At 35.9% G+C, this 144,179-nt stretch overlaps 1 protein-coding gene and 2 long non-coding RNA genes across 4 annotated transcripts in view; 1 reads left to right on the forward strand and 2 right to left on the reverse strand.

Annotated features, from left to right (window-relative positions):
• LOC309861187 overlaps positions 1-1,504 on the reverse strand; it is a 71,454-nt gene extending 69,950 nt beyond the window's left edge. The window contains exon 1 of the long non-coding RNA XR_014309810.1: positions 1,492-1,504. This is a non-coding gene — a long non-coding RNA (uncharacterized lncRNA). The remainder of the gene's footprint in view (positions 1-1,491) is intronic.
• Positions 1,505-40,210: 38,706 nt separating this feature from the next.
• On the reverse strand, positions 40,211-42,270 carry LOC309861188. The gene is made up of 2 exons (XR_014309811.1): positions 42,142-42,270; positions 40,211-41,861 (listed from the first exon to the last, which is right to left on the reverse strand). It is a non-coding gene; the product is annotated as an uncharacterized lncRNA (long non-coding RNA).
• On the forward strand, positions 41,855-113,680 carry CHD1 (chromodomain helicase DNA binding protein 1). 2 transcript variants are annotated; one of them, XM_082723843.1, is made up of 37 exons: positions 41,855-42,581; positions 44,667-44,862; positions 69,072-69,273; positions 70,240-70,353; positions 71,496-71,560; positions 73,497-73,646; positions 73,787-74,058; positions 75,362-75,587; positions 76,175-76,275; positions 76,496-76,674; positions 77,541-77,668; positions 78,115-78,331; positions 78,977-79,066; positions 80,077-80,267; positions 80,959-81,147; positions 82,415-82,577; positions 83,499-83,651; positions 86,208-86,279; positions 86,747-86,896; positions 90,013-90,161; positions 90,771-90,867; positions 90,972-91,067; positions 92,459-92,635; positions 95,118-95,278; positions 96,588-96,629; positions 97,416-97,546; positions 98,226-98,364; positions 98,791-98,941; positions 99,877-99,999; positions 100,824-100,952; positions 101,418-101,681; positions 102,035-102,175; positions 106,250-106,428; positions 108,572-108,668; positions 109,622-109,673; positions 110,088-110,298; positions 112,145-113,680. In XM_082723843.1, the coding sequence occupies exons 2-37, from the start codon at positions 44,810-44,812 to the stop codon at positions 112,488-112,490; spliced, it is 5,400 nt and encodes a 1,799-aa protein (XP_082579969.1). In that variant the 5' UTR covers positions 41,855-42,581; positions 44,667-44,809; the 3' UTR covers positions 112,491-113,680. The 2 variants fall into 2 exon arrangements, with proteins under 2 accessions (XP_082579969.1, XP_082579970.1); XM_082723844.1 differs by lacking the exon at positions 101,418-101,681.
• Positions 113,681-144,179: the final 30,499 nt, after the last annotated feature.

Consider the following 144,179-nt stretch of genomic DNA (forward strand, 5'->3'; position numbering starts at 1 on the left):
CTATTGGGACCTCATCAAGATCAAAAGCTTTTGCACAGCAAAGGAAACAGTCAACAAAACCAAAAGACAACTGACAGAATGGAAAAGATATTTGCAAATGACATATCAGGTAAAGGGCTAGTATCCAAAATCTAAAAGAACTTATCAAACTCAACACCCAAAGAATAAATAATCCAATCAAGAAATGGGCAGAAGACATGAACAGATATTTTGGCAAAGAAGACATCCAAATGGCCAACAGCCACATGAAAAAGTGCTTAACATCACTCAGCATCAGGGAAATATAAATCAAAACTACAATGAGCTACCACCTCACACCAGTCAAAATGGCTAAAATTAATGAGTCAGGAAATGACAGATGGTGAGGATGCAGAGAAAGGGGAACCCTCCTATACCGTTCATGGGAATGTGAGGTGGTGCAGCCACTCTGGAAAACAGTATAGAGGTTCCTCAAAAAGTTGAAAATAGAGCTACCCTATGATGTCAATTGCACTACTGAGTATGTACCCTAAAGATACAAATAGTAGTGATCCGAAGGGGCACACATGAACCCGAATGTTTACAGCAGCAATGTCTACAATAGCCAAACTATGGAAAGAATCTAGATGTCCATTAACAGATGAATGGATAAAGAAGATGTGGTATGTAAATATGTATGTATGTGTGTGTGTATATATATATATATAAAATGCATGCAATGGAATAGTATGCAGCCATCAAAAATGAAATCTTGGCCTTTACAATGACATGGATGGAACTAGAGAGTATTATGCTAAGCAAAATTGGTCAATCAGAGAAAGATAACCATCATATGATCTCTCTAATATTAGGCATTTGAGAAGCAGAGCAGGAGGCTCGTGGGAGGTAGGGAGGGCAAAAATGAAACAAGATGGGAATGGGAGGGAGAGAAACCATAAGAGAGTCTTAGTCCTAGGAAACAAACTAAGGGTTGCTGGGGGATGGGAGGGGAGGAATAGGGTGGCTGGGTTATGGACACTGGGGAGGGTATATACTATGGTGAGTACTGTGACTTGTTTAAGACTGATGACTCATAGACCTGTATCCTTGAAGCAAATAGTACATTATATATTAATTTTTAAAAAAGAAAGAAAAGGGGCGCCTGGGTGGCTCAGTGGGTTAAGCCTCTACCTTCGGCTCAGGTCATGATCCCAGGGGCCTGGGATCGAGTCCCGCATGGGGCTCTCTGCTCAGCAGGGAGCCTGCTTCTCCTCATCTCTCTCTCTGTCTGTCTCTCTGCCTATTTGTGATCTCTCTCTCTGTCAAATAAATAAATAAAATCTTTTTAAAAAGAAAAAAAAGAAAGAAAGAAAAAAAAAGACTGAGTTCTAGCCAGTGAAATATGTGCACAAATGATATAAGCCACAATAAGCCTGACACACACACAAAAAACTTCTCATGTAAAGTCTTTTATCTGCTACCTGATTAAAGAGGTCTTGGAGGACCCAGAAATAGGGCAGATTCTGGACTCACCCCAAAATATTCGAAAGGCATCCAAACCAGAGTTAGAAAACAGGACTATTGAAAGAATGAGAAATAAACACACTATGTTAGGCCACTGAAATTTGGTGTTTAACTATTAGAGCAGCTAACATTACAACTTAATTAATACAAAGAATCAGTATCAATCAATTAATTAATTTTCACTACGAGAAAAGACTCCTATCTTCTGATGCTTAAAATTGCAGAACTCTGAGTTAAGAGTAAAATAAGAAATCATTTAATCCAATATGTTCTGCATTTACCAAACCCCAAGTTTGTCAATAATTCGTCAACTCTCTTCCTAGTGGAATTATTCACCTCTGGCTTCGTTTCCCACACTCTTCCCCTGTTTCTAGACTGGGTTTCCTTATACTTTCCCTAAGTCTGATATATGACATCTTAACTATTCAGGAATGGTGCTTGGTTTTAGGTTACTCCCAATGGGCAATGTAAATCCATAATGAAATTACACAAGATTACAAATAACAAATGTTCAGGGTGCTAATATTGTTCGGGATGAAGTTATATTCCAAATATTTGTGTAAGCATAAAAATAATGTCCTATATTCTCCTTTCAGATGAGCAATATCCCAGAATTTAATACTTAGAATATTGGTTCCTATTAAATAGTTATTGTGATTTTACATGGTTTTACTTAAGGAATTTTTGAAAATTTCTTCTGAATCTATCTTCTCTAGTATGATTGCTCTCTCTTTAAAACCAACTCCCACGTATCTGTCACTGATGAAAACTCTAGAATTAGTTTTGGTTTTTAGCAAGCCCTGATTCTTCTAGAAGCATTTTTTTCAAAACTGGTTTTTGATATATCCACAATTGTAAATATGTAACCTAATCTTTATATCACAAATTTTGAGTCTCTCTTTAGGAATCTTAGTTCAGTGCTTAATAACAGTAGCATCACTATACAATCTGCTCTATGAAACACTATTTTGTGATAAATCTTCCCAGACCACCTTAGGGCTTTTTGTTAATATGTCCTTCCCCCCCCCTTTTTTTTTCCTTCAAGCAGTTCACATTTAACCTTAAAGGAATCAGTTTAGTTCTGCTGTGCAGAAATGTCTTTATAACTTACATTCCATTGCTATAGTAGAAGTTTATTTTATAGTCGTTAATAGGCAACAAAGTATATCTTAAGCAAATCGCATATTAGAGATTCTATTTAAATGTCAAAGTGAAACTTTGTAATTTAAACAAGCTCATAATAATAGCAACAAGTTTCAAGTTCTGTGTATTTTCAGGATTTATGTCCCTTTATAGAGTCAGTACTCACTTGAAGCCATGGAGCATCAAAATGGTTCTCTAATAGTTGCAACATGGGCAGTCTTCCTGCTTTGTAGTAACAATTTCCATTCCATGTTTTCTAGCATCTTATTTTCTTCCTTTCAAGAGAGATATCCTTTTCTGACAAAATAATAACAGAATTCTCATCATCTCTTAATAATTACAATCAGGATGTTTCATAAAACTTATGTTTAATGTGACTAGACATCTATTTGATGAATTTTACTATTATTATAGTGTGGGGGGTTGGTTTGTTTTTGAATATTTGTGATTCATCTAATCCAATGGGAGCATATACAATTATATTGATAAAACATTGGTAGATTTTGTTTTCAGAATCAACAAATACTATTCCTAACCATGAAGCTTCAGAATAGTTTCTTATTGTATTATTTTTATGAACAATATGTATTAGAAAAAATGTTTCTAAATGGTTCTTTGATTTTTTTTAGACTTTTTTTTTTTTTTAAGATTTTAATCCATCCATTAGAGAGAGAGAGAACACAAGCAGACAGAGTGGGAGTGGGAGAAACAGGCCTCCCGCCAAGCAGGAGCCTGATGTGGGGCTCAATCCCAGGACCCTGGAATCATGACCTGAGCCAAAGGCAGGCACTTAATGACTGAGCCACCCAGGCACCCCCACTTCTTTTATCTTAATGACTCATGTATTATGTCTCTTTTCTGATTTCCTTTCACACATCCTAGTGGGCTAGTTATTGATAACTTTGGATCAGCATGACTACTGTAGATTCCTAATTGTTCTTTCTCTCTCTAAAACTTCCGTTTTCTGTACATAATGGCCTTCTTACTTTTTCTAAAATAATTACATTAGATCATTTTTTCAATCAATAACCTTCTATTGCTAACCAAAGTAGTAATTTCTTGGTGAATTACATCTTACTCACTTTTGTAACTCTCACTCTTAGTACCAAGTTCAGCTATATTAAATACACTTTTTAAGCTAATGGCTTTAAAATTATTCCAAACAGGTCCTAGAGGAGTAGATAGCAAAAAGCAAGTAATACTGCAAGGGAAGGGAAAGTAAAGAAAAATTATATATAATGAGCTCCTACCGTATCATCTTATATAGTCCCCCAAACAGCCTGTGAGCTAAATATCATTACTCTCATTTCATAGATGTGAAACTAAAGCCAAAAAGTTACATGATAGCCAAGTGCATACAACTTGAAAGTGGCAAGCCAAAAGTCAAAGGTAGGTTTGATTCTAATACATTTTTGCCTCTTTCTCTGGTCTCAGGTCGTACCATCTTTGTTTTGAATCACAAGTATTGGTTTCTCAGCTGGAAGAGAAGGGGGAATTTTATGATAGGCAGAGGAAACAGTACGAACAAATAGGAAGTTATATACATGAGACATTTGGGAAAATTTGAGTTGCCAGCTACCACCACTTCCACTGGTGGATGATTGGGAAACAGGTGGACAGATGGGGGAACCTGTCAGTGTTCTAGAGCACCACTTGGGATAGTGGGTAGAATTACCCACTAAATAGTTAGCCATATTAATGTATATATTACGAGAGGTGTTCTGGAGCAAGATGGAGCTATCAGCTCATTTCTGTTGAGTATATGTCTAAGACTGAAATTCCTGTTCAAAGGTAACCACTATTTTAATTTCTGAAATTTAGTTTCTGAATGTTATATTAATGGAACCATGCAATTATATTATTTAATGTCTAGTTTCTTTCAGCCAACATTATATCTTTGAGATCCCTCCATATTGTGTAAATGGAAATAAAGTATGTCACTTTCCCTTCCATTTTATGAATGTACCACCCATTATTTATCTATTGATTATTATTATTTTATTGTGGTAAGAACGCTTAACACAAGATCTATCTTTTAAACAAATTTTAAGTGCATATTATTTCTGACTATAAGTACAATGGTGTGGAACAGATCTCTAGAGTTTATGCCTGTTGATTAATTAACTCACTGTTTCTTTTTCCACCCAGCCTCTGGTAAACACCATTCCCATCTTTATGAATTTGATGATTTTAGATACTGCATATAAGTGAAATTACAAAGTACTTGTCTTTCTGTATCTAGTTTACTTCATATAGCATAATGTTCTCAAGGTCCATTCATGTTGTCATAAAATGCAGAATTTTCTTTTAAGGTTGAATAGTATTCCACTATACACACACACACACACACACACACACACACATATATATACACACACACATAAACACACACACACACATACCACACACACACACCATGTTTTCTTTTTATTTATCCATTCTAATTCCATCTGGATTCCATCTAATTCCATCTGGATTCCTGTTTGTAGTCATAGGAAGTAATATTGTTATAAATTTCCAGTGTAGTTTTGATGTTTATGTGTGTTTATTTCTGTTGAGTATATATCTAAGACTGAAATTCCTGTTCACTGAGGGTACATATGTTTAATTTTAGTAGGTAATATCATTTTCCCAAAATTATACCAATTATACTTCTTTTAAAGGGCATGAGAGTTCTAGAACAATACTAACACATGATATCCAAATCCTCATCAACTTTTAGTACTGATATTTTTAATTTAACCATTCTGGGCACTGGCTAATGTTAACTCATTAGAGTTTTAATTTTCACTTCCCTATTAACTAATGATGTTGAGTGTCTTTTCATATATTTATTGAAAATTTGGATATTATATCCTATGACATGTCTATCCAAGTTTCTTGTTCTTTTTACTATCATTACCTTTCTTATTAATTTGTAGGGTTACTTTGTTATAAGCATTGCAATTTTTTTTCCTATTTATACCTTGCCCTTTCACTCTTCTATGGTAGCTTTTGATGAATAAAAGTTCCTAATTTTAATATCATCTACTTTGTCAATATTTGCCAATCTTTTCTTTATAGTTAATACACTTTGTAATACTGATTAAGAAATCATTGCATTTCTTTGGAAGGATAAATAAGAGGTGTTTTGAAGAATCAGGAGTCAGTTAAGGACAGGATCAAAGCGACAAAGAAAAAGAACAAGTGAGCAAGGGCAAGTCAGTCACCTTTAGGTTCATGGTATGTGGATGTATTGGGATTATTTAAGGCTGCAGAGTTGAAATGGATACTACATATGACTCAGATCCCTTCTGCCAAACAGGGTTCAGTCTAAGTTTCTTTGGAATGACCTAAGGAAAACAGGTATGCATATTCAGAGGCAATCTCCATATGAGGACAATTGCAGCATACCAGCTCAGCAGAACACTACTTTCACTATATACTAGGATTCTCCAGCTGAAGCTATAGGTCCTAGATGTAGAGCAGTGTGTATGTTAGCCAGGTTTGGCATGAAATAAAAGATAACATGAAGAAACAGGTATCCATATTGGGAGGGGTGTATACTAAAGGGTTGGTTCCCTCGGTGAATTATCTTAAAGAACCTCATGAATGATCCTCAAACAAGTACAAATGTAAATGCCTATATGTTAGGGAAAGCTATCCAGTGTTTTCCACGTGGTCTGTCTGCTTGGATGTGTGATACAGGTTTGCATAAACTTTATATTGCTCCTTCCCCACTGGAGAGTAGATTACTCAGGTTTTCCAGTTTTAAGATTTAAACCAGCTTCTGAAGAAGGGATTGAAAGGAGAAAGAAATCTCTTTGCTTGTTTAATTGAAAAAAAAAGCAAGAAGTTTATGATTTCAGGCATGACCAGATTTGGGAGCTTAAAGACAAATGACTGGGTCTCTCTCTTTCTTTGTTTCTGAAGTCTATGCATTTATTAGTGACAGCTAATTACCACTGTAACATACTGGTAATGAACACAAGTTCTAGACCCAGATTGTTGAGGTTCAAGTCTCGGCTTTACCACTAGCTGTGAAACTTTGGGCAAAACATTTAGCTTCCTTTACTTCATTTCTGGATTGGGGATAATAAATATTTACCCTGCTTCTAAGGGCTATTGTAGACTAAACAACTAGTTGTATGGTTAATTAACACCAATTAATTGTTCAATTAATTGTTTAATTAATTGTTCAATTAATATCATCTAGCCATATATTGATTCTATTTTATTCTGCATTAATTTCAATCTTAGATAGGCTCTCCTTAGGCAGGCTCTCCACACACAGTAGCAAAATTGTCAACAACAGCTCAAGATTTTTAATACTGGTTTAAATCTGTTGTAAAGGAAGCTTTTCTGCCCCCCAACAATTTCAAATATAGCTCAGAATTTATCCTCTTGTCTTCTATTGTGTAGTTATCCATGGCCCAAGCACTATGGCTAGACTAATGTGATTCTCCAACCGGATCACAGAATCACTCCTGGACCAAAGCTGGGGGAGGATCAGTCCCAACCTAATAAAGTGAATTGATAATGGAAGAGAAGCAATGCCTTAAAAAAAAGAAAAAACAAAAAAAACCTCATGTCTTTACCATGAGAAAGGAGAACATCCTGGCCAAGCTAAAACATTAAATGTCCAACAGAAGCAGGGATCCTGTAGGTTTCCTTGAGCAGCTCATCCAGGTAACCAACAGGGCTTGTTCTTGGGAAGGCAGGATATAGGGGGAAAGTGATGGAAGCTTGGATGGCATGAATGTGGTGATTAGCTGAATGGGTAGAACAATACACTTTTTGAAAATTACACTGTAGCAGATTATGCCTTGGGTCTGCATAGTAAATGCTTTGGAAATAATCTAAAACATAGCTGGAGCAGTAATTGGTCCAAGATGGTAGATGACAGACGAATGGATACAGAGATATAGAACATTGAGCAGTGACTGCTGGAAGCATGAGGAGAAATGGGCTCAATGACAGGATATCAGTGTTGGGTACTTTTTCTTAATAAATCATATGACAATGACTAGGGGAACTGGAGGTTCAGTACAGAGAAAATGCTCTTGCTGGTCTGCCATTTTGGCGAATGCATCTACCAAGATTGTGATGTGGTCTCTGAAAAGATTCAAGCATTTCACCAATCTAGGATGATGATTTTGCAGATGGCCTAAGGGGTTGGAGTGAATAAAGAAAGTCTTCCAGAATTTCCTAATCCCAAAGAAAGAAATAACTGAGTAGTGCCATAGTATAGGGCATTGCATTTTTCTTCTTTTTTTTTAAATTCAAAATTCAATTAGCCAACATATATCATTAGTTTCAGATATAGAGTTCAATAATTCATCAGTTGCATACAACACCCAGTGCTCATCACATCGGGTGCCCTCTTTAAAGCCCATCCCTCAATTACTCCATCCCCCACCCAGCTAGGGCATTGTATTTAGAGAAAGCACTTTTTTTTTTTTTAAGATTTTATTTATTTATTTATTTGAGAGAGGGGGAGGGTCAGAGGGAAAAACAGACTCTCTGCTGAGCAGGGAGCCTGATGCCAGACAATCCTGGGACTCCAGGATCATGATCCGAGCACTTGCTTAACCAACTGAGCCACCCAGGCACGCCTGAAAGAGCACTGAAATTTCTAAAAGCAACACCAGCATGAGAGTACAATTAAGACTTATGTTTGTACTTCCTCATTTGAATGATGGAGCATGGTGTTTTTGTCTAGTTTAGGACCTGATTGGGGTTATGTCTGGCTCATTACCAAACACTAAAAGGCAAAATCTCCACTTGTTTCTGCCTAATTGTCTCAGTTATTGTCAGTTGTGGCCAACTAGTGGACTCACAGTCTGGGCCAGCTTCCCAGTCAGCTCTCTCTTGAGGTCCTCCTGATCTAAGCCATAAGTGTGGGCCAGTTGCTCTTAGAAGAACCTAAATTCTGCATTTACACTTTCCAAAACAGATGTGCTAAATGTTCTGTTAAGGTAAGCTGGACATTTCAAACACAGTCTAGAAGATGGCCAGAAACCCCCATACAACTCACCAATAGGAAATTGCCAGGTTACCTAAATAAAAATGTGCATTTATCTATGCCTAATTAGCAAAAGACTAAAACTACTCTTTTTAAGTTCCATATTCATTCATTAGAAAAATAATTATTTATTTTTATTTTTTATTTATTTTTTTTAAAGATTTTATTTATTTATTTGTAAGAGAGAGAGAGAGAGTGAGAGTGAGCACAGGCAGACAGAGTGGAAGGCAGAGTCAGAGGGAGAAGCAGGCTCCCTGCAGAGCAAGTAGCCTGATGTGGGACTCGATCCCAGGACGCTGGGATCATGACCTGAGCCGAAGGCAGCTGCTTAACCAAATGAGCCACCCAGGCGTCCCTATTTTTAAATTTTATTTATTTGAAAGAGAAAGAGCACCAGTGGGGGGAGAAGCAGAGGAAGAGGCAGAAGTAGACTCCCTACTGAGCAGGGAGCAGAAAAATATTTATTGAGCACTTATAGTATGCCAGAAAACTTTTCTTAGGTGCTGGGAATGTTTCTGTGATTACAGCAGATAAAAATACTGCCCTCATCTAGCTCACATTCTAGAAAGGTAGGACAGACATTAAACATGGTAAGTAAAGTGCACATTATGGAAGGAAATGCTATAGTGTCTGAGATTTGCTTTAACATATACAGAAATAAAAGTAGTGGGGGTATAAGTTAAATAATGCTGGTAAAATATAGATAATTGCTGAAGCTTGGTGATGGAAACATGGCAATTCATTATCCTATTCATACACACCCACAGACAACACACAATTGTGATAAACACCACATAGAAAAGTAAAGCAGCATAGGAGAATAAGAAGTAGTTGGGTACAATTATAAACAGACCATGAAAAGGTGACATCTGAGCAAAGATCAAAGGGATAGGGTCATACAGTTATTCACTCTACTCAGATATATAGTAACGATGAGGTCTTTTCATTTTCTGTAACCCATCTGATCTTTCTTAGGAGTCCCCACTTGCTTTTGGGAAGCAGGAAAGAAAAAAAAATCTACATTTAATCCAGTCTAAGAAAACCTCAGCCTCATCTACTTGTCTGAAAGGTGAAAGAAGATGAGACACTATGAGGCAATCTGGAGACACAAACTTCTAGTATCCATGGTGAACACAATCTTCTAAGTTAAATGTAACAGGTCTAAAGCATCTCAGTGTTTTCTGTGCATACAAGTCTGTACATTTTTTTTTTTTTTGCCTAACCCAAGTTTATCATTTCTATGTTCTCATCTTTCTTCCACAATTTCTCTCCGCCTTACCTTCCAGTGACCCCCTCCTTTTTCCCCCAAGGTGACAATAACTAGACTACAGATTGTTCTACCACTGTTTACCAATTACTTCATTTTCTTATTGTATTTTCCTATTTAAATATCGTGATCGTGAAGAGGAACTCCATTATTCAGGACACCAGGAGTGGGGCCTTATACAGCATCAGTCAGTTAGAGCCCGTCCTTTGATCAGACTCCAGTTGTGGTTTTTAGCTCATCCTCTGCTTATCATCATAATAATGAAAACATTCTGTATTTGCCTCATCCTTATCTATTTTTCAGAATGTCTTGGTAAACTTATACTTTCCCCTGAATTCAGTAGTGAACTCAGTGACTTTATCCATTTTGTTTTTTATAACCTACATTAATGTAATTCCATTACAGATTTTTTCCTTCTGATCAATTCTACTCAACACCAAGAATTTGAATACTCTGATTCTTCTGATTCTCTCCCCCAAGCATTGTCGGACCCCTGTCATCCCCTCCAGAAGCTGACTTAACTTCTCTTTTTCCCAATTGAATCCTCCCTTTTTGAAAAAAACACTAGGCTAGTTTTTTGTTTGTTTTTAACTCTGATCCCAGTTCAGTGTGTTGTGAATAGTGTATTAAAAAGAGATGAAATTGTAGTGGATAAAGTATATCAAAATACATCGCAAACAATAAGTTTTTTATGGAACAGTTTTGTTTCAGCTATTATATTTATACTATATTTATAATGAATAGAAGTACATTTGAACTGGGTTATAACACAATGTTTCCTATTGTGATTAGGGGTGCCCTGAAAGCCCAGTGGCTATCAGGCCTAGCTTTTGATATGTTAAATGCAAGTAAAAGGAGTTTAGGAAAACCTTTTCACTCTCCAGGTTTGCAAGACAATTATCTTCCTAGAGAGGGGTCAAGAAAGTCAGCTTTTGAATCTAAAGCTCATCAATGTCCTTTTTGGGGTAGCTTCTTCGGTATAATAGCCTCTAGCTCCTTCTATATAACAAGCCTTAAAGTAAGGGAGAGAAAGGTTGCAAAAAAAACACTAAGTTGTATCATATTATATTATAAACTAGCATCCTATTAAATGTGCCAATTATGAGTCTTAGGCTTCCATGTGGACTTGCAGTTGCTTAATCAAGAACAGCATTTTTTTTTTTTCTCACTGACCCCAAGACATGTCTGAGGAATGAAGCAATGTTGGCTTGCAGATCCCTAGAACAGCTGTGGGAGAAACTGCTGCTACCTGCAGGAGAAGCAGTTTCTCTTTTTAACAAACTAATTCAGCCAGGTGGATAGGTATAAATATTATGGTCAGCATTTCCCTCCCTCACCCTGCCTTATCTTTGGGCTTCAACAGATGCACTTATCCCACTAGAACACTAGAATATAAGGGGTTTTGTTGACTACTATATCATTAGTAGCCAGAACAGCATCTAGCTTCATAGAATGTGCTTAAAAAAAAAATTGTTGGGGGGAAAAAAAAAAAACTGCTGACTTAAAGTGTATTTTTACATATCTTGAGGAAAAATATACTCCTATAATGAAGTTAGCAGCAGAATGTCCATAGTCCCCACAAGGGATTAAGTGTTAAATTACCCTGGGCTGCAGATCTTAGAGCATGAGAATGACTATAGTAAGTAACTCCATTACCTGCAAAGGTCCAAAATAAACAAAGGCAAGTCAGAATCCCAAGATTCAAGAATTGAGAGTGGGAATTTACACACAAATGCCAGGTTCAGGAAGTGGAAATGATGGAATGAAGACTCAAGGGATGTATAAGAAATGGACCACAAACAGGGAAGTGGGTCCAGGATGATTTTTGCAAACACTGGGTACTCTCTTATACAGGCCCATAGCTAAGTGACATGTGGTAAATTAGACGGATTAAGAGGTACAGGGTTGAAATGAGCAGAAAATGAGCAGATGGCTAAAGAAGTAAAATTGGATATATAGATGGGCTTTGGGGCAAAAAAATAAGAAGAAGAAAAAGAAGAAGTGAAGGCCTGAATAAAGCAGAGGAAAAACTAGATTTTTAGACAAATTTTTATTAGAATTTTTAAGACTTGATGATGAATTGTTAGTAAGCTCTTAAGGAAGCATAACAATGATTAAGGTAATCTACTTTGAGAAACTGGGAAGACAGTATTAAAAAGGAATGGGGACCAGGGGGGAGCAGTTTTGTTCACTTTATGAGTTGAGTTTTAAACATATCTGTAGAAAATTCAAGTTGAGGGAGACCTAGGTGGCTCAGTGGGTTAAAGCCTCTGCCTTCGGCTCAGGTCATGATCCCAGGGTTCTGGGATCTAGCCCGCATCATCAGGCTCTCTGCTCAGTGGGGAGCCTGCTTCCTCCTCTTTCTCTGCCTGTCTCTCTGCCTACTTGTCATCTGTCAAATAAATAAATAAAATCTTTAAAAAAAAAAACAACAAAAAGAAAATTCAAGTTGAGAGGTCAAAAAGGCCTTTGGAAATTCTCCTGTGGATCTCAGAAAAGATTAGATTTGGAACTAAAGATTTAGGGAACCAATTGTAAGTACTAATGAATTTCACAGGGACAAGTTGAATGTAAAGATTGCTCATGGAATCATAGAAAAGAGAGTGAAGCACATAAGGATGAGGTAGTTTAACATGTAGGGGATAAATGGAAGATCATCCAGTAAAAGGAATGTAGATAAAATAGGAACAGTGGTATTTAAGAAAATGAATTTGATATCCAAGTCTTGTGTTCGTCCTTCCCCCATGATTATGCCACATGTGATAGCTAAAATTAATCACCTCATTCAAATTTCTCTCTTCCTTTCTCTCCCCTATTTCCATATATGCAAATATATATATATATATATACACACACACACACACACACACACACTATTGCAGGACCGGATCCTTGGAAAGACACCCTGAGATTCTGAGATCTGCATGTAGGAGGACTGTTGGGGGTGGGGTTTTCTCTCAGAAACAAGATCTGTGAGCCCTAAGAGAAATAGTATTGGGTAGAGGGAGAATTTGAACTGTGATGCCATTGTAACACAGGCCTCCGTTGACCCGTGTGAGATCTGAAGCCTCCTCAGAGAAGCTCCCCACGTCGACAGAGGGAGTGTAAATGTGATGCAGGATCTTCTTCAGATCAAGAGGAATTTCAAGATTAGAAGGTAGCTATGAGAGGTCCCCAGCCAACACTCCAGGTGGATGTTAGCATGGGTGTCTCAGTCCTAAAGGGGTTGAAATCTGGGTGTCACAGCACAGCATCCAAGATTCTCATTTATATTTCTACAGGTACGTGCACATGTGTATTTACTGATTCTCTGGTTCATCAGTGAGTATATAATAAAAAATGATTACTGAGGACAGAAGCATTTTGTTTGATATAGCATAAATACTCTGGTAAGCTGACTGACTGCACCTGCTGTTGTTGAGAAGCTACCAGTAAGAACAATTTTCCAACTCATATCCCAGAAGCAGAAAGAGCATAAACTTGGGTGGGAAAACCAAGGTTGGGGGATCTTATCTCTTCCCTAAGAGAAACAGTCAATAAAAATGTCTATTTTATGCCCTGATCTTTACAGTTTGCTCATATTGTAGCATCAAAACGGGAACTGTGTTGTATTACTTAGAGCCACCTATACAATAAGAAATATAATTTTGTCAGAAATTTTCAAAGCCTATCAAAGTTTCAAAGTTCTTACTAAGAATAATTTTTAACCAACATATAGATGTAATATGCTGTGATGATTTTTTTTTTTTTTTTTTTTTGGAGGGGACTTATACTGTTTCTGCTTTGGCTCACTTGGAACCCTCAGCAGCACTCCAAGACAGTGAGGGCCAGACTCTGGCCAGCACTCTGGTGTCTGGAGATGATGTGCAAACAACCTATCCAGCGCTTTACCTTTTTGAAGGGAAGGAGGCCAGAACCATAGTAAGAGGAGGGAAGGCCCCAAATGCACCAGGAGCAGGGCAATGCAGAGTTCTCATGGGCTAAATTTAAAAAAAAAAAAAAAAATCTAGTCAAGCAAAGTAATACAGACCTGAGATTTAATATATAATGATTTTTATATATCATCCAAACTTAATACTAATAGTGCAAAGCAAGACCAAGACTTTTATGCTTTGTAAAAATATGTTTCAGGGTTGTCTCAAATCCTCTTTGTAAAGAATTCAGATGTATACAAATATTAACATACTAATAGAAATATAGTCAATGAAAATGAGGAATAGGATCAGGAAGAGGAAGAGGCATCAGATTTATTTGTGAATTCAGATTTATTTGTGAATTCAGATTTATTGGTGAACTCAGAAAATATTAACTAATTCTGAGGGGGTAAACCTGATCTTATTCAAGCCTAAAGTTCTTCAGATCTCTTCTGAATCCATTGCAAAGTTCATAACTAGTTTCCATTTCATGGATGCAAATTAAACGGATGGTTTGTTGTGGTAATATGGACAAAATTAAATAAATTCTGCCATCAAGTGGTTAGGCAGTCTTAGAGGTATCACACACGATCTTTAGGCTTTCATCTTCTTACCTATAAAGTGAGGGGGGGGGGTCAGACAATTACTAAGGATACTTTATGCTGTAAGGGATACATGAGAGGTTTAAATGATTCATTAGTAATAAATATAAAGAGCATGTAGCACATTACTGAAGGAGGATTTTAAAAGCAGAATTATAGGATTTTGGCTCTGAAATATATGTTAAGCTATAGAATTCTTGAAAGCAGTCTATTACTGCCCTCTCCTGTTAATTATATGGTGAAAATAAGAAATAAAACAGAAGATATGTGAAAGGTACTAAGAGGTATGTCACAACACACGCAATGTCACTAGTCATTTGGGAAATGGAAATTATGATCACCATGAGATATCACTTGATGCCTGTTAGAATGGCTGTCATCAAAAGCAAGAGACAAGAAATGCTGGCATGGATGTCGAGAAAAGGGAGCACTTGTGCACTGCTGGTGGGATTGTAAATTGGTACAGTTATTATGGAGGATCCTCAACAAATTGAAAATAGAACTACACCATGGTGCAGCAATTCCACTTTTGGGTCTATATCCAAAGGTAAAGAAAACAAACTCGAGAAAATATGTACACCTCCATGTTCACCTCATTATTTACAGTAATATTATTTACAATAGCCAAGATATGGAACCAATCCAAGTGTCCATCAACAGATGAGTGGAAAAAGTAGTTACCCCCAACCTAAACACATTCAGTTGAATATTACTCATCCGTTAAAAACAAAACAAAACAAAACAAAAAACAAGGACATCTTACCATTTGTTTTGTGACAACACAGATGAATTTTGAAGGCATTATGCTAAGTAAAATAAGTCAAATACAGAAAAACAAATGCTGTACAATCTTACTGTACAAAACCAAAAACCAAAAACCAAAAAACCCGAACTCATAGAAAAAGAGATCAGACTTGTGGTTAACAGAGGCAGAGAGATTGGGGGAGGGGAAATTGGAGGAAGGTGTTCAAATGATACAAACTTCTGGTTATAAGATAAATACATATTAGGGATGTAATGTACATGATGACTATAGCTAATGCTGCTGTATGATATATAGAAAAATTGTTATAGTAAATCCTAAGAATCCATCACTAGGAGAAATTTTTTCCTTTTTTTTTCTTTTTATTGTATCTATATAGAGAAATTGATGTTAGCTAAGTTATGATTGTAATCATTTCATAATATATGTAAATCAATCATTCAGTATGTCTTAAACTTATACAGTGATGTATATCAACTATTTTTCAATAAAACTGGAAAAAAGAAGTACAAAAAATATGAAGCATTTTTATTTTAAACTAACTTAAAAGATTCCTAACACCCATCTCAGCAAATATTCATTTACTCACAAAAAGGAGGAAATATATTAAAATACGGCATTCATGTTGAGTTTGATCAAACATTGTAAATTTTTATAGTTAATAAAAAAGCCCATGACTATCATTGTATTAAGAAATTGATCCAAGGAAATAATATGCAACATGTGAGGCATCATGAATTCATGTCATTAAATGTCAGTGTAGTACTTATAAAGCATAGAGCATTTTTAAATGTCATAAAGGAGCACAGCTGATCTGGTCATTATTTTGCCTCTGAAAAAGCAGCAAGGAAATTTCTATTATATACATGCTTGCCAAAATCTCAAAGTTCAAGGGTGTATCCCAAATATCTTTAATGTCTCCTGACAACTAATGTTCTTATTCGGTATTTGATTTAAATTTCCTGTTTTTATTTTGGGTTTTTTTGGTTGTCTTTTTTTTTTTTTTTTTTTGGTTCTTGTTGTTTTATTCTGAACATCAGAAATCAACATTTTAAAGATTTTTTTTTTAATTTATTTGTCAGAGAGAGAGAGAACACAAGCAGGCAGAGCAGCAGGCAGAGCAGCAGGCAGAGGCAGAGAGAAGCAGGCTCCCCACTGAGCAAGGAGCCCAATGCAGGACTCGATCCCAGGACCCTGGGATCATGACCTGCGCTGAAGGCAGTAGCTTAACCAACTGAGCCACCCAGGCGTCCCCAGAAATCAACATTTTAAAATCACAACATGAATACCCTTTCTTCTACATTCAAAATGCAACATTCCATTCACTCAACAACTATTTAAATTGACACGTAACTCACATTCCATAAAATTCACTACTTTAAAGTATGTAATTCAGTGTTTTTTAGCTAAGTCACAAGGGACAACTATTTATTGAATGCCTACTATGTGCCAGGTTTCTGGTTAATTTGATATTCATGAACTAACAGAGTTTTCAAATTACAATATGAATATTCCTTATCTATGCCAGATAAATCAGGCAAGTTTGGAATAATTCTTAGTTCCTGACCAGAGATGAATTTAGCCAATGTGAAAAATGAAATATGCTTCCAGAGTTAAAGAGAATGCAGAGTGCAGTTAAGAATTGTTTCCTGGGGCGTCTGGGTGGCTCAGTGGGTTAAGCCACTGCCTTCGGCTCAGGTCATGATCTCAGGGTCCTGGGATCGAGTCCCACGTCGGGCTCTCTGCTCAGCGGGGAGCCTGCTTCCTCCTCCTCTCTCTCTCTCTCTCTGCCTGCCTCTCTGCCTGCTTGTGATCTCTCTGTCAAATAAATAAATAAAATCTTTAAAAAAAAAAAAAAGAATTGTTTCCCCTTTGGCATAGTCTGGCTTGCTCATGACCTTAGATTAAATCCCTGGTATCACCTGGACAGATGTGAAATGGTTTATAACCAGGTAGAACTGGAGATCATAGAATTTTAGAGCTGAAAGGTGCCTTAGAGATCATCTATATCTTTTACCTCCACTATGCAAATCAGAGAATCAAAGACCAGAGAAGGCTAACAACCAGCTCAAAGTCACAAATTCAGAGCAAAACTTTCAAATCCTTGCATAATGCTTATTTCTCTATAACACATTCCACACTGTAATTCTCAGGTGCCCAGGATTCTTGCAAGGAGCCAGTGGGACTTCTGGGATGACAGAGAAGTGACTGAGTCTAAGAGACTCTACAGACCTCCCTAACTTCAATTCTATCATCTCTACTTTTACTACTTTTCCATAAAATTCTAAACAAGCTTTTGATATTTTAATATTGTGCATATTTGAAAGTCAAAAAAGGAAAGCAATTTTCATTTACTGACCTCTTATTTAGATATTGAAATCACAGAAAAGAAATATACATGGGTAAATGATTGTATTTATTAACCGAATGTAAATCTATATCAAAAAACAGATTTCTGACTATTGTTTCTATAGTATTAATCTGAACTGAAAATAGATTAGCATCTTCCCAAGAACACTTGATTTTTAAAAGTACTTATAAGGATTTAAAGTCTACTTATGCCCAAAGGAGTCATAAAGATGCCTTGCCTAACAGTCTACTCAAATACATAGTCTAATATTAGTATAGTACTACCAGTAACATAGTATTTATTTCCTAATGGAACTGGTCTTCCAGGGGTACAAAAGGCTGATCTGGCAACTGAATTTGGGGTGAAAAGAGTGGGGTGCAGCCACTCAAGAGATCAATGTTATTTGAAAATCATTTCAGTTAATGTTTCTCTGTAGACTCTGACGCTTTCTTGAGTCACTTACTATACTAGTTTTCCCAAATGAAGCACCACAGATTGGGTGGCTTAGAAAACAGCCCAAGGTCAAGGTGTCAGCAGGGTTGATTTCTTCTGGAACTTCCTCCTTGGCTTGTTCATAGCCACTTTTTCCCCCTGAGTCCTGCCATGGTCTTCCCTTTTGTATCTGATCCCAAATTACCTTTTTATGAAGACACCAGTCACACTGAATTAGCTTCATTACCTCTTTCAAAACCTTATCTCCAAATGCAGTCACATTCTGAGGGATGGGGAGTTAGGACTTCAATATATGTATTTTGGGAAGACATAATCCAGTCCACAGCACTTACCATGAAGCAATAAATGCTGCTAGTCAGTGTTTAGCAAGCAGCTCTCCAAAAAGGAAAAGACTTGAATTGCAGCATTTGCTTATTTCTATGGCAAAATTTCTCCCACCACAGCCAATTGCAAGCTACCAGTGTGATTTCTCTGACTGCAGATTTTGGAAGAGATGCAACACGGTACACCATTTTTTACTATTTCTACCACAGAAATATATAGATGTAAATAAACTTAAGAGATCAGAAGTCAGCTAACTTTTCCCTGGAGTGCCAGGTAGTAAATATTTTCGATTCGCTCAACTCTTGGAATTGTAGCAAGAAAGCAGCCATGGGCAGCATGTAAACAGATGGGCATAACTGTGTTCCCGTAAAACTCCACTTTGCAGTTGTCCTTTGCCTAATGATACAGACTTGGGGAGATGTAGTGTTCAAAATGCTTCTTCAGCAACTTTCAATCAGCACTCCATGTTTCAGCCTCCCTTCCTATCCCCTTGATCAACTTCTTCAGCTTCTAGTTGCTGGCACCCCTAAGCCTTTCCAGACTAGATCAGGATAGCCATGGAAGTGTACTGCTTCTATCTCCCTTCAAGACAGAACTTGCAATTCAGCCGCAATTAACGCCATTAAGGTAACTGCCTCTACCTGTAGTATTTTCAGGTTTTAATACAGCATTCCAACTGAGGCAAACTCTCCTGCTCAGCCAATGACTGAGGATGGCGGTGGTACTAGGGCCCAGCCATCTTTGCTCAATGTAGGATTACCCCAACAGGAATATTTGCTCCATAGCTCCGCACTGTGCTGGCTGAGCTTTTGTCGTATTTGTACCATCATCTGAAACCTTTCTTTCCCAATCCTGCTTTCTCTCCCTTCATCTTTTTTTCCAATAGGCTTCCTGGACAACTAACTTAGTGCCATCATCTGTTTCTTGGAATACCCTGAGTGAGACACTTGGTAAAAGGAGTTGTCTAAGAAATCAGTAAGAGGGGGTTTGGGAAACTGGATCTGAACTGTCCCACATGAACCTCACCACATGTGGTATCTGGGGCTTGGATAGTCTCTGGTACAATGTGGTGGCCCAGTTAAGAAAACATTCACCAGTTGTCACTAGGGAGATTCTCCTGAAGCAGAGGAATGCCATGACAGGGGCAAAGATGCGGGCAATTCAAAAGTGTGTGTAGGTGTATGAACAATAGATACAAGCTATTATTAGCTGGCTATTATTAAGTTGCACTGAGGCCTACAAAAGGTTAATGAAAACCAGAGAGCAGTTAACCAAGTGAAAACTACTTCCCTAGTGGCTTCCAAAGACACCTTTGCCTCCTGGCCTGAGAAAAACAGAAAAAGCTTTAACACCAAACCCCAAACTTAATCAATCAAGAAGCTTTAAAAACAACTGAATCCAAGGGTAGATAACTTGTTGGAAAAATCAGGACTCTCATAAATGAGGCATATGGAGAGCTGTGTGGATACCCCCAAAGATTCTGAGAGACTTCCATGAACACTCAGAACCTACAGAAGTTGCCCACCTTTCTGGTTAAAAGCTAGCACTCCTGGACTCCTCCATGGCTCAGTTGGTTAAGCAGTTAAGCTGTTAAGTGTCTGCTTTTGCTCAAGTCATGATCTCATGGCCCTGGGATCAAATCCCTCATAGGACTCCTTGCTCAGGGGGAGCCAGCTGTTCCCCCCTCTTTGCTCCCTCCTTTCTCTGTCAAATAAATAAATAAAATCCTTTTAAAAAGTAGAAAAAAAAAAAAAGAAGCTAGCACTCCCCCACACAGAAAGTCACCACAGTAAGTGCTTCTGAACAGAAGAGGACTCTCTAAGAAACTTAGCCCACCTTCTTTCATAGCTGCTACACCACATGGGAATATGGTAGGCAGCAAGAACTAGTCAGCATATACTGACCCAAAACAGGGAAATATTTGGGCAGGTTTTCAGAGCACTTGATCAAAAGAGCTAGAACATAAGAGTAGATAAGGGTAACCTATTGACTTGTTGGCATTCTTGGGTTATGGGAATTCACAACCTTACAGGGTCCCAGGGGGTGGTGAAAATCTCCTGTTAGGATGGTTCCTAAAAGTCTGGAGAAAGTAATGGCCTATGCTGAGAGATGCTGAAATGCCTAAATTGTCACACCCGACAGTGGAAGGTAAGATTTAAAAGATCAGAGAAGTAGATATATTATGCGAGGCCAGAAGCCCAGAATGGAAGATTATCTTCCATGAGAGGGTACATCGTTCTCCAAACCACCAAAACCACAGGCATGCCCTGGTAAGAGAGGTATCACCCTCATGAAGAAGTTCAGTGACAGCTTACCTCTAAAGACCAGGGCTTATTGTCGGTGATACTATCATAAAACGTGGCTTATTAGTAGCAATGGGAATGATGGGGCCCAGAAGCATAGCAGATCCAGAAGACAGAACTTAATACCAGAAGTCAGCATGTCACAATTATCATAATGACTGAGGAAATCAGCAGGATAGCCAAGGGAGTTCAACCTAGAAGTAGTTGTGGAGATGTCTTCTAGAAGTGCCCCTAGAGAAAAAAAAAGATGGGCCGGCAATAAGAATACTGCCTAATGTATGTAATCAAAGAAAGGAAGAATGAATGAGGAGACCGAGCATGGTCACAATAGTAAAAAGTGTCATGACCCATTGCCCAGTTCCCAGACTGGAGCTAATATTTTTTAGACCCAGAAGCTATTGACTATAGAGGTAGTCAGGTTCTAGCAGAAAGGACTCCACAACACTATGGCAAATACATATTGTAATGATTCTTCTAGTCCTTCCCGCAAAAGGACCTAGGCCATTTTCTCAGGTGACTGAATACTGAGGGAAAGGAAGTGTCCAGACATTTCAAGGAAAATTAGACACAGGACGTGTGTTGACATCAATACTAGAGACTGAGAATATTTTCTTGACCTCCCTATTAAGAGTAGGAATATATAAGAGCCAAGTAATAAACGTAGGCCTGGACAAATTTGGACTCACGGTAAGTACACTGGGTCTATGGAAACAACTAGTGCTCATTTCTTCAATCCCAAAATGTAATAATTGTGATTGACACACTAGGCGTTGGAGTAATCCCCATACTGGGTTTTAGCTTTTAAGTAAAAGCTATTTCAGTGGGGAAGACTTCGAAGTCTTGGAAACTAATACCCAGTGTACTTCTGACCCAAAAACGAAAAAACAATGTATCATATTTTGGGTATGCATTGTGGAGATGGGTGCTAGTTTTATTTTTGTTTTTTAAGTATTTATTTATTTGTCAGAGAGAGAGCGAGCGAGGGCAATCACAGGCAGACAGAGTGGAAGGCAGAGTCAGAGGGAGAAGCAGGCTCCCTGCGGAGCAAGGAGCCCGATGTGGGACTCGATCCCAGGACGCTGGGATAATGACCTGAGCCGAAGGCAGCTGCTTAACCAACTGAGCCACCCAGGCATCCCTGGGTGCTACTTTTAAAGGTCATAAAGATGCCTGGGTGGTGTTCCGTGAGAGTTAATTTTATGTGTCCACTTCACTGGGCAACAAGGTGCCCAGATAGTTGGTTAAACTTTCTGGGTTTGTCCATAAGAGTGTTTCTGGATTCAAATTTACATTCGAATAGGTGGACTGAACAAATTGCCCTCCCCACTGAGGGTGGGACTCATACAATCTACTGAAGGCCTGAATAGAACAAATAAGGCTAAGTAACGGAAGAATTTTCTCTCTCTGCCTGAATTCTTAGTTTTCTCCTGCCTTTGGATTCAGACTCAGACTGGAACTTACACCATCATGTCTCCTAGTTCTCAGGGCTTTGGACTAGGACTAGAGCTGTATCATTAGCTCTCCTGGGTCTCCAGCTTATTTGTACAGCTCTTGGGACTTCTTAGCCTCTAAAGCATGAACCAATTCATTACAATAAATCTCTTTTTATATATATCCTATTAGTCTGTTTCTCTGGAGAACCCTAACACATGTTCCCTATCATTTGTCTGCCCCCTGCAAAAACTGAAAGAATCCTAGAGAATGACCATACCACTATCAGCCCAACCAAGTAGTAGCTTTGACTGCAGGCCAGACTTGGCCTGTCCCTTTACTAGAGCATATTAATATGGCTTCAGTTATACAATATATGATAATGCTGTAACACAAACTGTTTGTGGAACAATACTGTTAAGCAAACTGAATGCAGAATCTTCTGGATGTTTATCCTATTTCACTTTTTTTTTTTTTTTTAACTGTTTCATATATACCTCATTTATCTGAATATTCTTAGCCAGTTGACTTTCAGTTTTTCAAAATCATTCCACAAATGTTTCAAAGAAACTAGATTGCCTTCTTAGTTCATCAGTTTATGTATTTTTTTTCAATTATATAACTGCAACAATGAGTACAACTAGCATTAACAGGCTTAAAAGAACAAATACATAATTTAAAATATGCAATTCAACTTACAGAAGCAGAAATGTATGTTGCACTAGAGTAGCTTTCCACATATAAGCGCTTAAAAGCTGCCGATGACAGCAATGTGTTTTACAGAGGGAATGGAGAGGGTGGGTTATTCCAAGGAGTTATAGTGGATTGAAGATTAAGTGGAGCTCAGTTATGAGGGTGTTTGTTCTCAGAAAGGACATGATCTTCCTTTCCTTCTTCCTAGTCCCATGTATGTGTATATGGTGGGAGGTGGTGGGGAGGAAAGGCAGTGGTAGGGGAAATGTACTTTAGATCTTACCAACACTAAACAGATCTGATCTTACCGTCTCCCTGCTCCCAAAACATCATTAGTTCTCACTGCTCTGAAGACAAATGAAAACTCCTTAAGGGTGCCTGGGTGGCTCAGTTGGTTAAATGGCTGCCTTTGGCTCAGGTCATGAGTCCGGCATTGGACTCCTTGCTCAGCAGGGAGTCTGCGTCTCCCTCTCCTCCTACCAGCTACTTCTCCTGTAGGTGCTTGTTCTCTATTCCTCTCATACATACATACATACATACATACATACATAAAATCTTTAATGAAAGTAAAAAAAAAAAACAAAAACAAATAAAAACTCCTTAAAAGTGGTGTGTCCCTTCACCAGCTCAGAGTCACTATGTTTTCTGTCATATTTCTACCTTGTGTCCCTTCCCCCACCAATCCTCCTGCCATGCCACTCAGTCTAGAATTAATTTTCCCTTCCTTTTTTAGGGTGACTACATAATTTACTATCCATAGTGGTAAACATTTAAGAGCAAATGAGAAAATGGGAAAAATTAAACAAACTGGGGTACTCAACAGACCTGTAATCCCCCTATTCATCATAGGCCCAATGATTTCCTCCTTTCTCTGACTCAGGGCTTAACGCTCAGAGAATGCTCCAAAAACCTTGGTTGAAATTGATTATATATTCAATAACCCTCTCCTGTTGCTGTTTTTATTTCCCTTTCCAACCTTGGTTACCAATAACATGTATAGCAACTTTGTGTGAATTATAAAATGTGCCCTTTCTTGCTGGCAGCGAATTCCAGAGTACATAGCAAGTAGATACAGGCTGGATTTCAGCCACTACTTTCCCTGCACGTGGGTATTCTTCTGTAGTGAAAAAATTACTTGATGTGTCTCCAACTATTTATCCAGCATAAAAATTAACTGGTTGTGGAAGATACTGAAACACTCCACTGAAATCTATGTCAGATGACATTTGAAATCTGGATAAGAAAAGATGCAAAGTGAATTTGTAGTAAGGGGAGGAAAGTATCAAAGATTTATCCAGAATTTTATGTGGAGTGACCATGAGAACACTGTGAAAATCTACTGGGGAGCAATAAATTTGTTTCATGTTGAAACAGGAAAAGATTTGACGAGGGGAACATGGGACCATAATATTATTTAGAGAAAGCATACTATCAATATCAATCTAAGAAAAAGAAAAGCCGATATTCTCACTGCTCAGAAACAGGCTATGACAACCATATGTATAAAATGTCCATTTTGTTTTAAGAAATCTATCTTAACAAACAAGCACTCAGTATTTTTTTTTTTTTTTTTTTTGGTTGCTCAATACCTCTGTAACATAGTACATACATTTTAGATACTACCCCCTGGTAACTTTAAAAATAAAAAAAGATGAGGGGCAACTGGGTGGTTCAGTTCAGTTGATTAAGTGTCTGCTCATGTTGTGATCTCGGGGGTCCCGGGACCAAGCCTTGAGTCCTGCTCCCTGCTCAGCAGGGAGTCTGCTTCTCCCTCTCCCTTTTGCTCCTCCCCCTACTCATGCCAACAAATTAAAAAAAAAAAAAAAAAGGATGAAACTTCAAATTTCTTATCCTTTAAGACTCTGACTTCTTATGTTCACTCTATGTACCCCACTTCTGGATTACCATTCTCTATGTTCAGAACAAAAAATACTTTGATTTTTAAATTGCCCATATTAAATAGTAATTAAAGAAATCATTTTTTAAAATGGACTCAATTTAAAATTCTAACTTGGGGGCTCCTGGTTGACTCAGTCAGTGAAGTATCTGCCTTAGGCTCAGGTCATGATCCCAGGTGCAGGATAGACCCTGGCTCCCTGATCCGTGGAGAGCCTACTTCTCCTTCTCCCTCTGCCAACTGTGTCCTCTCTCTCTCCTTGTCAAATAAATAAAATAATAAATAATAATAAAATAATAAATAATAATAAAATAAATAACATCTTTTAAAAAAACAATATTTATTGAAAGCTATTTCTTCATTTACATATTTTAGATAATGTCTCTTTACTTGTTAAGAGAAAGTAGGGATTTTGTCAGGTAAGATGCCTCAACTTCTAGTAATACCAATCCCACCCCATTTAAGAAGTAAGAACTGTGCTGATTTCCACAATTCAAAGTCCGGAGTTTATTGTGAACCTGAGTCAATTTCATTCAGCGACACTAGCTCCATTTCTCTGTGGTTGCCTCAGTTCTATTATCTTGGAATGATGTCCCATCCACAGACTGCCTTTCCCGTGGGGCAAATGAACTGTAGTACTTCCTGGTCTCATGCTAACACAGCTGATATCCAAAGGAAGAAAGAGATTCATTCTCTGATTTTTCAGATTAGAATAAAGAAGATTTCTTTTTCTGAATATCTAGATGAATCCCATATAGATCTTTACTATGAATTGGGTTATATGTTCGTTCCTCAGCCATTCCCTATAACCTAGGGAATGCCATGGATTTACTGGCTCAGAACCACCCATCCTCAGATATTAGATTGGCAAGGGCAATTGGATTACACTGATCAGTTTAATCAGACTGACCCCTAAAGTGGTCTTCATGGCCACTATGCAATAGGGAAGAGGTGGAATGGATGATGAACAAACAATGTCAACTTTCACTATAAGCATTCAGCACTCACATACTATGTCCACCCCTACCACTCCAAGGGTATTATATCACCATATTTAGTTAAGTCATATTTAACTTCATGATAACCATGAAAAATATGGCAATAGGGTACTATAATTTTATTATCTTTTTGTAGAGTGTTTATACTTCACCTGTAATTTTTTAAAGATTTTATTTATTTATTTGACAGAGATCACAAGTAGGCAGAGAGGCAGGCAAAGAGAGAGAGGGGAGAGGAAGCAGGCTCCCTGCAGAGCAGAGAGCCTGATGCGGGGCTCAGTCCCAGGACCCTGAGATCATGACCTGAGCTGAAGGCAGAGGCTTAACCCACTGAACCACCCAGGTGCCCCTTACCTGTAACTTTTAATTGCTCTTAAAAATCCTACAAAATTTACTTTTAACATAGTCTAAGCTTTTCAAATGTTTCACCCTATCAATTGACCAAGAAAACAATAGGTAAGTAAGACAAGGAAAATGAGGTAAATGTAAATTCTAATTGCTATTTTTATGAGGAAAATAAACAAGGGAACTAGAAAAAGTAACTGAAGAAAGCCTCATTAGAGAATGCTGTTCAGAGGCCCCTTTGAGGAAGTGACATCTGACCTGAGACCTAAAGGATGACGAATAGCCTGCATGAGAAGAGCTGAGAGCAGCATTCCAGGCCCAGAAACACCCAGAGCAAAAGCCTGGGAGGGGAAAAGCATTTGGCAGGCTTGTGGACAGAAAAGAGGCCAAGTGACCTGGACAGAATGAGTAGGGGGGAGAATGATGGGGTAAGACTGCAGAGCAAGACTGAAGTCAGGTCATCCAGGCTCTTGGAAGACCATGGAAAGAAAGCTGGATTTCTCTGAAAGGGTGTGAAACAGTGGAGCAATAGGATTTGCTTAATGTTTATAAAGACACCCCCTGGATTCTTTGTTAAGAGTGGATTTAGGAGGAGGGTGGGGGTTGGAGCCAAAATGGAAGTTATTGAAATCAGCAGGCTACTGGCTGCCACACTCTTCCTCATAGCAGTTCCACTAGACTGCATTCTTCATCCTATGTTTTTTTTTTTTTTAAAGAAGCTTGAATTGTTTTGAAAATGTGCAATCAGCTTCATTTATTAATGACTAGATGTTCATATAACCACTAAGACCAACAGAACATCAAACTTAGACAAAGTACTTGTACTTATTTTTCTTTCTTATTTCAGATGAATCATGTAGGCTCACCTACTATCTCCTCTGAAAGTTTTGTTGGTAACATACATAAAATGATCATTCCATGTAATTTTTGCTTACATTCCTCTAATTAAAGTGATCTCCATTCATCACAGAAAAAAAAAAAAAAAAGGTGAACCACAATAACAACTAATATTAAGAAATCATAAAATCTAATGGATTTTTAACTTTTTAAAAAATAAAGCATTTATGCCTTATTATGTGATGCCAAATGTCTAAGTACTTCACATTTCCAGGTTGAAAAATTAAGATCTATGGAGAATTTAAAATATGAATAGAGATAGAGAAGCTTCTAGTTAAATGAGCACTTTTACTTCCTCAGTGTTAATACAGAAATTAGTATAAACAAACAAATAATTACTATGTGAGTGCTCCCCCGCACTGAACTCAAATCAGATTCCTTGCTGTGTCATAAACATAATAAGTACCCTCTGGCCTTAGGGCTTTTGTCCTGCTCTTCCTTCCACACAGAATGCCCCTGTCCCTGCCAAATATCTGCAAGTGTCTCACTTTATTCAGTTTTTGGCTCACATGTCTATAACCTTATCAGAAAAGCTCTCTGTAACCTTGTTTAAAATACCATCCCCATCACCCTCTACCCCTCTCAAAATGTGTGTTTTTTCTTCATAGCACTTAACACTACCAGATAGAACGTATGTTTACTTTCTGGCTCCCCACACAGGAACACAAATTCCAAAAAAAATTAAAAATTGAAAAAAATGCACAGACTTGGCTTTCTTGTTGATTGTTGTATCTCAAACATCTAAAACAAATAGCACAATACCTAGATGTTTCACATATGCTTGTTGAATAGGATGTGTCCTTATCAAATAAGGACCTACGTTCTTAGCATTAAATGAGTCTAGGCTGTCTTAAATTAATAATGACTCAACTATATTCTTTTCAACTGTAGACTTTCTTTGCCCCTAAATAGTGGATCTCAGGGTCAGGATCTGGGGCATGTCCTTCTTGTCTCCAAGAATATAAGCTCCTTTGAAGCTGATGTGACGACCTTGACTACTGGTCAAGTCCTGTACAGCTGTTCACTGCTAGTCATTCTTCTATTTATTGACAACTTTTTTTCTGGTTTACGCTCATATTTCCCCTTTCCAACACTATATATGATCATTCTCAGTGACCTTCAAAATATATGTAGCTGACCCACCCAATAGCAGTGTTTTGTTTCTGTTTTTAAATCTGTAGCATTTCTGTTTCTTTCTTAGGATTTCCAGCTCTCAGCTTACATTGCCTACCTATTCTTGCATGATGCCTACTTTATCTATTGTTCGGAATGTATCAATCATTGTTGTTTTAAATTCTTTGATTAATAATTCCCAACAACTCTGCCATGTCCGGTCTGATGCTTACTCTGTCCTCTGTCTCTTCAAATTATGATGTTTTTGTTTTGGTTTGGTTTTGTTTTTTGTTGTTGTTGTTTGTTTTTTGTTTTTTAGGTTTGTTTTTTTTGTTTCTTGATATACCTGGAATTTTTTTTCTTAATAGTTGGACATAACATACTGGATAAAAGGAATTGCTGTAAATAGGCCTTTAGTGATGTGGTGTTGAGGTGTTGGTGGAGGACAAGCAATCCATAGTGCTGTGATTAGATTTCAGTCATTTAGTGTGCCTATGTCTCTAGACTGTGAACCTTACAAGTGTTTCTGTTTTTTCTATTCCCTTGCGGTGGGACAGGATAACTAGAGTGGATAGGAGTTGGATATTTCCCTTCCCTTAGGTCAGTTAGGCTTTGAAAATAGCCTAGCTGGTTAGGCACTGGCTAACTAGTTTCTCCTGAGGACAGGCTTTGTTCAGAAGAACAGAATGGTCTGGAATATTTCTGAATGGCTCTTTTCCTCTCTCCCTGCAGAAGGCATAAGGGGATTCAAGTCAGATATTTATTGTGGGAACCTAGTCAAGCTCTTGGAGGTAAATCTCATAATATTTGGGGGACCCCTGTATGATTGTCCCCTGAAGTTTTTAATTCAGAGTTGTTTACACAAAGCCTCTAGATATTCATCAATTATGGTTCAGATTTTCCTAGTCTGGTCTCGTTCCCAGTGTTTTCTGCTTGTCTCTGCTCAGGTAAACCATGACTCTGTGTATTTGCTTGTCTCACCAATCTTGGGGGCAGAGGTCTGTCCTGTGTTGTCCTTTCTCTTACTGATCCAAGAAGAGTTTCTGATTTTATAGTCTACTAGCATAGAGTAGAAACTTCTATTCTTTACTGGAAACTGGAAAAGGTTCTTTAGCCTTCATCATCTCCAAAGACCATCACCAACCTCAATTCATATCTTAGACCAACCCTGGACCACGTAAGCACTGATGACTGTACTACCTGTGAAATATCAATTTTGAACATCTTATTTGGTCCACCCACCACCTCCTAATTTAGCTCACTTTATCTTGGCAGTAAATCTTTAGCTTCTTACAGACCTCTAGTTCATTGATACCCTCTTCCATTCCCACTACTTTTTAATTACCTGTATTCACTCCCACATTTACCCAGCGTGGAATTCATGTTTCATCATATAAGCATTCCTTCTGAAGCACAATCAAGTGCCTTGGCTCCCATCTCTCTCTGTTGAAATCATTTCACAAAATCTCAAACCTGCTTGAATTCAATCTGATTCTTTGTTCAGAGATCCAAGCTACTTAATAAAGAAATAATACAATTAGCGGACTCATTTCTCTCTAAATTCATGACCACAGACCACAAACAAACACCCAAGCCAAACTGGCAGTCCTACTATGCTTCCCTAGGAAGTTCATCTTCACATTTTCTGAGGTAGAAATGTCATCTTTTTTTCCTGTTACCTCAGACTCCTTCACTCTCCTCATTTTCAGCAGATGATCCTACTCCATACATAATTGTGAATACAGAAACCCTCAGAGAGGATTTACTTCATTTTCATTCCAACAGATATCCAAACCTCTCTGCATCCGTACTCACCTTCTCAGCCTTCTTTTCTGTTCCAATTGAAACAGTATCATTTTCCCTATCATGAGCAATTGTAACTCTTGACACCTATGTTTTCTCTTCTCAGTTTAGCTCCTTCAGTTATTCCATTTGTCTACTACACATCACCAAATTTTCATTCTCTGCTTATTATTCATGCCAGTCTACCAACATACATCAGTATTTTCAAGTAAAAAGAAATACTCTGTTGACTTACTTCATCTTTTACCACACTACTCTCTAACCTTTTCACAGCAAAGGTTTTGTGTACACACACACACACACACACACACAATTTTTATTTAAAAATTATATTGAAGTTTATGAAAACAAAACAAAACAAAACAGCATTTTCCTCTCAGCCCTCTCTACTCTCAAATACCTTCAACCTGACTAGCTCTTTGATATTTATCTCCAGATTCCCAAACAATATTCTTGTTAGCTATTTATCGATATATTTAGATACTAATGTATCATAAATGAGGACCTCAACTCAAATGTTGTCATTCTTAAAACCCAAATTAATCTTAATTCCATTTTCTCTACATTTCAAAGCTACTCCTCTAAACCTAACAGCTATTATACATTAGACTAGCTTTTTAAGTGGAGAGTTAGAGAGAGCCACTTTCACTTTTGCTACTATTATCTATTTTTCTACATAGAAGCTACAACAATCTTTTAGAAAGTAAATCAGATTATGCTACTCTTTAGTGTAAAACCTTTCAATAGTATCTGCTTGTGTTTGGAATTAAACTGCAATGCTTTCCATAGGCCACAAAGCCCTAGATAAAAGGAGGTTCCTTGAATGTGTTTTTGAGTCCAGTATCAACTTCTCATACACTATGCTTCAGCTATACTTGCCTCCTTTGGTTCTTCACATATAACAACCCCCTTCTTACTCTAGGGTCTTTGCATTTGTTCTTCTTCTTGCTCTTCCCATGGTTCTTCCTACACTAAGTGCAACCTCATTCTACCACCTATGGCTTGAAGAAGACTTTTCTTCTGACCACCCCACTGCTCTTTCCAATTGCCTCCTTTTTAAATTTCTCTGACATTACCTCACCTTTCCCCTGCAGAACCCATCCCAATTTATAACCTTATTTCCTTAATGATATTTATTTCCCTTCCCCCAAATAGAATGGTAACTCTAAGTGCAAAAACCCATTGTCCATCTTAGCACTTTTTTCCATGTCCCTACCCCAAGGGTAGGCATATAAAAAGCACCCAAGAAATACTTGGATTAATGCTGTATTTTGTGGACTAAATATAAATTCAACAAGTTCAACTAAATTATATATTATATTCAGCAGGAGTGGGATGGTAAATAATATGCCTTGAGATCTTAAAAGGCATGAGCTAATGGACCCACTTCCTGGTCATTTATTAGGATATCTGGCTGCACCTAATTTGGATTCTCTTTTACAATCTTCCAGAGCCACTCCTGACAAAGGACACTGAGATTCTTCACTTGGGGCAAGGGCACCCACTTCTTGCTGGTGCAGATTGTTTTGTACTGGAGAAGGAGAGGTGCTTGGGGGTTTGAGATAGTCTGTGGTCTGAGTCCACTTTGGGGTTTATGACATGCAACTGCTTTACTATGGAGAACTGCCTGCCAATTTTCTTTTAGGGAGATCTGTATTTAGCTAAAGCTGAAGAACTTAGTGGGTCAGGTTTCACCATAAGTTGTCAGTTCTTCTGGATTTCTGTTTCTTAGCAACAGCTGGGACTCTGTCCATCTTCATTGTTGGCTGCTTTAGCCTCAAAGCAAACAAGAGAAAAAGTGCATACAGCAACTTGCAGTTTGCCATTTAGTAATATTCCCAGACATACAGTGCATTCTGATCTTAGTAGCTATTGATAGACCTTGTAAAGGATCATCACACTTTTGTGAAGGGGATGGCAGTGAAAAATGCTTTGATGGGAACTGAGAAATTGGAATACCTTAGTATCATTTGCTCCTTCTTGAGAGTCTTATTGCTATTACCAAAATTTCACTTCCTGGAAATGTAAAACTTCAGTGTAAATGTAAACTTCAATGTTAGAAATAAGGTGGTAAAAAAAAGAAAATGTTGCAATTCAATAAACCGCTTAATTAATTTCTTTTTTGTGGGGGGAGGGTGGGAGAGTGGGGCCGAGGGAGAGAGAGAATCTTAAGCAGATTCCATGCCCAGCGGGGCTTGATTTTACAACCCTGAGATCATGACTTGTACCGAAATCAAGAGTGGGATGCTGAGGCTCCTGGGGGGCTCAATTGTTAAGCATCTGGCTTTGGCTTAGGTCATGATCTCAGGGTTCTGGGATCGAGCCTCACATCGGGCTCCACGCTCAGCGGAAAGCCTGCTTGTTCCTCTCCCACTCCCCCTGCTCATGTTTCCTCTTTCCCTGTGTCTCTGTCAAATAAGTAAATAAAATCTTAAAAAAAAAAAAAAAGAAAAGAAAAAAGAGAGTGGGAGGTTTAACTGAGTTACACAGATGCCCCTCCATTGACTAATTTCTTGGTCTGTTTCTATATTCTCAGATCAAAGGCAAATTGGCTTCCAGTAATTGTCAAATCTGCTAAATTTGGCATAAATGGCCAAATTTGGTACAACTAACTTTCATCTAGGAACTTTGTTTAGAATGTCTTTTTTCGTTTTCCTTTTTAAAAGATTTCATTTATTTATTTATCTATTTATTTATTTATGTTAAAAGATTTTATTTATTTATTTATTTATTAAAGATTTTATTTATTTATTGGACAGAGAGAGATCACAAGCAGGCAGAGAGGCAGGCGAAGAGAGAGGAGGAAGCAGGCTCCCTCCTGAGCAGAGAGCCCGATGTGGGGCTCGAGCCCAGGACCCTGAGATCATGACCTGAGCTGAAGGCAGCGGCTTAACCCACTGAGCCAGCCAGGCGCCCCAAAAGATTTTATTTATTCATGAGAGACAGAGGGGGATGTGGAACTCGGTCCCAGAACTCTGGGATCTTGACCTGAGCTGAAGGCAGGTGCTTAACCTACTGAGCCACTCAGTGCCCCAAAAACATCTCTCTTTTCTAATGTACTTTTTAAAAAACTCTACATATACTAACCAAGGCATGTGACTTTTTTTTTTTTTTTAATGTAGCTAGAAAGTTCTCTAATGCCTTATCTCAGTGTATACATACTCTGAGTTCTAAGATACTATTGGAGAAAGCCTGGGTAAAAGAATCACAATTGTATTAACACAAGTTTAACAAGTTCCCATTTCAGGGCAAGAAAGTCTTCATTGCCTGCTATTCCTTGACTCAGCCAGCTTCAGTTTATCTGAGGTTTATTTTCTGTTCCATTCACAGTCAAACTGGAGAAACATTCTTCCAGTTGCAACTGGCAGAAACCCACTTAAGCTAGCTTAAGCAAAGACATGACATTTTATTATAAGGATAAATTACGATAAATAATTCAAAGATAGGAAGCAAACTCAACCCTTTCAAGAGACTGAGATCAAGAAATGGAAACTTGTCAGGAATCAAGGCAGCTCTTACAGCTGTGTCTAACAGGTCAGCACTACTTCATGAAAGCACAGACTTGAGTCAGACAGCCCGAGTTTTATTTTAGCTTCAATACATATTTACTTTAGTCAAGCTTCTGAGCTTCCTTACCTGTAAAGTGAAGATAATAGGACTGACCTCACAAAATTAAAACACTTAGAACACTGAGCGACATAGTAACATGAAATCATTCTTACTCTGCAACACAACTGGGATTCTCCACTTGCTGCTCCCAAGTAAGGCAGACGTGACCCAACTTCCTTTCTCAGAACAGATTAACTAATAAATATTCTCGATCTCAGTTTTACTCAAGACAATTTGATTGGCCCAGAGGTGTAATTGTTCAGCCTAGCTAAAGACAGAGGCATTAAGTTACCTAATACACATACAGATGCTGAGGCCCACCCAGAACATCTGTGAATTTTTCTCAGTGGTGGGGGAGAATCATGAAATAAGGCTAAAATCAAAATAAAACAGACAGTGGATTTTTCTTTTTTTTTTTCTTTCAAAGATTTTTATTTATTCATTTGAGAAGGAGAGCTACAGAAAAAGGGAGAGAGAGAGAGAGAGCAGCAGCAGCAGGGGAAGAGGCAGAAGGAGAAGCAGACTTCCAGCTGAGGCAGGAGTCTGACATGGCACTCAACATGGGGCTGGATCCCAGGAGCAGAAGGCAAATGCTTAACCATATGAGCCACTCAGGCACCCCTACAGTGGATTTTTTTCTATACTTCTCTTAACTCACTGATCTTCTGTTCTTCCATAGTCACAAAAAATACCAATAGAAATGACGTTACCAATGTCATAATAATGGATGAAGCAATGGTTCAAAACCAGATCTGACTCCAAAATCAAAATTTATTTTCACTAAACAATGCACTGGAGTTGTTCACAATGTGAATCTATTAGATAGTTAACCCCGCATTTAACCAAGCACTTGACACACAAGACTTCAAGTAGTTCAAATTAGGTTTCCCAGTTTCTTTCCCTAATTTTAAGAAATGGGGATGTGGCATATACACAGTAAAGTCAACAAAATTGAAATGTTCAGTTCAAACTTTTTCATATGTATACACTCATATAACCAGCCAGATGAAGGTCTGGAAGGACATTTCCATCATTTCATCACCTATGCTCCATCTAATACCTGTGCCCTGAGAGGTTACTATCCTTTTATCACCACAAATTAGCTTTGTTTGTTTTAAAATTTTATATAAATGGAATTACAGGGGGGCCTGGGTGGCTCAGTGGGTTAAAGCCTCTGCCTTCGGCTCAGGTCATGATCCCAGGGTCCTGGAATCGAGCTCTCTGCTCAGCAGGGAGACTGCTTCCCTTCCTCTCTCTCTCTGCCTGCCTCTCTGCCTACTTGTGATCTCTGTCAAATAAATAAATTAAAAAATAAGTAAATAAATGGAATTACATAATATGAGTTCATGTTTATTTCACTCAACACAATACCTGTGAGATCTATCCATGCTATTGTGTGTAGCGATCTATTCTTTTGAATTGATGGGTAGTAGTTCACTGTATGGATATACTTCACTTTTTTCAAGTTTGAGGCCGTAATAAATCAAACTGTGATGAACTTTCATATATGAGACTTTATCGGGACAGAAACTGCTGACATAGGGTAGACATAAGTTCAGCTATAATGGATACTGCCACTGATTTTTCAATCCCATTTACACTTCTACCAGCAATAAGAGTTTCAGTTACACTATATTTTCTTTTAAACAAAGAAAATAACATAATTAGTCTATTGTGCTAGTTACATTTCTTTGTTCTGCACATGAGTTTTGTTTGAGGTTCTTTTGTTGCTAATATGAGCAAGGCTGAGTTCAGGCTAAGTTGATGGGTAGGGTAGATCCTCCTTCACTTGCACCCTTACCAAACCACAACTCTACCCATGAAGATTTCACTAAAAAGTAACTATTTAGCTTGATATCTTTTATAGCAGGGTTCCTCAACAATGGCACAACTGTCTTCTGGGGCTAGATAATTCTGTTGTTGGGTCTGTCTGGTGCATTAATGGATCTTTAGCAGTACCCCTGGCCTCTACCCACTAAATGTCCGCAGCATCTGCCATTCTATTGTGACAACCAACAATGTTTTCAGATGTTGCCAAAAGTCACCAGTGGAGCAAAATCTCCCCTTGGCCTATTACTAAACACTATTATAAAAAATAAATGTCCTGGGCGCCTGGGTGGCTCAGTGGGTTAAGCCTCTGCCTTAGGCTCAGGCCATGACCTCAGAGTCCTGGGATCGAGTTCTGCATTGGGCTCTCTGCTCGGCAGGGAGCCTGCTTCCTCCTCTCTGCCTACTTGTGATCTCTTTCTGTCAAATAAATAAATAAAATCTTTAAAAAAAAATGTCCTGGACTCTCTATACTTCATTTAAACTACTTTTAGTCAGTACAGTATTAATAAAACGATGTCCATAGTTTTCCAGTGCCATAACACAGAACCATCTTTTAAAAGGTGAGCTTTTAAAGAATGCATAGGCCAAAGCCCTACCTTAAAACAATGGAATGCAATCTCTTGAGGTAGGGCTTGAACATTTTTATTGTAGAGCTACCCAATATTTAATTCTAAATTTTGGCACAGTTGAAAACTTAACATATTTGTCTTCCCAGAAATATATGCTTTAAAATAGATTTCTACAAACGATTTTTCAATTAGTAGAATATGAGGCATACATAAATGTGGAGACTAGAAGGCTCTCAGAAACTCTCAAATCACACCAGATGACCACCTGGAGCCCCTAACAATAAATAGTGGATGGTGCACCTGGGTGACTCAGTTGGTTGGACAACTGCCTTCGGCTTGGGTCATGATCCTGGAGTCCCGGGATCGAGTCCCACATAGGGCTCCCTGTTCGGCAGGGAGTCTGCTTCTCCCGCTGACCTCTCCCCTATCATGCTTTCTCTCTTTCAAGTAAATAAAATAAAATCTTTAAAACAATAAACAGTGGTATCTAATGCTTAGTTCCTGATTGAAAAAATTACTTTTTTCCCGAAATCAGAACTTTAATGTATTTCCTTTTCTGAATGTTAATCCTTCCAGCTGACTATCACTAACTCTTCTCTAATCAACCTCTCAAAAGGACATTTCCCATTGTTTTTGAAACATCTGAAGTCTTTCACCTAAACAAATAAAAATCCACAACCCTCCCCCACAATATTCCCTCCCAAGTCAAAGTCAATGATTTTAAACTAAATGATCCACTTCAATTATCACATTCCACTCCAATCTGACTTCTGGCCCTATTATTCCAACAAAACACTTCTAAGGTAACAGATGCTCATCATGTTACTAAATCCAACGGATATGCTGACCTTATTTCAGTGATTCTCAACAGCATTATACACTGTTCACCACTCCTTTATTGAAGTACTTGTCTTTGTTATCCATTGCACAACACCCTTGACATCTGCAACTCCTTATCCAGCTCATCTTCGTTCTCCTAGCCAAAAATTAATTGAAGTTCTTGACTGCATACTCCTAGGCTGTCTTCCAAGTTTATCTCACATATACTCAAGAGTTTAATTTCTCCCCACACACCTAACAGTTTTTTATTCAGTCCAAATCTCCCTTCTTAGCTCCAGACTTCTATACCAAAGACTCTGACAAGGTATGAGAAACTCAGTAAGTCCCAAATTTATGATCTTCACACCTACGGGACTCCAAATACATTACCATTGAAGGGAATGCTATTATCATTCAGTTCCATGCCATTCTATTGTATGCGCAGCTTTCCTCTTCCTCCTAATCCTGAATCTAATTGCATTGACAAATCCTGTGGACAGTTCCTTCCAAAACTACTCTCTCTTCTGTGACACTACCCTGGTCCATCAAATTATTTATCTTTAGTCAAATTCACTTAAGAATATTGTTTTTTCTTTGACATACCACCAATTTTTAAAGGCTGGAATAAATTTTCCCATTTGCAAATCCTCCATTACCATAGTTTAAAATCCTTCAAAGGCTCCCTTTGTTCCAAGAAAAGGACACACTTAATTTTTATTACTTACTTTTTTAGAGAGGGAGAGTGAGAATCCCAATCAGGCTTGATGCCCAGCATCCATCTTACAACCCTGAAATCATGACCTGAGCTGAAATCAAGACTTGGACGCTTAACTGAGCCACCAAGATCAAACCCACTTCTTTACCTGGCTTTGGGCCCTGAAGAGCCTGGCTCCTATGCAGCTTCATCTCCTCAGTTCTGTCTGTTCCAGCAGTACTGTGCTCCTTGCAGTCCAAACCAGAGCACTTCTGAAAGTAAAAAATGCCTATCCTTGGCAAACTGGATTATAAATTGACCTAATCTCTCTGGCCCAGAATTTTTGCTCATATTATTTCTTTTACCTGATAAGCTCCTTTTTTCTCTTTTGCTTATCTTCTCCATATTAATTCTTCGGTTCTCCAAGGATGTCGCTTCCTTTGGAGACTTTTTTTAAAGATTTATTTTAGAGAGATAGAGAATGAGAGAGCACATGAGTGAGAGGGGGGAGAGGGAGAGAGAGAATTTTAAGCCGACTCTGCACTGAGCATGGAGGCCGGCAGAGGACTCTATCGCAGGACCCATGAGATCATAACCTGAGCCAAAACCAAGAGTTAGATACTCAACCAACTTAGCCACCCAGGCACCCCTGGAGACTATTCTGACTAGGACTCTCCATTATGAATTCTCACATGATTGATTCTTCATACCATTTTTCTCAGTTATGATTTTGCAGTATGATGGTTTCCTCTATTAGACTCTAACTCTTCTAAAGTAACTCTTTTTTTCTCTATTATAATCCCAAGGCAATCATCTCCCACCCAAGCAGAATGTCTGATACTCAATTTATTGAATAAATGCCAATAAATGTCAATAATAGTGTACTGGGGACACAGAGAGTCTCCACTCAAACCTGTAAGAGATTCCTTCATAAGATAGATGGGCTATATCCATTTACAATTAAAAAGTTAACTCTTTTTCTTTTTAATTTAATTTATTTTTTATAAACATATAATGTATTTTTATCCCCAGGGAAAGGTTAACTTTCTAATAACGTGAAGGAATGTGTGGCTAGAGTGTCATGTGTCTCCTAGGAATGATGGAAGGCAATGCTGGAGTCAGACTATGAAAAGACTAATTAAAATATAATGTATGCAAACTTGCAGTATATCTAAAAATATGTATTTAAAAAAAATAAAATAAAATAATAAAAAATGTGTATTTAAAGCAAGGAGTGATTTCATTAACTTCAAGTCTGAAGGAAGCTACAGGGTGAGCTAGAGGGAAAAACAGAGAAAGTGGGGCTTATAAAAATAAAATAGTGGAGACAAAGAAAGGATGACAATGACATACAAGAGGTAAAATAAACAGTAACTAAAGGATCTGCAGGAGAGGAATAACACAGCATCAATGCACCAATTTGATACTAGTTAGTAAACTTACTTTTCTTACTCTCTGGGCACACTTAACTTTGAAATTAGAGGAAGTAGAATCTTTATATATAGTTTTCTATATATATTTATACGTGTGTGTGTGTGTGTGTGTGTGTGTGTATGTATATATATATATATATATATATACATAGTTGCCTCTTAGTATCACCTCTAAGAATTTTCCACTTGAAGTTTAACTTGATTCAAGGATTTATCAGGAAAAAGCCCATATAAAGTGGCTATAAGCAAGGTGAATAAACCATTGGTGGATTTCTGAAAAATCCAGAAAAAAAATTTTCTAAACACTATCTAGAACCTAGAAATTCTGCATATTAGAAGAGGAAAGGAATGGGAGTGTCCAGCATGTACAGTTAGGAAAAAATTTCCTCAGTTACTGACTCCTGCCCCCTGTCCAACACTGGGAACCACAGATCCTGTCATATAATTTTAATGATTAAAAAAATAGAAAATGTAGATTTTCATATAAGGTGATTTAGAATTTCATGGGTCCTATTTATAAAGGACTTGGTAAATTTAAGTATATTTGGAAACCCATTCCTCTGTTTAGAAAGAATCTGGGGTATGAGGACAGAAGTTCAGTTTTTAGGCTATTTTTTTTTTTTAAGATTTTATTTGTTTATTTGACAGAGATCACAAGTAAGCGGAGAGGCAGGCAGAGAGAGAGGGGAAAGCAGACTCCCTGCAGAGCAGAGAGCCTGATTCTGGGCTCTATCCCAGGACCCTGGGATCATGACCTGAGCTGAAGGCAGAGGCTTAACCCACTGAGCCACCCAGGCGCCCCTCTAGGCTATTTAAATACTGTTCTGATTGTTTTAGCAACTTCTCATACACAAATCCTCCAGGCAATAAGAACATAATTATGGAATTAAAATCCTATCTGGGCATCCAAAAAGTTCATGAGAAAAGTTGTGTTTATGTTGAACACCCCACAATTCCAGATAAGTGGTTTTCAATCTATCTTCACCTATGGGTACCCATCAGAAACTAGTCCTAACAGAGCAAATCAGAATCAAGAACCCACAAATTACTGCCCTAAATTTTGTAAAAATAACATGCTTTCCAAAGAATATGAAATTTCTCAAATGGGAAATCATCAAGACTTCCTGGTTGACATTAATTTTCAAGGATTTTTGCTAGTCATGTGCTGAGATTATCAACTACTGTTTTTAGTACAACAGATAGAAATAAAGACCGAGTTTGTCCAAACAAAGTTAAACTAAAAATTTAACTGTGCAGGTAACAAACAGTCAAACTATTTGACTTATTATATATCTTATATATTATATATTTTGCCTTATTCATTAAATAACTTAAAAAAAATTAACTGGCAAGATTGTTCCCACTTTCCACTTACCCTGTATTTCCCCACATTCTCAACAGTAATTCTAAAATTCTGTGGAGTCATAAAGTATATTATGATATTACCAGAAATAAAAACCTCCAAGGTTCAGTATTTCGTTATAAATTTATTAAGACTTATTTTACAAAAAAAAAAGGGTCTATAGACTTTATGTGTAGTGTATCATATCCAAATGGCAGTTTAAAAAGGTTTATGATATGATTTCAGAAAAAAAAATATATATATATAAATCATACAATTCTTTTTTGTAAGATGATACAATATAGTACAGATATAATTCAAGTCTTTATTATCAGAATCATTCTTCTGATTACAAAATTCTTTATCTACAATGGTTACTGTTTTTCTGGGGCTTTTCCCTTTTACTTTCCTTTTACTAGTAATCCAATAAAGAAATTAGTCTGAGGCACAAGAAGACCCTATTGTTAAAGCACCTTTACCCTATTTTCAAAGCATAACATTAAAAACTAGCAGTTAGTTCCTACTTTTAGGGACTTTAGAAATGGATATTTGTTATAATCTTATTCTTCACAACCCAGCACTACAGCTCTTTAATAACTAGGACAAAAGAAAAGGTAGTGTTACATTTTACCACTTCATAATAAACATTTTTTTTTTTTTCGAGAAGACCATGTATACTTGTTTGCCTTTCCCTACTTCCCACGGGTGAATACACTTCCATACAATGAACGCATATTTGGGATTATGTTTTGAGATCTTTTCGAAGGCTTTAAATCAAACTGTTTCAACAGCTGGCGGACTAACATGACAATTTTCTACAGACGAAAAGACTTATTTTGGGAATGCAGCTACCGCATTCAAACTCATTTGGTTTGGAAGCTGGGACTTTGCACCAAATCCAATCAGTGGCGAATAGGATTAGAGAGTTAACCTCTCTGATTATCATTAGTTATCATTAACCTCCAGTGAGTCAAGACTGATCCATGAACTGGGGGGGAAAAAAAAGTATAAAAAGAATTTTGATTTTAAAAATGCTTTCAAGAAGAGTGAAACCAGACACCACCATGCTTGAAAGGTGTTTCCTTCCACACTGACAAAGGGTTGTAACTGAGGCCCGCAGCTACAGTTATGAAAGAAACCGTCAACTAAATTGCAGCAGGTTAAACCGACACAGTTACTAACAACCCGGAGTTGCTTTTCTGTTGCGAGTCCGCACCGCACCCTCCACCCCGCCCTCCAGGAAGAGAGACCTGGGAAGGTCGTAAAAGTTTTTTACTGAACCAGGCAAAGGCTATCCACAGATGAAGTGTCACAGGAGGTCAACACCTCGGTCTCTATTTTCCCCCATCTCCTCAAGAGCCCCGCCCGTTCGGGGTATCAGACCCCGGAGGGGGCCCGTGTCACAGGCCGCCTAAGCGTAGGAGGCGGCCGGAGGTGACCACAGTTGCCCAACAGTTGGGTTCCCAAGCTGCCTGGTGTGACGCACAGCCCCCTCCCCACCCCTCTGGACAGGCGCTCAGACTGGTCGGAGGGAGTGATGGTTTGGGGCCTGGGCGACCAGGTTCCACGCAAGCCCCTGCTCCCTCGGCTTATCCAACTTGGCCCCCCGCGGCACCCCAGCCCCAACGTAGTTTTTAGCGTTTCCCCACCCCCCGGCTTCCCCCGTAGCTTCTCAGTCTCTCAGTCGCGATGTCCTTGCGTAATCGTTCCGAGTGACAGTAGCGTCCATACCCGCACGGAGCGAGCCTGCAGCTCCCACTTCCCGGAATTCAACTCCCGGCCTCTAAGAGAGGGCGCCCGAGCAAGGATCAGCAACCCACGGTCGTGGCCAGAGTCCGGCGGCCTCCGCGCGGCCAGCGTGCGCGCTCCCATTCCCGCGCGTGCGCGCACTCACCCTTGGCCCGCCTCAGCACCAATAGCTTTCCTTCTAGACCCCACGACTCCACAACGTGGCCCCTCCCACCGCCCGCGCGCCCGCCGGAGGTGTTCGGCGTGCGCGCGCCCGTTCGCCCGCCGGCCCGCCTCGCGCGCAGTGGGGAAGGGGAGTGAGCAGAGGAGCTTACGTCGCGCGGGAGGCGGAGGCGACGGCGACCTCGGTGGTGGCGGCGGCGGAGGCGGCTACGACGGAGACGGTTGCGCTCGCTCTCTCGGCGTCATGGCGGCTGCCGGGAGCCGATAAGCGGCGGGAGCGGGAGCGCGCGCGTGGCCGCGGCGACGACGACGGCTCGTTACTTCTGGCTTTTGCTGCCTTCGCCGTTGGTGCTTCAATAATGAATTGATTGTTGGATCCGCTCCGCAGGGGATCGCGCGTTGGTGCCGCGGCCCGGGGCTTCCCCTTCCCCTCCGCGTCCTTCCCCTTCCCCCTCCTCCTCACGGACTCCTGCTTACCCCGAGACGCCCGCAGCCGGAGGACTCACTAGCGGCAGAGACCGCGGGCCCGGGCGCGGGGGAGGCCGCCGATCGAGTCGGCTCCCTCCGCCCCGCGAAGCCTGCACGCCCGCCGGTAAGAAAGGGGGCGGCGGGCGGGTCAGGATGTGGCGGGGAGGACGGGAGCCGGCCAGGCGGAGGGCGGGGGCGGCGCGGTTCCCGGGCGGCGGCCCAGAGGCCGAGCGCCGGGCGAAGGCCGGGGCGGCTCTGAGAGGGCCGGCAGTGGCTGACGGGCTCGGAGCACAGGGGGCGTGTGAGTGGCGAGCGCAGGCCGGCGCCAAAGAGCGCATCCTCGCGCCGGACGGTCGGGCAGCCGGGCAGTCGAGCCTGGGCCTCCTCGGCTTGGGGCTGGCCGGGCCGCGAGGGGAGAGCGGCGAGGGCAGAGCGGCGAGCACTTGCCGGGTGCTTTAGTCCCGCCGCGACCCGGACTCCCAGCACGTGGGGAGCGGCGGGGAGGGGGAGGGGGCGGCGGCCCGGGCGAGCCCGGGAGGGCGCGGGGCGGGTCTGCGGGAAGTTTGAGGCGGGAAGAGAGACCCCGGGACCGGGCTGAAGGCCGGGAGAGGGACAGGGGTGGAGGGGGTGGTGGGGGGGTGGTGTTGTGCATCTGGTGGGGAGGCTGATTGGAGCGAAGCTGCAAAGTACGGATGCGGGAGGAGGAAGGTTTCCAGCCTCCTTTCGAGGACCGCGTTGAAAACTTAGCAGGAGCGGAGCAACTGTTAAAAGACGGGCGCAGAGCAGGAAGATTCAAAGAGGTTTAGCGTCTTAGGGGAAAGAGTCATTGTTAGGACGCGCGAAAGGCAGGACAGAGCTGCTGGCGCCTGGAGCTTCAGAACTTAAGGGTGTTTCTCTCCGAAAGAGGACTTAGTCGGAGAAGGAAGATGAGGGGGAAAAGGAAGTTTCACTGTACGGAGAAAGCCATTTTGAGGGGCGAAAGGAGTGAAAAGGAAAGAACGAAAAGAGTTGTGAACTTTCTGGTTGAAGAGAGACTTTGGGTAAGCGGCAGTTTGTTCGAGTACCTAGGTTTTTAGGACATAATTGTTTAATAGTAAAGGTCTTTGACTAGTTGGAATTAATATTTAACGTTAAGAATAAATGTTGCATGGAATAGTTACTTTTTGGATGACCGTTTCTTGCAGTCTACTGGACTGTAGTCTCTGGAGAAATAAAATTCCGATCAAGATGCAGAGTTTACTATAATTGGGTTGACAACAGCGTATTTTCCCCCTCTTTTTTGTGGAGTGGAAATAATCGTAGGAGTAAATTCTCTTTGCTGAGGTCGGCGGACAGCTCTGCTCTCAGGCGCCTGTCTCGGTACTTTCTAGCTGGGGAAGGATCTGACGTCTCCTTCCCCCGCTTCTTCCTCTCCCTCCCCTGCCAGAGATCTCCTTTGTTTATTCGTGGATGGCTTGTAGGTGACTCTCAGTGTTGGACTGAAATCTTGAAAGGTGGAAATGCTGTGTCTTGGCTCATGATTTCTACCCCAAGCCCATTTCTTAATTAATCCTAGTGTATATTCTATTACTTTTTTTCTTTTTTTTTAATGGAACCGCTGCAAGTCCAGACTGGATAACTACTATTTACATTTTATCTCTCCATTCTTGGTTTACCTGTGAAAGGAACACATTTGTTTTGACCTATACATTTTCCCCTGAAATTATATGATACACTTATATTCTGTTCTCATGTGAGCATTTTCAAAACTTTCCCCCACTTGGGTATATAAGTTCTGGGTAATAGGAATTAGTGCTTGATTAAAGGTAATCCCCCCCCCCCCCCATTTGTTTGACCAAGTATCTAATAAGTCTAATGAGACTTCATTTTCTGTTCTTGGGATATGTATATGTTACATACTAGCACTTTGTTTTAGTTATCTGTTTAGAATGTTTATATATGTGCATTGATACACAGTTGCAGTCAGTCTAAAAGTCTTATCACTCCACATGTATTTTAATTTCTTCTGTCAAAAATAAACAGTGGTACTAAATTCTAGTAAGTAGTCAGGAATGTATTTAATAGAAGCCTAAGTATTTTGAGTGAAAGACCCTTACTCCTCCCTTACCATTTCTGATTGTCTTAGGTAGCTTTGTATAAGTTCCAGGTAGACTTACTCATCTTTTCCTCTATAGGTAATTTTCTTACTTTCTCAATATATTTTCTTTAGGTGAATCAAAAAGGGCCCAGGAAGCCTATGAATGTTGGAGAAAATTCATCTGTGAATTTTTGATGTTTAAGGAGTTCATATTTGTATTCATCTTTTAAACTGGGAAGATTTATATTTTATCTTAAAACTTCTTGGTATTTACAATGAATGGACACAGTGATGAAGAAAGTGTTAGAAACAGTAGTGGAGAATCAAGGTAAGCACTTTATTACAACTATTTATTATGAAGAGAATGTAAAACTTGCATGACTCTTTAGTTTTCCTAGTAGGTGGCAGAGTTTCCAGATCAGATTCTTCCTCTGAGTTATCCAAACAGTAAAAAAAAAAATTTCCTGATATATGAAGTTTTGTTGATAATACAGGTTTTATTTTTTTTTTATTGGGATATACAAAGTTGAATTTAAATATGGAAAGTTTAGGTGACTTAAATCTCTTTGGAAGTTTATATTATTTGGTCAGTTATTGAAACTAGACTAAGTAAAAAGAGACCCTTAAATAGCTTTGACTATTGGTGCACTCTCCAAATAAAGGCAATAAGAAGTTCTTTACTCACCTTTTTTCTGGCATTTTGTCATCCATACATTTCCTGTACAGTATAGTAGCTACTAGCCACATGTAGCTATTTAAATTTGAACTGTTTAAAATTACAGAATATTCAAGATGTAGTCATTCAGTCATATTGGACACATTTCAAATGCTGAAAGCCACATGTGATTAATGGCTACCATGATCTGTAGCACAGATAGAAAACATTTCTATCAGTGCAAAAGTTCTTTCGGCCAACGCCGATTGGGACATTTGTTAGAATATTGCTGCAACCCTTTTTACCCCTCTGATTTTCTTTTTAAATTTCAGTTTTAATTATGTATGAATGAGTTACTTGAGCCATGTCTTTGCAAAGAAGACATAGTTAATGGGAATAAGACGTATTAAGCTATTTTAATGTGTAAAAAACCTCTTCAAATACAAAGACTTTAAATTCTTCTGTAGCCCCCAGATTTTGAGTTACCTGCACATTGATGGAGTCCATATAGTTATATACACTTACCAGTAGAGATCAGGTGTGAACATCAGAGTCAGACCCCCTGATTACTTTTCCCAGTTCTACTTTTTATTAGTTGTATAAATTGGGGCAGATGACTTTACCTCTGAGGTTTTGTCTTTTTCACTTATAGAATATGAATTATAGTATTATTTATCTTAAAGTTGAGAATAGTGAAGTGTTCTGTAGAAGGGGCTTAAAGTAGTTCTGATATAATGAGCACTCAGTATTTGCTTACTATGATTAGCATCATGTTTTAGGTACCATAGAATACTACATAACTGGAACTTTAATTATGGTGGTAGAGAAATGTGATGGACAAGAAACAGGAAAGTTTTGGTAGTTGGGAGGGTTGCAGAAATAATATTGGTAGAAGAGAAAGCAGTGTTACTACTATATGACTTGAAATTTGGTGTTTTCTGGTCATGCTAGGTGTACTTTAGTTTATCAGCTTTCACAGTGGACTGTTTGTATAACAAAAACATCATAGAGAGAAAGGAACAATTATGGAAAGCAGCATTGTTTAGTTGAACAGGTATTGGTCTAAACATTATAAAACCTGAGCTGATACTGCATTAACTAGTTCTCTGAACGATCTCAACTTTAAAAAAGAATTGAACTAAATGATTTTGAAGTTTCATCTCACTACTTAATTTACAAAGTATAATAAGGTTTTAGACAATAAGAGTTGAAGAATCAACAGATTTGAGAGGCTAAATTGGAAGAGTTTTGAATCTCACGTCTGATTCAAATCTCTACAGGTAAATTGACTATAGTAAGTGATTGTACACATTCTTTTATTTGTTAGTGAACAATGAGATGGTTAAGAGGTAGAACTTTCTAGAGGAAACACAGGAACTAAACTACTCACAAACTACGAAATAAGACTCTTGAAAATAAATCCTCTAGTTGAGTATTCAGAGAGGTCATGTGCTGTTACATTCTGAGCCCTCATTTGTTCTAATAATGTTTTATGTATTTTGCTGCTATATCTAGAGGGGAGCAGTGAGATAGATTTGGTAGTATAAGTGAAAAAAGTTAAACCCTGTGAAATCAGATGTACTTAAAGGAATCTTTTGCAACGCATACTTATTTAAAATAACTGCAAATCATATTCCCTAATTATTCTGAGTTACTATTTCTAGTATACAGGTGGACTGTACACTTCTGAGAAGTGTGGTTGTCAAGTTATCTTGTTCCTGCAACTGCCTTGGTATTTATCAGGAGGGAGACCTGCTGCTCATCTGCTTTCATTTTCTTCCTTACTGCTGTTATGCTGTCTTTTTCCTTTGCTCCACTGTCATTGTTAACAACCCTCAACCACCATTCTCCCCAGCCACCTCCTGCCCGCAAAAAAACAGAACACTTCTAGTAACTATGAATATTACTATAGAGTGAAGAGAGGAGAAATATGCTCTGCTTTTAAAATTGATACATACTGTAAATAGTTTTTAAAGTAAAACTTGATTTTTATTGGGTAGAATTTTTAAATGGATTTTTGCTTTAGATTTTCTTTCTTCCTTTGTGGAAATTCCATTATGAAATGAAATAAAATTAAGCAAGGAGTCATTTGACAATTTTAGATGTTATAATTAGCTTTCTACTAAAAAATGGTTTTTGATTGTTTCCATGTGGAAAGCTGTCTATGACCACTGTCTGAAAGAAGGAAGAGTACACAGGAAGATGTCTCTTTAGCTATGCTATAACTGACAATTTTGAAACTTATTTACAAAGAAATGTGGGTCAGGATGCACCTGCACATCAGTTTAAACTCAGCGCAAAGTTTATTATATAACTGAAGTTAAGCTTTCTAAAGATGTTTTTGGAAGATTTCAGAGTACTGATTCTTGGCTATGTAGGTTTGAGGAAAAAACAAACAAACAAAAAAATCAAGTTTTCCAAATTCTGGTTAGACTTTTTATTTTAAAGTTCTCTTGAATGATTTAATCCTGGAATAATTTGTGGATGAAGACCAGAAATACATAGTCACATCTTACTACTCAGAACAATTTCTCTCCTTGACTGCAGATTAATTTTTAATAATCTAAAATTGTACATGTAAATATACAGTCACATTTTGCTACTCAGAACAAATTCTCTCCTAGCCTGCAGATTAATTTTTAATAATCTAAAATTGTACATGTAAATTTGATAATTTGTTTGAATTACTTTAGTTAGCATCTACATATGATGCTCTTGAAAAATTTTTACAGAGTGAGGGAGACTGTTATTGATGTGCTGCAATGGTCTTAACCATTGTTATGGTGAATCTGTGGCTGGCAGTTGAGCTTTATTAACCTGATTCCTAGAATTCTTTATTTCATTATAGCTTTTCATAGCATTAACAATGCTTGATTTAATATTTACGTATGTTTTAAATATATATGTGTGTAAATTTTATATTTATTTTGAAGAATTCTGTCACACAAATTTCCTTGGCTTTATAGAAAATATTTTTGTTAATGTTTTATAGTTCAAATAACTATAACTGGATCTGAACTTTTAAAGTATTTCTTGTAAGCAAAGAGTAGGAAATATGATCAGTGGAAATGTTCTAAATGAAAATCTCCTTTTATAGAAATTCAGCTTCTTTAAAAGGCTTTGAGAAGCCCCCTAGTTTAAAGGACCTGTTAAGGGGCACCTGGGCAGCTCAGTGGGTTAAGCCTCTGCCCTCAGCTCACGTCCTGATCTCCAGGTCCTGGGATGGAGCCCCACATCTGCATGGGCTCTCTGCTCAGCAGGGAGCCTGCCCCCCCCCCCCCCCCGCCCTCTCTGCCAGCCTCTCTGCCTACTTGTGATCTCTCTCTCTGTCATAAATAAATAAAATCTTAAAAAAAAAAAGAATTAAAAAAAAATAAAGGACCTGTTAAATTTATTAACACCAAGTCAAAGTTAATTTGAACACAGGCCATGTTTCTTTACCATGTATTTATTTGTTAGTGTCTTGTTGGAAACTACTGTGGTACACCATTTTTGATGTGTTGCATTTATGTACATTCATACCAGAAAGATTTGTTGCCATCAAAGTCAGTTTTTTTTCACTAAGTAAACTTGAATGATTTTTAAAGGCTATACCAGTTAAATGGTATTTTCTGAGCTGACTTTGCAGTTATCTCAGAGTTTTAAAAAAATGTTCATTCTTAAATTTCAAATGTTTCTGCTAAGAAATATTTTAAGAAAGGCAGGAAAACATGAAATCACAAAACCGGAATGGCTAGAAATCATTCAGTTAAGGAAACTGGTTTTTTAAATTTTCCCATGATGTAATTATTTGCAGGGAAGTATGGCTCTTTTACACCATTTTCTGTTAATCCCTGTTTTTCAGCTCTATGTAATTTCATTTTTTCCTATTAGTTTTTTCTTTCCTCAAATATCCTATACTTGATCCTAGATGATCTGACATTAAGTACCATATCTTAACATTTTGAAAATTGAATAAACTGTTAAGCAGGAACTTAATAGGTTACTCTCTCTCCAAGTACAGTTTACTGAATTAGAATTTTCATAGTATTGTCTAGGATTGTAATTAATCTAGGTTACTGTAAAGTTTTGAGACTTTCAACTGGTAAGGATAAGAGAATTGTGTATGATTTGAGGTTCAAATATATTCCTTTTATCTGCATAGGCATGAGATAATGTGGAGGCAAATGTTAATGTGTAATTGTCCCTTTTTTATACTACTAAGGTAGTTGCTGATTTAAGATCATGGTGATGGGTTACATTTGGTATGGTTCTGTTTTTAAAAATAAGAGTATTGGGGCACCTCGGTGGCTCAGTGGGTTAAGCCTCTGCCTTCAGCTCAGGTCATGATCTCAGGGTCTGGACATTGAGCCCCGCGTCAGGCTCTCTGCTCAGCGGGGAGCCTGCTTCCCCCCTCTCTCTCTGCCTGCTGCTCTTCCTACTTGTTATCTCTCTCTCTCTGTCAAATGAATAAATAAAATATTTTAAAAAATAAAATAGAAAAAACAAGAGTATTTCTTTGTAGGGAAGAGGTAAAGAATAAATAAGAAAAACCTTTTATCTTTTTATCTTTTTTAGAGAAAATTAAAAAAATGCATAAATAGTGGGACGCCTGGGTGGCTCAGTTGGTTGGACGACTGCCTTCGGCTCAGGTCATGATCCTGGAGTCCCGGGATCGAGTCCCGCATCAGACTCCCAGCTCCATGGGGAGTGTGCTTCTCTCTCTGACCTTCTCCTCATTCATGCTCTCTCTCACGGTCTCTCTCTCAAGTAAATAAATAAAATCTTTAAAAAAAAAATGCATAAATAGAAAAGTTAAAGTTCCAGTTATAGTCCTTGGACCAATAACAGTGGCATCAACTGTGAATTTGTTGGAAATGTACAACCTTGGGCCCAACCCTGTCCCCCTGAATCAGAATCTTCATTTTAACAAGATTTCCAAGTGATTTTTGTTCATGTTAAATTCCTGTGTGTGTGTGTAGTTATACACACACACACACACACACACACACACACACGGAACTGTTTGGAGTCATTTATCACCTAGCCACTTACTTTTGTTACTGATGTTGTTTTTTTTTTTCCTGGGAACCCCCAAAGGATGGTGTCATGGCCCATGCCAGCAAGAGATTGAGTACATTTCGTTTCTTTTGAATCGATAATAATGTGGCATGCAATGATTATTGAACTCTTACTCTGACTGAGCCAGGCATGGTACACGTAGTGTACAGATTATTATATGAATTTATCATAGTTCATCCTCATAAAACTCCTGTGATGTATGCAGTATTATGATTCCTGCTCTCCAGAAGGGGAAACCAGATTTATAGCCATTTTTAAAAATCTTTTTAAAAAAACTACTAACTAAATTCCACACTTTACTTGGATTTCATTGGTTTTTCCATTAATGCCACTTCTGTTCCAGGATTCAATCCAGGGTACCATGTTGCATTTAGTTGTCAACTCTCCACAGTATCCTTTGGTCTGTGAGAGTTTGTTTTTTGTTGATTTCCTTAAGTCTTAAAGTGCTGGCCAGGTATCCTATGGAATATCCCCCAGTTGGGATTTATCTGATGTTTTTATTAGGATAAACTGGGGTTATCAGTTTTTGGAAAGAGTATCACAGAGATGAAGTGCTCTTCTAGTCACATACAGGGGAAGCGTAGTATCCACATGATATTAACCATCATCACATAGCCAACATAATATTTGCCGGGGTTCTCTATTTTAAGTTGCTGCTTTTTTTTTTTTTTCTCACACTGTATGCTTTGGAAGCAAGTGACTATGTCTAGCCCTCTCTCAAATGGTTGGGGGGAAGGTTGGAATTAAGTTCCATCTCCTACTGACAGAGAGTATCTGTATACATTAAGTGGAATTCTTCTGTAAAGAAGTCTTTTCTCCTCTATTTACTCATTCATTTATAGAAGCCTGGACCTCCATATGTGAATTTTATGCTTTGGGTTATAATCCAGTAAGTGGTTTATTTTGTTGCTCAAATTGTTCTAGCCTTGCCCATTGGGTGCTATCTTTCCAGTTTGCCTCTGTATCCTTTTTACATACTCCTCTATCTTTTTGCCCTAGAATCAGCCCTGGATTGAAGAGAGCCCTGGATCCTTTTATTGGAGAAAAGGGTATTAGAAACCAAGACTTGGGTGCTAGGTATGCTTGTTGCTACCCAGGTATCTCTGCTTCTAGGTCCTCTCAGTGGAAAAAGCAGATAAGCTAGATAGTATATGTATATATACTAAACCATGTATATCTACGCATCTCTAGTATATCTGTGTATATCTGTGCATCTCTATCAGTATGCATATTAAGGTGGACATGAGTTTGTATTGATGTCTAATTCTGTACTACAGGATTCATCCTAACCTTCCTTTCTTGTTTGTTTGTTTGTTTGTTTCCTTCTTTTCTTTCTTTCTTTCTTTCTTTCTTTCTTTCTTTCTTTCTTTCTTTCTTTCTTTCTTTCAAGATTTTATTTATTTATCTGACAGACAGAGATCACAAGTAGGCAGAGAGGCAGGAAGAGAGAAACAAAGAGAGGGAAGCAGGCTCCCTGCTGAGCAGAGAGCCGGATGCGATGCGGGGTTCTATCCCAGGACCCTGAGATCGTGGTCTGAGCCAAAGGCAGAGGTTTTAACCCACTGAGCCACCCAGGCGCCCCTCTTTCTTGCTCCTTTACAACTGCAGTCTCCTTCAGGGAGAAACATGGCTCTTATCAACCACCATCCCATCATGTACTTCAAGGTCAGATGCAGGTAAAGCAATTTTAGAATTTTTAGGCCACAGTCCCAGAAGAAATAAATTTATCAACTATAATACAGTATTTATGTACAGTATACAGTTTATATGATATTTAGCCTTACAGTTTCTAGTCAAAACACTGTTTTCTAAAATTACTAATGTTAGTTTCTTCCTGCCACCCTCTTCAGTGTGGTTGTCATAAATTTGTAATAAAGTTAGAGTCATTTGGCACAGTTTGCATTCCATTCTCTGTTCTTCGGTCACATGGGTTGATCTTTTAAAGTTGCATATATTACATTTACTCTCTGATATGCAGTTTCATGTGTTTTTAAAAAATTCATAGAATCATTTATTCACTACTCCATTACTGGGCAGAATTGTTCCTTCACCCTAAAAGTTCCCATCTTTGACCCAGATCTGCTGAATCAGAATTTTCATTTTGACAAGATTCCCAGGAGTTGTATATGCATATTCAATTCATATACATATAGGAGAAGCTATTCACCTGGGATCCTTCAGTATCATGCCGTGTTAATGAAGAAAGATTATTATGATTTAGAGGTGATAATGCGGTAGCTAGGTTTTAACACACAATTAGGTATGTTCAGATTCTTGGAACCATATAGGTAAACAAATGAGGTGGAAGAAAATGGAATTGAGCAAAGTGCTAGAGTAATGTAATGGGCTATATGGGAAGTTTTCATGGAACTCTTTAATTTTTGTAACCTTAATGGTAAGAAATGATGTAGTATGGAAAGAAGCAAGAACAAATAGTGTATAGTCAGAAGTGGGATGGAGAGGAAAGTTTTTACAGAGTCATAGTCCCCCAATAAATAAGTGTAAGTTCCCTAATAATGTGTTGGACATGCTGGCTTTGCAGTTCTCCAGTCTGATGTTTATTCAGTGTTATGCTGAAGTTATTGAATGGTTTAGTCCTAAGCGAAGGAAGGAGAAAAAGAGAAGGATAGCTGAACAAATGTAACATGTGTTGACAGAGTAATACCCACGTAAACGGGTTGTCAGAGCCACTGGTTTTAAAGAGGTACTCCAGAAATTTATTGTACTGGAATCAAGTTCTTAGATATGAAGACTGAAAAAATTGCTGTTTATAGTTAAAGGTATCTTATCTGTCGCTGTGATATGAGGTGACTGCTTAGTCAAAAGTCAGCTTTAAATGTTAAACTGCACTTCAGAGTACTTTGGTGTGGATAGATTGAGATCTAAGCTATCATTGAGAATGAAGTACAAAGATGGTAAGCTCTGGCTAAACAGTACTGGCTTCTGGCACCTAGTGTCTACAGTACCTATCTCTCAGAGATGAGACATAAGGCACAAAAATAGTGAGAAGCTCTTTTCTAATGAAAACCATTCATGTTAGCTATTTCACATCTCTCATTTCTGCTTTCAGAAGTACAGTTCTCTGTCTTCATACGCTTAATTTAGATGATTAAGCATCAACTTTGTGGTAGATTGCATGAGATGTTAAAATTGGAGATTCTCCTGTGAAGTTTATAGTGAAGAAAGAAACCAGATTTAAATATTTGCAGTATCAAGTGGTTATAGTTAATACAAAGAGGTAATAGTGTGCTGCAGTTCAAAGGTGGGAGTCAGAGAAGTTTGATCATAAGGCAGCAAATGGTTAGTTTATTATTTTTTAAGGATTTTATTTATTTGAGAGACCATGAGAGAGAAAGCGTGAGAGGGTAGAGGTCAGTGGGAGAAGCAGACTCACCATTGAGCAGGGAGCCCAGGGTGGGACTTGATCCTGAAACTCCTGGATCATGACTTGAGCCGAAGGCAGTTGCTTAACCAACTGAGCCACCATGTGCCCACAAGTGGTTAGTTTCTCTATCAAGCCCAGTGTTAGAATGAATTTTGTTTTTTTCCAAGAGATGTGTAAACCTGTGATGATCTTAGATTTTCTGCATGTTTAAAGTTCTGATAATGTGGCTTTTATGATGGTGAGGCATTTTGACAGGCTTAGGGGAAAAGCAGAGTAACTTTTATACCCAGGAAATGGCAGTAAATACTGTGCTGAAGAGCTATTATGTGAAGGGATGGGGCCATAGGACAAGAGTGGAGTTAGTCTGAATATCCCGAAAGGAGACTATTCTTTTTGTGCTTGAAGTAGATTATAGTATGATTATTGCCATTCGATGCAACTACTACAGTATTCCCATTTCTAATTGAGTAAATCTTCCATTAATAAAAGGAGGAAGTTTGATCTGAAAGGAAATTTTATAAGAAAAGAATTACAGTTGTATATGAGTATGAAAAATATAAATAATTTCTTTATTCCAGTTTTACCCTATGTTTTATACCAAAGGATTGAACTAGTGTTCAGTAGCTTATCTCAGTCATATTATACTACATTGATGATTTCACTTTTTTTCTTAATTGAACAGCTTACAGTAAATGGAGGTAGTTGTTATGTGCAGCACACTCCTGTGTATCTGCAGACTGATGAAATACCAAATTACAAATAACTTTGTTGGAAAGTAAAGCATATAGTCCTGAGAACTTAGTTGTTCTGCTGTAGTATTCATTGACATAATAAAAACCATATACATAATTTCAAAAATCCTTTTTTTTAAAGATTTTTATTTATTTTGAGAGAGAGAGAGAGAGACTGAGAGAGAGCATGAGAGGGGAGGTCAGAGGGAGAAGCAGACTCCCCATGAATCTGGGAACCCAATGTGGGACTTGATCCCAGGACTCTGGGACCATGACCTGAGCCAAAGGCAGTTGCTTAACCAACTGAGCCACCCAGGCGCCCCCAAAAATCTTTTTTAAAACAAATTACTCAAATGGATAATCTCTTTAAAAATAAACTGTTAAATATAGACATTTATTTTGTTATTAGTGTTGACTGAAAAGTTGTGAATGGTAATTTTAAGCATATGTATAAATAGTGACAGTAGTAAAATGAACTCTCATGTATACATCATATAGCTTCACATTTTATCTCATGGCCAATCTAATTTAATCTCAAAATCCTCCCACCTGCTCAATTATTTTGAAGATTATTTTGAAATACAATTTTTTAAAGGTTTTTATTTATTTATCTATCAGGGAGCAAGTGAGCACAAGCTGGGGAGCGGCAGGTGGAGGAGACAGAGGGAGAAGCAGGCTCCCTGCTGAGCAAGGAGCCTAATGTGGGACTCCATGGGATCATCACCTGGGCTGAAGGCAGATGCTTAACTGACTGAGCTACTCAGGTTTTCCTTGAAATACAATTTCTACAATTTCTACGTATGTTAGACTTCTGCATGATAGGTAATAGTAATGGGGAAAACAAATATTATAGTTAAGGTTCATCTCCTTGTTATAATTACAAATTATAGAATTGAGGAGCACCTGGGTGGCTCAGACTTTAAACATCTGACTCTTAATTTCGGCTCAGGTCATGATCTCAGGGTTGTGACATCGAGCCCAGTGTCGGGCTCCTCTCTGGGCCCGGAGCCTGCTTAGGATTCTCTCTCTACCTCTACCCTTCCCCCCATTTCTCTCTCTCCTTCTCTCCTTTTCTCTCCTCCCCATTTAAAAAAAAAAAAACAAAATTACAGAGTTAGAGATGTGTATTGTTATTAATATTATAACAAATTTTGTATGTATTTTACGAAACTAACATTTAGCGACTTGCAAATGTATATATAGTAGCCTTTATTTCTCATCTGGTTCTCTGAATGTTTAGTGGAGAAATTTTGAATTTACTGTCTAACTCATATTCAACATGACTAAACCCAGTCATTTTTTAAATTAGTCATGCTAAATGTGACCCTTTCTAGCATCTAATTCTAGCAGTTTTATTATCGTTTATTCAGTTGGAGGCCTTAAGGTGGTAGAAGCATACTGTACTTTGAGTTTATAGTAGCATTTTGACTTGGATTGGTAATATAGAATGCTAAAAGGAACCGTTGGGTTCCTTAGCCATAGCAGCAGCATTAGTTGGTTTTCAGAACCATGCAGATGGATAGATATATTCCAGGTTTTCTCAAACCTTTGGTATTTATTTGATGGCTTATAATAAAATCAAGTGGATACAGATTTTAAAATAAAGGTGGTATGGTCTCAGTTATCATCTAGCTGAACTCTTTTCATTTTTTAAATGACTACTCTAGGGTAATACATTTTAAATAATAGGTAATAGTATGTTAAAGGATTAGGATCCGTTCTTACTAAAAGAGAATAGTGTAAATTAGAATAGAAAATACTGTGTACCTTTTTTAGAATACTAGTTCATCAAACTTTTATGCCTATGTGTGCATGCACGTGCATGTGTATACTGCATCATGATAGGAACTGTACATATACAAAATAGTCCAAGAAGTTTGAAAGCCATTGCCTTTGGCCACTAATACTTTTTTGTTGTTGTTTTAAGTATTTCCTCAGTACATACAGATTTCCATATTTTTTTTCTCTAGTCCTGTTGAAGTGAATAATGGTCTATAAAAACAACTAAAATGAAATCTCTGACTTAATGAATTCCAGGATATAGTTAGAAGAAAGACACATGAGGCACCTGGATGGCTCACTTGGTTAAGCTTCTGCCTGCAGCTTAGGTCATGATCTCCACGTCTCGGGATTGAGCCCTGCTTGGCTGGCTCCCTGCTTGTGCTCTTTTTCTGTCAAATAAATAAATAAAATCTTTTTTTTAAAAAGAGATACATGTATACAAATAATTATAATATTGCGAAGGCACTACTAAAATCATATGAGCAAAATATTGTGAATTTGTGAGTTGGAACAGTGATGTGCCTGGAGAAACTGGAGAAGGTTACACAAAGAATATGATAATTTTGAGTAATGTTAGAGCCAAAAGTTTTATCTCTTGCTTCAGAGAGGAATCATTCTTTAGAGTGAAAAGTAGGGGAAATACTACCTATACTGAGCTCTAAATCACTCCCTCCACAAAGCCTTGCCCCTGATTCCATTTCCCTCAACTCTAGTTCTTTAATGAGGAATCAGTCCATCTTTATATCTTTAATTTTCAAAAGTTTTACTTTTTCCCATGGTATTATGTGTCTACTAGAAATTCTTACTCAGTATTTGTTTGTTGAAGAGATGAGCCAATGAATTCACATTATCTATGTACAGAACTTATTCTTTCAAAAAATGTTTATTACATTAACACTATTATAGTATATCAGAGAACCAGTTAAGGTGTTCTCTATGCCAGAAATTTACAGTATTCTCTTTCAGTTAGACCTGATCCTCAAAACACAGGGGCTCAAAATAGTTACTTCTTTTTCATTCTCAATGAGCTTTACCCCTTGGGGTTTTTAAGGTACTGTGGCCCGTGGGACAGCTTTGCTATTCCTAATCTTAATACATGGCTTCTCTTGCTCTGTGAGCTGCCATTTTCAGCCAGCAGGAAGAAAATGGGGAGGGAGTGGTAAGGTTTAAGGCAAGTCACTTTGTTAAGGCTGTGATGTAAAAATCCTATATCACTTCTAGCCATATCCCTTTGGTTGGATGGAACCTGTTTACATGGCCACATCTAGCTGAAAGCTGGACATATAGCAGTGAAAACTTCAGGACAGTTATGTACTACTAAAGGTTAGACAAAATGGATCCTGGGTGAGTGAGGTGGAGCAAGTAGACACGAGCAAGAGCATATAAACATATGGCACAAATAGAAAGAAATGTTATTTCAAAATAAATCACTCCTGTCATACTAAGAAATTAGCGGCTTTCATTTTTCTTAATTTTCTTTCTTTATATGTATTCATCATTTGTACACTTTTGTTATAATAGTATTGGTATTTGGTTTTGTCACTTACTCTTCTCTGAGCCTCAGTTGTTTATTATATGAAAGTGAAAGGATTAAATTAGAACCCAGGATCTGGCACAGAGCACCAAGTAGTAATTATGATCTGTTTCCTTTTTTTATTAAGCAATTTGTATTGAAAACTTTAGTATATCTGTATGTTTAACTCACAGGCATTTTAGATATCTACATTGACAGTTATGACATTCTGAAGAACAGCTAAAGTAGTCCTTGGAGTAATAATTCTGATCTTGAACTCAGGAAAAAGAACTTTTTTTCCCCTAATAGTCGTCAGTGTTGAGTTCCTATAATACATCAGACTGTATGCTTTATATCTCTTTTAATCTTCACAGTAATCCTTAAGTATGTTTATTATTTCCATGTGGCAGAAACTTGAGGCTTGTCTAAAGGGTGTACATATATAAATATAATAACAATGAGAAGAAGGAGCTAGAAAGCTAGGGGAAAAAAAGTTGAACTTCAGAGCACTCATCAGGTTAGCTCTGAATTTTCAAAAATTCTTTCAGAATTCCCCCCAAAGAAGTCCTTTTGAATGGTTTTGACTCTTAAACAGTAATCAGGGGAGGGAACAAGGCATGAAGTAAGAATTTGGTGCAATATGTTTATTCCTTAAAATAGTTAATACATTTCTTTGTTTATGTATTACTGTGTTTGTCAGGCATACAACTTTCTATTAATATTTCTGTGGAAAATCAGTTTACCTTTTTTCAGTGTATCCTATAGCTTTCCTGCCCTACCTCCTTAGAGTCTACTCCATCTAAATACTATGACCAGTTTAAAAAATTTTGAAAATGATAAAGTGGGGAAATGGCATATACAAGGAGGAAGATCTTGATGTTTGATGTCCTAGGGACAAAAGAAAATAAAAGAATACATTATTTAATGGAATTAAAATGAGAAATCATTGATGTAAGCCTTTGATACAGGCATATGTTTGACATATATGTTTGAATACACAGCCTTTTGTTTTTTCCTTCCCTGCTATTGTTTTGAGAGTTTCTTTTTATTGCTCCTTGGTACTTTTGCATCCATCCAATAACTCTTTCTTTATTTCTTCTCTCCCCCCGCCCCCAGTCCTATACCACTTTCTTGGCTTTTTCAGTCTATTCCTGTTCCTTTATCAGGGCCAGTTTCTTCTTTTATCTGACGGTAAGGAAAGCAGCTGCTCATTGTTACCATTTTCTTAGAAGATCATTCACATTTTATTCTTTATTCCCTTATGTGCCATTGCAGACATAGTTTCCAATTTCTGTGATAAAAAAAGCAAAAAAATACTTGAACATTTTTTTCCTTGTAATATAGAAGAATCTTTGTTTATTCACTTGAAAATATGTTCTTCTCATCTACCCATTAGGCCTTGGTATTTTCTTTAAAGGATTGATTTGAGTGGAGAGTAAAGCGCAGAACAAGGAGGTGGTGTTGCTATTCTGTCATATGCAAGGCTGAGCTAACATAGATTCTCCTAAAGTAAAGTATATCCTACCCACAAACACATGAGAATCCTAAATAAAATTGGGGAAATGGGCGAAAAGTAAGTGCATTGCTGAACTTCAGAGAAAACCTTCATGTGCCAGAACAAAAGGGACCTTAAAGTCAGCAGTAAGGAGCAGTAAGCTCTGAGCAAACATGGCAGTACAGGGAAGATGTAAAAAAGATGTAAATATACATGGTCTCTGAATAGGAGGCTGAGGTTGGAGTTGAAATTAAGTATTTGATTAGGGAATTAAGTCTCTTTAAAGTTGGGACCCTGGAAGGCTTGCCTGCTCTGGAAAGAATCTAGAAAAACTTCTATGTGTACCTTCAAGGACACTTTTTCTTGTTGTTGCAAAGATAAATTAGAATATAGTTATGAAGATATTTTGAAATCTATGAAGTGCTATTAAATTTTGTCTAGAGTAAAATGAGAGAAAGGGCCATAAGGGCCAGTCAGATAACGTAAATGAATGAAGATGTCTGGGTATAAGATACTTATTTGGGGGAGGTGACTAGTGAAGATCATATAGAGATTTGGTGATTATAGGCATCATTGTAAGGAACCAATGCTACTTGGATATAGACAACTGTGAGCATGTGGACAATGGACCTAGTTTTAGTGTTCTAAATATTCTGATTCTTCAAAAATTATTTTACCATTAACAATTTTAAGTTAGATAACTTAAGAAAGAAAAAAACCCAAAAAGAAGAATAGAAGCAGAGAAACCAGGAGGAAAGAACAAGAAAATCATAAAAGATTTAGGCTTATGATGTTTTTGAATAAAAAGCAGAGAGGTAGTAGTATTAACTGTTTATTGAGTCACATGTTTTTTGAGTCTGTCAAATAGAGTTCTAGAGAGTAGAGATAGATTTAAGCAGTAACACTCCTATGATACAACTGGCTTATATTAAGCAATGTACTAAGTGCCAGACTTCCTGCCTATGTATCTTATGTAATCAGTGGAGATCTAGAAAAACTTGATTGGAGAAGTGAAGGATAAATAGAGAAGGAATACTAGTGAAGACTGCAGAAGAGTTGCAAAAATAGTACCAAGAAATTCTTTGTGTATCTTTTGCCCAGATTCATTACTTTTTAATTTTTTGCCTTTATACATACATATCTGAATACTTGATACATAATGTAATACATATTTATTTTTCCTGAATTTTTTAAGAGCATGTTGCAAAAATCATGCCCCTTTAGGCACTGATACTTCAGTATATATTTTCTAAGAACAAAGGTACCCCTTTACAGAAACCATGTATAGTTAATAAATTCAGAAAAGTTTACATTGATATAATACTTTAATCTTTAGTCATTATTCCATTATGGTCAATCATCCTTATCATTTTTCAGTACAGGTCCAGTCTAAGATCACATAATGCATTTGGCTGTCACGTCTCTTTAATCTGTAACACTTCTCTTTGTTTTTCATGACATTAGCATTTTGAAGATGATAGGCTAGTTATTTTACAGAATGTATTTCTCAATTTGTGCTTGTCTTATGTTCACTTATGATTAGATCTAAGTTATGCATCGTCTACCATATGCATCCCTGGCTAGAATACTGTGTAAGTGATGATACATCTCTCTCAAAAGTATATCTAGAGGCTTATGTTTCTGCCTGTCCCTATTGATGTTAGTTTTGATCATCAGGACAAGGTGGTACCTGGTTTTTCAACTATTTTCAAATTTATCTGTTATACTAAAAAGCAGTTTCTGAGAAATTAACTACAAGTATCTACTCATCAGACTCTTTCCTTGGATTTAGCTTGTATTGACGATTCTTGCCTAAACCTATTTTCTATAATGATTGCAAAACGGTAATTTTCTAACACTGCTCTCCTGTTCACATTAATCAGTTGGCATTCAGAGCCCTATCAGAACCCTCCCCTGTCTTTCTTCTTGGTTAACTACTACCTACCTACTTATCATCAGAATGGACTCAAGGATTCCTGTTTTATTTACTGGGGAATAACTTTTTAATGATCTTTTTTGATATTCAGGTCAGTTTGGCCAATGAAAGTTTCTTGAGGGTGGTTCCTGTGTCCTGTTTTATTTTTTTCCTATTCTTTTAACATGTCCCCATTTTTGCTTTTCCTTCCTTTCCAAGTATTTTGCTTTTTGGCATAGGAAGATAGTTTAGATTCATCTTTTATTTTCCTGTCCCAAGAATCTGCTATTTTTTTTTCTTTTTTAAGATTTTATTTATTTCAGAGGGAGTAAGAGAGCATGAACATTGGGGAGGAGGAGAGGGAGAAGCGTGCTCCCTACTAAGCAGGGAACCTGATGTGGAGCACCATCCTAGGACTCTGGGATCATTCCCTGAGCCAAAGGCAGACACCTAACTGAGCCACCCGGGCACCCCTAGAATCTGCCATTTCTGAAAGGTCTCTCAGTTCATATAAGTGTAGAATAGTACTTAGCTATCAGGATCTGGGTGCTATGTGATTACAAATTTAACACTTCAAAGTGGATGTTTTTATATTGGTTAATAAATAGCAAATCAGAGGATATACTGTCATAAATACAAAAAGATATATGCACAGGGCCATCTTTTTGTATCAATGTGATATCACAGGAATGGAAGCAAAGCATGTTCATCATTGAGGGTCAAGCTGAAACGGTGATGATTCTACGAAAGGGAGTATGTGCAGTTGTATGAAGGAAGGGGGAACATATCTACTGCTGTGGAATGATCTCTAGAATAATATATATGTATATAATATATCATTTATTTAATAGTGTTAATATATTAATGATTATTTATAAAAGAGGGGATAGAAGCATACATTTCTTTTTTCTTTTTTTTTTCAAAGATTCTATTCATTCATTTGACAGATCACAAGTAGGCAGAGAAGCAGGCAGAGAGAGAGGAGGAAGCAGGCTCCCACTGAGCAGAGAGCTGGATGCAGGGCTCGATCCCAGGACACTGGGATCATGACCTGAGCCGAAGGCAGAGGCTTTAACCCACTGAGCCACCCAGGCACCCCGAAACATACCTTTCTTAAGCACAATTTGCTTACATTGAAAAAAGGGAAAATAAATTTAAAATTTTAAAAAAGAACTATAAGGGAGAAAGGACATAGTATAGAGGAGACAAGGATGGATAGTAGATTTTAACTAACTTCTGTAAACTCAAGTTGGACCCAAGTAGATAATAAAGCAAGATTAAATTGAGATGAATAAAAAAGTAGTCTATAAAATGAAAAAAAAGCAAATGACTGTAGGTAAGCCAAATTGGTGGCTATATAGAAATAAACTATTTCAGGTGACATTAAAACAATAATTTGATTCTAGGAGTGTGTATTCCTGAAGGACAAAAAGAATTGTAAAGAAATCTTGATATTTAGTAATAATGTTAATAATATCGGTATTATTTTGGAACTATTATATATAATCTAAGATAGACAGTAATTTTGTTAATGTTATTTGGAACCAAAAAAACTCAACCCAAGTGATATTATAAATATAAAACTAAAGAAATAATAACCCTGCAAATTAAAATTGGAAAGCTAGTATAAATTCTTAATGCATTGTCTCTTAAAGTATTTATTCTAGGACCTTCCATTAAAAACAAAACTTTTTAAAGATTTTGTTTGTTAGAGAGAGAGTGCACAGCAGGGGAAGCAGCAGGCAGAGGGAGATGCAGGCTCCCTGCTGAGGGAGCAGTCCTTTGGGAGTCTGCATCCCAGGACCCTGGGATCAAGATCTGAGCTCAGGGCAGATGCTTTGCTGACTGAGCCACGCACGAGCCCCTGAAAACAAAATTAAAAACAGTGACCAATCACTAGTTATAGGCTCAGTTAGGACTCAGATTGAAATTTAAGTTCTAATCTAAACAGAAGCAGGGCTTTTGATGAAATACCTGAATTATATTCTGAAATATGCAAGATGAGCCTGGTTCTTCTTGTCAGACCAGAAAGTGAGGAAGCTATCAAAGAGTACTTGAGTTCTTGTCAAAAGGACTTCAGAACTAATAAACCCTTAAGAACAGGGTTTCCTGTTGGCTAAAGATGGGACAATTTGGACATCAACAATGATACAGTGGATTAAAATTCATCAGATAATTCAAATCCATGAGTTAATGAGACAGATAAATTATTGATTGACTTGGAAAGGATGCTAGCAATTTAACTTTCAAAACTGACAAGGAAGAGAAATAAAAATGGCTTTCATGTATGAACTGTACCTTAAGGTTAACAATTACCAAAGTTTCTCATTATAGAAGTATTCCACCTATTAATGAAATTATATAATGGGTAAATAAAGATAGATCACCATTTTACTGCCTCTAAATAAATAGATGATAAAGCAATTATGACCAATGGCTGCTAAAAACATTAGATACAGAGCTTATAGGAAACTGTGTAATGAATAGATAAGGCTGAAAATGCCATAGCTGAAATTTAACCTCACTCAAAAAGGACAGCCAAACTTAAGATTCTTTTGATAGAAGTCCATAACAACTCAAAAATTATTCTTTCTAAGGAAAGCTGAATTTGAATCTGAGTCTCTAGATCTAAGAGTTTACACGAACTATAAGGGCCAGGAAAATATGTTAATAACAAGGGTTGAAGTTAGCAAAATCTGAAAAAGCAAGAAAAACTACCTAATTTCTTCCACAAAATAAATTGCAAGAGAAAATGAAGAGGGAACTGTCAAATTAATGAAGGAAACTTAAAGAGTCAGAGAAAAAAAAAATACCGTATGATTTCACTGATATGTGGAATTTAAGAAAATGAATGAGCAAAGGAAAAAAGGCAAACCAAGAAACAGATTTTTAACCAGAGAACAAACTGGTGGTTTCCAGAAGTGGGGTGGTTGGGGGGGGGGGGATTAGTTAACTAGGCGATGGGGTTTAGGAGTGCACTTGTGGTGAGTACCTGGTGATGTTTGGAAGTATTGAATCACTATACTGTATACCTGAAACTAATATTATACTGTATAATAAGTAACTGGAATTTAAATAAAAACTTTAAAAAATGAAAGAAACTTAAAAAAATATGATTCAAGTACAATTTGTGAATCTCGCTTGGATTCCTATTCAGTCAGTTGAAGAAACAAAATTGTGACTAAAGAGGTAAACTGAACTAAATATTTAATATTATTTAATGTTTAATTTCATATTGAAATTCAGATGTAAGTGGTATTTTAAAGATATGGTACTGGTATTGTGGATATTTAAAAATAGTGTTAAACTTTTTATTTGTATTACCTAAATATTTATGGATTAAAATTTTAAAATGCCTGAGATTGTATGTGTTTAGGAAGCTGGATTATTTGAAATAAGAGTGGTTGTCTACGGCCATACCACCCTGAACGCGCCTGATCTCCTCTGAAATAAGATTGGTATATTGATAATTGTGAAGCTGGTTTTTAGATATATGGTAGTTCATTACATTGCTCTCTTGTTTGTATTTGAAGTTGAATATAAAAACAGGCCTGCAAAGAGACTTTAATTTGAATTGCTATTTTATTATTTAAATGTTGTATTCCTATTTAATTTTCCCTCTGAAAGCAATTTATCAGAGTGCCCATAAATTTATGGTGGGTTTTGTTTTGTAAATTGACAAAGGTGAGGAATACAGTGTTTCTTTTAATCCACCACTTAATTGTAATGTGGTAGCGGGATTTAATATAATAAGGATAATGCTTAAACTCTTATGTGACTTATGTTGTATAGATTATTGATATTGGTTGTTACCTAAATAAATAGAACATTAGTTGGAGCTCAGCAATATTTCTTGTAGACCAAATATATTTGTGAATTATACAAGCATTTGAACCCATATATTATCTTTGATCTGTTTATATGTACATCCAACCACGCATCAAAGATACTGAGCTCTTCATTTGGTGTTCAGTATACAAAGGACAACAAGTAAAAATTCCAACTCTCTTGAAACATATAGTAGAATATGAAAGATAGGATACCAAAAATACTACAGCGTTCTTTACAAAGTGTATGCACAGCCAAGATTGTGGTATGTACATAACGTTTTGGAAGTGTTGAGGAAGATACCTAATTTAAGGTTGAACTGAGAATAATGGAGTCAGGAAAAATGTTGAAGTGCCTCTGAGATGAAGCTCAAGTAGGAATTCTATAGTGAGGAAAGAAAAAGAGAAGTACGTGAGCAAAAGCAGGAAGTGGAAAGAGAAACTGGCTCTCAGAATTACAAGTAGTTTGCCATTGATAGAACTAAGGATTTAAGTGGGAAACTGGCTAGAAATAGGTTGGCAAAGACAAATTCCTGAAAGCCCTCATAGGTGTTTGCATTTTGTTATAGAAACACTGACCACGCCCAGATTTTTATTCTGGAAAGAGCATTTACAGGAGTGGCCTGAAACAATTACTTTAATAGGGAGGAGTTTTTCAACAATTTTAGCTCAAATTTTTTGTCCGAATATAGTTTTTTTTTTTTTTCTGAACCTGTGTCTGTTTTTCCTAAAGTTTTTAGGATTTTCTTTTTTAAAAAGTTATGTAAAACATTTACATGTCTTCAGTCTGACGACTCCCATTTCAAACCTTGTCCTGCTGTTCTTCCTCTGTCCCTCCTTCTGTAGATTACCATTTTTTTTTTTAAGATTTTATTTTTTGGTTGAAGGAGAGTACAAACAGGGGGAGAAGCAGAGGGAGAGAAAGAAGCAGGCTTCCCACCAAGCAGGGAGCCAGGTGTGGGGCTCGATCCCAGGACCCCAGGATCATGATCTGAGCCGAAGGCAGTTGCTCAGCCGACTGAGCCACCCAGGCACCCCTGTAGATAACCATTTTTAACTTTAATTGTTGTCATATACTGCCATTATTGCTATTTTAAAAATATGAGCAAATAATGTGTATTTTTCCCTTATACAAAGGAAGCATACTTTAAACATTGTTTTATATCTTGTTTTTTTTTTTTTGTTTGTGTTTTACTTAACTATATTCTGGAGATTGTTCTGTGGCAGTATAAACTATTTCTTACTTAATCTTTGTATACTCTTAATCCTACTAAGAACAACTAGATAAAATAAGTACTTTATATTTCTAATACATAGGTAAAATACATTCTATAATAGGTTCGTGCCATTAGAGTAACCTGGATTCAGGCTGTTTTCTTTTATCTTCAGCCAGAACTACTATAACCTAAAGAATATGAAGGGAAAGATTCCTCCTTTCACTTAGAATTTTGATTTATTTTTAGTTTTTAAAGATTTTATTTATTTATTTATTTGACAGACAGAGATCACAAGTAGGCAGAGAGAGGGGCAGGGAAGCAGGCTCCCTGCTGAGCAGAGAGCCCTATGCGGGGCTTGATCTCAGGACCCTGGGATCATGACCTGAGCTGAAGGTAGAGGCTTTAACCCATTGAGCCACCCAAGCACCCCTAGAATTTTGATTTATTAACAAAGAATTTTAACTAGCCACTCATCCAAATGACTAATCAAGACATAATCAAGAATATAGCCCATAATAGCCCCCCAAATTCAGTCATTCCTGTCCACCTATTTTTTGAGTCTCTGTTGGGCACCTTTACCTGTGTAAAGTTCTGTGGTTAAGTAATCTGGAAAAAAATAAAATGGTGTCTTAAGAAGCTTACAAGCAATTCTCCTTTTCTATCAATGATACATTTTTTTCTGTGTTTCCTAATTACTCTGTTTGACTTGCTTGTATATGTAGTGCTCCCTATACACCTAGATCACTTATCTTAAAATAGCACAGAACGACACTTACTGGTTGACATGACTGTCTCTCCATATGAAGTTAGAGGTTTTTTAATGCTAAGAATTTTGTATGCTCTTGGTCTTGCCAGTGCCTAATACATGATATTGTCTCTGTAAAGTTTACTGAGTAAATGAAAGTGGGTTGAAGGAAAAATAAAATTGTATGTCAGGAAAAGTATCTTAGTATTCGTGCTGAAATTTCTCAGAAGGGAAACAAGTAAAATATGGTAAGTGGGGTTGGTTTGTCACAAGGCACTGTGCTGATTTTGGATCTCTGGACCATGTGACCAATGGTTTAAAATTTTGGCAAAAGTGATTGTGGGGTGCCTGCGTGGCTCATTTGGTTATGCTTCTGACTCTTGATTTTGGCTCAGGTCATGATCTCAGGAGCAAGAGATTGAGCCCCCCTGTTGGGCTCTGCACTCAGTGGGGAGTCTGCTTAAAGATTCTCTTTCTTTTTTCCTCTGCTCCTCTTCTTACTTACATCCATGCTCTCTTTCTCTCTTTAAAATAAATGAATAAATCTATTTTTAAAAAACGTGGTCTTGATATCATAGACTTTAAAAGGCAAATTTTTTCTGTTTCTGTGAAAATTTTATTCTACTCAATTCTTAGACTTTCAGATATGCAAATGTTTGCATTTTAAGCATTTAATTTATATCTAACTTTTGGAATCAGAAGTCTTCTTTCAAACTTTTATGTCTGTGTTTCCATGTGAAAAATAAACTCCTTGCTCTAGAAAAGGAGAAATTTTTATAAAGGAATTACTTTTAATATTGCAGTCTATTTCTTTAGAATAATACCTCCATCTGGTGGTATTTCTGAAAATTACAGTAGAGGATGATGAAGCTTGAGTTGAACTGTGTATACATAAACTACATTATCTGTTGTTTGTCATAAAGCTAGGTGAAATTAGGGGCGCCTGGGTGACTTAGTCGTTAAGCATCTGCCTTCAGCACAGGTCATGATTCCAGGGTCCTGCAATCGAGCCCCGGCATAGGGCTCCCTGCTCAGTGTGAAGCTTGCCTCTCCCTCTTCTACTCCCTCTACTTGTGTTCCCTCTCTTGCTAGGTCTCTCTCTATCAAATAAATAAATACAATCTTTAAAAAAAAAAAAAGCTAGGTGAAAGTACAATAAAAGGTGAATCAAACGTGTATATAAAGAATTTAATGCCCTGGTTTTCAACAATTCAGATGTAAACACTATGTGAACAAATGGCCTTGGGAATAATAGTAATTTACAGAGTCACCTGTATAGTCCTGACCATTTCTAGACTACTTTGGACTGAAAATTAGTAATGGGAAAAAAAGTGGTTTCTCAATGAACTGTTAATTGCTTTCACATGTGATATACAGAGGTTAGGAAAGATTGTGAGAATTTACTATTTCTGATTTATTACTGTGGAACCATGAGAGATTCAGTGATACTCCGAGAAGCAATTACTGATTTTTTTCTTTTAGTAAATTATATTCTATCATAGCTTAATTTCATTTTTTAATTTTTAAAAAATTTTTGAAAGATTTTATTTATTGGAGAGAGCGCGCGCGTTAGCATGAGTTGGGGGAGGAGCAGAGGGAGAGGGAGAAGCAGATTCCCCTCTGAGCAGGGAGCCGGATGTGTTGACTCCATCCCTAGGACCTCGGGATCATGACCCGAGCTAAAGGCAGATGCTTAACCGACTGAGCCACCCAGACACCCTTTTTCATAGCTTAATTTTAATAAATTATTTTCCCCCAGACTGGTAGAGTACAGGTATAATTTAAAAACAAGTAGAAACTAGTTTTTTTTCTACCTATGACTGAAAATTTTCAGTACATTAATTGTTTTCTTCACACAATTTCTCCATTAGAGTTCTTATGGTTAAATTGCCTTTTAAGGATAGGGACTATATGGCTTCAATTTCTTGTTTTCCCAAGTTTCTAGCTCAGGATTTTGTGTTTGATAGATTTTACTTATTATCTTGGAGGGAGATTGTGATCTGATGGCTTATGTTTTTGTCAAAACTGTACTAAATCTACAAAGTAAGTCATTTATTATAGATTAATATTCTTTTTTTCTGTCTGTTTGGCTATGGAATGTTGAAATATGAAATAAACGAGGCTTAAAGATTTGAGGCTTTCTGCTGACTTTCAGGGAAAATTAAATTCCTAATAAATTTTGTTTGAAATCTGTTTATTTTCAAATTGTAGCCAGTCGGATGATGATTCTGGGTCAGCTTCGGGCTCAGGATCTGGTTCAAGTTCTGGAAGCAGTAGTGATGGAAGCAGTAGCCAGTCAGGTAGCAGTGACTCTGAATCCGGATCTGAATCGGGCAGTCAGTCAGAGTCTGAATCAGACACTTCCCGAGAAAACAAAGTCCAAGCAAAACCACCGAAAGTTGATGGAGCTGAGGTAATAAATAAAGTATCCTAAAAGATTGATTTCTTGTACTACTTTGGGAAAATTTATAACATTCTTAGTCTAGCTTTTAGAAAACATTAATTTTAAACATGAAAATTTACTTTCTCAAACGTAAAGTATCTGTGGACTTGATTGGCTGGAAGAGAAGAGGTCAAGCAAGTACAAAATAAACACTTTCTAAGGCAGAAACTGAGTTTCATAAATATTCATTGTCTCCTGGATAAAAATTAAAGGTTTTATGAGATCTTTCTGTTAATCTTAGAGTTTCTGATCTGTATTTTCAAGATCTTCAAAGGAGATACTTTATTGCTGATAGGGGAATCTAAGAGAACGTGCTTCCTTGAAGATAACTTGGTAGAGTAGGCTAAGAGTCATTCTGTTTGAAAAAGGCTAATACAAGATTTACTAAAACCTGTCTATTCCTCATAATAGAATACAGTAGTATTACTTAGAGTACCAGTCATAATAAGATTTTTGGGCCAGAATGTACATCAACACATATCTTCTGCCATGGAGAAAATCTTACTGTCTAGTAAATAAATGAAAATAAAAGTCAGTTGAACTGAAACTATATATTTAGTGACATAGTTGATTTGCATTCTGACTCAAGCTCTTCATCGTCACCTCACATTAATTAAAAAACCAGGCAGCTACTTTTCCAGTAGCAAAAGTGTCACAGATTGTCAGTTTGTTTTTTGAAAATAATATGGAGCACCAAAGAATATATTGATTAGTATTGTTTATGAACTCAGCACACCATAAATTTTTTATATGCAACTAAAGCTCAGAATTTTATTTTAATTGCCATAATATTGTATTACACATAATGTGAGTACAGAAAAGAGTCTTAACTTATTATTTGGAGGCAGTGATAATGCTGGTACTGCTGATCAGTAAATTAACCCTTTTTTGTTTTTTTCAAAATTTCATCCTTCACTGGTTATATTTCTGTTACAGTTTTGGAAATCTAGCCCTAGTATACTGGCCGTGCAGAGATCTGCAATGCTCAAGAAGCAGCAGCAGCAGCAGCAGCAACAGCAGCAGGCTTCATCTAATAGTGGAACAGAGGAGGTGAGTTTTCATCATGAAAGCTATGATTTTAGGGATGCCTAGGTGGTTCAGGGCATGATCCCAGGGCCCTGGTTCTCCTTCTCCGACTCTCCCTGTTTGTTTTCCGCTCTCACCATGTCTCTGTCAAATAAGTAAGTAATAAGTAAATGAGTAAATATAGTAAATAAGTAAATTATTTTACAAATAAGTAAATTATTTTAAAAGTAGATATTATGCCCAATCATTTAACTAGGTGTAGGTGTTTATGAAATTATCACAGTGTTCTGAAAGGATGAGGAAAAAAGTATGTGTATCAAGAGCCTTGAAATATACATATGTTATTATCCAGTAATTCCACTTTTAGGAATTAATCCTAACAGACGTGTGTACATTTGCTTATCACAGCAAAACTAGAAATAAACTAAATGTGAATACTGTGAAAATATACAGACAAACGTGTCTGTTAAATCATTTGTATAGAATATGAATAAGTCACATCTCTTTTTAAAAGAATAGGCTGTAGATACAAACAGTATAGTTCCTGTGCACACGTAAGTATACCAGCATGTGTGTTTGTACAGAAACATTCAGAAAGAACTCTATCAAAAACGGTCTAATGGGGCAGGATAATATTAAATTTTAAAAATATTTTTATTTTAATATATTTTATTAAATATATGTTTATATATTTTTACCACATATAACACACATGTATTTATAAATATAAAATGTATATTTCCTATTTAATATTAATATATTGAATCCAAATTTGAATATACCAACAATTACAATTCCTTTTTGAGGCCATACTAGGCAAGAATAATGGTTTCTAGAGGTGGTAGATTTTAAGGTGTTGCATAAAATGCTGACACTGTGATTATTTACCTAATTTCAATGGCTGTGTTAAATAAATTTGTAATAAAGATGCTATTACTTTATGTGCTAATGGTACAAATATAACAACATGGTTATATATATAGTTATATGTATATATAGTTATTATATATTATATATAATATATATAGCATTGTATATATATATTATACATTATATATATAATATATATATAGCGTTATTGGCAAAGTGAATGTTTAATAGTATGACAAGCAAAAATTTGATACCACGGTCAAATTCTAATCATTAGCTTTGTTTTTTCTTTGTAGGATTCCTCCAGCAGTGAAGATTCTGATGACTCATCGAATGAGGTCAAAAGGAAAAAACATAAAGAGTATGTCATTTTGTTCAGCCAATCATTGTCATATCAGGAAGACCTTTTGATGTTGTGTTTCTTTATGAAAAATTGTCAAAAGTAGAATTATGTAAATTCTTGGCTCATGGCATCTTATTAGATTAATTTAAACCATTAATTTTTAATATCCATTTTTCTCTGAGAACTTGAGATTTTTGTGCCACTTGTTTATCTTCTATAACCCCTCTCTCCTTTGTATTTTTAAACTCCAGAGTTCTACTTGGTCATAAAATCAGAAAATTTTAATAACTTGGGAAAACTATGTAGAAGTGTAGGGACCGGTAGAAATTTAGGTAATTCTGTTAATTTATGTTAATAGCTATCTTACTGTTCATCTGCATGTGAAATTTACTTTCTATGTAGAACTCATTTAGAAACTCACTATAATTTCCTAAACATCCTGACTCAGAAGGTGTTTAAGAGTACATCAGATTCTCAGTTCAGTTACTTAGATGGTCTATTTTTTTTTCTCTTTCATTTTGTCAAAAATATTATTCCATTGTCTTAGGTCTTATTTTTCTATTTGTCTTGAATATTCTGTAGTTTCACTTTGGTGTGTCTGGTCTGGATTTGTTATTTATTTATTCCACTTTATTTACTCATATATCTTCAATATGAGGATTCCTGTTTTTTGGACATTTTCTTATCCTATAAATCTCTCTGGTACTGTTATTAATATATATCAGTCATATTGGATTATATCTATTTTATATATCTGCTGGATCATCCATCTTCATTAATCTTACTGTATCATGTGTTTTTATCCCTTTATTTCTGTGCTACATTCTGGCTAATTTCCTCAGATCTGTCTTTTAGTTTATGAAGTACATTTTCAGCTACTGTGTCTCATCAGCTCTCTAAACTCTTCCACTGAGTTAGTAATTTGTAAACTTAGCAGAGGTACAGCCAAATAATTTTTAAAAATTAATGATTTGGGATGATGGGTAGGCTTGGTTAAATATAAAAATCACTGTAATTTGTGTTCTAAAAAATAGTGAATTGGAGGTACTTTCATATATTCTACGTATTGCTACTTCTAATTTGCAAGCTCTAAAAAGATCTCAAGATAAAAAAGAAATTGCTGCTCATGTTTTTATCATAAACTGGATTTTAGCATATGTGCTTGCTTATGTAACTCTTGACAAAGTTATAATTGACACAAGAGATACAGAGGAATGGAGTAGAAGCAGTAGCTGTGAGAAAAGGATATGGTGTATATATAAGAATTTAATATGTATCTTCCATTTGAAGTTTATATTATAGTAGAATATTAACATTTGCAGCCAGTAATTTTTCTCTATATGTGTATTAGAATTAAATAGAATGAGTAGACTAAAAATAGCAATAAAGGTAAACTGCTCATTGACTGTTGGTTAAAGTGGACTGATTTTTTTAATATACATTTTTCTATACTGTATTTTAGGCTTCTTAATGAACATGTACTACTTTAAAAATCAGTTTCAGAGTGTATATTTTTAAAAATCACAGTCTCCAGAGAATTAAAATAAATGGGATTAGAATTTTTTTTTTAGAGAGGGCAAATATAATTCTACAAGATTTTCAAAATTAAAGCCTGTGATTCTTTAAATAGCATACTATGTTTTCATCCACAGAGATAATTAGAATAACATTTCCTTATTTGCCATTCATTGAAGTGTAACTAAATGATTAACAAAACTCTACAGTTATGGGAGAAATCTGTGAAGAATATTTTCTAGCATTTTTTTTACTCTACTCACATGGTAATATGTTCGTGTGGTTGAAAGCAACAGCTTTTTTAATAGTAACTGAAATGTAGTTCAGTTTGATTTTTTTTTTTGTACTTTTATCAGATATATTTGTACTTTTATCAGATATATAAATTTGCTATACGATGTAAGGATAAACAAACATACTTTATATATTCTATATACAGTGAAGACTGGCAAATGTCTGGGTCAGGATCTCCATCTCAGTCTGGTTCAGATTCAGAATCTGAAGAAGAAAGAGATAAAAGCAGTTGTGATGAAACAGAATCTGATTATGAGCCAAAAAACAAAGTTAAAAGCAGAAAACCTCAAAATAGGTAAGTATAGTATGTTTTCAATTTGATCCTGAAAATTGTTGGTTACAGACGGTACTCTTTCTGTATATAGTGTCTTGCATCTTGTTTTATATGCTAGTGTTTCTGTGAAAAACCTCTATCCCCTGGTCTTCCCTACCTAGATCTAAGGCAAAAAATGGGAAGAAAATTCTTGGACAAAAAAAGAGACAGATTGATTCATCTGAGGAGGAAGATGATGAAGAAGATTATGATAATGATAAAAGAAGTTCTCGTCGCCAGGCAACTGTCAATGTTAGCTATAAAGAAGATGAAGAAATGAAAACAGATTCTGATGATCTACTGGAGGTCTGTGGAGAGGATGTTCCTCAACCTGAGGAAGAAGAATTTGAAACAATAGAACGTTTTATGGATTGTCGGATTGGGAGAAAAGGAGGTATTTTCTTAAAAAATATTTATTGTTTATTTCAGTAATATTTACTGAAGTATTTCTTGAAGATATTTCAGTTTTGAAAGCGAAGAGGGTGGAAAATATACTTTGCTTAGCCTGAATATTTTCTTTGCACATGATCCACTTAACCTGACTGTGTTCATTGCAGACAATTAGAAAAATTCTTATAAACTATGTATTTCAGTTTTTTTGTTGTCATACCTAAATAATGGTTGTTATATAGGTGCTTTCAGTTTCACAAATAGTTTGGCTATTTTTAAATGTTTTTTCTTTCATCTCTAATCTGTGGGTTTTTAGTTGTCTTGACATGCATTTTTTTTGGTTTTATCAAGATATGACATACAATGTATAAATTTAAGATTGACAGCATGACTTGCATACATTGCAAAATTGTTACCACAGGTAGTTTAGTTTATATTTATCCATCATCTCATATAGATAGAATAAGAGAAGAAAAAGAAATTTTTTTTTCTTTGTGATAACTTTTAAAATCTACCATTAGAGTAGGTTTTAAATAAACTGTAGAACAGTGTTAACTATGGTCATTATGTTGTACATTACATCCCCAATACTTACTTATCTTAAAACAGGAAGCTTGTATACATCTACATTATTAACCCCCACAGGCATCTGCTGGCTGCCCCAGGTAACTACAGATCTGATGATCTCTTTTCCTATGAGGTTTTTGTTTGTTTTAGATTCCATATGTAAGTGAGATCATATGGTATTTGTCTTATTCTCACTTAATTTATTTAGTGTAATATCCTCAAATTCATCCACATTGTTGCAAATGGCAGGATTTCCTTCTTTTTGTGGCTAAATAGTATTCCATTATATATGTGTACCACATTTTCTTTATCTGTTGAGGGGATACTTAGGTTGTTTCCATGTCTTAACTGTTGTAAATAATGCTGCAATGAACATGAGGGTACAGATCTCCAACATAATGATTTTGGAGTTTTTAAAGGTGATTTTCCATATTTTATTTCCAGTTATCAGGCAGCCAGTCATTGGTTATTATAAATTGCTGTATGACTTTAGGTGTGCCACTGTGTTTTGACCTTGTTTTTTCTAATTTTAAAACTGAGGGGATTAAATTAGATAATCTTTCCATTCTAAAATTTGGAGTTTCTTTTATGTATGTGTAATACAATTATCCTTACATTCTCTACACTGATTCTTTACTTATTTAAAAACATATATTTTTATTCATATTCTTGAATTTTTGAGTTGAAGGAAATGGTCTTATAACAGAATTACATGGAATGTATTGTGTTTTCTTTTTCAGCTACTGGTGCTACTACAACCATCTATGCAGTTGAAGCAGATGGTGACCCAAATGCAGGATTTGAAAAAAACAAGGAACCAGGCGAGATCCAATATTTGATTAAATGGAAAGGATGGTCCCATATTCACAATACTTGGGAGACAGAAGAAACCCTTAAGCAGCAGAATGTTAGAGGAATGAAAAAATTGGATAACTATAAGAAAAAAGATCAGGAAACAAAAAGATGGTAAATATGTTTTATATTTTACTTAACTTTTTAACAGTTCAAAGATGATTACTAAGGGTTTGTTAATAAGGAATACATAGTCAAGAGTCCAGTGACCCAAAGGATGCCTGGTGGCTCAGTCAGTTAAGTGTCTGCCTTCAGCTCAGGACAGAATCCCAGGGTCCTGGGATAACAGCCCCACATTAGACTCCTTGTTCAGAGGGGAGCCTGCTTTTCCCTCTCCCACTCCTCCTGCTTGTGCTCACTCTGTCAAATAAATAAATAAAATCTTTTTTAAAAAAATGCAATGACCTAAAATAACTATTTATAGATTTAAATTGTATTTGAAGGTAAACTTTTGGGAATAGCCATGTCTGAACTTCTTGTTAATGATAATCATGTAGAATGTGTCTCATATATATTATAAATTATACATTTTTAAAATTAAAAATTAATGATGCTTCACTTTATTTCTATTTCAGTTTCTTCATTATTCAGCTGACTCACATGATAGGTGGCAAATGGGAGATTTTGTGCTACAGATAGTATGGGGGAATGGTTATTTAGGGGAGATTTTGAAGTCTATTTGTGGATTAATAATCTTTCAGGTTGAAAAATGCTTCTCCAGAAGATGTGGAATATTATAATTGCCAGCAAGAACTTACAGATGATCTACACAAACAGTATCAAATTGTGGAACGAATAATTGGTTAGTAATAAATGATTCTCACTGAACTTTTATCTTTCCATGCTTGATCTGAAAAAAATTTAAATTTACTGCTTACACATCGAATACAGTAGTTTAGTCTTACTGTAATAGGGTAATGTAAACCAGATGACTGTTTTTTGCTTATGTAGTTTTTTACTAAAGATTAGTCCTTGGATAAGATGCATTGTGAAAATAAATAAGTATCTGATTTATCTCACAGCTCATTCCAATCAGAAGTCAGCAGCTGGTTATCCCGATTATTACTGTAAATGGCAAGGCCTTCCATACTCAGAGTGCAGCTGGGAGGATGGAGCTCTAATTTCCAAAAAGTTTCAAGCATGCATAGATGAGTATTTTAGCAGGAATCAATCAAAAACCACTCCTTTTAAAGATTGCAAAGTGAGTATTGTTTGGAATTTTTAACTAATTGAAAATAGTATTTACACATCATAAATATTACAAGCCCAAATGGAGAGTTAGATCCTGATTTCAGAGAAGCTAAGAGAGGGAACTGCTTGGTTGATAGAAAGAGTGTTCTGGTGATTGCTCTGTGGTCTTAGATGTGGTGCTGTCTTTTAGCCTTGGTGAGTGAAACGGTCAGGAAGGTGATAAATTGGTGGCAGTAGTTCTGAGGAGTGTCTTGGGGAGACCAAATAAGGGAAATTCCCTAGAAAATAGATGTATATGCTTGCTTTAAAAGGTAGTGAATATTTTCTCTGAAGTTGGGAAAGAAAAGAGGGACATACCCATAAGAAAAGAAGTAGTACCCAGGACTACCTTGCCTAATATAAGATCTTTATACTTAGAGACATTATTAACCATAGTTTTGAGGGTCTGTATACTACTAGAATTTGTTTTCTTACTATAAGATTGAATTAAATTGATAATGGTAATTTAGAAATCAGAGATTTCTTTTAAGCCAGTTGTATAGTTTATTTCTAGGTCAGGGCTGCACCAGCAGTTAAATGAATGAATTTAAGATAGCTCTATCTTGCGAACTGTGTAAGACTGAAGTATTTCAGTAGGAACTTACTTATTTCTGTCATTATTTTCTCCAAAAAGGAGGGCAAAATATTTCACTGTACATTGTTGTTACAGTAAGAGAATAGAGTCTTATTTGAATGAATCTTGAGATTTTGAGTCATGGAATTTCTGAGCCTGAAATTTTAGAAAAAATTTCAGAATTTATGGTAAAAGCTAAGATTTTGATCTTTAAAAATTCTCTCATTTTGATAGTTCTTCTTACTCATTTATTTCTACTTAAGGTATTAAAACAAAGGCCAAGATTTGTAGCCCTAAAAAAGCAACCATCCTATATTGGAGGACATGAGAGTTTAGAATTAAGAGATTATCAACTGAATGGTTTAAATTGGCTTGCTCACTCTTGGTGCAAGTAAGTATATTTTGAATTGTCTGTTTAATTTGAGGGCATACAGATTTTACAAATACAGGATTTGGAAAAGATTTACACCAATATCAAGGATAAAGACCGTTTGGTATTTATATGCAGGCTTTTGAATTTCCTTAGTGTGTAAGTAATACTTAATAATACTATAGAAGAAAATCCAGTGGAGTTTGAGTTTAACCTGTTTAAGTGCTGCACTACTTCATATTATTGTTATTCTTTAAGCTTCCTTTGGACTAAAATGGCAAACTTTGTGTACTTCTCTCATACTATTGCAGAAGCCTTTACTTATTATTGATAGCTAGTAAAAGTGATATATTTGTATACCTTTCAGATTAATTTTAACTGTTTAAATTTGTACGTGGGTTATGTGAAAAGGTTTCTTTATAAATTTGAATCTATTGTATACATAATTTTTGTTCTTAATTTTGTAGAGGAAATAGTTGCATCCTTGCTGATGAAATGGGCCTTGGAAAAACAATACAGACGATCTCATTTCTGAACTATTTGTTTCATGAACATCAATTATATGGACCTTTTCTGTTAGTGGTACCACTTTCCACTCTTACTTCTTGGCAAAGGGAAATTCAGACATGGGCTTCTCAAATGAATGCTGTGGTTTATTTAGGTGACATTAACAGTAGAAATATGGTAAGTTGTTTCTTCACAAATTTAGAAATCTAGACACACTAGTCTTTATAGTCCTAGTTTCTAGTATAAAACTTGCCACAAAGTATTCAGTACAATTGGCTGTAACAAAAGACAAATTTTAGCTGAGTGTTACTTTATGTAATATATATTTTTTTCTAATTTCTTATAGAAAGTTTCAAATATACATGAAAGCAGACAGAAGAAAACAATAAATCCCTGTGTGTCCATCTCCAGCTTCACAGTTTTAATGCTTTGCCAGTTTTGTTTGATCTGTACCTCTACAGAGTACTTTCCTTCTAAATATTGTGAAGCAGACCTGTATATTGTATATCATCCATAAATGCTGTTATAAAATGAATTAATCATTTATGTTTTATTAAATGAGAACTTCCTTCAGTGGGAAGTGTGTATTAAAAGCATGTCTGCTTTACTTTTATAGGCTTTGAAATGCTGTGCTGTTTGTATTTTTATTTGTAAGTAAGATGATTGTAGCTTGTTGGACTGTGTTAAGAATTAAAATGATTTTATTATGTAAACAAACATAGTTTTTTCTGTATTTTGGAGGGATTTTTTTTTTAGGTACTCAAATATAAGTGTACTTTTCTTAATGTTTGTCTTAAAATTATCTTCAAAATTTCTTGATAGATAAGAACTCATGAATGGATGCATCCCCAGACCAAACGGTTAAAATTTAATATACTTTTAACAACTTATGAAATTTTATTGAAGGATAAGGTGTGTATTACCTATGCTTTTCTGTTTGGAGTATATTAATTTTTGCTTTACCATATATTGTGGTTAGGATGAGAAGATAAATCATGGGTCAGAAGACCACATCCTCTGGGTCAAATCTGGCTTATATTTCATAACTTTTGAGCGAAGAATGGTTTTTACATTTTTAGATGGTGTATAAACAAAGAATATGTGACAGAGATCAACACACATTTGTCTGCAAGAAGCTTAAATATTTACCATCTGGGCCTCTACAAGAAAAGTTTACCAACTATTGACTTATATAAAACTAGTTTGGTATAGTGTGTTGATTTGTAAGATCTTTAAAGAGAAGAAAATATCTGAAAGAATTAAGCTACCTCTGGGTGAAGCACTATACTAAATGCTTTATAGATGTTGTCTGTTTAGTTCTTTATAGTTCATATCTCAAGTAATTCCCATCTATTTTATAAGATACTGCTCTTTCTATTTTATTGGAAAGAAAAATTCTATCTCAAAAGAGGTTATGCAACCATTAAATAGCAGAATGAGGCCTGGCTCTGTTTTAAGTCAGAGACCCACATTTATATATTGGAGATCCATATATTATTTTTATGATATAAAAATCATACAGTAAATTATTTCTACACTTGGAATAAGACATGTCCAAATTTGTATCCTATTTTCTTTCTCTAAATTGACATTAATAGAGGCTTCCGCTGGCCTTAAGCTAAAAATCTTTTGTGAAAAATTTTAAATGATACTATTTTAATGATACAATTGTTTTTCTTTTTCCTTTTTGAATGTGTAAGCTAGTAAAAACTTTCATTTGCCTTTCTCTGTTTTCCAATGAGTGAATTCGTCATCGAAGGAACTTTGTTTTGCATGTTGAGTTACTTTGAGGATTTCAATAAATCTTGAAATATATAATTTTTATTTGAAAAAAGTTTGCTTTTAATTTCAGTTTGCCTGAGTTTAGTAACTTGAATTTAATTTTTCTCTTAAAATGTTAACTGTGTTCTGTTCATTTTAAGGCATTCCTTGGAGGTCTAAATTGGGCATTTATAGGTGTAGATGAAGCACATCGATTAAAGAATGATGACTCTCTTCTGTATAAAACTTTAATAGACTTTAAGTCCAATCATCGTCTCCTCATTACTGGAACTCCTCTACAAAACTCCCTCAAAGAGCTCTGGTCTTTGCTACATTTCATTATGCCAGAAAAGTAAGATACGTTGGGATATATAGTTTTAATATTAGTTTTATATGTTACGCTTCACAGTAAAATAATTAATGTAGGTCATAAGGTCCATAAGAAGTTTTATTGCCCTAGAACATTAGATCACAGATTTTTAAGAAGGAAAATTAAAAAGGGAAGTGACATGCAGCAGTTCATATTTCTAATATTTTTTCAGTTTTGTAAATAAGCAAGTTTAAGTCATGTGTAATAAATTACAACAGTTCATTTTGCCCTTGTTCAAAATAAAATTCATTTGGAAAACTGAAACAGTATCCTTCTTAGTATTTAATAGGAGCAGTAATAACAATAATAATCCCTTTTTCTATATGAGGAAAACTAGAGTAGATAAAGGTCAGATAACTTGTTCAAGATGACAAATTCTTTTTTCAGAATTTTAAAATTCTTTGAGAAATATTATAGTGAAAATCCTGTATTTGAAAATACTTTAATTTTATTTAACATCTTTAACTCAAAGAGAATCATAATTTTATAGAACAGCTTTGTTTCACCTTTGGATACATGACAGATTTCTTGGAAAGGATGGTTCTTAGAAGTGACTAATAACAGCAAATCTCTTTTATTGAAAGTCTGTATTTTGTTTATATATGAGTACTCTCAAAAATCTCATATTCAATGACTTTTTTTCAGTAGTTCTTCCATTTCTTACATTTTTAAGGTTTTCTTCCTGGGAAGATTTTGAAGAAGAACATGGAAAAGGCAGAGAATATGGTTATGCAAGCCTCCACAAGGAGCTTGAGCCATTTCTGTTACGCAGAGTTAAAAAAGATGTGGAAAAATCTCTTCCTGCCAAGGTTGAGCAGATTTTAAGAATGGAAATGAGTGCTTTACAGAAACAGTATTACAAGTAAGCCGTAAACAGACCACGTGTTGGACATTTAATTCTAAATAACCCCCTGTAACCTTGTCTCATTGAAGTGTCCCCCCAACCCTGTAGTGTGTTCTTAGAGTAGTAACAATTGTTGAATTTTAGAATAGGTTTATTCTATAGGCTCTTGAAGCAAAGAATTTAAATGGCATGTTCAAGACCATGGGTAACCTAATACTAATCATGATTAATTGTGTTTCTCTGTTTTGTGCTCTGTTACCATATAGAGGGTTCTGTTAAGTGTTAATAATACTTACCTGTTAGTGATACTAAGGCACTATTTTGTAGTTATGATGATTACGTAATTGACAAATGTAGAATTTAAAATTTTAGGCCCCCTGTTGAGGAATATTAATCATACTTAAGATAAATTTGTATGTAAGATCTATACAATACTACTTCTACTTCAAAGAATCAAAAGGTAATATTTGTCCTAAAAGCTATTTAAACATTTAATTGCATAAAATGCACTGCTGTATACATGCATTTGGATTCTGAAAAATTTATTGCATGGTAAAAGCTGTAAGTACCATACATGAAAAGGAATATATTTTTTGCATGAATTAACCCTCGGGTTTGTTTTCAGCTCACAGACAGTCTTATTTTATCTCTAGCTATTCCCACTCCCTGCCCCCCCCATATCATTCTGAGGCATATCAGTCATAAAATTGTTTCATGTCCTTTCCCAGACTAACCTTATAGAAAGGAAAATAAAAGATGTTAGAAGACAAAGTATATTGTGGTGAGAGGAAATGTTATATAGTTACATAAATAGTTTGGACTGATAAAAATAACCACCCATAATTTTTCTACAAGTTGCATATATATTGTTTAATTGTAATTTAGAGAAGGCAATGTGGGTAAGCCAGGTATGCTCATGAGGTTTCTTACATGTCTATGTTTTGGTTGCCTAATGTAATAAAATTTGTAGGAAGGTTAATATAGATCATAGTTGATCCATTTTTGAAGTAACTTCGGGAGAAAAAGGATTAATACACTATACTCACTGTTACATTAAGCCTTTACTGTATGTTGCTCAGATAACAAGTTATATGTTGTTTTCTCATTAATTTTATGAATGAAGTTAGTCTTGTGAATGGGGTTTGGTCCGTTGTATATCCAGTTGTGAACTTTGTAATGGTGCAGTTTTGCTTTGGTGCTTGATTGTTTTTTCATGATTTTAGAATTCATCCTGGTAAGTATTGTGCTGAACCTCATTTTTGTGTTATTTTTTTTCTTTAAACAGATGGATATTAACTAGGAATTACAAAGCCCTAAGCAAAGGTTCCAAGGGCAGTACCTCAGGCTTTTTGAACATTATGATGGAGCTAAAGAAATGTTGTAACCATTGCTACCTCATTAAACCACCAGATAATAATGAATTCTATAATAAACAGGAGGCCTTACAAGTAAGGATTTTAAAATATTGTTACTCTGTGGTAAAACAAAATTCTAGAAATGCTTATTGCAGTTATAACTGAAAATGGTACAAGGCTTTAATGTATTAGTTAAAATTTCTCTTTGGTTATGGTATAATTAAAGAATTTTTTTTTTTTAGTATTTATTAAAAAAAGCCTTTAAAATGATAATTTATTCAATTTATTATTTTGATCATTTTCTAAAAATGGATTTGTATGGAGTAACAAGGTCTATCCAGCAGAAATCCCTTAATATATTCTTAATTGACAGAAATTCACTTCAGTGAATGTGCTGAATTTGTGATATGGCAAATGGTAGTCTTGAGAAAGACATCTTAACCTCAGGTTTTACCATAACTGTCACTTCTGGAAGATGGATGAGAAGTATGTAGAAGGCACAACTGCCATCCTACTCCAGCAGTGCTTTAAAGTCCTAGGTTCAGTGACTGATATGTATAAATTCAAATATGTTTTTTTATTGTTTTAAAACCTTTAGTTGCTTAGTAGCTGTTTCTTTCAGTATATTGTTTTTCAAAGATTTTTGGAGAAGAAGTTGTAATGACTAGCCAGTGAAGTGAAACTACTCCCCCCATCCCCTTACCTCCAAAACATGACAAAACCTAGGTGCTGAATGACAAGGAAAATCCTAGCTGGCGTAGATCAGAGTGATCCTAGAAAGGTCCTAGAAAATTTTGAAAACTGAAATAAACTATATTCCACCATTATAAAAACAATTTTGATTTCTAGAAAGGTTCTAGAAAATTTTGTAAACTGAAATAAACTATATTCCACCATTATAAAAACAATTTTGATGTTAAATAATTAAAGAAGATGAAGTATTAAGTGGAGTATTTATTTAATGTGATTGATTTTTTTTCACATGATGTAACATTTGTAATTTAATGTTTCTAGCACTTAATCCGTAGTAGCGGAAAATTGATTCTTCTTGACAAACTGTTAATTCGTCTAAGAGAACGAGGCAATAGAGTTCTTATTTTTTCTCAAATGGTGCGGATGTTAGATATTCTTGCAGAATATTTGAAATATCGTCAATTCCCCTTTCAAGTAAGCATTTCATTTTTTTCTTTTTTGTTGACTTAAATTTTATCTGATTTTTTAAAAAATTTTTATCTGATTCTTGAGTGTATTCTACACAATTACCTTTGAAATTCTTCTGTATAGATTTTTATATAAACTGTACTTCTAAGATACTGTTATCTATTTTAAAAATTTCTATTTGTGGGGTGCCTGGTGGCTCAGTCAGTTAAGCTCCTGCATCTTGATTTTGGCGCAGGTCCTCTCATGGTCGAGATTGAGCCCCAAGTCAGGCTCTGCACTGGCTGTGGAGCCATCTACCTCTGCCTTTGCCCTCTCCTCTCTCTCTCTCTTCCTCCCCAGGTAGAATTTATTCCTTTTTTTTCCTTTTTGACTTAGATTTAGCAGCAAAGCAATTTTTCTTTTCTCTAATTTTTATTTTAATTCTGTACTTCTCTGCTCAAATCGAAATGGCCGGACTGTTACAGATTCTGAAGAATAATGTTCTTATAGTTACTCTGATTACATAGCTTGCTGAATAAAACTACAGATGACTCTAAGGAAGGTACTAAAGACCAAATGGTCTTATATTTCATTTATTCATTATTTATTTTGAAATCTATTCAGTATAATTGAAGCTAACATGAATGAGTGTTTAATGTTAAGAGACAGGTGCTAATCTCAATACTTTCTAATAATTTGTTTAATCCTTATTTAATCCTTTATGAACAGTCCCTAGAACCTAGTGAACTTCAATCCTGTAACTAGTTAATGTCATATATTTACTGCAGGAAATAAAACAGAAGCAGAATTATAAGGATGAATCTCAACAGACATAATTCCTGCTCTGTTAGAATTTAAATCATAATGTGGGAGATAGATATTAAGCAGGTAATTATACATAAAAATAACATTACAACTCTGGTAATGTGCTTTGAAGGACAGGTTTTTGGTGATATGAACATGGTTGAGAAATAGTCATTCAGGCTAGGGGAAAAGTGGAACAAGTATCATTGTTTTTTGTAACAGCTTTATTGAGATGTAATTTCCTTCCCATGCAATTCATGCATTTAAAGTGTACAGTAAAGTGATTTTTAATATATGCACAGAGTTGGGCAGCCAACTGCACAATCTTAGAATGTTTTGTTCCCTCAAAAAGAAACTACCCTTCAGCTACCATCGTATTTCTCCTTATCACCCCTCTGTGCCCACCTCAACTCTCTCTTGGTTGTTTTTAGTCCAACTAGTATATGTACATGGTCAAAACAATAGAGTAAAGAAGTGCTTGTTGTCAGCAGTTCTGTGCCCCTTATGCCTTCTCATTCCCAGATTAATTCCCAGAGAAAACTATCTTTACTGTTCTTTTGGTCTAGTTATATTTCAATAAATGATATAGCCACTGTATTTTAAAAGTTTACTAATTGCAGTTGTTAATGAAAAGGAAACAAATAGCAGTATTTAAAATCTATATTTTGAGCAGGTGTTTAGTAAGCACTCAGTATATATCCAATACTGAGCTAAGTGTTTTTACTGTTTTCTCTCACTGAATGCTCTGAATGTTGTGAGGGAAATATACTATTATGATCATTCCCTGAGAACAAAATGAACAAGGTAAAAAGTTAAGATCACTTGTCCAGGCACCCATGAATACTGAAGACACTCAAATGCAGGCTATTTGACTAGAACCCGTGGTGCCCCAAATCAGTGACTTTCATACTTAATCAGGGGGTTTTGGTGGATCTACCTCCCTCTTTCTTTCCCTCCCTTCCTTTATTTCCTTCGTTTCTTTCTCTCTTTCTCTATCTCTTTTTAAAAAAAAAAATTTAAAGTTTTTATTTATTAGAGAGCCTTCATGAGCAGGGAGGAGGGGCAGAGGGAGAGTGAGAAGCAGACTTCCTACTGAGTGCAGAGCTCATTGTGGGGCTCAATCCCATAAACCTGAGATCATGACCTGAGCCAAAGGCAGACACTTAACTGAACCACCCAGATGTCCCTGGATCCCGTTCTCAAGAGTTTTTGATTCAGTAGATCTGGAATGGGGCTCAAAAAGTTTGCATTTCTAATTTCTCCGGTGACATTGATGGCTGTTGGTCCGGTAACCACGCTGGACTTAATCAGCATTTATAAAAACTGTGGTCTGAAACCAATTAATAGATCTGGGAATCAATTTAATGAGTTGTACCAATATTTTGAAAAAATGAAATAGTTTTTAATATATGAGAGTGTATCATGGTACATTGATTTCATGTAACTTGCTTTGAGTACAGAACTGTGTACTCATTCATATGTAAAGTGTATTTCTTACATTGAGACTCAGGTGAAATGGTAGCCATTGCCATTACTTACTGTTATAATCTGGGGAAATAGTTTTAGTGGTTAAGAGCACAGACTTGAGAGACAAAATGCCTGGACATTGTCTTCTCTCTTCTTAGGTACCTTATACTCTGTTACAGTCTTAGCAAAAGCAGTATAGCCTTTTCATACTTAATCTCATTGATTAAGTATCAGTGATTTTAATCTTGTTGATTTTAATATTTTAAAATATTTGATTTGGTTATATGCAGTATTTTGCTGTGTTCTTTCTAGAGATTAGATGGATCAATAAAAGGGGAGCTGAGAAAACAAGCTCTAGATCATTTTAATGCTGAAGGATCAGAGGTATGAATGCTTTTAAAATTGTGAATTATTTTAATCACTATTTTAGTTGTATGTGCTTTTTTTTTTTTAAAAAAATCATATTGTTGTTACCCAGTTTTGCTTTGTGAGGTTTTTAAAAATCAATATTCTCTTTTTTAAATCTGAAGAATTTTACCCTTTCTTTATAATACTGTTTCAGCATAGGACAGTTAATTTGATTCAGAATAAATTAGCCCACTTTCATTTAGAATTTTTTAAATTTGGTGTATATTATTCCATGTATATTTGTATTTAAGAGTCTTGTTGACTGGTTTTGCTAGAGGTTTTGTATTTTAGTGTTTTTTAAAACTACTTTCTTAGTTTTATTGGTGAAATTCTTCTAAATTCAAAAAAATAAATTATTAAATTCTCTAATTAATCACAGTCTCTAATTAATAGATCACAGTTTAGAAGAATTTAAAATCGAGCCTATTTATAATTCCTTACAGGATTTCTGCTTTTTACTTTCCACAAGAGCTGGAGGCTTGGGAATTAATTTAGCCTCCGCTGACACTGTTGTTATATTTGATTCTGATTGGAATCCACAAAATGATCTTCAGGCACAGGCTAGAGCTCATCGAATTGGGCAGAAGAAACAGGTATTTTTTTTTCTTTAATTTTACTTTTGTATTTTTTTTTTATGATCATCAGTGTTTGGAAGTGATTTTGGTTTATCTTCCTGGTCAAGTCATTAGAACACAGTCATGTTGCTCTTGAACATGTAAAATACTAAGGAATTCAAATTTACCAAAAGAAGAGCTGGCAGAATTGAAGTAACTGCCAAAATAGGTTTATGCCCTCTCTTTTAATCATACATTTTGTTTACAGCTATAGAGTATCAATTGTTTTTCATTTAAAACCTAAACTTCAAAATGTTTTTATTTTAACTACTGAAAGAGATTTTCTTTAGTATATTGCTACCTCTTTCTTAACCTGTATTTTATCCACTTGCCTATAAGATTGCAAAAAAGCCATTCTGATTTTATAGTTTTTATACAGCTTTCTGATACTGTTATATTAGGCCTTGAGAAAAACCACCTGTCATCATTCTGATGCCTTGTTCTTTGTATTTTAATTCATTTACCTACATCTAGAGTAATGCTTCTCAAACTTCTCCAAAGCAGGAGATAACAAACAATAGAAAGACTTATGGGCACATTTATACTGCCTTTTAAAGATTTCATGTCTTCTACTGAAAAATTTGTCCATAATTTTAAATTGAAAAAATATTTTGCCCAAATAATTCTCATAAAACTCTGATCAGAAATATATTATGCTTCTTTATGTAATTTTTTATACTCTGGAACAATATTGCATACCCCTAACTGAAAGCTTGTATTTACAGTAGTGGTTCTTAACATCATCAGACCCAGTGACTACTTTTACATCAGCTGTTTTTAGCACCTCCTTTCCTTTGAATTGAATGCATGAATTTGAAAATAATTTGCGTGCCCTAATAGCAATTTAGGTAGAAAAACAACAGCAACCCAAAACCTTTTTAAAAAATACGTATTTTAATATATAGAGCTACACATATGGGAAAATAAGAGCAGAACTCATTCTCCATTGGAAGTACCAAGGAAGGAAAGATCCAGGGGTATGTTGGTGCATAAGGGAATAGAAATTAATATTAAAATTAGGTCATAACACTTACTCGCACATTATAAAGAGAGGTGCACTTGAAGTAGGGATAATAGCATGCCAAGATAAATTACAGACTGCCGGAGAGGAGATGGTGAGGAAGTAAGGTAATCTTATAAGTGAGCTGGACCTTGTGAATAGTCCAATTAGACCTGTTTTATGAATGAGATGGGGCATAGTGGTTAATTGCACTAAACCTTCCTGTATTGAAATCCTTAACACATGGCTGGACTCATTCCATTTATACTACTTAGATACTAATTAAAGGCCACCACATTTTCCAATAGGTGATAGAAAATAAAGGATACATTAGAAGAACCAGTTAGATAAAATACTATAGAAAGTTGCATGGTAGACCTTTGGGAAGAATATCTGAATAAGATCATGAAATGATGGTAACACAGATTTCTTACATTTATGTTACAAAACTTTTAAAAAAATGTGATATAAACATAACTATATTTTTAAATATAATTTAATTATCATTTAACACATTTAAAATATATAAATATGGGTACATATTTTTATTAATGATTATTGAGCTGTATTTATTATTTGACTATTAGTGTATTATAATAAAATTGCTTCCTGTTCCTGGGTGTTTTTTATTTTTTAAATTTTTATTTAAATTCCAGTTAACATGCAGTATATTATTAGTTTCAAATGTACATTATAGTGCTTGAACTCTTCCATACAACACGTGGTACGCCTTATTACAACAGGGGCCCTCTATAATCCCCATCACCTGTTTAATGCCCCACCCACATCCCCAAGGTGGTAACTATCAATTTGTTTTCTGTTGTTAAGAGTCTCTTGGTTTGCTTCTCTTTTCCCCTATGATCATTTGTTTAGTTTTTTTCAAATTCCACATATATGTGAAATCAAGCACGTGCCTGTGGTTTTACTAGTATTTGGTTCTAAATTTGACACAAGGTATTTCATATCTCTTATTAAATATTTATATGCAACAACTACAAAATGAGTATAGATGAGTAATACAGATGCATTTTATTGGTGACACCAGTACTATACACATTTGGAAATAATTTTTGACAGAGATCTAAATAAAATAATATCCTGTTATCTACTGATTTATGCAGTAGTTAAAATGCTGGGGGAAAAAGTGTGTGAATTAGAACTTCATTAAAACTCTTATTTACCTTAAAATGGAATCAAATTTAGACTCAAAATAATTTAAAAGTTTTTAAAAATCATATATAAGACTTGAAAGACTCAAGATACTTTTTCTTTGTGCCTGAATGTCCAATGTCTCAGGTCCCTCTGCTCTAAAGTACTGGTAAACCTACCTGATGATTTCGAAAACTATGAAAATGTCCCCATAAATTTTCAGAATATCCCTATATGGTCCTACTGTTTATATAGAACTGCTGGTCTTGAGAAATAGGGCAAAATATCTACACATTAATTTTTGTTTGTTTTGGAAAGCTTTGTCTTATGGCAGGGTTTCATCATTAACATGGGAAATGATTCACAGAATTTTGGATTATATGAAATATGAAATATTAATCAGAATTAACTGATGTAAATTATCATATGTTTACCACTTTTTCCGACCTTTTTTTTTTGCTAAAAAATAATTTAAAAATTACTGTCATTGCTTTTATTTATTTAAAGATTTTATTTAGTTATTTGAGAGAGAAAGATCACAAGTAGCTGTAGAGGCAGGCAGAGAGTGGAGCGGGAAGCAGGCTCCCAGTGAGCAGAGAGCCCAATGTGGGGCTCAGTCCCAGGACCCTGAGATCATGACCTGAGCTGAAAGCAGAGGCTTTAACCCACTGAGACACCCAGGCGCCCCATCATTGCTTTAAAAAAAAAAAAATAAGCGAATAAAATCTCCTGACCAAAGTATAAGGACACAGCCTCAAAATAATCTTTAAATTGAAGAAGTTTAGCTGTTATATATATTGTTTTTTTTGTTTTTGTTTTTGTTTTAATTTTGACCAGTGAAAATTTCACGTAGGATGAGCTTTCCTCTATGTAGAGTATTTGGGTGTTCGTTAGCAAGTGAATCCTTCTTACTACATTTTATGTTTCATCATGCGTTTCTTTACAGGTGAATATTTATCGTCTAGTTACGAAAGGATCAGTTGAAGAGGATATACTTGAAAGGGCCAAAAAGAAGATGGTTTTAGATCACCTTGTAATTCAGAGAATGGACACAACTGGGAAGACAGTACTGCATACAGGTTCTGCCCCCTCAAGGTAGTTAGTTACTTTCTTTTTTTTTTTTTTTTTTTTAAGATTTTTTTTCGGTTAGAGAGAACATGAATCCAGGGCAGGGGAGAAGAGAGGCAGAGGGAGAAGCAGACTTCCCGCTGAGCAGAGAGCCTGATGACACGGGGTTGTATCCCAGAACCCTTAGTTCATGACCTGAGCCAAAAGCAGATGCTTAACCAACACTGAGCCACCCAGGCGCCCTGGTAGTTACTATAATATTTAAAAAAAAAAAAAAAAAGTAGACTCATTTTACACTCATTTTCCTGAAATGTTACATAGTACAGGCAGATCTTTGATGTATCATATTTAGTATTGTAATTCTTCAATTCTTTAAAGCACTGGAGTAATTTTTAATCAAAAGCATACATTCAGTACTGATTTCACCACTCAAGTTTTATAAATCTTGGGAGAAATTCCTTTAATTTCCAGGTTTCAAGTTCTTATCTTTTAAAATAAGTGATCTCATAGTACTTCACATGTCTAACTCTGTCATAACTTACATAAAGTTGACTGTGTCAATAATGAATGAAAGTGCAGTGTAAATACTAAATTGTTAACTGTTAATATTAAGCATTTTTATTTGTCTTTATTTAGTTCTACTCCTTTCAATAAAGAAGAATTATCAGCCATTTTAAAGTTTGGCGCTGAGGAACTTTTTAAGGAACCTGAAGGAGAAGAGCAAGAGCCCCAGGTAAAAAAAAACTTTCCTCAAAATGTGCCATTTCTTTAAACTTATGAAGTATATTTACTTCAAAATATATTAAAGTATACTTAAAGATTTCTTTCTAATTATAGGAAATGGATATAGATGAAATCTTGAAGAGGGCTGAAACTCATGAAAACGAACCAGGCCCTTTAACTGTAGGAGATGAGTTGCTTTCCCAGTTCAAGGTAGATTTTCTTTCTTTTTAATTTTTCCTTCAAATTATCTAAATTGAGAGGGAGTGATTATTTTTTTGTCATTTCATGTTTTATTAATCTCTTTATTAACAGTGAACATAATTTCTTATGATTTTTGTCTTAAAATTTGCTATGTGTTTGAAAATTTTTCTCCCTTATTTTGAGAAACCAGTAGCAGCTTGTTTTGAAAAGGACCAAATCATTTATGAATAGGTACATTTAGTGGAATGAGGAGGGCTGTTATTCTAATTAGCTTCTAAAAAAGTGCTTGGCAAATAGCATATCCTCAAATATTTGGGTAAATGAGTGAACATGGTCTCTAATGGAGATTTCTATGACGGAAGGCTTTTAGCTAATGTTTGTTGGAGCAATTTTTGACATTAGATTGTTAAGCATTGTTACACCTCAGAAAACTCAAGTTAATCAGTCCATGTAAGCAATGAGCTCCTATTAGTACTTATAAATACCCCTGGTCTGGTAAGGGCTAAAAGGTTGCAAGGAGTCCTAAAGCAGAGTAAGTCAGCCAACCTCATAGAGTAAGCTGTTTAGAGTAAAGAAGAAAGTTCCTCGGTAGCCATAACCCTAGAACTGAGGGTTCTAAGAAGAGCAGTTCAGTTTGTGTCATTTGTTCATTCAACAAATATTTATTGCATTCTCTCTCTCTCTCAAATAAATCTTTAAAATAAAGACATGAAAGGATGAACACTGTTTGTAGTATCATCTCTTAACACAGGATAAGCATGGGTTTTTTCATCCAGTTTTTGTAAGTTTTATGTGCCACTATTGGCAGTTAGCTTTAATGAATTCATTCTGTGTACCAGTCTTCATAGTTCCTTCAGTATATTATTTAATCTTCACAAAAGTTAGTGAGCTCTTTCTATTCCTTTTTTTTTTAACATTGAAGAAACCGGGAACCCAAGATAACCTAAGGTTATCTATGGACCCAGAGTTCTTTTTGTCTTGTTAGTAACTCTTTGTACTACTTTTATGATCATAAAAATAAGAATATTGGTTTGTTCTATAGCGCTTTGTACTTAATGGGCTGGTGTGCTATTTTCTGCAAAAGATGATTTAGCATGTTACTATAAATTATATTGTTGGTCTGTCAACTGATTTTGTTGAGCAGCAGGACAAAAGAGAATCATTCTATAAGTCTTTTGGTTTATTCTACTTTGACCTAAAAAAAAAACAACAAATAATAAAGAATATAGATAGCTTAGCAGTCATTTTTATTTAATCCATAGTCGTATTCATTATCCGGAGGATATTTAGGTTTTATTGCCTTATTCTAGTATATCACTCCCTCTCCCCTAAAATGCAAAATATAATTTAAGGATGAGTTTTTCTTTAATGCTTATTCTGTTAAAATTCTGGAATTTAAGGTTGCCAACTTTTCAAATATGGATGAGGATGACATTGAGTTGGAACCAGAAAGAAATTCAAAGAATTGGGAAGAAATAATTCCAGAAGATCAAAGAAGACGATTAGAAGAGGAAGAAAGACAAAAGGAACTTGAAGAAATTTATATGCTTCCAAGAATGAGAAACTGTGCAAAACAGGTGATCTTTTAATTTAAAAGATTATGTCTGTTGTTGTAAGGATATTCATACCTGGACTGATCTGGTTTTGTTATAAAGCATGCTGGTCCATTGTTTCCTTTTGTAGTATTTCATCTGATTTAATAATTCTTGTCTCATAAAATAAGTTGGAAAGTGTTCACCCCTCCTCTGCTTTTGGGAAGAGTCTGTATAGAATTGGTATCCTTCATTAAATGTTCGGCATTATTTGTCAGGAAAACCATCTAGGCTTGGAGTTTTCTTTGTTAGAATTTTTAACTCTAAGCTCTTTTATAAATACAGAACTATTTACAATATTTCTTTCTTGAGTGACTTTAGCAGTTTTTTTCTTTTAAGGAATTTGTCCATTTTATCTAGATTGTTGAATTTATGGACCTGAAGTTATTCATAATATTCCCCCCCAAAAATCATTATTTTTTCTGTTTCAGTTGATTTCTGCTCTTTTTTACTTTTTGCTTTGCTTTACTTTGCTCTACTGTTTTTAGTGTCTTAAGATGTATTCTTAAGAATTTAATCAAAACCTTCCTTTTATAATATTATCAGTGTTTAATGTAAACTACAAGTTTCCCTGTAAGCACTGTGTTTTTTTTTATTCTTGCAAATTTTGATACCTGTTGTGTTCTCATTTTCATTCATTTCAGAGTATTTTCTAATTTGCCTTATGGAAGTACTCTTTGACCCGTAGGTATTTTTTTGTTGGTTTATTTTTGTTCTTTTTTGTTGTTACAGAGTTTAATTTAATTTACAAATATTTGGGAGATATTCTGATTATCTTTGTTACTGATTTCTCATCAGCATACCTTGTGTGATGTGAATTTTTAAGTTTATTGCTGTTTATTTTATGACCCAAATGAAGAAAATAGGAGATTTTAAATAATGGTAACGGGGTCATGCCAGGTTACATGAGATCCTGCAACAAAAGGAAAGAAACTTTAATACTAGATTTTTTTTTTGTTGTTTGAATTAACTTTTGTTTTTTAGACTATTCAATTACAAGATTATTTGTCTTGATTACTGAGCTTTTTTGGTGCCTCCTTAAATTTTGAGTTTGAGGCAAATGAGGGAATTGCTTAGTCATTGTTCTGCTATCCTTCCCCCAGGGGTAGAGTGTTTTGTTTTCTTTTTCTTTTCCTGCAACTGTATTGTGTCTTTTGGTGAGGTGCCCAGTTAGGTGCCCTCAGTGCCCTCAGTGCGGAGAAAGCTACTCCTGTTTTCCAAGCCATCATCTGGAAAGAAAGTTTTTTCTTATCTCCTGCCCAGTGTTACTCATGAGCACCTGTTGGGAATTTTGCAGAGGAATGTCTGAGAGGGGGTGCAAGTTGTATTCTCCATGCCTTTCATTTCCAGGGATCCTATACTCTCATAGTCACCCAAACGAAGCCTTTAGCAAATTTTAGCTAACTTCTTTTGCCTGCTTATAACTCCTGCTTTTCACAGGCGAACCAATGCTCAAGTTTCTTCTTTTCTTACAAACTATGCTGTATTTCCTTATATTTTAGACTATTAGATTGCCTTGTGATTGTGTAAGAGGGGTTAGGATTTTGTAATTGAGATTTGTTGTTAGGATTGGGGCATCCTATCAATAGGCAGAAGTGGAGCCAAAAAAAAAAATGTCTTTGGTCTGAAAGTGACATGTATGTAGTTTCTTGTTAGTGTTTATTTCTGCCAACCCCATGATGATTTCCTTTTATAGTACACAGGAAGCACAGCATTATATTGCTTCTTATGAAAGGATGAAAGGAGGTTAGAATGAGGAAGAACTGACTACTGTCTTGACTTTAAGTTAGCTTTCAGCATATTAGGGGTTCAGAAAATGCACTGTGACTTTAGAAAAATTCCAGAGAGTTATAAAGATACGTTTTGATATTTCTGTTAAATAACTGGTGTTATAAATACTGTTGCTTTAATTCTTATTTTAAAAAAATTACCATTGAGGTTGTTTAATTCTATGTTTATGCTATTTGATTAATCGCTTATTAATAATTTTTCTCATTTTTACAGAAGAACAATTTTGGGGACCCCTGGGTGGCTTAGTTGGTTAAGCATCTGACTCTTGGTTTCTTCTGAGGTCATGATGTCAGGGATTGTGAGATCTGGCATCAGAGCCTCATTCTCAGCAGGGAGTCTGCTGGAGATTCTTTCTCCCTCTTCTCTCCCCCTCCCCTTCTCACATGTGAGCGTTCTCTCTAATCAATCTTTAAAAAAAAAAAGACAATTTTGTATTTTCTTTCTAAGAGTGTTTTAAAAAATGTTTGGGGCCGTTAATAACTCTTGGTCATTAACCTGCCATGTTTTTCTCTGTTTTGTTGGCTTTTTTAGTTTTATTTATAGAAAAATTTTTGATATACAAACATTTGAATTTGTTAATTCTCTTAATCTTTTCTTTTGTAATGTTTTCTTTGCTCTTAGAGTTAGAAGGCTTCTTTAGTCTAAGTTAGGATAAATTTTTGTTTTCCAATTCCAGATTAGTTTTAATGGAAGTGAAGGGAGGCGCAGTAGAAGTAGGAGATATTCTGGATCTGACAGTGACTCGATCTCAGAAAGGAAAAGGCCAAAGAAACGTGGAAGACCACGGACTATTCCTCGAGAGAATATCAAAGGATTTAGTGATGCAGAAATTAGGCGGTAAGATGACACAAGACTATTTTACTTCAACTTGCTTTTATTAGAAGGTGAAATTTAAATGTACAAATTTCCATAATTTTCAAAATTAAAATGAAGGTTTTAGAGGAGGCAAATATATGATAATTGTGTAGGAATTGGATGGTTCTGCTTTTGGGTCTTCATTATAGCTATGGAAAATAAAGTTTGGTATCTAATCTCTGCATGTTATTTATTGTTAGTCTACTTAGACTGCTAAATTTTTTTAGTTTTATTAATGTGGTTCGGAATAGTGACCCTTTTGAATAATGAGTGTATATTTTAGTACATTGGATTTATTTATTAAAATTTTTTCCTGCATTTATGACTCCCAACATTACTATTTTTATGTGGGACTACTTTAGTTCCATATTTTTCTAGTTTTTTTTAACACTGAGGAGGTTTGCTTTTTGAAAGTAGCAATGTTAAAAGCATTTCTGATATGTCCAAGTAAGAATTGAGGTAAGATAGTCATGTAGGATAAATTACAGTTTTCTTTTAAAATATGTTTTTCTTTATATACATTTATATAAGGGGAATGGGATATCAGCCTGCTTTTGTTTATGTAATATTTTTGCTTATGAAATTTGTAAAAAGGTTTGCTTATTGTTATATTTTGAGAGTTTGTTATTTCTTTCAAGCCATTTTAACTCTTTTCTTTTAAATCATAGACCTGACCGATAAAGTTCTTCCTCATTCTTTCTACCAGAAAACTAAATATGTTGTTAGATTTTATTAAGGGTACTTTTATGACCACCTGATTTGCTGGACTTTCTGTCTTTAGTTGAAGAACATTTCAGCTTCTACTTTTCCTGGATATTTTCCCTCATCCATCAACCACTTGGTAGCTTTGTTCTTAAGTAAAATTTTTATTTTCCATTGTTGGTATTATACCATACATCTGAAATAAAGCTATTATTCAGTAAACTTTTATCAATACTTGGAATGTGAAGGAGGTGTAGTATGGTTGATAATTCTGGACATACTTCCTGTGGTAGCCTTGAACTTGTCTTGTGAAAATAATAAAGTAATTTCTAAAATAAAATTTAGCTTCTATTGTTTTATTTATATTGGTTTCTAAACATCATGCTGGGTGTTAAAATACGTCTTGTCTTACTTGGTATATATTAATGTTTTAACATTTTTGTCTTTAGCATAGTTTCTTCATTTGTGTTAATAGTAACAGTGCCCTGAATTAATTTTTGCACTAACAGCTGTTTTCTTTTTTCTGTATATTTATAAATCTATTTTTTAATGGATAACACATTTAAACCAAACATTTATTTTCTGTTAGGTTTATCAAGAGTTACAAGAAATTTGGTGGCCCTCTGGAAAGGTAAATATTTCATTCTTGGAATCACAGGACGTGTGTTATGTGCTTTCAGCTTTATTTACATATATTATTATTGGCTTTAACTACTTCATTAAATTTGCTTAAAAATCATTTACAAAGTTTTCCTAATTATAGTTCATGCTTAAAATTTAGTTTATCAGGACAGGGGTGTGTGTGTGTGTGTGTGTGTGTGTGTGTGTGTTTAAGTTAATGGTTAATCTCAATAATTGTTGGTGACTTGAATATTCTTTGTCCTTTGTTGTAGAAGGCCCAATGTCTGAATATATAGTGGCAAAGACTCAAATTGGCTCAATTCTATTTTTCCTCTCCAGAACTCCCTCTTAAAGATATTTTCTGTTTTATTTTGGATATTTAGAGTTACTCTATTTATCAAAAAAAGTCCACATATAATTGGACCTGTCCAGATCAAGCCTGTGTTCAAGGGTCATCTTTATTACAATGTTTAACCCCTTTAAATTTAAAATCTGATCGGTTATGAAAAGCTTTTATAGAATTATTATATAATCTTCAAGTTGGAAGCATACCATTTTTTTATAATGAATTTGTTAACTTTATTATTCTTGAATAAATGCATAAATAAATTGTTTTCCTGCCAACTTTTTAAATTTGAACTCCTTTTTTATGTATCTTGTGCCATTTATGTGAACTAGACTTTTTAGGGCATGTAGAGTGACATGTAGAGGTTAAGGTAGAGTGAAACTACTGTGTCTTAAATGCTACCACTTTATTCTCCATATTTACCTGAAAATTGTATTATTTCATTAACAGATTAGATGCAATTGCTCGGGATGCTGAATTAGTTGATAAGTCAGAGACAGACCTCCGACGATTAGGAGAATTGGTGCATAATGGTTGCATTAAAGCTTTAAAGGATAATTCTTCGGGAACAGAACGAACAGGTAATATTAAAGTGAGAGTGATTTAAAAAGAGAGATAAATGGAAGTTTCAAATAATGCTTTTACTGAGTTAGGAGGGTATTTACCTATTCTTAAAAGATGTTTTGAAAAACAAAGCAGGACCATACTGGGTAATAGGAAATGGGTAACAGAATTGTATTCTTGAAAGCAGTAGATTCTCTTTGTCTGATGTATTCTAACTAATTGGTAACATCAGAGGTTTCTGTATTTTTAGTATAGATGGCTGGGAAAAGTTAGTGTGCCTATGTGATAATGGCTTTGGGCATAGTTATTTAATTATGCTTATTTTGTAATTTACTTACATGAAAATATTTAGCTAAGATTTAGTAATGTATACTGAAAAAAATTATGCTTAGAACACTTATTTAGAAGGTAAGAGTATTAATAGATGTATCTTGTGCAATTGATAAAACATTTATGGAAATACTTTCTGTGAAATGCTTTCTTTGAATCCATATCTGCTTTATTGTAATCTCTATAGTATGTACTTAAAAATCTTGTGAAATTTAAGGTTTGCAGCAAGTGCCACCCCTCAGTAATATAAATAAGTAATACTTATAAATACAGTTAAATAGTAATGCTTATTAATATAAGTAATAGCATATCTTTGTATTTTGTAGAATTGTATATTTCATTTTTTTATGTCTTAAAAAAATTAAGGTGGTAGACTTGGAAAAGTGAAGGGTCCAACATTCCGAATATCAGGTGTACAGGTGAATGCCAAGCTTGTCATCTCCCACGAAGAAGAATTAATACCATTGCACAAATCCATTCCTTCAGATCCAGAAGAAAGAAAGCAGTGAGTTGTTTACTTTTATCCATTGTAAATTATTTGTTGTTATTCAATAATTCGAATTTGTATATTTGTTATAAAAGTCTTATGTCATTGGCTAGTTTGAATGACATGTTTTTAAAAATAAATAAGGCATAGTATTATGAAGTTCCAATAACTCAAATATGTCCTTCAAAATTAATTTTTAATATGGCAGTTATAGGGGCACCTGGGTGGCTCAGTGGGTTAAGCGTCTGCCTTCGACTCAGGTCATGATCCCAGGGTCCTGGGATCGAGCCCCGCATTGGGCTTTCTGTTCAGTGGGGAGCCTACTTCCTCCCTCTCTCTGCCTGCCTCTCTGCCTACTTGTGATCTCTGTCTGTCAAATAAATAAATAACATCTTAAAAAAAATATATGGCAGTTATAAACTTGAAAGTGGTTATTTGATACAGGTATACTATCCCATGCCACACAAAGGCAGCTCATTTTGATATAGACTGGGGCAAAGAAGATGATTCCAATTTGTTAATTGGTATCTATGAATATGGATATGGAAGCTGGGAAATGATTAAAATGGATCCTGACCTCAGTTTAACACACAAGGTACTTATATATTTCTTGTTTCTGTTGACTACTGATACTGAATTAGATTTTTGCTTTTAAATTATGTTAGAAATAAACTCAATTGATAGGAAACCAAGGTTCCAACTAGCTGTATGACCTTGGCTTCTTGGTTTTCATGAAGGGGTTGAATTTGAATGTCTCAGATTTTGCTTTACCTCTGAAATTATATTTTTTTATTAAGGCATAGGTTTATTTTTCTTCATATTACTAGGTTTAAAGTAAAATTCTCATTCTGTCATATTATTCAAGAGCAAAATGATTTTCTTAAAATTATCAATGTTTAGGGGTTTTAGTGATTTGATACTACCACAACTAAAATCATTTTTTTGCCTAGACTGGAAAACACTGGAAGCATTGCCTTATTATCATATATCTTTTTATATTTTACTTCTTCACAGTCACTTTTGATATTGGTGTTGTATCATTTGCTATCTGTGAAGCCAAACTGGAATAGCTTAAATTCCTAATGTAAAAATTTCTTCAGAGTACATGCTTTGGGTCACATACATAGCTGATACATTGTATTTGGTGAACTTTTGTATACTTTATAGTTAAATATACTGTTACTAAGAGAGGGAAGAAATCTAAAAATAATGTTTAATAACACTGGATGCTAAATATACTTGGACATTTGAAAGAAATTTCTAACCTCACACTTTATATCATTATTTTGAATGGAGGGTTTTTTTTTTTTCATGTATTTATTTAGAACTCATTCCCAGGCAAATGAAATCTTTGCTATGGTGTAGGTATAAATAAAATAATGTATTTTGCATTCTTACTGCATTCAAATTTTAACAGTTATAACTTGCAGTGAATTATGTGTTTCTTTAAATGTGTAAGCCTTATATATAGGCAATAAATTTCTCATATTATTTATTAAAAGCAATCTGAAAAAATTAATTTCTTTCCAGATCCTTCCAGATGATCCTGATAAAAAACCACAAGCAAAGCAATTGCAGACACGTGCGGACTACCTCATCAAATTACTTAGTAGAGATCTTGCCAAAAAAGAAGCTCAGAGGCTTTCTGGTGCAGTAAGTTAATTTAGATGCTTAAAGAGCAGTTCACTTTTCAGTAAGATAAATTTAGTTTACTGAAAGTCCTAGATATCTGAGGCTAATATGACCTTATAAGTGTATTTTTCTGTAATTTGATAACTTTAATTGCATTTGATGACATTTTGCCCTAAGTTTTCTCTGCATTCCTGTTAAAACTGCTATGTCCTTTTTTCAGAAGTGGGATCCAGGTTTTTTTCCCTAATGTTTGGATAGGTACTGGGGGCAAGCTGTTTCAAGTAGTGTACTTTTTAAGAGATCAGGCCTCTATTGCTCTTTTATTTGGTCGTATTGGAGAGCTAAAGGTACAGCATAAAGAACACTGAGCTTATTTATTAGGGGCAGGGGGTCCAAAATAGTAGGAAAAATACACTGAAGAGGAGGTGATTAGAAACTAACAGCCTTTAACCATTTGCATTATATCCACAATGTCAGTAACTACCTATGTACCAATAAAAATATTTGTAATGCTATCTCTAGTAGGATCAAATTTAGTTTAAGATAATAGTAATTTAGGAAGGTGAAAAACCTTCCTTCTGTTTCTTTCAACTTCTGCTTTTCTCTAATCCTTTTTTAAGGGAATAATTAATTGTCGTTAGTTCCTGTTATTCATAATATGTACTTGATTCATTAAGTTATATCACTTTTGTTGATTTTCTAAGACTGGTATAGCATATTGTGATTAGACTAAGGATTGGGTTGGAATATCCATTCTTTAGCTTTTTAGATTTAGTATTCAAGAATCTTTTTTTTTTTTAAACTGAATCTGTGGATTTGGTTAGAATAAAAATAATTATTTTTAGGGAGGGTCAAAGAGGAGAAAAGCAAGAGCTAAGAAGAATAAAGCAATGAAGTCTATAAAAGTGAAAGAAGAAATAAAGAGTGACTCTTCACCCCTGCCTTCAGAGAAGTCTGATGAAGATGATGAAAAGGTAAGAATGTGTTTTAGAAGGATATTTATAATATCTAATATATTTATATTTATATTAGAAAGGTACATAGCATGCTTTAGTATACTTAATATTTAAAATTTGAACTAAGACCTGAAATTTTACTTTAAGGTACTAAAGTTCCTTATTTGTAGTTCATTACATAGTCTCATGTATGAAACAGAATTCTACCCATGACTAAGAGGGATAGAGCAGAGGTCCTTCCTTTTTAAACATTTGCCGTTTAAATGAGGTTCTGTTTCCTTTCATTTTATTTTGAATTTTGAATGGGACTGGTTTACTTTAGTTTTTATAGGAAGGTGAACATTGCATGTATCATTATTAACGGGATTCTGGGTTATTTCTTTCTGAATCCACGTACATGCAATCCATAGTCTTGCAAAGAAAAGAAATTAGTCTTTGTCAAGATTTGGTTAGTAATACATTGGCCATACTTGCCCTTTTCAGGATGAGATCACTTCTGTGAAACATCCAAATAAAAAAATTAAAACAGAAAGAGACAGTGAAGAAAGACCTGAGCCAGATGTTTTTATAAAGAAGGAATCAGAAGAAAAGAGGGAAGCAAAAGAAAAAGAGAATAAAAGAGAACTTAAAAGGGAGCTAAAAGAAAAAGAGGATAAGAAAGATATAAAGGAAAAAGATTTTAAAGAGAAAAGAGAAAACAAAGTAAAAGAAGCTATACAGAAAGAAAAAGACATAAAGGAAGAAAAGGTATGCAAATCATAATATAAACTTAGAAAGTGACACAATCAGCATATTTACATTTTAGGAAAATAAATTGCCTATCATCCAAATTAGCGTGAATAACCAAGTCCTTTAAAAATACATATGGGTATCTAGAAAAGGAGAAAAATTTTTTTTTGTTTGTTTGTTTTTAAAGCTTTACCTATATGGTAACTTTACAGAGTGGATCCATTTTTGGTTTCCCAGAAAGATAAAATAGAGTGTGGAATGTGAACAAATCACTGTAGAATAAAGTAAGACAGTAATTGTCTTGTGGAAGTGTTAATCATTTTACCTTTGTTTTTGTTGGACTTTTGTTTTTATTTTCTCTTTTTCTTTAGTTGAGCGAATCCAAGTCTGATAGCAAGGAAAGATCCAAGAAATCTTCAGTGTCAGATGCTCCAGTTCATATCACCGCAGGTGGTGAACCAGTTCCCATATCTGAAGAATCTGAAGAGCTAGATCAGAAGACATTCAGCATTGTAAGTAGTAGACTTGCTGGTTATTAGTAAGAATTCATACAGTATTTTAATTGGCAATTTTATCTTCTGGAGCTTTTAATTTAGAAGTGTATTTGAATTGGGTAGTACTACAGTTCTGATTGATAAAAGCAATAGATTTGAATTTTGAAAGTTTTCTTAAATTTAGAATTAACTTGGAAAAGCTCTATAATAAAAACTTTAAGGAGAGGCATTTAGGGAATGCTTGGAGCAAACTTTTTTCCCTTCAGCTTTAGAATTGTAAACTTCTCTGTTCCTGTACCTTTTATCTTTGTAACATTGCTTCTTATCTATAGAATAGGACTAGCTTTTTTTCCCCCATCTTTTATAGAACAGTATTCTTAGAAAGTACAAAAAAAACAATTAGTGAAATTATTTCATTAGAAAAGTGAAAATAAGGGGAAAATGCAAAATGTAAGCCCCATTGTATTACTAGATTCAGTAGACATAAAATTACATTGTCAAATTCATAGAAACGTTTCTAAAATTTCTGCCTATTCCTTCTTGTGAACTAGTACAGTTTCATAGACCACTTTAACTAACAACTTGGCTAAGAAATACTGGGTTTACATGCTGTCATGCTTTTATATTCATCAAAGTTCCCCTCTGCCTCTCCCTCTTACGCACTTGCATGTGCTCTCTCTCCTCTCTCTCTCTCTAAAAAGATAAATGAAATCTTACAAAAAAGAATACTTTCTCTTTAGGATCTCTAGAATCTGAATCTTTTTGGTGTTTTGGTATAATTGTCAGTTTTATTGCTAATATTAATCAAATGCTATACTTGAAAGATGGAAATTTTCACTTCTAAAAACACATTTTTGTTTTACCTCCTACACCGTTTTAGATGCCCAGGTTACCTTCTTTTCCCATTGTCTTCAACTTTGTACCCTAACTAGAGAATGTTGATCATTGAACCCATTTATTTATTCGTTCCTGCTAATTCCATGGCATGCCCATATTTTGCCCATATTTTTCATGCTCTTTAAGTATAGTAGTTCCTACCTCAGTTTTTTTCTCCTTCTTACTTTTGGCTGTTTACATCCCTCCAATCCTTAAGAATGTTGGAAACAGAATAAGCTACTCTTATTTCCTGTTTTCCATCATACTTATTTGAACATATCTCTGTACTTTTCATTTTTATCTCTTACATGCTGGGATCCCTCAGCATCTTTTTAAGGTTAACCTTTCTATTTGTGACCTGGTTCTTAATCTAGCCTCTCTCCATTTTCTGTTGATTTTTTTTTTTAAAAAGCCTCTCTAGGGACACCTGGCTGGCTCAGTCGGTTGAGTCACTGCCTTTGCTCAGGTCATGATCCCAGGGTCCTCGGATTGAGTCCTGCATCGAGCTCCTTGCTCAGCAGGGAGCCTGCTTCTCTCTCTGCCTTTGCCTACCACTCTGCCTGCTTGTGCTCTCTCTCTCTCTCTGACAAATAAATAAATAAAATCTTTTAAAAAATAAAAAATAAAATAAAAAGCCTCTCTACTGGGTGGAAATAGGGAGGTGGTGGTGTGCTTTTGCTTTTCTGAAGTGAAGACTGAACGCTTTTGAACTGCTGCCCTTACTCTGCCTATTCATTACTGAGTTAAGTACCTCTTGCCACCTTTCTTTGCCTACATTTCCTCCTTAGTCTTCTGACTGGTTCATATAACTGCTGAAATGGAAAACTTCCTGTTGTGCCCAATGCACGAGTTTCTTCTCCATCAACTTTTATGATTGATCTTAAAATCGCTTGTATTATGGAGAGAAGAATGGAATAGTTTTCAACGTGGACTCTGTAGCCAGACTTTCTGAGCTCACATGATTAGGATTTTACTGCTATATAAATTTTATTTGGAACTAGCTCTGATTATTAAATTCAGTGGTCTTTTCTTGGTCCTCATTTTCCTTTACATCTTTGCTTAATTTGACACCTCTTGATTTTCTTTGTGTCTTATTGATTTGTCTCTTAAATATCCTATGCAATTTAACAGTTAAGAAAGAGTACAGCCTTTGAGGTCAGACTTGGGTTTGACGGATGTCATTTCACTCTAAGCTTCAGTTTCTTCCATGAAATAAATAGTGTTGCAAAGCTCTACTAGCAGAATTAAATGAGGTGACTTTACACAACACATAGCTTCTAATACCTAGCAAGTGCTTTTTAAATATTGGTTATCATTGCTCCAATTCCCAGCTTCAGGCCTTGGCCTTAGCATAGATTTTGGTCAGGAATTCTTTTTTTCTTTACTGCTATCAGTCAGTGAGCAAATCATATTGGCTCTTCCATAACTTCAAGCTATATCCATCTCTGCCTTCAATTATTTCAAAAGCTTCTTAGCTATTTTTCACTGCTCCCACTCATCTTTTGCTTATACCCTTTTCATTCCTCAGCACATACTCCACACACAGCAGCCAGAGTGATAATAACTGTTAAAGAGAGGGTAAAGTCACCCCTGCTTATTTTTTTGCTTCAAATCCTTCAGAGAGTGGCTTTCCCTCACTCAGGATGAAAGATTCATAATAGGCTAAAAGATACTGCATCTGGTTTATTATTCCCATCATCTCTTGCTACTTCTAGGTTCCGGCCATGCTGGCATTTATACTATTCCTTTGAACTTTCAATTTTTAGAACATATGTACTTGTTCTTCCCTCTGCTCAAAATCGCTTACTCTGTCATTTTCTTTAGATATATGCTCTTCTCTGAAGTCTTACTTGAAGTAGAAATTCCTCTACTTTGCTTGCTTTATTTTTCTTTGTCACCATCCAACACACTGCATCTTGTTTATTTTTTGGCTGTTTTCTCCTACTAGAGTACAGATTCCACAAAAGCAAGATCTCTTTTATTTATTGCTCTATTTCCTGGGTCTGGGATAATGCTTAGAACATGGTTTGCCCTCAAATTACATATGTTGAATGAATCATTTTCTAGCAGAATATAAACTACCAAAATCGAGCAAGAAGCAGGAAATGTGGAGAACAGAGAGGAGTAATGCTGGAAATTGGAAAGGAAAAGATTTTCCCTTAATAAAAAAAAGACAACAGGCCTGGCAGAATTCTGATTTTAACTAAAAAGCATGTAATTCTAATATTATTTAAATTATTCCTGACAGAAGATGGATAACTTCCAAGCGATTTGGATAAATAAGTCAATAAAACAGAATAAAATACTCAGAAACGATTCCATACATATATAGATACTTAATAAGACTGGCCCTTCCATGGCAGTGATATGAGGATTTCTTCTTTAAATGATGTTGGTTCAGCTAAATATATTTTCTGTAGTTGATCCATCCTTAAAATTCTGGGAACTAACCCAGCTTTGCTTCTTGAGGATATCATTATTTATTTTCATTTGTTTTGCATTTGTATGCATAAATAAAATTTGTATAGTTTGATTTTTTAATAATACTCTTATTTTAGTTTTGGCTTAAGGTTATAGCTTTTATTGCACATGTTGGACTTTTAACTAAATAATACAGTTTTTGATATATCATCCCTTTATTTGCATGCCAGTGATATGTAGGCATTGGAAAAGGTTGGTTCCTATCAAGCATTCCCAGTTCCCTGACCAGCCAAATATAAGAGCAAAATTCTTTAGCTACTTTCTTTTGTCCCAAAGGTTTAGAAGCATAGACAGTTTATACTTATAGCTACATTGATTTTAATAGCTTTGCCAGCATTTTTATCTTATGAAGATCCTTATTTTTTACATTTTATTCTATATTAGAGTGAATCTAAGATAATGAGTTGTGTTTTGAGATACATTATTTTTTAACATTCTGTGTTTAAGACTGCTTAATAATGTGTTACAAGGTATAAAGTAACCATTTTTATAGAAGGTAATTAAACCCAAAGCTTTAACATACGTAAAGATTGAATTTAAATGATAGTGAAAAACCTTACTTTCTGAAGAAAATCTGAGAGAAAAAACCCTGATATTTAAGAGCTGCGATGCAAGCTTTAATGCTTATTTTAGCATCAAATAGTGTTATATTTACTCCTATAGATGTATTGAAGAAAATAGATCTTTGTTGAATTCTTATTTTTAATACGTTTTCTTATTTTCCCATATTTAAAGTGTAAAGAAAGGATGAGGCCTGTCAAAGCAGCTTTGAAACAACTTGATAGGCCTGAAAAAGGCCTTTCAGAAAGAGAACAATTGGAGCATACTAGACAGTGTTTAATAAAAATTGGAGACCATATCACAGAATGTCTGAAAGAGTATGCAAATCCTGAACAAATCAAGCAGTGGAGAAAGTAAGTGATGTGCTTTTCAGGAAACATGAAATTTGTAATTATGTAACCATCTATTTGTGTCTTATTATTTCAGTTTCTTATTCTTAAGTTTAGGTAACAAAATAATGTTTAAAGAGGTAGCCTGAGGGCAATTGTTTTCATTTTTTCCCTTTAAAACTTTGTATTTGTGAATGATTGCTTAATTATACATCATGATAAGCCACAGGTGGCACCTCTTCCTTTAAACACAAAATAGTGAAGGGTTGGCTGGGTGGCATAGTCAATTAAGCCCCAGACTTCAGCTCAGGTCATGATCCCCAAATCCTGGGATTGAGCCCTGCATTGGGCTCCATGTATAGTGGGGAGTCTGCTTGTCCCTTTCCCTGTGCCCCTACCTGCCTGTTGCCTGTGTTCATGTGTGTTCTCTCTCTGTCTCAAATAATTAAAATCTTTAAAAAAAAAAAAAAAAGGTAGTGGAAACTTCCATTAAAATTCAGACTGCATTTTATTTTTAGAAATTTCTACAGTTCGCCAAATTTTTTTTAGTAATAACTTTAGAATTTTGCAGTACCAAATAAATAAATTTATTGTTAATATAAATTTAGCAGTTCATCTGCTAGGTGTAAGTATACAGCCTTGTAAAAATTAATTTTATCAAGCAATGTAAAATGCTGACTTTTACTTTCCCCTTTATTTTAGAAGCAGCAGCAACACAATTGATCTTAAAATTTGGAAATCTGAGCTGCTATAATATACAAATCACTTAATGACTACCAGATCCAGATCAGTGTTAAGCCAAGCTACTAGACAAGTTAGGAATACTCCAAAATGACCACAACCCAGTCCTATCAGTTTACTAATCCTATCAGATTACTAGTAATCATCTGTAGAATAACATCATCTGTACTTGAAACCCTTTATAAACTATATATAAGGCACTGTATATTTTTCAACTGAATGATACGATATATTATGAGGAGGGGCACCTGAGTGGCTCTGTCCATTAAGAATCTGATTCTGGATTTTGGTTCACATTGTGATCTCAGGGTTCTGGAGATCAAGAACTCTCCCTCTACCCCTTTCCCTGTTCCCGCTCTCTTCTCTGTCTGAAATAAATAAATCTGGAAAAAGAAAAAAAAGATATTATGAGGAAGGAGAAGAAATAATCATAAAGTACTATGTTATATTGTTTGGCTTAACCTTTTATTTATAGCTGGAATATATATACTAGAGTTTTAATGCTTTCCTTAAATACCATAAAACAGAATTCTATACATCTCAAGCTCTTTGAACTCACATGATGACTTCCAAACCACAGAACTATAGAACAGGGATACAGTAAAGTTCAATTATATATATTTATTAGGCTTAAATGGGAATATAGCCACATTATCTTTTTATATTCAAGATCCAAATTTAAAGTTTCTCTGTTAATGGGTCCCATACAGTTGCTCTTTAGCACATTCTTTTTTTTTTTTAGATTTTATTGATTTATTTGATAGACAGAGATCCCAAGTAGGCAGAGAGGGGGAAGGAGGCTCCCTCCCGATTAGAGAGCCCGATATGGGGCTTGATCCAAGAACTCTGAGATTATGACCTGAGCCAAAGGCAAAAGCTTTAACCAATTGAGCCACCCAGACACCCCTCTATAACACATTCTTTAGGACCCTTCTTAAACAAGCTTAATCTACACTATCTGATGGTATCTTTAGTCAGACTACTAACATAGGTTATTTCTTTTATAGTAATAGGAACCATGATATGAGTACCTTCCTGATTTGTAAGTTTATAACTTTTTGGTTTCAAAAAAGGATGGATTACTACTTTTCATTCTAAAAGATTATAAAATGAAAGGATTTGGAAGAGAAGTAAAACTTAATGTTTAATTTGGAGTCTTATTCATATGGGAGCACCAGCCTGGCTGTCTTTGGAACATGGAACTCTTGATCTTAGGGCTGTGAGTTTGGTGTTGGATGTAGAGATTACTTAAAAAGATTGGAGTCTGAACCATATAAAGTTTTTAAAAATACTAGAAATAATGTCCTTAGGCTTTTTTCCATAGAAGGCCAAGTATGTGTGTATGTGTGTTTCTGTCTAGAGGTTAGGGGTTCCATGAAAAGGCTTAATTTTTTCCACCAGACTGACTTACCTGTTCTTCTTCTAGAAACCTGTGGATTTTTGTATCTAAGTTTACGGAGTTTGATGCAAGAAAATTACATAAATTATACAAACATGCTATTAAAAAACGGCAGGAATCTCAGGTAAATTAATGCATCATATTTTTTCCATTAGTTTATGTTATTAAAACTGAGACATTCTTCCATATAGAAGAATTTAGTTAATAAATGTAGAAGGAATGAAGGAAATGCAAAATCAGTGTTAGAGCACAATAAAAGCTGTTACAGGTAGGATCTTCTGAAGGAAGCTAAAATAAGTGGTCATGAAAACAAGATATTGGCATAGTCCAAGGGTATCTCCTCCAAAGTGTTTAAAAACCACCTTAAACATTTGATCAGGGTTAATAGCATAAACCCTCAGTACATGCACTAAGAAAGGTACATCACTTTTGTGGAATTCTTAGCAAAAATGCATACCTTAGTTTGATCATGAGAAAAATATCAGACAAACCCCAACTGAAGGATGTTCTATAGAATAACTGTCTAGTACTCTACAGTAGTGTCAAGGTCATCGAAGACAAAAAAACTAAAAAGCTGTCTGAGATTGGAGGAAATTAAGATAACATGAAAACTCGTTTTTCATATGAATACCATATTGGGTCTTGGAGCAGAAAAAAGATTTTACTGGAAAAATGTAAAACTTGAATAAAGTTTCTAATTCAGTACATAGTATTGTCCCAACGTTAATTACTCAGTTTTAACTATGCTGTGCTCTTTTGTAAGATACTAACATTAGGAGAAGCTGGGTAAAAGGCATATGGGAACTCTAGGTACTTTTTTTGCAGCTTTTCTGTAAGTCTAAAATTCTTTCAATTTTAAATAAAATTTTTTCATTTTAAAGAAAGTCATAGGGGACAGATAGTCTATCTTTTTAAAAAAGGTATCTGGAAGTGATACATTTATACATTCTAATATATGAGGACTTCTTTCAACATCAGGATTTTCTTTTTAGGGTGGTTATTTTTTTTTCTTTTTCCAATTTTGTAAGGGTATTTGAAGCCACTTTAAAGATTCTTACGTATCTGCATTTATTTTAGCAAAATAATGACCAGAACAGCAACTTGAATGCTCAAGTGATTAGAAATCCAGGTAAGTGTTACTAATTGTTTTAGAGACTAAATTTAAAAATTGTTTTCCTCTTTCAGGTTTGTTTTACGAAATACCCACATTTTTCTATCAAATCTTGTTATCTTAAACAGTAATCCTTTTAGCTTACTAATCTTCCCATAAATCAACCTCTTGTCAGTTTCTAGAATAATTGTTAAAGTGAATGTATTTTTAAAAACACAAAAATACAAAAAAAAAAAAAAAAAGAGAGAGAGAGACCACTTCTGAAGTATTTAACTGTTGAACAACTGATTTTTTTTTTCTGGAGTTGAATTAGGTATTCTTATAATCTAGCAGCAAAGTTACTTTTGTACCATGGTTTTTTTTTTTTTGTCTGTTTTCTCTTTGTTTGTTTTTACACGTCATTAACCAAAGCTGTACTCTTTTATCTAACAGATGTGGAAAGATTAAAAGAGAATACAAATCACGATGATAGCAGCAGGGACAGTTATTCATCTGATAGACATTTATCTCAGTATCATGATCATCATAAAGACCGACATCAGGGAGATTCTTATAAAAAGAGTGACTCTAGGAAAAGACCCTATTCTTCTTTTAGTAATGGTAAAGATCATCGTGACTGGGATCATTACAAGCAAGAAAGCAGGTAAACTGGACAATTAGTTTTAAAATTTTGCTTATTCATATCTTTTTTTTTTTTTTTTTTTAAGTTTGCAATACTCGACTTTGTATCAGTCAGTTCAGTATTCAGGTAATCATTACAAATCATAAGTGAAATAAAGGTGTTTGTTTACAAATAAAAAAATTGATACATAGTCCTTTTTTAATATTGAGAACTGAATTTCTATAAATTTTTTTTAATTCTTAATTTAAGATCAGAGTGCTATAATAAATCATAGGATTCATTTTTATTGGTTGATTTTAGGAGATTATTGGCTCAAATACTTTTCAAAATACAATAATAGACTAAAATAAAAGCTCAGTGGAATATGACTGAAATTTGATGGGGGGAGTTTTGTATTCCATTAAAAAACGGGAAAAATTAACTGATCTGAAAACACTTTACTGAGTTTATATTTAATCACAACAATCTGGGAAGTCTTGAAATCAGAAGTTTTCTGTTTATTGTTGTTATTTGAAAACTAAGTAGTAAAAAACCTTATATAATCACAAAATACATTATTTGATAAAGGAATACTTTCATCAGTTAATTATAATTATGAAGAGCAAAAGATAAAACAGAAGAATAAGTAAAGATCAGAAATAGAGAAATTAGTAGATTTTCTTTTCATTTTAGTTAGGCTCACTGCAATAATTTCTTCTGTCATAGAAGCACTGTCATAAATACAGCAATTCTGGAATTGCTCTTAGAATTAGAAAAGGCACACAAAACAAAAAGATCTGTTTACATGTTGTAGTAAATTTTTATAATTTCACAGGTTTATGGAACATAATTTTATGTTGTTTATAACAATAACCTTTCCCCAACTAATGAAAATTCTCTTCTGACAAATTAGTTCACAGACTGCATTTTAGAGGTCTTTATTTTTTTTCTGGTTAAAAGTTCATAAAAGGCTCTGATTTCAAGTGTATTCTGTATCATTATCTTAATCTCCACTTCCAGATAACTTAGATGCAGTAGTATAACTTTTGCATAGGATAGTAGCAGCCAGTTGAAAAATGGGCGTTTGAACTAAATGAAATAATTCAGACAGAGAAAGACAAATACCATGTGATTTCACTTGTGTCTGGAATCTTAAAAAAAAAACCAAACAAACAGAAAACAAACAAAACTCATCAATACAGAGAATAAAGCAATGATTGCCAGAAGGGAGGGGGGGGCGTTGGGGGGATAGGTGAATTAAGTAAAGGGGACTAATAGGTACAGACTTGCAGTTATAAATTTATATAAATTAAGATAATTATAATATATAAGTAATTTATATATTTATAGTATTTATATAAATAATTTATATAATTTAAATAAATTCAGATAATTATATAATATATAATTATATAAATTTATGAATTTATGTAAATATAAACTTATATCGGGATATAAAGTACAGCTTGGGAATAGTCAGTATTGTAATTACTTTGTATGGTGACAGATTGTAACTACACTGAACCATGGTGAGCATTCCATATTGTGTATAATTTCAAATCTCTTTATGTTGTACACCTGAAGCTAATGTGATAAGTATAAGTTATGCTTTAACTAAAAAATAAAATGGGCATATAAAATAAGCTGCTGTCTGAGGTATTCTGTATGATTCACTTCAGTTTTGTGAATTGAATCATTTTTCTAGCAAGACATGCAGAGATAGATCCAATGACTGAAGCTCATTTAGGAAGTTTTTGTAATGAAACACAGAGCTTATATCCAATTAAGAAGATGCCTTAAAGTATTTTTCTGTTTTATTTTTTAATTATTTTATTTGGAAATTTTTAATTCACATTATTAATTTAATCCCTCATTTATCTTTTATTAGGTATTACAGTGATAGAGAGAAACACAGAAAACTGGATGATCACAGGAGTAGAGATCACAGGTCAAATTTGGAAGGAAGTTTAAAGGATAGATCTCATTCTGATCATCGTTCTCATTCAGATCATCGGTTACATTCAGACCATCGGGCAAGTTCTGAATATACACACCATAAATCTTCCAGGGATTATAGGTATCATTCAGATTGGCAAATGGACCACAGAGCTTCCAGTAGTGGCCCCAGATCACCTTTAGATCAGAGATCTTCTTATGGCTCCAGATCTCCATTTGAACACTCAGTTGAACACAAAAGTACACCCGAGCATACCTGGAGTAGTCGGAAAACATAACAAAAACTGATACTTTGTCTTTCTGGACTTTTCTTTTAGCCATATATCATAAACCAACACAGTAATTGCCTTACATGACTTGAAAGATATAAACAGATCTTCTATCAGTAGCAGTATTGTTACTTCTTTCCAGGATGCAAGGTCTATTATCCCAACAGAAGAGAAAATATTTTTATATTTAAGGATTATGCTGCACTGTACTACAAATACTGTAGTACTTTTTTTTTCTTTTTTAAAGAAATGGAAAATGTTTACTATTACAGGGACCTCAACACTGCCCTTCCATATAGGCTGGATAAAACTGTTTTTAAGTCAGTGATTTTAGACTGACCTCCATTTAAATTATGTTTGTATATGAACTTTACTCTGACCTGTGATCATGTTTCAGGAAGGAATGAAAGAGAGTTCTTTTCTTAATAAAGAAAAAACACTCAAGGACTTTGTTCACTTTCCAAAGCTACTTGTTTACATTGTACACTGCGACCACCTTGCCGCTTTTCATCACAAGCTTGAATATTTAAATTCTGTACTTATATCTGTAAAATAGCCAGGAATTTCCTGTTTGTGATCTATTATTATGCCTTTTTACACACACACATACACACAAATGGCTGTAAATTATTGTAAATGGATTAAAATGAGCTTTCCTTACTTCCTTTCCCTTCTCAGGCTTTTTTTGACTGTTCCTTTCCCTACCAACTCAGGCCTTCTTATCATTTGAAAATATCAGTGTAATAACACTTTTTAATGATTTGTCTGATGGAATCATTGTTTAGAATGTAAAAAATGGGGAAAGGGGCCACTTAATTCCATTAGTCCTCTTTTTATATTGACTATTTTATTAGATACATGTTATTTCTTTTTTTTTTTTCTTTTGTAGTAAATATTGTGTTTGTAGTAACAAAATGGTGAGATAATATGTAAAATCTAAACTGCATGCTCTGGAAACATTTTTTTCAGATGCATTTGGTTTAAAAGGGTAGGTGTATGAACACTTTTCAGAATCCAAAATGGCCAAAAGTTATTGTAAATCCATTTGTTTTCCCTTTTCATGTGGGCAATAATGTCAAATGTGCTATGCAGCCAGGTAACATTTTAGATAAACTTGATTGACTTTTAATATAAACTGTTACAATGCACACTGATTGTATATAAAAACCTTATATATGACAAATTAAATTTAAGAAAAAGGATATGTGGGCTCCTGTAATTTTCTGCTGCATTCTTATTCCCTTAAGCACTTAACTTTTTTTTTTTTTAAGTGATAATGTTTAGCTACCAGGAAAAAGGTATTTTGGTAAGCAGTTAACTATTGTCAATGTGTGGCACTACAACTAAATCTATTTTGAAGACTATATGAACAATCTATGAAGTAAAATTGAGATCATAGAAATCTTTGTTGGACTCTTGTTGGTTTCCTGCAGATTTTATTTTAGAATGCCTTATATTTATTCACAGATTTTTATTTTGTTACATTCAGTGGGAATTTTTGAGTCAGTGTGGCATACATTGGATGTGTGCTATGCTGTAGCGAATTTGAATCTTAACTTCGACAAATATAAGTATATTGGTATATGCTTATAATATTCTTAAATGTGTCCCTGTTGATTAACTGTGGGAACAGTCTACAGAAATTTATTCATAGATGGGTATATTTTTTAGACATTTTTCTTTTATCTATTTAGGTCTAAGATTTTATCTGTACGAAACAAAGCTTCCCCGTCCCCCTTTTTTGGGAATAGTGATACCTCTTTTAGTTACCCTGAAGAATAATAATCTATTTTTCCCTGGCATATCAGATAACATAGCAAAAATAACTCAGTTTTTAAACATTAATTTATAATTAAATATAAAAGTGATAAAACAGTTTAGTGCCAGTACACTTTTTAAGCTTTTCCACTTTTTTCCATATTGAGTATAAATGATTATTCCATAAGATAGCATTTAACAAGGAAATACAATACTTAATGAAATTGTAATATTAACACAGAAAACAGATCAGGGTTGGCATTTTTAATTCATTTTGTAGCTGGGATATTTGTGTTATATCCTATTGTACAGATTTCATAGAAGAACAATATTAACATTTTGAGGCAATGGAATGGCTTTAATTTCTTAATGACATATCTAGTTGAATATTTCAGTCACTTAATTAGTTGAGTTGAATGAAAAATCTAAAACTGTTTGTAACATTAATTGATGGAAAATATGTTCATTATTTGTAAGAAATCATCAATCCTGTAGAAAAGGAATAAGCCATAAACTTATTAAGACACAATGGAGAAGAACATTAGTGCATAGATATAACAGGGAACATTCTCTATAAAATATGCTTAAATTTTGTCTTACATGCTTATTCTGCTTTGCTATTTTTATTCATTTGTGTTTAAATTTTCAAGGGTGAGAGATTATGCAGTGTACTGTACCAGTTAACCTCCACTTCAATAATATACAATAAATGATTCTTATTAAAAGCAATGGCCTCTTTGCTTATAAAGAAAATATTCTTTGTTCAGGATATGTTAGAAAATAATTTTAGACTGGAAAGCTGTCAAAAACGAGTGTGAATGATTCATTAATTTCAGAGTAAGTGGCTTAATAAAACCTTTATAGTTGCATGAAATATGGTAGGTTACATATATGGTAATTTATGTAATCCATTTTTCTAGTTAAATAATGAAAGGGTTGTATAGATACACTGATTGACACTGATTTCATTTCTATGGGATTTAAAGAATATGCACTGGGGTAATTAGCATAATTCCTATCTTCATTACTCTTTCTGACTAAATAATAATAGAGTTTTATAGTTGTAATTGTTTTGCAGGAAGTACAGTGATTTGGGAGTAAGGGTAGGTAGGGAAAAGCAGCTAATTTTTAAATATAGGATTCTTTTGGACTTCCCCATCTTCATTTGAAATTGTAATACGAACTCATAAATGTGGCTTGTTAAAATTTTAAGTAGTTTGTTACTTAACAAGTAATGCAAAAAAAAAAATTTTAATGTTTCTAAATTGATATTTAAGGTATTAATATAAACAACTATCAGACCCCATTACTGAATTTCAAGACTCATATATTGTAGCACTTAATGCAAGATTTGTGATGAACATGTTTAAGGACAGGCAACTAGGCACAGTACAACAAAAATACCCTGAGGCAAAATAATGTCAAAAAAACTTCTTGTTAAAAGTTTAAAACAAAACAATTGAAATTATATTTTCTCCTGGCAATGGCTATAGTAATTGATTTGATAGATGCTTTGTGCTAACTTTTTCTTCTTTTTTTAAGAACCAAATAGATTGATTTTATTATAGGATATCTTTAGATTCTTTATAAAGAAAGACCTAAGGATAGGAGATCCTAACTACATTAAAGAATCAAAGATAAGATTATTTGGTAAAGTAGGATTAAAATATACTTCTAGGTTTTTTCCAAATACCTATACAAATTCTTCAGTGGGACTTCATGTGCCATATTTTCCTATCCTAAAAGGCCTTTAATTACCTTGTCCTTTAATCAAAATAAAACAAAAAACCACCAAACTTAACCCACCTTTATTTTGAAATAAGACTGGTAGTTCAAATTCCCAAATGAATAAGATGCTTTTAATTCTATGTCCCAATCTGCATTTGAGTCTTGATCTAAATATTAAATTGAAATGGTATAGGTTGTCTCCAAACAAAACTTGAGTTCATAATGCTTCTCTTAAATGAGCTAAAATACTGATTGCATGGATGATCTACATTATCTGCCAGAAATGTGGATTGAATTGTAGTTTTATTATTTTAGACTACTGTTAGGTTTTCAGTCTGTTGATGAGCTGTGGAATTGACCTGACACATTGTTTTTTTCCTCTTTTTACCGTTCAAAACTTGCTTTGTCTCTGGTGTTCTTCTATTTCACTATGCTGAGTTTAGGTGTGGTTTTATTTTTTTTTTAGATCAGGTCTTGCCTCAACCAGTTCTTGGTACTTTCTGGAAACCTATGGTATTACTATCATAATGTTTTTTTGTTTTTGTTTTTGTTTTTATGTCTGTCCTCTGTCTCACCAATTTTACTGTTTTCCTTTAATCTTTCCATTTCTGTGCTGAGTATCTTCAGCTTCAACTACTCCCCTGAACTCATCTCCACTTAGATATCTAATAGGTATCTAATCTTAAAGTATGTAAAACCAGACTCATTCCTTCTCCACCAGTAACATCAAACAACAACAAAACAACTGCCAATCTTCCATAATTTTTGATAAATGAATGGGCTTGGCAATCATAACTTTATAATATGTGGCACTTAACCCCTAGCTATTTCTATTCTTTCTGTCTCACATTACTCCTATTGTTTAGAAAACCCCAAAGAATACTTTTGGGACTTTGCATTGTTGGTCATTCAGTCAAGAAAGCCTTTATCCCTCCCTGATTTGTACAAAACTTGTTCCCTCACTTAAATAATTCAAGTCAAGTCTGCTCACATGTCACATCAAGTCTCTAAACTGGTGCTGTGCCCCTATCAATCATTTTTGAATTCCTTTTCCTTCTAGCACTTGTCATTACTTGACTTTTCTTTTTTTTTCTTTTTTTCATTTGTCACTGGCTGCTTCCTCGTGAACATGTATGTTCCTTAGGGGAAGGACTTCATATTCACTGAGGTAACCCAAGTACCTAAAACAATGCCTCATGTATCAATTGCATTTTTTTCATTATTTTGGTTCTTTCCCAGAAATGCCATGTCCCATAAGTGGCAAGAATTACTAAACTTTTGTCTTTTCATTATTACCTGATCTGTTGGTATATTTGGAAACATTTATATGCCTATCAGTATTTCAATTACTAGAGTCTTTTTACTATCTCTTGCTTTTTAACTCAACTAATAAAAATCACCTGAAACAGAGAAATACCTAAGTCTCATCTAGAAATTAAAGGTCTCAAGTAATAGGATTTTAGGGATTTTAATATTTATTTTATTGACTTGAATAATAACAGAGGTTAATTCCCCTCTTAAAACACTATGCTTCTATATAAATGAAAAACTTGTTTTTGTAACTTATGACTGCTTAGAAAGATAATGATACTTTGTGAAGAGATATTCAGAGATGTGGTATGTAATAGAAAAATATAAAACATTTTAATATGTCTGTTCCTTAATCTTTTGATAGGAAAAATGTTTTTTGGTGGCATGATAGACTGTCCTATGCTACTCATAAGGAAAGAGTACAACTTATAAAAACACCATAAAGCAAGAGAAACATGCTACATTTGCAATGTCTTTAAGGTGAAATAGCCAAAAAAATTCCCTCTCTGGCTGGTTTTTGATATTTTCCCATTAAAAATTTAGATCATGTTTATATAAGGTAAATGCATCGTTTTTAGGTATACATTGTAATAAGCTTTGACATATTACACAGTTGTTCAACCACCAACATATTTAAGATACAAAAACATTTTCAGTACCTCAAAAAAGTTATCCCATACTAATTTCCCAGTACCTAGTCCCTGGCAACCACCAATTTGTTCCTACAGTTTTACATTTTCCATAATGTTATTTAAAGGAGTCATACAAAATATAGGTTTTGAGCCAAGCTTTCACTTAGTATAGTGTTTTTGAGATTCATCTGTGTTTTTGCATTGAGAGTAGCTCATTACTTTTTATTTTTAAGTGCCATTCTTCATACAGTTTGTTTATCCATTCACCAACTGGACTTCCAGTCATTTGGCCATTATGATTAAAGATGCAATAAACTGTCACATGCAAGTCTCTGGGTAGACGTATTCTAAACTTTGGAAGTACTTTGGAGTAGGACTTCTAGGTTGTATGGTAAAGTACGTGTTTTATTTTATAAGAAAACTGCCAAACTATTTTTCAAAGCAGATATGCCATTTTATGTTCCCAGCAGCTATAGATGAAAGTTCTTGTTACCCTTTAACCATGTGAGCATTTTGTACTGTAGTGTTTGTTTATTGTTTTCTTTTTGTTTTCATGTAGCCATTCTGGTAGGTGTCTAGTGGTAACAAGTAATTTGCATTTCTCTAGTGACTAATGGTATTCAACATCTTTTAATGTGTTTGTCATTCTTATTTCTAGTCTTCAAAAATTTTTCCAATTTTATAAATAGTATTGTTTATAGAATTCACATATCAAATAAATGCAAATTTTTTTTCTAGTCTATGGCTTGTCCTCTTCTTCTTCTTCTTTTTTTTTTTTAAAGATTATATTTATTTATTTGACACAGAGAGAGAGAGAGATCCAAGTAGGCGGAGAGGCAGGCAGAGAGAGGGGGAAGCAGGCTCCCCGCCGAGCAGAGAGCCTGATGCGGAGTCCGACCCAAGGCCCTGAGATCATGACCTGAGTTGGAGGCAGAGGCCCAACCCACTTTGAGCCACCCAGGTTCCCCTATGGCTTGTCTTTTAATTTTCTTAACAGTATCTTTTGAAAGGTTGAGTTCAAAAATTTTTTTTATAAAATCCAGTTTTTCCCTTTTTTCTTCTGTGGTTCCTTTTTTGCGTTTAGAAATCTTTGCCTAACTCAAGGTCACAAAGATTTTTCTCATATGTTTTCTTTTAAAGGGATTATATTTTTAGGAATTGTATTTAAGTCTGTGATCCATTTCGAGTTTATTTTTGTATATAATGTACGATGAACAAAAGGTATGTGGGGTTGTTTTCAGTTTTTGGTTTTATTTTTGGGATATTATTTGTTGAAAAGACTATCTTACCCCTGTCTTGATTACTGCACTTTAAATAGTAAATTATGGGAGCACCGGGGTGGCTCAGTCAGTTAAGCAACCAACTTTTGGTTTCTACTCAGGTCATGATTTTGGGGTTGTGGGAGCGAGTCCCGTCTAAGGCTCTGTGCTCAGCACAGAGTCTCCTTGAGATTATCTCTCTTCCTCTCCTGCCAACAACCCCCTCCCATCCCCCTTGGGTTCTCAATGTTCTCTCTCTCTCAGTAATAAATACAATCTTTAAATAAACAATAAATTATGAAATCAGGTGATGTGAGTTCTAAATTTTGTTCTTCTTCAGTATTGTTAGGGCCTTCTAAATTCCTTTGCTTTTCCACATACATTTTAGAGTCCAATTGCTACGTTCTACTGAAGTCTGGTAGGATTTTGATTGAGATTATATTGAGTGTATAATCAATTTGGAAAATATTGACAGTTTTTTACTTAGGAGCACAGTATGTATTCCATTATTTATGTCTTTAATTTCTCTCATTGTGATTTTTTCAAATCTTGCTACATAAATTGTTAGAACCATCCCTGTTATAAATGCTTTTTTATTACAATTTCTTAAAAGATTTTATTTGAGAGAGAGCATGAGGAGGGCAGAAGGAGGGGAAGAAAAAGAAGGGAATCCCAAGCAGACTCTTAGCCGAACATGGAGCCTGATGGGGGAACTCAATCCTATAACCCTGTGACCTGAGCTGAAACCAGGAGTCCAATGCTGAGTTGAATGAACCATCCTTGTGCCTCTTTAATTTGAATTTTTAAGTATTTATTGATTTTTGGAATTAACTTTTTTCCTGTAACCTTGCTGTACTCAATAATTAGTTCTAACAGCTTCTTCCAGATTCTTTGAGATTTTCTACATAGATTATCATATCTTCTGTGAAAAAAGTTTTATTTATATCTTTGCAGTCTTCTATGCCTTTTTTTCCTTGCCTTAATGTACTTCCTAGGATCTTTTTTATAATGTTGGTAAGAATGGACATTTATTGCCTTATTTCCATCTGGCATAAATTTGTTCTTCCAACACTGATTATGGTAGTAGCCATAGCTTTTTGTATATGACCTTTATCTTGTCAAGGAAGTTCCCTTCTAATCTTAGATTTCTGAGTATTTAAAAATATGACATTTTTAAAATATTCTTAAAATAACCACAAGTACTTATTCTTGGGATATGTGAACCTGTTGTACAACCTCTTAAATCATGGAATCAGATTGGAGACTGCCACCTTCGTTACCTATTCTACTTTTACTTCCTCATATAGTACTTTTTAATCAGAGAAACCATCAAAAAACAACTTGTAGTGGGATTTTTTTTTTTAATGTAGTGGGATTTAATGATGAAATTGAACTATCTCAAGCTGCTGGTTAGTATTTTGGACAGATGGACATTATCCATGTGTTTCTTTCAAAAATATAACATTTCTTGTAGCATCTCTGTTTCTGCTGCTTTTGCAAAGTACAGCACCAGACTAGTACACAGTTATTCTTCAAAAATGCATTAAATATTAACTGGTTTCTTACTCTTTTCTTTCTTTTTGGCTTAAGTTTATTTTTAAGTGATCTCTATACCAAACATGGGATTCAAACTCATGACCCCAAGATCAAGAGTCATATGTTCAAACTGAGCCAACCAGGTGCCTCTAACTGATCTATTCTTACTGCTTTATGCACTCTTTCTTCTTGTCTTGTCTAATATATGGTTCATTTAGATTAGTTTCCCTTGGAGAATGTTGTCATTTTTTTTTTTTTTTTTTTTTTTTTTAAATTCAGTTTGCTTTGTTGCCTGGTGGTCTCTACTCTCTAATGGGTTCAAATAAAACTATGATTTTTTAGATTAACTATTTTTTCTTGTTAGAATTAAGAATGTTTATAACTGTATCCTAAGAAGAGGCACTCTAAAATGGATTTTTTAAAGTCAAGTTTATTGGGCATAATAGACATCCTACAGTAAATTGCATGCACCCTATGTGTGCAATTTGGTGAGGTTTGAGAAACATATACATTAACATAATCATTGTACAGAATATTTCCTGAAGTTTTTACTGCACTCTTCCCAGTCAATCTCCATACTTGAACTGTGCCCAGGAAACCACTTACTGATTGGCTTTATATGACTACAGATTAGGTATATATGTAGTTTAATAAGTAAATTAGTAAAATCACACACTTTTTGTCTGACTTCTTTTGTTCAACAAAGTGTTTTTGAGATTAGTTCCTGTTATTGCATGTATCTGTAGTTCTTTCCTTTTTATTGCTGTATAATACTCCATTGTATGGATCTACTGCTCACTTAATGGGTTTCCAGCTTTTAGCTCATATGAATAAAACTTCTATGACCATTCCTTTACAAGTTTTGTGCATATGTTTTCATTTCTTGGATAAATACCTTGGAAAATAATTGCTAATCATATGCTAAACACTGAACTTTTTTTTTTTTAATCATGCATTGCTCTTCTTTTTTTTTTTAATTTTTTATTTTTTATAAACATAAAAATTTTTATCCCCAGGGGTACAGGTCTGAATCGCGAGGTTTACACACTTCACAGCACTCACCAAAGCACATACCCTCCCCAATGTCCATAACCCCACCCCCCTTCTCCCAACCCCCCTCCCCCCAGCAACCCTCAGTTTGTTTTGTGAGATTAAGAGTCACTTATGGTTTGTCTCTCTCTAAACACTGAACTTTTTTTTTTTTTAAAGATTTTATTTATTTATCAGAGAAAGAGAGGGGGAGAGAGTAAGCACAGGCAGACAGAATGGCAGGCAGAGGCAGAGGGAGAAGCAGGCTCCCCGCTGAGCAAGGAGCCCAATGTGGGACTCGATCCCAGGACGCTGGGATCATGACCTGAGCCGAAGGCAGCTGCTTAACCAACTGAGCCACCCAGGCGTCCCTAAACACTGAACTTTTAAAGAAGCTGTCAAACTTGTCCAACATAGCTGTACCATTTTACAATACATGAAAGCTGCACTTGTTTTGCATCTTTGCCAGCACTAGCTATGGTAGGTTTTATTTAAAGTTATTATAGTAGTTATGTTATGTAGTCACATGGTTTTAATTTGATACTGATCTCTTCATGTGCCTTTGGGTATTCATATGTCTGAAGTGAAATACTTATCAAATCTTTTGCCCATTTTGTAGTTGGATTATTTGCTTTCTTGTTACTGAGCTGTAAGCATTTTTTCTGTGCTATTTTTAAATAGATTATGGGATTTTTTTGATAGGTTATATATGTATATATATTTTTTAATTTAATTGACAGAGGTTACAAGTAGGCAGAGAGGCAGGCAGACTGAGAGGAAGGAAAGCAGGCTCCCTGCTGAGCAGAGAGCCCGATGTGGGGCTCGATCCCAGGACCCTGGGATCATGACCTGAGCCGAAAGCAGAGGCTTTAACCCACTGAGCCACCCAGGCGCCCCTAGGTTATATTTTCTAAAGCAGTTTTAGGTTCACAACAAAATGAAGCAGAAGCTAGAGATTTTGCATATGCTCGCTACTCTCATTATCCTCTCAATTATCAATATCCTCTGTAAGCATTTTAAATACCAGTCTTTTATTAGATGTATGTATTGTAAGTACTTTTTCCAAAGCTATAACTTGCCATTTTTTTCTTAAGAGTAGTTTTCAAAGAACAAGTTTTAAATTTTAATGAAGTCCATTTTCCAATCTTTTCCCTTAATATTTCATACATTTTGTATCCCATCCATATAAGCTTTTGTCTACCCCACAGTCAAAAATATTTTCTTGTACTATTTTTCTGTAGGATAAGAACTAGGAGTTGGGGCTCGTTTTTCCTGCTGTGTTGCTATCCAGTTTCTCTGGCATCATTTCCAAAGAAGAGCAATTTTCCTCACTGGGTTATTTGAAAAAAAAAATTATATATATATATATATATATATATATATATATATATATATATATACACACACACACACACATACATCAGTTGACCACATGTGTGCATCTATTTCTGTATATTCTACTGACTATCCCTAAGCTAAAATAAAATAGTCTTGATTACTTATTTCTTTCTAACTCTTGAAATCAGGTGCTTGAACTTTGTACATTTCCCAAATTGTTGTAGCTGCTCTAAGTCGTTCATATTTGTTGACCTTAAACAAAAGAGCCAACTGTTTTATTAGCAAAATGAGTTTATTCGGGAATAGCAGAGGAATTGCATTTCAGGACAAGCAAGTTATGGTGGACCAGAGGCATGTCTGGAGAACAGAGGAGAGGGGCTTGCTTTTACAGAAGGAAGGAGAAAGCTGAGAGGGCTGTTTCAGAGTTCTCATTGGCTGGGCTATTGCTAAATAAGGAGAAATTCTTCCTTCCCACGGCTGGGATATGTAAAGTAAGTTTCTTGTTGGAAATGCTTTTTATCGTGACTAGCATTACCTGAAAGCTCATGCTTCAGGGTTTCCCGATTCCATCTTACATGAGGTTTCTTTTATTTATTTTCACATTTCCTACTTCTGATTAAGATCTTTGCTCAAAACATTGCTGCTCAAGATTAGATTTTTGATATTTAGTGGTTTTTGTCCCTTGGTGCCAGGAAGGACATTTACTGGTTGTCCTGTTCTATATCAGAGGGAAAAATGCACAGGTTTCAAACCTGTGAGGCCACATTTGAGTAACAAGAAAGGTAATGAGGGAGAACTCTTGGGCATTTCCCATTTGAGGTCTGTACCTTAAAAAGTTGGAAGCACTGGAGAACATCTGTAAGTGCCGAGCTAAAAGCACCCTACTGGGTGTATCACTTCTGTAGAGATTTGACAGGCAACAGGCGCAAAATTCAAAAATGATTATATAGCAGAATAATGACCCCAGTTTGTATGCATAGAATAGTTCTGAACCATGAGCCAGACTTGAAGTCAACCAGCTAAAGAGCATACAAGGTTATGGTTAGAGGAAGGTTAAAACCGGGATGAAAGCTTCTGACTCTTAACAGCCTAAACTCATAGGTCTTGGGATCAAACAGAAATTGCTTACAGATAAAACCAAGAGATCCCTGACATTATGAGTAGACTGGAGTTTCTGGTAACAGAACCTCGGGTCAGAGAGGCTTCATCTTTTTTGCAGCAGACTGGGCCAAGAAAGGAACGAAGCAAATAAGGTAAGAAGTAACAACAAGGAGAAGGTAAACAGAACCAGGCTTCTGTCATTTGGGGGAAAGTTTTTCTCCTTCACTTGTTTCAATTCCTGGAAATCTATTTTTCAGGCCACCAGTTGGTGTGCAGGATCAGTCAGGGTTTGGTGATTTTCTTTCTTTTTTTTTTTTTTTTTTAGATCCAACACATGTACTCAAGAGTCGATTCCTTGGAGTTTGGCTGCATAAGGGTTGGTTAACAGTACTCGAAAGGGGCCTTTCCAACAGAGTTGCACTATGAAGTCTTTCTGGAGAGATATTTTCCAATAGACAAAACCTGAGCTGCAAGGTGAGATGTTTAAAGTCTTTGTCCCCTCGGGGACGCTGTGTAAAGATTGTTCTTCTAAAGCGCAGTTTAACAATCAGGTGTTCATGATATCATCAAAAGGAGTAGACCAGAGATTAGGGATTAATGGCAGTGCCTTTGGCCAGGATATTTGAAGGGTTTCTGCAAATTTTGCTAATTTTGCTAATTTACAACACAGTGAAGTGTTGTAAAACCTGCCAACCAAACAGCGCGGACCTGTCGAAAACCTGCCCAGTGAAGGGAGTTCCCCCAGCTCCACGAAGTTCCAGAGAGAGTTCTTCAGGTTGGGATGATCTTTTCTAGTAGATCAAGAGCTTTTCTTGCTCTGAAATGAGGTGCCCTAAATATCAAACCTCCATTCAGGAATTTAAAGTGCTTGGGAGCAGTGTGAACAGGTGTTCTTAAATTGTATTTCAGCAAGAGGGCAAAAAAAAAAAAAAAAAAAAGCAAAGTAGGCACTCCTTGCAGCCTTATAAATATATCCCCTCTACTGCTGTTCAGAAAGAATCATTTTTTTCAGAATGCCAGTGATTCAATGCATGGATATAATCAGTAATGAGAAATTTGGAGTCTCTGGAAGGACTGGATTACCATTTGGCCTAAGTCAGAATTTTCTTGTTTTAACCAAACGAACAATTATTAGAATTCCAATACTGTTTTTCCTTTTCTAGGGCCAATGGCTGGGCATCTCTAGTCAACTTTTCTAGATTATCATTTGAAGGAACATCTCCGTGGACCATGACAGAAGTTTGGTTGTGGGTTCCTTGGAGAGCCGTGTACTTGGTGGCATTCTAGAGGCGTCACTATTGTCATACAGGTAGATGTGGTTTTGCTGGCAGCTAAAACGCAAGTCCGCATAAGACAGTTCAGACCGTTGGGCCGAGGTAACCAAGGGCAGAGGGACTTCCAAAGATTTGATGACTTCCAAAGCCTTCGGAACAGCATACTCAGCATAATATTTACCGATTCGGTCCTTTTAAACACAGTACCAAATGTCAGTACAAAAGAGTTGGTGTTAACCAAAAGAATTTCCTCTAAGTCATCAGGCAGCCGCAGGAGGTGACCTGTCAGAGACACACAGTCCTGAGGATTCCCATCCACAGGAGAGGGAAGGAGGGTGGCAAGGTTAAGATGAGGGATGTGAGGAGTGGGTACGGGTAATAAAGTTCAGGAAGGAGAGGGAAGGAGGAAGTTGGTCATTCGGATGTCCAAAGGCAGGGGATTTTTAAAGCTTTCCTTTAGGGTTTTATTTCTAAAGATCTTATTTGTTTATTTGTCAGAGAGCGAAAGAGAGAGCACAAGCAGGGGGAGCTGCAGTCAGGGAGAAGCAGACTTCCTGCTGAGGAGGGAACGGGATGTGGGACTTGATCCCAGGACCCTGGGATCATGACCTGAGCTGAAGCCAAATGCTTAACCGACTGAACCATCTAAGCATCCCTCCTTTAAGGTTTTAAAGACTAAATCATCCTGATCTTCCCAAATGATAGGATCAGGTTTTTGTTTTTTTGTTTGTTTTTTGTTTGTTTGTTTGTTTTCATTTTTTAATACAGTAGCCTGTTAACCAAGAAAACCTTGTAAATGGCACTTGGTTTGGGTTTGAGTAAGTTCAAGGTGTATATTTGGATCTAAATGTAGTCCTTGTTCTGAAATTAGGTACCCCAAATAGCAAAGTTTAGTTTGAGAAAACTGCAATTCCTCCTTGAAGACTTTGTGTCGCATTAAGGCTAAAAGTTTAATAGGTGGTTGCTGTCTTCCATGAGAAGAGGCCTGAGATAGGGGATCAGAGAAAGCAAGTCCTCGGCATTTTGTCATAAACCAGAGCCTCCAGGTAACTCTGTATCGTCTAAAATTGCTTTTAAATATTGGGAGAAGTAGGAAGGACTTTTGGTCATTCCTTGGGGGTACTAGAGTCTATTTGTAATGTCTTCCTTCCTAAATAAAAGTAAGGCGATATTGGCAAATCCTATCCCCAGGGCAGAAGTAAGGAGGCCCTGAATCTTATAATCTTTTTTTTTTTTAAAATAGATTTTATTAATATATTTATTCGAGAGACAGAGAGAGAAACAGTGAGAGAGCATGAAGGGGGAGGTAAGAGGGAGAAACAGACTTCCCACAGAGCTGGGAGCCCTATGTGGGACTTGATCCAAGGACTCCAGGATCATGACCTGAGCAGAAGGCAGTTGCTTAACCAACTGAGCCACCCAGGTGTCCCTGAACCTTATAATCTTTTATTATGGGCTTGATGCCCTACAGCCTATTCAGTAGGGATCCACAGTTAGAACCTTTATTGTTGGGTCTCCTATTGCCTCAGATGGAGCACTTAAAGATATTGAAGGGTTATTTGATTCATCTGGTTGCCTTATTTTGGTTGCTACTATCAAATTCCAGAAGTATCTCCCCCTTTTGGGAGAAAGAAATTTTAGTGTGTTATTTCTCTAAGAAATCTTGGACCAATAAAGGGATAGGGCTGAGAGAAGTCAGGAGAAAAGGTTGCGCATCTCTCAGAGGGTGTAAATAAAAGGGAATAGGTTTAGGGACAGGAATGCACTAAAGTTTATTAGAAACCCTGGTATTTAAACCACTTGAATCATTCAAGGCAGGAACTGTTTTTTTTTTTTTTTTAAATTTTATTATTTATTTATTTATTTGACAGAGAGAGAACACAAGTAGGCAGAGACGCAGGCAGAGAGAGAGAGGAGGAAGCAGGCTCCCCGGTGAGCAGAGAGCCCGATGCGGAACTCTATCCCAGGACCCTGAGATCATGACCCGAGCCAAAGGCAGCACCTTAACCCACTGAGCCACCCAGGCGCCCCAAGGCAGGGACTGTTTGATAACAACAGTGACATTGAACTCCCAACAGTGCAGCTCCAGGGTCAGTAAACAGAGAGATTCATTTCCAACCTGGAGAAAGATGGAGAAATGCTCCTATAGTTCCTCAGAGTCTTGTAATCAGGAAAAGGTTGGTTGGAGGGCTGAAGGCTCCTGGAGAGCTTAAATGCGTAACAGTCTTTTCCAGTGTCCTAGCTTTTGCAGTAAGACAAAGACCAGACAAAGTTTGGCTTCGTTTAGGGGCCTCCATTTGTTGGAGTTGAAAATTAAGGATTTTAGTGGATTTCCTTTCAGTTGAACCGCCTAGGTTAAGAGTGAGCAGATGTACTCACTTAGCCGAAGATAGAGTGGACGTGGTTTCCCATTTCATCCTGGTCGTTTTAACTAGAAAGTAAAGATCTCAGTTCAGCCTGTTAATGAACACAGAGCTGAAGCCAACCCAAGTGGATTCAGTAATGGTAAAAGGCTAGAGTTTTCCTTAGAAACAATTTGGAGTCAAATGTAAGAGTTGTGCACAGGCTCACTGGGTTTCTGAGTGCAAACCTGAATCTTATTCCAGTCAACAGGTTTTGGGAAAGCCCTAGAAATTGCCAGGTGAAGTCGCTTAGTGATTGCAAACAAGACCATGTAAGAGAGCAGGGGATTGGTCTCTCATTTGCAGCTCCAGAAAGTTTTCAGAATCGTCCTGCTTAGCTGTTTTCCTTCAGGGCTGTGCTTGGCCTTGGCCAAGGAGCTTGCAAACTAGCCGGTGAAGTCAGAGAAACCAGGTTGGTAAATCCAAACAACTATATTAAATTCTTCAGCAATTAAAAAAAAAAGGATTATTTATTTATTTGACAGAGAGAGAGACAGACAGACAGACAGACAGCACAATCAGGTAGAGCGGCAGAGGGAGAGGGAGACGCAGACTCCCCGCTGAGCAGGGAGACACCGTGGGGCTCATTCCACGACCCTGGGCTCATGAACTGCACCGACGCTTAACCCCCAGGCACGTCTCCTCTGCAAATTTGTGGGGAAACTTGCTTGCTTTGGGAAAATGTTAGTCCAGGGGATATGCGAAATTAAGGATTTAACATTAGGGTCTTCATAGGGTCTAATTTTAGAGGGGCAGATTCTAATGAGTTCTGAGGAGGAGGACAGGGAGAGCTTCTGAGAAAAAGAGAAGCTCAGCAAGAGAGCTGGAACGGAGACGTGAAGGGTACCAGGGAGTGCGCAGAGTGGAAGAGCAGGAAAGGAAGAGGCCTCTGACGGCTTTTTCCCTTTTTTCAGCAGTTTATTTCCCCGGGTCAGGCCTTCTTTCTTTTCTTCCTCCCCTCCCGTCTTTCCTCACTACACTTTTTTTTTTTTTTTTTTTAAGATTTTATGTATTTTATTTGATGGGCAGAGAGGCAGAGGCAGGCAGAGAGCGGGGGAGGCAGGCTCCCTGCTGAGCAGAGAGCTGATGAGGGCGGGGCCCGGTCCCAGGACCCTGGGATCATGACCTGATCCCAAGGCAGAGGCTTTAACCCACTGAGCCACCCAGGCGCCTCCCTACACTCTTTTTTATGCTTGTTTTCATTGAAGTGTAGTTGACATAATTGTATTCCCTTCAAGAACACAATACATTGATCTGACAAGTACATGCATCGCTCACCGCTCACCACCCTGAATATGTAGTTACCCTCTGTCGCCATACAGTGCTGTTATAAGTTCGTCGACTATATTCTCTGTACTGTGTTTTTCATCCCCATGACTTAATATGTTATTATTATTATTTTTTTTACTCTTTGGACTTATTTATTTATAACTGGAAGTTCGTACCTTTTAATCCCCTTCACCTATTTTGCCCGTTACTCTACCCCCCTCCCTCCCCTCTGGGAACCACCAGTTTTTTCTCTGTATTTATGAATTCATTACTTTCTTTCATTTGTGTCATTTTTTAGATTCCAGATATAAGTGAAATTGTACGGTATTGGTCTTTCTCTGACTTATTTGAGTTAGCATAATAACCTCGAAGTCCATCCATGCTGTCACAAAAAAAATTTCATTTTTTTATGGCTGAGAAATATTCCATTGTATGTGTGTGTGTTGGTGTATGCACACGTGTATGTATAGATATATACACATACACATCTTCTTTATCCACTTATCCCTTGATGGACACTTACATTGTTTCCATATCTTGGCTATCATAAATGAGGCTACAATTAACATAGGCACGCACCTATCTTTTCAAAAGAGTGTTTTCATTTTCTTTGGGTAAATATCCAATAGTGGAGTTACTAGGTCATATAGTATTTCTATTTTTAATTTTTGAGGACTCGTGTACTCTTTCCATAGTAGCTGCATCAGTTTACATTCCCACCAACACTGGAAGAGGATTGTCTTTTTTGATACTAGCCATTCTGCCTAGCATGAAGTGATAGCTTTTGTGGTTTTGATCTGCATTTCTCTGATAATTAGTGATGCTTAGGATCTTTTCATGTACCTGTTGGACATTTGAATGTCTTCTTTGGAAAAATGTCTTTTAAGGTCCTCTGCTCATTTTCTCATTGACTTATTTGTTGTCTTGGTGTTGAGTTGTATGAATTCAAGGTATATTTTGGATATTATTAATCCCTTATCAAATATATCCCTTGCAAATACCCTCTCCCATTTAGTAGGTTGCCCTTCAGTTTTGTTGGTTTGCTCACTGTTAAAAAGCTTTTTAGTTTGACATAGTCCCAATTCCTTTTTTTCTTTCTTTCTTTTGTTTCCTTTGCCTGGGGAGACAGATTCAGAAAAATGTTGCTAACGCCAATGTCTAAGAGTTACCTGCCTAAGTTTTAAGGTCTTACATTTAGGTTTTTAATATATTTTGAGTTTATATCTGTGTATGGTACAAGAAAGTGATCCAGTCAAATTCCTTTGTATGTAGCTGTACAGTTTTCCTAGCACCAGTTTTTGAAGAAACTGTCTTTCCCTCACTGTATATTCTTGCTTCCTTTGTCATAGAATAATTGACCATGTAAGTCTGGGTTTCTTTCTGGACACTCTGCTCTATTCCTTTGATCTGTGTGTCTTTGTCTATACCATACTTTTTTGATTACTATAGTTTTATTGTATAGTTTGAAATCTGGGATTGTGATACTTCCAGCTTTTTTATCTTTGTCGGTATTGTTTGGCTATACATGGTCTTTTAAAATTTCATACAAATTTTAAGATTGTTTTAGTTCTGTGGAAGATACTGTTGTTATTTTGATAGTGATTGCATAGGATCTGTTGATTGCTTTGGGTAGTGTGGACATTGTAACAATATTCTAATGCATGAACATGATACATCTTTTATTTGTATCTTTGTCAATTTCTTTCATCACTGTCTTACAGTTTTTGGAGTACAGGTCTTTCATTTCCTGGATTAAATTTATTCCCAGATATGTTTCTTTCTGCAGTTGACTGTGGCTTCTTAATTTCTCTTTCTGATAGCTCATTATTAGTGTACAGTAAAGCAAGTAGTTATTATGTATTAGCTGTATATCCTACAAATTTACTGGATTCATTTGTCAGTCTGATAGTTTTGGGATGGAGTACTTAGCATTATCTGTATATGGTGTCATGTCATCTGCAAATAGTGACAGTTTTACTTCTCTGCTGATTGAGATGCCTTTTATTTCTTGTTTAATTGCTGCTAGGCCTTCCAGTACTGTCGTGAATGAAAGTGATGAGAGTGGACATCCTTGTCTTGTTCCCGATCTTACAGGTTCATATTCTGTGGGTTAGGACAGAAGCATGACATGTATCCACCATTGTAGTGTGATACACAACAGTTTCCCTGACCTAAAAAGTCTCGATGCTCTGTCCTTTCGTCCCTCCTTTCCCCCGATTCTGGCAACATTGATCCTTTTACTGTCTCCATAGTTTTGCTGTTTCTAGACTGTCCTAGGGCTGGAATCATACAATATGTAGCATTTTCTGATTGGCTTCTTTCATTCTGTAATGTGCAACTTAGTTTATTCCTATCTTTTCATGGCTTGATAGCTAATTTCTCTCTAGTGCTGTGGAATAATCTATTGTCTAGATGTAACAGTTCAGTTATCCTTCACATACTGAATGAAGGATGTCTTGGTTGCTTCGAAGTTTTTAGGCAATTACGAATGAAGATTTTGAATAAACATTCATGTGCATGTTTATGTGCAGGTTTTTGTATGAACCTAGGTTTTCAACTCATTTGGATAAATATCAAAGAGATCATATGGTAAGAGTATGTTTGGTTTTGTAAGAAACTGTCAAATTGTCTTTCAAAGTGACTGTCCTGTTGTACATTCTCCCCAGCAGGGTATGAGAGTTTCCGTTACTCTACATCCTTTCCAGCATTTGGTGGTGTCCGTGTTTTGGATTTTGGCCTTTCTGATAGGTGTGTTGGGATATCTTCTTGTTACTTTGATTGACAACTATATCCCTAATAATATAGGGTCTTGAGCATCCTTTCATATGTCCTTTTTAAGTTTTTCATTTTTACTAGCACATCTGGATTAACGAATTTGAGTATCTTTTCCTATATTTCATATTCCTTTGAGTTTCTTCTGTGGATCGCCTGTTTAGTTTGCTCATTTTCCTATTGCCTTTCTCATTTTATTGTTGATTTCTTATTATTATCATTCCTTTGGGATGCTGGAAAATAAGTCTTTCGCTGGTTTAAAATCTTGTATCTCCTCCCAATTTATTATCTATCATTAACTTCTACATGATATCTTTAATTGAACCCAAATTATTTTTTAAAGATTTTACTTAGTGAGTGAGGAAGCAAGAGAACATGAGGGCCAAAAGGAGAGGGAGGAAGTAAGATTCCCCGCAGAGCAGGGAGCCAGACGTGGGGCTCCATCTGATCCTGGGACTCCAGGATCATGACCTGAGCTGAAGGAAGATGCTTAACCCACTGAGCCACCCCGGCACCCCTGAACAAAAATTCTTAACGTTAATCAAATCCATTGTCTTTTCCCTGCTTGTGGTTTGTACTTTTGAACTTTGTCTATGTTCTTTTTCTGTACATTAGTCACAAAATACTCTTCCAATTATCTTTTCATTTTTTTTATGGTTTTAGATTTTACTTTGAAGTTTTTAATTAATTTGGAAACTACTTCATTCAAAGTTTTAGGTAAGGATATAGTTTCATTTTTCTCTGTATTGTGAACTATTTTTTGTAACACTGTATGATAATTGTCTTTCCTATTCCCATTGATTCTTGGTGGAACTTTTGACCTATATCAAGTTATTATGTATATGTAGTGGGATTTTGTGCTATTTTGTTTCAGTCATCCAGTTGTCTGACCACTTTATTACTGCATTACAAGAGTGTTACTACATGGGAGGGCAAAGCTTCTCTCTCTCTCTCTCTCTCTCTTTTTAAAGATTTTATTTATTTATTTGACAGACAGAGATCACAAGTAGGCAGAGAAGCAGGCAGAGAGAGAGGGGGAAGCAGGCTCCCCTCTGAGCAGAGAGCCTGATGTGGGGCTCGATCCCAGGACCCTGGGATCATGACCTGAGCCGAAGGCAGAGGCTTAACCCACTGAGCCACCCAGGCGCCCCAAAGCTACTCTCTTTATTGTTCTCAAAAGTATGTGTCTTTAGGCAAATGTATTTTTTCTTTGTATATTATTTATATGGGTTTTAAGGTTTCTAATTAATTTGTATGAATTAAAAAGGCACAAGGGAAAGGTATGATACATTTAATCCAAAATTTCTCTGGTTGGTTTTGTTTTTTGGTCTATGCAAATCATTATAAAAGAGTTAATGACTCCATTATAATGATATGTTTACAGTATGTATTTATGCCAGTGTCAGAATTAGAAAATATTTTTTATTTAAAATTTTTTTATTCCATACTTCTTAAATATTTTGGACTTAAATATATGTATACATTTAGATGTTTTGATTTGTAAAGAGTCAGAAATTAAAATTCACTTCATTTATTTCACTTAGTATAATAAGAAAATAGATACAGGTTAAAGAAGAAAATAGTGGATACAGGTTAATTACTGGTGATGTCAATAGCAAATACATATTTCTTGACTTGGCCCTTTATTGTATAGTTCTAAACATATCTATGGTTTATTTGCTGCTTAGTCTTTCATTTAGTTATAACATGGGAAAACATGTTTGGCAAAATAAGTTTTTCAGGTGTTAGGCATTTTCTTTTACCTTATTTTGTTTCTAGATGACCCTCATTATGGGATTAAATTTTCTGTTTGAGACAACAGTATTTTTGATATATCTTAGCAAAATTGGGAGTAAAGGACCCCAGTTTGGTAGAAGTCTCTTGACATCATAGCAAGAAATGTGTGTCTCTAAAAGCAGAATTTACAGAATTTACAGTAAATTTACAGTAAATTTTCAGAATTTACCTTCTCACTACTCCGTATGCAGCAAGTTCAGGGTATAGTCCAGTGGTGATAAATGGTCCTTTATTTGTAACTTCTAACTGAAATAGGAAGGGCCCTGAGCAGGTGCAAGTAATTTGCAAAAACGGTGGTCAGAAAAGACTCTAGTAGTCTGCTACTGACATGTAAATATCAAATCTTCTTTCCAAAGGCCATTCTATGAGATTAGGAAAAAGCAATAGCACGATAATACAGACTTTCTTTCATGAGACTGGCAAATGTGGGTAACTCTGTTATGTGTCAACTTGGTTAGTCTACCTTACATTCCTGAGAATTCCTTTTCTCCATGTTGCCAGTAAGGCTGGACCACAAGGGAGATTTCTGAGGGGATCTGGAGAGTAGAATGAAGAGGCACTCTTTGTACTTTATGCAGCCGGTCACTTATCTGCTGACTCACCTCCTAGCATGGGCAGTGTCGAACACTGTACCTGTTTCTGACCCCTTGGATTGATCAAAGGCCCTATTTCCTGCAGGATACTCCCTCAATGAATGTGAGGGCCAATAAAAATGGACTGATTTTGTTCAGTCTGTTTTGTGGGCTCCAGCTCTTGCTTGTGAGTTTGGGATTCTTCCCCTCTTTCTCACTTTAGGTCCGTCTTCCCTTCCTATTTGGTCTGACACATGCTCGTCAAACTCGAGCATCATATGCAAGGTCTGTTGCCTTTCAGAGACTCCTTAAGCATCCCCCACAATCGATAAGTTCAAATCCTTGTACCAAATCCCATACTCTGTCATTCTTTTTTCTCTGATTATACTGTAATACAAGCATGCATAGAATTTCCTTCTTAGCTGCATGCATTAAGTTAGTGCATGTACCTTAAACAAAATTTAAGATTTTTATTTTTTTTTTCCCTTTCAGTTTGCATCTAGACCAGTGACTTTTCTTCTTGAATTATTGAGCGCATTTGACACTGTTGATTCTCACTTGCCTTGATTTTAAGACTGACTGTATAGGATTAATTTTCACTTCGGGCAGCAAGTAAAGTAACAGAAAATCTTTCTCAACTGTTCTGAACACTGAGGGGAATTGACCTCCCATAGTTCCAAAGTACTTTGTCGAGGGTAATTACCAACAACTGAGTGATGTAATTGAGAACCCAGATTACTTCCTCTGTTACCCTGCCTTCTTTGAGACCGTGTCCTTCATCACTGCATTGCTGCTTTTGCTGTTCTAAGAAAAGCATCATGTAGCAAAACGAGGGCTTCTCTTCCTGTGTGTGTGTGTTTTGTTTTGTTTTGTTTTGTTTTTATCAGCACAGGTACCTTTTTCAGAAGTCTCCACACTGGGTTTCCCCTAATAATTCATCAGCCAGCACTGTATGCCTCTATATGCATGTGCATATGCCTAACCCAGTCTGTGGCACAACAAACGGAGGACAAGTGATTGGTTTAGCTCAACTGGGATTTACTCTGGAGCTGGCAGTAGCTCCTCCTTTCCACAGTGAAGTGAGGTAGACTAAGCTAAGACTTGGACAGCAAGAATGAGAGAGGAAAAATGTCACGGACAAGCGAACAGTAGCAGATGTTTTATCTCCCTCATGTCAGATTTCTCTCTCTGTTAGAAATGTAAATGTAAAAATGTACCAGCTCTACTTGTTTTCGTTGTATGTTCACCCTTGGCAATCCCACGGACCTTTGCCCCTTGAAGTACATTGTTTCTGTGGATGGTTTTCACCTCATTGTCCCCGAATGGTGACCTCTCCCAAATGTTGTTTTCAGAGGCCAGGTGTCTGCTAGCACCTTGATCTCTGCTTTTTAAAAAAATCAACCCCTCAGATCATCTCTCCTCACCTCAGATTTTGCATCACTCATTTTCTGGTCAGTAGAATTCTGGTTAGTCATGGTTTTACTCTAATTATAAATGATTTGGAAAAAAAAAAGACACCAGACAAAGCACCTCATCTATATTTCTTCAGTAATTTTAGCATTTAGATGAATGCTTAGGGTGGAATTCGAGGTTGTTTTTGCTATTCTAGAAAGAAGGAGGCAAGAGTAAATGTTTACTGGTGACTACCTGATGTCCTAAAGGGGGTTGGAATCCTTCTCACTTTTGTCCTTGGGTTTCCCACCTCTTCCCCCTTTTCTTATGTATAGGATATTTTTAAAATCTTTTTTAAAAAATTATTTTTGTTAACATGTAATATATTATTTGACCCAGGGGTCTGTGAATCATCAGGTTTACACACTTCACAGCACTTACCATAGCACATGCCCTTCCCCAATGTCCATAACCCAACCACCCTCTCCCTACCCACCTCTCCCCAGCAACTCTCAGTTTGTTTTGTGAGATTAAGAGTCTCTTCTGGTTTCTCTCCCTCCTGATCCCATCCTGTTTCATTTTTTCCTTTCCTCCCCCCAAAACCCCCCACCCTGCCTTTCAAATTCCTCATATCAGAGAGATCATATAATAATTGTCTTTCCTGATTGACTTATTTCACTCAGCATAATACCCTCTAGTTCCATCCACGTCATTGCAAATGGCAAGATTTCATTTCTTTGATGGCTGCACAGTATTCCATTGTGTGTGTGTGCATTATATCTTCTCTATCCATTTATCTCTTGATGGACATCTAGGCTCTTTCCATAATTTGGCTGTTGTGGACATTGCTGCTATAAACATTCGGGTGCACGTATACCCACTGGATCACAACATTTGTATCTTTAGGGTAAATACCCAGTAGTGCAATGGCTGGGTCATAGGGTAGCTCTATTTTCCACTTTTTGAGGAAATTCCATGCTGTTTTCCAGAGTGACTGCACCAGCTTGCATTCCTACCAACAGTGTAAGAGGGTTCATATCCCCTTTCTCCACATTCCCACCAACATCTGTCATTTCCCGACTAGTTAATTTTAGTCATTCTGACTAGTGTGAGATGGTATCTCATTGTGGTTTTGATTTCTATTTTCTTGTTGAGCACTTTTTCATGTGTCTTTTGGCCATCTGGATGTCTTCTTTGCAGAAATGTCTGTTCATGTCTTCTGCCCATTTCTTGATTGGATTCTTTGTTCTTTGGGTGTTGAGTTTGATAAGCTCTTTCTAGATTTTGGATACTAGCCCTTTATCTGATATGTCATTTGTGAATAGCTTCTCCCATGCTGTTAGTTGTCTTTTGGTTTTGTTGACTGTTTCCTTTGCTGTGCAAAAGCTTTTGATCTTAATGAAGTCCGAATAGTTCATTTTTGCCCTTGCTTCCCTTGCCTTTGGCAATGTACCTAGGAAGAAGTTGCTGCAGCTGAAGTTGAAGTTGCTGCCTGCATTCTCCTTAAGGATTTTGATGGATTCCTTTCTCACATTGAGTCTTTCATCCATCTTGAGTCTATTTTTGTGTGTGGTGTAAGGAAATGGTCCATTTTCATTCTTCTGCATGTAGTTGTCCAATTTTCCCAACACCATTTGTTGAAAAGACTGTCTTTTTTCTATTGGACATTCATTCCTGCTTTGTTGAAGATTAGTTGACCATAGAGTTGAGGGTCCATTTCTGGGCTCTCTGTTCTGTTCCATTGATCTGTGTCTGTTTTTGTGTCAGTACCATACTGTTTTGATGATGACAGCTTTGTAATAGGAGCTTGAAGTCTGGAATTGTGGTGCCACCAACTTTGGCTTTCTTTTCAAAATTCCTCTGTCTTTTCTGGTTCCATACAAATTTTAGGATTATTTGTTCCATTTCTTTGAAAAAAATGGATGGGACTTTGATAGGGATTGCATTAAATATGTAGATTGCTTTAGGTAGCATAGACATTTTCACAATATTTGTTCTTCCAATGCATGAGCATGGAACTTTTTTCCATTTGTGTCTTCCTCAACTCTTTAATGAGTACTTTATAGTTTTCTGAATACAGATTATTTGATTCTCTTTTTTTAAAAGATTTTATTTATTCATTTGACAGATGGAGATCACAAGTAGGCAGAGAGGCAGGCAGAGATAGAGAGAGAGAGAAGAAAGCAGGCTCCCTGCCGAGCAGAGATCCCAGGACCCTGAGATCATGACCTGAGGCAAAGGCAGCAGCTTAACCTACTAAGCCACCCAGGTGCCCCAGATTATTTGATTCTTTAGTTATGTTTATTCCCAGGTATCTTATGGTTTGGGGTCCAATTGTAAATGGAATCGACTCCTTAATTTCTCTTTCTTCTGTCTGGTTGTTGGTGTATAAGAATGCAACTGATTTCTGTGCATTGATTTTATATCCTGGCACTTTACTGAATTCTTGTATGAGTTCTAGCAGTTTTGGAGTGGAGTCTTTTGGGTTTTCCACATATAGTATCATATCATCTGCAAAGAGTGAGTGTTTGACTTCTTCTTTGCCAATTTGAATGCCTTTTATTTCTTTTTGTTGTCTGACTGCCGAAGCTAGGACTTCTAGTACTATGTTTAATAGCATTGGTGATAGTGGACATCCCTGCCATGCTCCTGACCTTAGAGGAAAAGCTCTCAGTTTTTCCCCATTGCGAATGAAATTCACTGTGGGTTTTCCATAGATGGCTTTGATGATATTGAGGTATGTACCTTCTATGCCTACACTGTGAAGAGTTTTGATCAAGAAAGGATGCTGTACTTTGTCAAATGTTTTTTTAGCATCTGTTGAGAGTATCATATGGTTCTAGTTCTTTTATTAATGTATTGTATCACATTGATTGATTTGCAGTTGTTGAACCAACCTTGAGTCCCAGGAATAAATCCCACTTGGTCATGCTGAATAATCCTTTTAATGTACTGTTGGATCCTATTGACTAGTATTTTGGTGAGAATTTTTGCATCTGCGTTCATTAAGGATATTGGTTTGTAATTCCCTTTTTGATGGGGTCTTTGTCTGGTTTTAGGGTCAAGGGAATACTGGCCTCGTAAAATGAGTTTGGGAGTTTTTCTTTCATTTCTATGTTTTGGAATAGTTTCAGGAGAATAGGTATTAATCCTTCTTTAAATGTTTGGTAGAATTCTGCTGGGAAGCTGTCTGGTCCTGGGCTCTTTTTTCTTGGGAGATTTTTGATGACTGCTTCAATCTCCTTACTGGTTATGGGCCTGTTCAGGTTTTCTATTTCTTCCTGGTTCAGTTGTAGTAGTTTATATGTCTCTAGGAATGCATCCATTTCTTCCAGATTGTCAAATTTTTTGGTGTAGAGTTGCTCATAATATGTTCTAATTGTCTGTATTTCTTTGGTGTTATATGTGATCTCTCCTCTTTCATTTATTATTTTATTAATTTGGGTCCTTTCTCTTTTCTTTTTGTAAGTCTGTCCTGAGGTTTATCAATCTTATTAATTCTTTCAAAGAACCAGCTCCTAGTTTCTTTGATTTGTTCTACTGTTCTTTTGGTTTCTATCTCATTGATTTCTGCTCTGATCTTTATGATTTCTCTTCTCCTACCCAGCTTAGGCTTTCTTTGCTATTCTTTCTTTAACTCCTTTAGGTATAGAGTTGGGTTATGTACTTGAGACCTTTCTTGTTACTTGAGAAAAGCTTATATTGCTATATACTTTCCTCTAAGGACCACTTTGCTGTGTCTCAAAGATTTTGAACAATTGTGTTTTCATTTTCATTTGTTTCCATGAATTTTTCAATTCTTCTTTAATTTCCTGGTGACCCATTATTCAGTAGGATCCTCTTTTGCCTGTATGTATTTGAGTTCTTTCCAAATTTCCTTTTGTGATTGGGTTCTAGCTTCAGAGCATTGTGGTCTGAAAATATGCAAGAAATGATCCTAATCAAATCAGTTGAGACCTGATTTGTGACCCACGATGCAATCTATTCTTGAGAGTGTTCCTTGTGCACTAAAGAAGAATGTGTATTCTGTTGCTCTGTGGTGGAATGTTCTGAATATATCCGTGATGTCCATCTGGTCCAGTGTGTCATTTAAATCCTTTATTTCCTTGTTGATCTTTTGCTTGGATGATCCATCTATTTCAGTGAGGAAGGGTGTTAAAGTGCCCTAATATTATTGTATTATTGTTAGTGTGTTTCTTTAATTTTTGATTAATTGGTTCATATAATTGGCTGCTCCCATGTTAGGGACATAGATATCTAAAATTATTAGATCTTGTTGGACAGACTCTTTATGTAGGATATAGTGTCCTTCCTCATCTCTTGGTTATAGTCTTTGGCTTAAAATCTAATTATCTGATATAAGGATTGTCACCCCAACTTTCTTTTGATGTCCATTAGCATGGTAAATTTTTTTCTACCCCTTCACTTTAAATCTGGAGGTGTCTTTGGGTCTAAAGTATTTCTTGTAAACAGCATATCAATGGATTTTGTTTATTTATCCATTCTGATACCCTGTGTCTTTGATTGGGGCATTTAGCCCATTTCCATTCAGGGTAACTATTGAAAGATAAGAGTTTAGTACCATTGTATTGCCTCTAAGGTGACTGTTACTGTATATTGTCTCTGTTCCTTTCTGGTTTATTACTTTTATGCTCTCTCTTTGCTTAGAAGACCCCTTTCAATATTTCCTATAGGGCTGGTTGGTGCTTGCAAATTCTTTTAATTTTTATTTATCCTGGAATCTTTTTATTTCTCCTTCTATTTTCAGTGACAGCCTAGCTGCATATAATATTCTTGGTTGCATATTTTTTCCTCATTTAGTGCTCTGAATGTATGGTGCCAGTCCTTTCTGGCCTGCCAGTCTCTGTGGATAGGTCTGTTGCCAATCTAATATTTCTACCATTGTATGTTACAGACCTCTAGTCCCAGCTACTTTCAGGATTTTCTCTTTGTCAGTGAGATTTGTAAGTTTTACTATTATATGATGGGTGTGTGAACCTATTCTTATTGATTTTTAGGGGGGTTCTCTATGCCTCCTGGATTTTGATGCTTATTCCTTTTTCCATATTAGGGAAATTTCCATATTACGCCTGCTTCCTACTCTCTCTCTCTCTCTCTCTCTCTCTGCCCCTCTTTTCTTCTGGGATCTTAATTATTCTAATATTGTTTTGTCTTATGGTATCACTTATCTCTTGAATTCTCCCCTCATTGTCCAGTAGTTTTTTGTCTCTCTTTTGCTCAGCTTCTTTATTCTCCACCATTTGGTCTTCTATATCACTAATTCTCTCTTCTGCCTCATTTATTCTAGCAGTAAGAGCCTCTATTTTTTATTACACCTCACTAATAGCTTTTTTGATTTCAACTTGGTTAGATTTTAGTTCTTTTATTTCTCCAGAAAGAGATTTTATTTATCCAGAAAGGGATTTTTAGTATCATCCATGCTTTTTTTTGAGCCCAGCTAGCACCTTGATAATCACCATTCTGAACTCTAGTTCTGACATACTACCAATATCCATATTGATTAGGTCCCTAGCTATTGGTGATGCTTCTTGTTCTTTTGTTTTTTTGTGGTGAGTTTTTCTGTTTTGTCATTTTATCCAGATAAGAATAGATGAATGAGAGAACAAAATACTAAAAAGGTTGCAAAGACCCCAGAAAAATACATGCTAACCAAATCAAAAGAGACCCAAAACAGGGGAGAAGAAAGGGGAGGGGAAACAAACAAACAAACAAACAAAAAAATATATATATTAGATTGATGAATAAAACAGAGCCACCCACTTGATTTTGGGTGTATTCTGGTCTTTTAGAAGAAACTACCTCCCAAAATTTTAAAGAAAAAAAAAAAAAAACCTGTATCTATTAAAAAAAATAAGGGTAAATACAATGAAGGGATAAGATATGACTATAACAATGAAAATTTAAAATTTTTTGAAAAGATACTGATAAGATAAAATAGTTAAAACATTAAAAGAGGAAAGAGGAGAAGTTAAAAAAAATAGAATAAGAAAAAATATAGGGTTGCCTGGGTGGCTCAATGGATTAAAGCCTCTGCTTTCAGCTCAGGTCATGATCCTACGGTCCTGGGATCAAGCCCCACATCAGGCTCTCTGCTCCCTGGAGAGCCTCCTTCCTACTCTCTCTCTCCCTGCCTGCCTCTCTTGCCTACTTGTAACCTCTGTCTGTCAAATAAATAAATAAAATCTTAAAAAAAATAAAATTAATAAAAAATTTAACTTTATAAAACTAAAGAATCATGGGGAGAAAGCCAAGAATTCCATGCTTTGCTTTCCCCTCCTCTGGAATTCTGTTGTTCTCCTTGATGAGTGAGCTTGGTCTTGGCTGGATGTTCTTGCTGATCTTCTGAGGGAGGGGTCTGTTGTAGTGATTCTCAAATGTCTTTGCTGGAGGCTGAATTGCACCACCCCAGCCAGGGGCCGGCCTAAATAAATTGCTCATGTTTGCTCTAGGGAGCTTTTGTTCCCTGAGTGCTTTCCGTAGAGCTCTGGAGGATGGGAATGAAAATGGCGGCCTCCCAATATCCCACCCAGAGGATCCGAGAGCTTGGGGCCCCACTCTTCAGTGTGCCTTCAGAGAAGAGTGCTCAATCCCTCCTGTCTCCCTGGTCTCTGGCCGTGCTCTGTGCTCACCCAGCCTGTGACCGAGTTTCCATCACTGAATCACAGCCCTATTTGGAGTCCCCAAACCCAGAAAATTCCTGTCAAGTGCTCCCTCACTGCTCCTCCCAGAGGAGAAAGGAGAAAGTCTCCCCAGATCTGCTATTTGTAGGGTCCCTGATCAAAGAACAGTGGCCCAACTATGCCTTGGATCATGGTTTAAGGTAACCCTGAGCTAAGAGCTCACTCCTCAGCTCTGTCTCTGTAAGCAGCTTCCCCTCTCTGATACCTGGCAGCTCGGTCGTACTCAGACACCTCTGGTATTTCTGTGACCCCACAGGTCCTGAGACCACATGGTCCCCATGAGGGCTCCACCCCTGCTTAGCCTCTGGAGTGATGTCCCTCAGTGGAGCAGACTTCTAAAAGTTCTGACTTTGTGCTCTACTGCTCTACTGCTTGCTGGGAGCCAGCCACTCCCCACCACGGTTTATCTTCCCATTGCTTTGGATTCACCTCTCCACAAGTCTTGCCTTCCCAAAAGTGGTTGATTTTTTTATTCCTGGAATTGCTGCTCCTCTTCTCTTTGATCTTATGTCAAATTTGTACGTTTTTGGAATGGTTTGATAACCATCTAGCTGAACTCCTGGGGTCTAATGTTATTTCAGTTTCCCTCTCCTCTGCCATCTTGCCTTCCAATGTATAGGATATTTTAAACCTTCGCCTCTCTCTCCCTCCAAGAATGCAGAGGGTTCCAAAGAATCTTCTCTATTTTAATTCTAGTCTTTGAAGCTATAAAATGTCAACATATAGGCAGTTCTTTAATGAAGAGATTAAAATATTTATTAGGTAATAATATTTGAATTGGTGATGTTATATTAAATAGTAATGAACAGATGTTAATGCATATGCAAATTTCTACTTGAGCATGCACATTGGACTATAACTATAAATAAGTTTGAGATTCTCTGGTAATCATATGCGTAATACAGCTGGGGCCACTCTGCTCCTCTCCAATAACAGAGACCACTATGATAAAGCTTGCTGTTTGTGACTGTATTAGTCAGTGTTTTCCAGAGAATCAATGTCTATCTCCTCTATCCATACCTACTTCCTTTCCTACCTGTCACCTTACCTGTATTTATACAAAGAGAAGGAAGAATACAGAAAAGGAGGGGAGAGAGGGAGAGATTAATTTAAGGTCTTGGGTCACATGATTATGGGCGCTGGGAAGTCCAAAATCCTTAGGACAAGTCAGAAGGCTGGAAAGTGAGGGTTGCAGACTTGAGAAATTTCTTCTTCTTTGAGAAACCCATCTTTGCTCTCAAGACTTATAACTGACTGAATGAAGCCCACTCAAATTTTGGGGGAGGGAGTTAATCTGCATTACTCAAAGTCTGCTCACTTAAATATTAATCACATCTAAAAATGCCTTCACATCAGCATCTGTACTATTATTTGATCAAACAACTGGGCACCATAGCCTCAGCAAGTTGATGTAAAAATTAACCCTCATGGTGAGCCTGCCACTTCTTGGCTGGTGCTAACTGAGAAAAGATGTACACTTCAAACTTGCACTAATCAGGTTTTTCTCATGGAAATTTACAGTGAGAGACTTAGGGACTCTTGACCTAGAAAGTTCTATATCATAAATCTTCAAAGGAACATAAGAATGAAGAGATGTGGAGAGCAGGAGGAACAAGAGACTATGCATCCCCAGAGTGGCCTAATGAATTACATTATAGGGCTTGGCTGTATTTCCTGTCCCAAAAGTTTGTGAGATAATAGAGATTTTTTTTTTTTAAAGAATGAATCTTTGTCTATTTGAGTTACTTTGAGTGAGTTCTTATTCTTTACCACCAAGTCATCCCTAAGATACCATTTAACACATACTCTACTTTTTTTCTTCTCATT

The sequence above is a fragment of the Mustela nivalis genome, assembly GCF_964662115.1.
Source record: "Mustela nivalis genome assembly, chromosome: 3".
Lineage (NCBI taxonomy): Eukaryota > Metazoa > Chordata > Mammalia > Carnivora > Mustelidae > Mustela > Mustela nivalis.

Excerpts from the sequence above, each read along its gene's own strand:
- CHD1 (XM_082723843.1), top strand. The coding sequence starts at position 44,810 with ATGAATGGACACAGTGATGAAGAAAGTGTTAGAAACAGTAGTGGAGAA. Across the intron at positions 70,354-71,495 it reads CTAATAGTGGAACAGAGGAG|GATTCCTCCAGCAGTGAAGA; the intron begins GTGAGTTTTCAT and ends TTTTCTTTGTAG. Across the intron at positions 97,547-98,225 it reads TTCGGGAACAGAACGAACAG|GTGGTAGACTTGGAAAAGTG; the intron begins GTAATATTAAAG and ends AAAAAAATTAAG.